At 36.8% G+C, this 144,179-nt stretch overlaps 4 protein-coding genes across 7 annotated transcripts in view; 2 read left to right on the top strand and 2 right to left on the bottom strand.

Annotated features, from left to right (window-relative positions):
* The window catches only part of ATP6V1H_1 (V-type proton ATPase subunit H), a 20,784-nt gene extending 12,850 nt beyond the window's left edge, over nucleotides 1-7,934 (bottom strand). For both annotated transcript variants that reach the window (XM_051217759.1, XM_051217760.1), the window contains exons 1-8: nucleotides 7,775-7,934; nucleotides 7,662-7,740; nucleotides 7,520-7,622; nucleotides 7,396-7,485; nucleotides 7,143-7,361; nucleotides 5,309-5,406; nucleotides 2,826-3,024; nucleotides 817-966 (exon numbers count right to left, since the gene is read on the bottom strand). In XM_051217759.1, the coding sequence (XP_051064183.1) occupies nucleotides 817-966; nucleotides 2,826-3,024; nucleotides 5,309-5,406; nucleotides 7,143-7,361; nucleotides 7,396-7,485; nucleotides 7,520-7,622; nucleotides 7,662-7,740; nucleotides 7,775-7,823 (987 nt within the window). In that variant the 5' untranslated portion in view covers nucleotides 7,824-7,934. The remainder of the gene's footprint in view (nucleotides 1-816; nucleotides 967-2,825; nucleotides 3,025-5,308; nucleotides 5,407-7,142; nucleotides 7,362-7,395; nucleotides 7,486-7,519; nucleotides 7,623-7,661; nucleotides 7,741-7,774) is intronic.
* Nucleotides 7,935-8,113: 179 nt separating this feature from the next.
* Nucleotides 8,114-61,707, top strand: PI4KB_1 (Phosphatidylinositol 4-kinase beta). 2 transcript variants are annotated; one of them, XM_051217757.1, is made up of 14 exons: nucleotides 8,114-8,818; nucleotides 11,399-11,533; nucleotides 12,391-12,508; nucleotides 14,531-14,995; nucleotides 15,742-15,875; nucleotides 20,779-21,143; nucleotides 28,300-28,972; nucleotides 31,804-31,940; nucleotides 38,425-38,568; nucleotides 41,684-42,082; nucleotides 43,271-43,453; nucleotides 48,963-49,228; nucleotides 51,158-51,383; nucleotides 59,924-61,707. In XM_051217757.1, the coding sequence occupies exons 1-14, from the start codon at nucleotides 8,563-8,565 to the stop codon at nucleotides 60,146-60,148; spliced, it is 3,726 nt and encodes a 1,241-aa protein (XP_051064181.1). In that variant the 5' UTR covers nucleotides 8,114-8,562; the 3' UTR covers nucleotides 60,149-61,707. The 2 variants fall into 2 exon arrangements, with proteins under 2 accessions (XP_051064181.1, XP_051064182.1); XM_051217758.1 differs by lacking the exons at nucleotides 8,114-8,818; nucleotides 11,399-11,533; nucleotides 12,391-12,508; ... (2 more) ...; nucleotides 20,779-21,143; nucleotides 59,924-61,707 and adding an exon at nucleotides 25,741-26,131 and having other exon boundaries at nucleotides 48,963-54,334.
* A 3,355-nt stretch (nucleotides 61,708-65,062) lies between these two features.
* On the bottom strand, nucleotides 65,063-85,544 carry COPB2_1 (Coatomer subunit beta'; the record flags this gene model as incomplete). 2 transcript variants are annotated; one of them, XM_012936934.3, is made up of 11 exons in its annotated part: nucleotides 65,063-65,844; nucleotides 67,729-67,914; nucleotides 69,992-70,204; nucleotides 72,322-72,603; nucleotides 73,258-73,461; nucleotides 77,687-78,004; nucleotides 79,480-79,713; nucleotides 80,605-80,929; nucleotides 81,464-81,753; nucleotides 84,091-84,258; nucleotides 85,228-85,467. In XM_012936934.3, the coding sequence occupies 11 exons, from the start codon at nucleotides 85,465-85,467 to the stop codon at nucleotides 65,245-65,247; spliced, it is 3,060 nt and encodes a 1,019-aa protein (XP_012792388.1). In that variant the 3' UTR covers nucleotides 65,063-65,244. The 2 variants fall into 2 exon arrangements, with proteins under 2 accessions (XP_012792388.1, XP_051064180.1); XM_051217756.1 differs by lacking the exon at nucleotides 65,063-65,844 and having other exon boundaries at nucleotides 66,083-67,914; nucleotides 69,992-78,004; nucleotides 85,228-85,544.
* A 17,010-nt stretch (nucleotides 85,545-102,554) lies between these two features.
* ZDHHC24 (Zinc finger, DHHC-type containing 24) lies at nucleotides 102,555-110,412 on the top strand. The gene is made up of 3 exons (XM_051217755.1): nucleotides 102,555-102,696; nucleotides 102,740-103,087; nucleotides 106,988-110,412. Exons 1-3 carry the CDS (start codon nucleotides 102,624-102,626, stop codon nucleotides 107,632-107,634), a joined length of 1,068 nt encoding a protein of 355 aa, XP_051064179.1. The 5' UTR covers nucleotides 102,555-102,623; the 3' UTR covers nucleotides 107,635-110,412.
* The last annotated feature ends 33,767 nt before the right edge of the window (nucleotides 110,413-144,179 follow it).

The following is a 144,179-nucleotide window of genomic DNA, read 5'->3' as shown; positions in this document are numbered from 1 at the left end:
TATAGGTATACAAGAATAAGTTACAGACATGTGATGAGTAATGGGATAAGAAGTGTACACACATATATGCACTCATATAAAAACAGTCAGGATTGATAAACGAATAATTAACAAGGTCAAAATGTGGCTCAAGTAGAATGAATAGATTGGGCTGTCCGAAAGCGAGAATAAGATATATGGGCTTAACATAATAACCGACACTACATTTCTCACTCAAGTAGTCAGCTGAGGAGGGGGTGTTAGCACATAGCACACCATATATCAGTATCAAATTTTAGACATCGTCCGTGTTATAACTTGTGAAGTGAATGCTGATTGTATTAGCTCTTTTAATGTTACTTTTTGTATCTGGTCGTCGCTGATTGTTATGTCGGAAACGCTTATCACTTATACTTGGAACGAGGGACCTCTGCAATTCCCACGATGCGAAAGTAAGAACACAAAGACTGGTATAAGTGATGACTTATTAACCCCAAACCAAGACGACGACGATGATGATTCTAGAAGAAAATACACTCATTTATATATTGGTTGTACACCCATTTGAATTAATAATTAGGATGAAATCACATACTGAGCATAGTTCTAATCAATGGAATACAAGAATATCGCATATTATACAGGATAGAATATCATAAGAGAAAAGAAAGCAAATACTGCATTGGGTAATCATTACATTGAATCAAAAACGGAAATAATCTTGAACAAAACTCATAATGAGTAAATCAATCGAAAATGGACTTTTCTTTCCATCATATCAGTCCGTCACAACAAAGATAGTATAAGATCTTACAATGAAAGAAAGACTTAACTTACATTTAAGAATGCAATATCTTCAGTTAGTTCAGGATCATGACTAAAATCTTTTTGATTAAGCAATTCTAATTCTTTTAAAACTTTATATTGAACTAAGCGTAAGCCACAATCTCTTTGTTCAGAGTTTGTAGGTAATTTTTCTAAAATACTCTGTAAAAATAGTTTTATATGAAAGAGAACAACATTAAGGAAAGAAATAAGTAGATTTTCTTCAAGATTAAATTGGGATTAAACGTTGGGATATGGCTACACTTTACTTTAGCTTAGGCAATTAACTAGTGTAATTAGGGTTGTAAATGTAATGGACATTATAAACATAGAGCGTTAGCTTACCGTACATAGATCCCAACTATTGGATTAAAGTTTGGGATATGGCTACATTTACTTCAGCTTAGGTAATTAACTGGTATAAAATCATCATAATTCAGTGTCTTTTAAACTTGTGATCAGTTATTCAATAACATTATGTAAATAAAACTATATCTGTGGAGCAGAATGCATTGTTCTACAGGGGAAATAGTGAATAGTACATTCTAAGTGAATGTTCTTAGTCACATAAGTGATCGTATGCGACGAAAGTTGTGTAATGATGTTACATCCAATCTGCGATGCATGAACTATGGAAATTAAGAGATATACGTAAAGCAAAAGTACACGATTATCAATGTCTTCGATTCATGGTACATTTTTGGTGATAAATCAATGAATTACGTAACACTAATTTTAAGAATATGATATTGGATCAAGGTAATAAATAAATCGACGACAATGGGAACTTTTATAAACTGAATTAGCAAGTAGCGTTCACCGTAGTTTGATATCGATTCCTACCACAGCCATTGATATTATTGCTTTCTATCATGTACAACCACATATTTCTACACGGTAAGTAATCCAACTTATGGTAACTATATATATATAGCCCAAAAATGCTGTGGTACGGTCGGGGTGTGTGGAGAGTCAACTCACCATCTCCTAAATGCTCCCACATGACCACGTGCATACAATCACTGACACGAAAGTCATACTCAATGCCTTCTCGCACCACGGGTGTTGTTTACGAGAGAGGACGAAAAGCGAATGTTCGGAGCTTTAACTGGGTTGGTGGACACGTAGGACCGATCTATTAGAGTTGGAATACCCTGATTACAAACCAATACTACACATAGACTACAGTATCCTGAGGGAACAAATGGCATATCAATTTACTGTTAGTCACCAACTACCATGGGACTGCATCTCCTAACATTGCTCCACCGCCCTGTGGATTGGACCTTTGAGTCAAAGGCTCGGTGAGTGGCCACTTAAGAAAACCACGTGTTTCGGTATGGGCGATCGAGCAGTACTCCAGCCCTCACACAAATCGAATGATTTATGTGGCGCATATATATTTGTTGCCTGTTTGTAGCAATATTTATGCATTTAAATGAATAAATGATAACTATAAGAAATTATACTGTGACATTTCTGTGTATTAGTTCGTTAATGCAATTTTCATATAGCAATATTTGCTTTTTAATAAAAGCGAATTTTGTCAGCTACGATAGAAGGATTGTAAGAGAAGCATGATTTTGTACGAAAAAAAAACCATTTTGAAGCATACATTACAAAATAAAGCCTAGAATTTATTTTCATTGTTCTTCCGAACAACATCACCAGCACAGACTATACAAACTTCTCCCTGAAGTTTGTGCTGATGACGTCATTCAGAGGAACGATGAAAGCTCCACGACCAAACCATCCAGCTCAGAGAACAAAACTCCATCAAAATCATCCACCTGTGGTGTTTATGTTATTCGTACTTATCTCGTTAAGTTATATGAGAAATAGTACTTTTTACAGAGGTGGATACTCGCACTACTTGAAATTTGATTTCATGAAACAATGAAGCTTTTAAAACACAACTCTACGATATATGCCGCAAATATGTACTACTATACACTTATAGAGCAAAAAAACTACATAGCAACAATAAGATACTATAAATTAATCAGAATCAACTAACTTACACGAAAGAATGCCAATGAAATTCTAGTGATTTTTTCTCGATCTGCTTCAAGGAAAATATCAGCTACAGTAGCCAATAATGCAGAATTCTTACATATATCAGTTACATGAATTGAATCAAAACTCATACACCATAAGCAAAAAATTAACTGATATTGTAACTGACGACTAGTTGATTTTTCTTGTAAAACATCTCCAATGCTTTATAAATGAGAAAGAAAAATCTAATCAAAATAATTAATACTAAACAATGATGAAAATGGATTTAATTATGCGAATTCAAAACGAGAGTTTACAGGGGTATATTCGATGGAAATGAAAGGTAAATGAGATAGTTAGTCAGTCAGCTACAACGTAGAACCAGGTACATTTGTGCATCAGTCCAAGTTGCCATACACCATTAGCACAACAAGATGAATACGGAATTCATACAAGTAGTTAATTCAGTGGTGGTAATATATAAAAGAAAGATTATATGTAAGGATATAATACAGGAAGAATTGGTTGGTAGAAAGATATAAAGCGATTTTGACCTCAGTTTAAGGGAAAACAGAGAGTGTATACACCGACGCCATTGTGATCGGTTCTGAGCCATGTCACACAGTCTCCAATCATTGGTTACGATAGTCACACGTACCCCAACCACATAGTGCGCATCTACCAACATGGCTAACACTAGAATTTAGTGACTTTAAGGACTGGTGCTACGTTTTGGATGAGATAGTAAAATATCTTAGTAAGATATATACAGGGAAAAATGGTCGTAAAGCGTATACAAGAAACGGGTTAATGGTTATTATAACTGAAAAAACACATCGCAATAGTCAGGAAATAATTCAGTGAGGAATCGAAAAACTACTTTTAAGCAATTGCTCTTAGTTTCAAATATGACAGGATAACTTCTACAAATAACGTAAGGCATTTTAATTAGTAACAATAATCAGTTCAATTATGTAGTTGATAAAACTCACTAACCAAATACAAACGTGATTATCTATTGAGTTGACATATCTAGTTAGCAATATACACCTAGATTCCTCAATATTTACTACATCATACCATCAAGCGCATGGAATCACCCAAAGATATGTATGAATTAAATAACTAGCAAACGATCAATGCTTTCTACTTTCATAGAAAACCCCTAAACAAAATACACAATTTGGTATGTAGATGAACATTTCATCTAGAACACAGGTAGAGTGAAATGGGAAAACTTGAGCTTGATTTTTACCTCCTACCAGAAGTAACAACACTTTCAAAGTAAATGACATGGTGATGCCCTTGACTATCACTTGTTTTGGGTGTCTTTATTGTACTAGATCCACACTTTGAAAACTTGCTGCCAACTCCAAAAATAAGTGAATCAAAGAAAGGATATTTAACAGCCGTCCTTTTCCTAAATCACCTTTTATTTGTGATAGGACATAACTACTGATAATATTAGCCGTTTGTGCGGCATAACTAAAACTAATGAAGCAGGCAATGAAACTAAGCCCTCTAATCTGAAAATTGCTGCCTTTGATCTTAGTAATCGTCAAGTGACCCATATAGCATGGCAGGATTTTAATAAATGTCCCAACCAATCTTAGGATGCTACGAAATACAAAGTTGAGCACTAGATAAAGGTGATCACTAGACAGTTAGAATCCAGTAGAAACAAGATAATAGTTTGAATGAGATCACTAGAGAATATCAACTAGCTGAAATTCACGAAAAACCAAAACATGACCTGTTAACGCCTATAGCTGATATAAAAACAATCCATGGGAAGTAGAGATATCGAATAGGACTCAGGAAACGTCATTGGATCGCAGATAGATGCAGAAACATTTAGATCAGCAAAGATAATCTCAATCACTTTTACTAAAATGAAGATAATATCGAATTCAGAGATAAAAACAAGGTTAGCGTGTCACATTTCAACCCAAACCAGCTGTGTTAAGATGAAGGATAACAGGCAGTTCATACAACAGAATTGGTTTTAAGTTTATGATGCAACTGCGGATGTTCGAAAAGTCCGAAATGATGAATAAAAGATTCAAATCCAAAAATACATGGATAGTTTTCAGGTAGTTGTATACTGGTTTGCAAGAGACCAAAACGTTTATTTTAGCTACTTAAAACCTTAAACATGTGTACTTTAAAACGAAATGAATTATCATAAAGTACTGTTAACAAGTCTCTGATCTTCTGGACGACGTTGTTACTTCGCCATAAACAGACTTGGCTTTAAGCTATGCTGTGCGAGGGACAGTGTAATTACGAACGTATCCAGGCCGAAGTAGATGAAAGGTGATTCAAACTTGGAGCTTACTGGTTAAAAGTTAAGTGCATTTAACATAGTAATTAACCATTAAACAGATTAAATACATTCAAAAACTTCCTAGAAAGCTCGTCTTTCTGTAGAATAAAACTCATGAAACATATAAGAAATAGAAATTTTTTCATACAAGCAGTAACAAAGAATGAAACACAAACGTACGTCTCGATTCCTCCGACTTTAGCGAATTGAGCACGGTACTCTCTGATACGAAGCATCATTTGAAGATTTCGAGCCACAGTTTGATCATACTGATTATTCTGTAAAGAATAAGAAAAACAACCATTAGCTCAATCCGGTAGTCAGAAAGGATTTTAATTTAATATGTAACGATGAATATAAAACACGAAACGACGCGAACTATTTACAATGTACAGGATTATCTTGGCTTTGGGTCCAATTGTTGGCTATACGGTTAGTGAAACTACCTGACTGTTAGAACTGAAGTGGGTGTTGTGTGGCACGAAACATGAACATAAATGTACAATATACATTACGATGGATACATCCTCCTCTATCTGCAACAAACAGATACAATCTGCCTTTAAACCATCACTGCCCCCCCAATGCCCTGGTACGGTCGAGAGTGGGGAGAGTCAGCTTTTCCTCTCCAAATGCTCTCAAGTGACCACGTGCATACATCCACTGACACGGAAGTCATACTCATTACCATCTCGCACTACGGGTGTTGTTTACGAAATTGAGAGGAAGAAAAGCGAATGTCTGGCACATTAACCGGGTTGATGGATATAGAGGATCCACCTAGGGAAGTTGGAAAACCTAGATTCCAAACCAATGGTGCACATGGACTCCAGTATCCTGAGGGAGCAAATAACGTATGAACCTATTGCTAGTCACCGACTACCATGAGACTGCATCTCCTGACGTTACTCCACTCTCTTGTGAATCAGACCTTCAGGTCTCGAGGTGTGGTCCCCTAAAAAAATTAGCTGCTCCGGTTTGGGCACTCGGGCAGTATCCCAGTCCTCACATAAATCGAGTGATTTATTTGGCTCATATCTATCTGGTGCCTCCTTGCACCAATGTTTATGTATTTAAGTAACAATAATAAAGTATTACTGAAGGAGGAATTAAGATAAAAACTTAAAAATAAGGAGACTTCAAGACTACTGTTTTGTGATCGATGATAGGAGTTAAATAAACGAATAGTCTAAATGTTTGTTTCAGAGATTATGGTAATGAACGATTTGTAAAACTGCACCAATATGAGGTTTTTGGTACAAATGCATCATAGACCCTTACTTTCAGTAATTTTTAATTATTCTACACCAAAACTGATGGCTTGTCATGACCATAAGTTCTCATGATACACAGGTTTTCCAACGACGTGATTAACTGTCGGAACATACAACCAGAATTTGGGAGAACACAGAGAGTGGATGCACCTGCACCATTGCAAACGATTTCGAGCCATGTCAATCAGGGTCTCTAACCATCGGTTGCTATCATCTCGCGGTCCCCAACCAGGTAGTCTACACCTACCAACATGACTCAGTTCACTTGTCAGTGACTTCATGGACTTGTGCCATGTTTTGGTTTGGCCGCCCCTAGCTTTCTTCCAACCTACTCCTATACCACTGAACATCGCACGTCGAGGCAGTCGGTCGTTGGGCATACGTAACACATGACCCAGCCATCTCAACTGATCAAGTTTCACTACGTTGTTACTGACTGACTGACTTCCAGACTTTCAATCACCTATTCAGGAGGTTAGACAAAAACAGACTTCCTAGAATAGGAATAACACAGGCTTCTGAACTTATATTCTCAAAGTGTAAGTTTTAACCTGATGTATAATAGCTTTGATAACTTGGATTATAGATTTTATATACCAGATTCTATGGTGCAGTCTAAACGGAACTACGGGAGCAAGTGACGAATATTTATAGACGAGCTGAAAAGTCAAAAATTAGCTTAAGTTTTAGAGCAAAATATTGTGTACACCTGACACTCTCTGAAGTGAAAAGAAGCTTACGGTTATTGTCAGTTGTTCACGTAGCCAATTTAAATAATAAATCAAGTCATTTTCCTCCATAAGTTGGGAAGACCAACATGCAAACTTTGCAATTATCCGGGAAGCTTGGTACATACAGAAAGGATCCCCTCTTTGGAAAAATCCGAAAAAATGAGACCAAAGTGATTCTTTTGACTTGGAGAAGTAATCACGAAAGATTTCAACACGTAATTTGTCTTCCTAAAACTTAATGGCTGGTGAAGTAACAACATACCTGAAGCATATCATCAATAAGTGTAAGGATATATCGTAATGTTTGTTCTTTTGAGATTTTATTTAGGATAAATATAAAAACCCTAGCGGTCTTTCGAACAATAAGGGCTGAAAAGCCCACTTACCATGTTTTCATCAGCCCTTATTACATGATTTCGTGCTTCCGCAGTGGGAGCATTATCAAGTCGTGTTATGAATGAATACTGCTCATCATTAATTATTTGTCCTCTGAAACCAAGTTGTACATCCACACATCTAAGAACTTACTGAAGGTAAGATTGCCAGTTTACTCGTGTTGATCTAACCTCAGCTGCTGTGGCCTGTAGAAAGCTGGTGGTTGAACCGACTAGATGTAAGTTAATGTATGGGAATGAAGCTACTTGACGTGATATCTTCAATATTACCAACGCGAGCGTATTCTAACGACATCCCTGAAATTTCAAAACAGCCACCAAAATATTCAAAATTTCAAATATGAAGCAGATATGCTAGAAAGAGTCCAACGACGAGCTACTAAGATGGTACAGGGTCTATCTGGCCTATCTTATGAAGACAGACAGAGACACCTTAACTTATTTCCGTTATCTTACCGTAGAGTACGGGGTGATCTAATATTGGCTTATCGTATACTGAACGATGACCTTGGTATTAACATGTCTTATCTTTTGCTTCCGTCTAGAACCGATCATTTGAGAGGACATTCGAAGAAAGTTCAAAAACCGAGATCAAACCGTTTACGTCTGGAGTTCCGTTTCTCGCACCGAGTAGTGAATTACTGGAATTCCCTACCGGAACACGTAATATCAGCACCGTCTGTTAATATATTCAAAACGAGATTGGACCTCCACAGTATTACAAACTGCAAGGATTAATATAGGTCGACAGACCTCCTATCCTTATTACTGAAGACTGAAGACTGTGAACCGTTGTTTGGTCGAAACACAGGAAAAACTTCAAGGCTACACTAAGCGTGGGTTGTTTGAAGACTAATTACCGAACCATTGTCTATTATTTCTGTGGTTGTATTATGCTATCATCATTCGAATGTCATATTTATCATGTTTTATCACAGTTATTGCCAGGCAGTAACTACATAGTAGCATTATTCATCGTGTGTGATCATTGTTAACTTTGAAAACATCGACATTATCTCACTTAGTATCTGTCAATGCCAGACATCTCGGAATACCGACTCGGAAGTGCATGTAGAATAAACAACTCAGATCAGTTTTCAGAAAAAGCAGGTTCTGAGGCTTCTATTCTGGACCCATCTGGTTCGAATGCATTGAAACTTGAAGAGTGTATAGTTTCTGTCCAAGAATTGCATCATGTAGTCAATGATAAAGCATCTTCTGACGATAACGGTTCTAATAACAACAATCCAAATATGGAGGACGTCACTTGTTGTTGTCACGACAGTAGAAGTAAGTTATTTGCGCCGATTAATATAAACATTTTGGTAAAACTATAACATACAGGCGGCTTCTAGTTAACAAACCAGATTTACTGTGATGCGTCATGTGTTCCGCACAAAATTTAAAGCGCAACGATAGACAAATTTTATGTTGTGGTGGACAAAACAAATATTGGAAGTAGATTTGAAATCGTGCTTATGCTGAATTACAATATATACTTGTCTTGAAGCTTGAATGTGCGGTACAGTGTTTGATGTGATTCAATACGTAGTCAGTTTTGATTCATGAGGCTAAGTAGTATTTCTCCACATCAATACTTTGCATCCCAATTTCAAGCTTCTTAAGTTTGTAAACATAGGGTTGACAATGCATGGGATTACCAATGATATCAGTTCGTGATGAGAACTTTTACCCCAAGGTGTGAAATTATTTTATACCTCCAGTTTAACTCGTTATACTTTATCCTAAGTTTTTTCATTGTCTCTGGTGTTAATTGGTGACGAAAACCCCATGGGGTGCTAATCCTGACTCACAACTCTATTCCTAATCCTATTCTACGAAACATCCTTTTTCTTTTACTGCCAAAAGTTTTTCGACATGAGGGTTGGTTATTAAGATCAGAGTTATTATTCCAGTGTTGTAATGTTGCTTTTTGTTGTCAATTCTTTGTAACTATGCCCCGTCTCCTGATTGGCTGACACCGCTCAAGGTCTTCAGTATGTTACACCTATACTAACGTTTCTCAAACCCGGTGCTTTTATGGTTTCGTCTTTTTTTATGGGTTTTATTTTACATTAGCTAAACGTCATACGTACGCGTGATGTATATTTAGTAATACGGTTACTCTAGCACTCCATGTGGTCACTCACCAATACGAGCATACCTCCGATATTTTAGGGGTATTCGTAATCATGTATCTTTTAGTTATTATTAGAGTTCATTAAGAGATTGTCGATACAAATAAGTCAATTGGATTCGGGGCTCTTACGTGATTTTTGGTGGGTTCGGAAATAAAACATATTTTCGTTTCACAGTGCTACATTGTATACTGACCACATTTCCATTTTCATGTATTTATGCTAGTAAAAAGTTGGTATACGATGAAAATTTCTAGAATGATATTTTTCGTTTCATGTTTTATGAATTAGGACAAGCGAATGTCTATTACTAAAGTCATCATGTGTTTTTTATGTCCCCAATTTTTCTAAACTTGCAATTGGGCAGTGAATGCTGTAATGTGCCGGACATTCTCTTTTCTTCCTCTCGATTTCATAAACAACACCCTCTCCGCGAGGTAGTTAGTAGGAATTTACTGTCAGTGGTTGTATGCACGTGGCCATGTAAGAGCATTTGGAGATATAGAGCTGACTGACCTCACTTTCGACCGTACCAGGGCATTTGGTGGCACAAAGTTGCCAACTATAAAGCTGTTCAATTCGTTTTGGTATGCATTAATTCAAGTTTGTTTCACGTCGATATACGGCTCTTCAGAATCAACCACTTAGGAACCTAATGCTATCTGCACATATCGAAACGTGTAGGAGAAACGAACTACTTTAAGGAGTTCAAGTTTAAAATTAAGGCGAAGAGAATCATTGATTGCATGTATAGAAATATCACAAACATGCGAAACTAACTCCCTTATAAAAATCTAATCTGACACTATCAGTCTGTTTTAGGAGCTCCTCTAATATTATTTGGGGTTAGAGTTTTTGTATGGCCTATGATACTTCATGAATTAGGTTTTCCTTGGTAGTTTTAGTCGATTTCAAAAGAATTTCAGCTTATATTTAAGGACATGGATATGTACTCTGGTAGTAAATTACACGACATTGAATTTGACCCGAACTTTTAGCTTGAAAGTCGGTATTAAAGCAAAATCAAGAGCTGCATCTATGCTGTGGTTGATGTCATTTGTTCTGGAGTCTACGTAGACCATTACTTCGGAGTTAGTTTCTTAACTTCTGTATTTTCCAGTCTGGTTTATTCACCAAATCTTCATGATTTAACTTATTTAAGATCACTCTTGGCAAATAAAATATTATAGAGGTTGAGTTTCAAATTCACCGACAAGTTTTGGTTGTTGAAATAATGAATAAAATGGTGAAAGAATGGTGATACATGGGGGTAAAATGTGACTGACTAACAGCTGATGACGAGACCGGATTATTAACATTAACCCTCAAGGTGATTCGCCTGCTCAGCAAAACAGATTTCTTCGATCAAGTAACACTTAGGTACAAAATATCAAACATAAGTAAACATGATTACGCGTCATTTAGCATATAGACGATCATAGGATGCTAGTTCTGTTCACCATATACATGTCCGTCGAATCATTACAACGAAATTGTCCTGCAATAGTTATTAAGCATACAGACCAACTTCTTTGCGTTTTCTAATTATGTTACCCTGCTTCTCCAACTAGATTGTGTGAAGTTGTTTCAAAGTTTTCGTAACCGTTTACCTAAATGACGATTCAGAGTTCTTTCAACTGACAAAAACAGTGAAAATAGAAGTATTTTAAATATCCATAAAATAATAGCATAAATATTCTCTAAATATCTATTATTATCATTATTATTACAGATGAATGCGGTATACTCAATGATTCAAATTCATCATCTTGGTTGCGACGTCTATTTACGTCAAGCTTATTTAATTTAGATATGACAATTCAATATCTATTTAAATCAGAGGATGTGAATGTACAAATGTATTTGGGTAAGTTTGATTTGTTGATAATCAGTAGTAGGATCGTGGAAACACTAAAAAACTCAATTATTAGGCACTTGGGTATAGGCCACATTAAAAGTGCAAGGGCTAATGACTACCCGGTTACCCTAACGAAAGTTGATAGAGTGGAGTCCAAACCAGTGTCTTTCTGAGCGAAAGTCAAGGACCCTGACCAATAAGTCACCACTCCACGTGGCAACCATCCAGTGGCCATAGGTTCCCAATTGATGTCTAACTTAGATCGATTTATGATCCAATAACTGAATTTATAATGACAATCTATTTATTTCTCAGTTATGTTAACTGCCCAAAGATCATTTTGTTTTAAACTATATGTTAAGGCTGATTGTTTCATAATGATTTGTAAATCAAAGGATTGTTGCTTGTGTGATTACAGCAATTGGCTTTTAATTACTAGGTTGCAGGTTCTCATCCCGCTCAATCTATTTCGGTTTGGGCAATGAGGTATAATTCAAAGCCTTGTTGATAAAAATCCACTTGACAAATTATCCATTCTTCATTATTACCACACTATCTACTATTCAAACGAGTTAAGTATTAGAAATAACTTTAAGTTTTGATGAATAAAACATACAAATGATGAGAATGTTGTACACTAGAGTGTCAAATCTCTTCATTAGTCTAGAATATACACTTGTCAAGCCCGAAATACAAGAATACGTATCTCTATCTATATATACTTTCATTACCGAAACAATGAAATACTATTACAATTATCCATTAAAGGTTTCAATGTATATTCTATTGTATATGAAAAAGAGTTCAGTTGTTGATCAGTTCATATATATGTAGTTTTTATTCATTTTCCTTCACTTTATTAACAGCTGATCGATTATTTGGTTTTCCAGAATCTGATGTAGACTTTTACTTATTACAACTTGTTTCTCTCTATGAAAAATCTCCTTCATTAGCTGAACACTTAACTAATTATTTTATATATCGGTAAGTAATTTCATATTTTTATGTTCATGATAACATATGTCATATTTTATGGTATGGCAATAACCATAATAGTGGTCAAGAATAATTTTCTGTCTGACCTGGATGCTTTCATTGTGAAGCTCCCATTATCTATTCAGGTGTCATTATTAATTACAACCAAAAATAAGGTTATTGAGTCTTTTTCTCCATAAATGTTATATTAATTCATTCTAATGACCTTGTCTAATTGTCCTTTAAAGTATCCAGATTGATTGTTCCACTAATTTAATCTCTGATCATACAACTGGTTAACCTCCATTATATAAACTGAATCTATAGATCAGAGTATTTTGTTGAGTGTTTCGATGGAATTCACATGCTCACGGATCAATATTAGAGATATCTTGTTGCTTGACTGGTGATCTATATCTCTAGGTTCATGGCCGAGATGAGTTCAAATACAGTTAGTACTTGTCTCCTTTTTGTATAATTTTACTTGTGAATACTGTTAGGTTTACGGTATCTTTAGTTCTTTGGTTTACATAAAATTTAACGAAATGATTGTATTTATTTATCAGCGGCATTAATTTCAAAAGATTTCGAAACCAACCAAGAAACCTTAATTCACTACTTTAATTGTTTTCCATCAAAAACCCACTTCAAAATATTTATTTAGTTTGGTTATTTACATTCTAAAATGCAATTATCTTACACACTGTCAGCCAATGTTATCCTGTTTATAGTAAAGAATACTGTCACTTCACAGTTGATTGATTCTTGAGTATATAGCGATGTCATGTTTGCCTAGTCCTTTGGTGCTGCTCGAATTTTATTTGTCAAGTTGCACTATAGTCATTAATCTAAGTGACTTGACATTACTTGTACCATATTGAGATGGTAGTTGACCGAAGGTAGCTGACAGGAAACCCTACTTGGTCTAGGTTTCGTGCTGGTGGGTACTCATCATCAAGACGTACCTGCGGTCTTTAAGGAAGTGATATTCCCTGTGGTATGTTGATATGTTACCACCGAGCTATTCGGGTCGCGTTTGATCTCTTGTTAGGCTCATATGTCGAATCGTCTAGACTAGTGGCCACATTACAACTTGATCGATGGACCATAATCAAAAGTAAGTTCTTTGGTATGCATAAAATTAATTGAAATGGTTGTTTTTTGACAAAGGATTTTGGAATCGTAGTTATACTTTCTGAAATTTTGTTACGTATGTATTTAGATGGTCGATCACCTCCCACCTTAAGATTTTTTAGAGATATTTAAGAGATAATAGACTGGTCTAACAGGGATTTATGAATAAAACTGTGAAGACAGTTATTTGTGTGGAAAAAAATTTGATTGTGAGTTTTTTCATGTTTGTCCTGTAATAATCTCTCACTTCTTTGAACAGTGACTGTCTTGGAATCCTGTGTTTTACTCAGTTGCTTCTGTTGTAGCCAAGTATCTGACCCCTGTTCGATCTGTTTGTGTTTTCTGATAGTTTTCCATTCATCGTTTGCAAGGCATCCCCGTAATATTGAGTATACTGGTGTTTCTTATGAGATTTGAACCTGCGTCATTTAGCTTCATAGTCTGAAATGTTACCACTGAGGTACTCGGGCTGCTGTTTACTTTCCATAGAACTGAGACGTATTTACAAATGCATGGTCACTAAGTAGTGACCAATGTTATGTTTTTCTAATTCTTTAGTGCTGATCAAATTCTGTCGATCAACATAGGCGTCTATGGAGGTTATTGAATGTTATTGGTATCATGAACCAATCTAAGTTAAACATCCATTAAAAGCATGTGGGCAATGGACAGCTTAACCTCGAGATCATTGAGTTGATGTCCCATGATGTGCTTGTCTAATTTCAATCAATTGGCGTTCAACCATCTTCCTTTGTATTTGATGGTTACCTTCTTCACATGTGACACTATTGAACTCCACTAGTCATGGTTTCTCTCGATTAAGTTACATGTATATATTGTCTTTTTTCATCTACTATTTATCCACATCATACATTTTTATCTTTTTTCCCATTTCAGATGTACAAAATCTGTTTCATTTGCAATAAATCTTGTTTGGTTATTGGACTCATTCAGTTCACATTCATATAATCCATTGAAACGTGTTTCATCAATTCTACTTAATCGTCCATCATCAGTGCCAATATTCTCTTATGTATCTAATCAATTGTATTTAATGAATTCCAGTGATAATTCTCAATCAATCAATAGTAATAGTAATAATAGTAAATTTATTAAATTAAAATCTAGTTCATCGGCTATTACACCTTTACAAGAATTAGATTATCATAATAGTAACAATGGTGATGAAAATTACAATACAAATGTAGTTCCTACTCCTAATACAACCACGACTAACAATTCGACAGAATTGTCCAATGATAATCGATTCGTGTATACTGCACAAACTTTACGGGATTTATTACTACCAATTGATGAGACTACATGGGGTAGTTTTATTCCACAATCGATAGTTAATGGAAGGTGTGTGCGTGTGTGTATCTATGTAAAATTATAATTTTTCCTATGTTATTGACTAATTTCTGTTCATTTAAACCTTTTTTTCTCACCTAAGAAGTAGTAAGTATACTGATACATTATAGTTCCATTTTGGTGTTATATCTTGAACAGGGTGATTTGTTAACCGAAAGGCGAGTATGATGCGTAACCATTCATTTTGTGGCTGTAAAACATAACTTTTAAAAGTAGAAGATATTTATAGGTTATTAGTACTGCCTGAATACGTTTGGACTACCGAGTTAACGATTATTGGAACTAGATGAGATAAGGATAGCAAATCAGTCGCTAGTATAGTGAATCTTCATCGAGTGAAATGATTGGGGCATGCATTATGTGTGCTCAAGCACTGCATACCTCTCCGTGCAATGCTTGTTAGTGTAGCAAGTTTGAAGTGACTGGGATTAGTCTATGAAGTCATTTGCTGTTGGACTGAGACTTGTTAGTAGATGTTGACTATCTGGTTGTGATGATAAGAGTCAGAGTTTATGGTATTCTTTTTGGCGATTTCTACTCCCTGTACTGATGTGTAGGATCACCAACCGATGCACATATGGGCTAAGTCCTACATTGTATCTATTTGACTGATACAATATATTACGTTGGTCTTTAATATTACTGATTATTATAAAATATAGCAAGAGTGAATTAAGCAAACCGTTCACTTCATACAGATTACTTTACCATGTTACTTTCGTATATATTTATTTTAGCTACAACATGGGATCGTATAATAATGTTAATACTCACTATACACATAATACTTCTTCTCCATCATCTAATTGTAAATTATCTCCAAATATTCATCATAATATCGGGCATAAACGAAGTACATCTGATGTAACAAGTAAGTAGGATATTATTCAATTACTTCATATGTTTTATTCCAGTGATAAATTATTTTTTAGTCAATACTTAGATTAGTTATATTCTGTAGTTTACATCACTAACTGATATTAATTATATAATCATTGAAAACTAAGAAGTAGTGGGAAGCTATTACATCCTGATACGGAATCCTCAGAAGCTTGCATCTATAATCTCATCAAGGATCGAATCCAGGCCTCTCGGCGAACACATGACTTTAAGATTAATAGGCTGGAATCTAATGATGTAATTATCTAGAACAATAACGTACAACCATCTTCTAATTATATTGATCAGTAACTGTCTCACATCTGCCATAATTAAAATCCATTGGTAACGGCTTTTCACTAAAGTTTCGAGAATTATCTCTTGAAGTTAACCACTAGCGTGGACATAATTATCACTTTAGTATATGAGAATGTTGCGAATTGTTGAATTTCTAAGTTTACATGAAAAAACTAATCTTAGTTAAACAGCCATTGCAAACCAAGAAGCACTCAACAGCTGTTTTGTCTTAACATGGGATTCCTTCGTAGATGAAAAACGAATTTACTAAATCCCTGCCATGTACTTCAAAATTGCCAGCTTCTGTCGAATTTCATTGTCTTCATATCCTCTCCATCTCGCCCCCCCTCTTTGTACACACAGCTGGTTTAATCTTATACTACGTTGTTTCACCTCTCATTATCAAAAAGTGTTTATTACAAAGGGTGTAGGTTATCAGTCAGTTTTAATGAATCATGAATAGTTTTCCTGTGACAACAACTCTCATTCACTTAACCAATACGTTTTACAGACAGGAAAATGTTTCACCTATTTATGAAAATATATTGATATCATTTTGTATTTTCTTTGTTGGTCTTGTTAAATTTCTATTTGCCTATATGCGGATTAATAATTAATTAGTTAGTTTTTTTTTAAAAACCACTGGGCCCCCAAATACCTTGGTGCGGCCAAGAGTGGGGAGAGTCCGCTCTCCCTCTTGAAATGCTCTCACATGGCCACGCGTATATAGCCTCTTCCAAGGAAGTCCTACTCACTGCCTTCTCACACCACGGGTGCTGTTTACGAAATTGAGAAGATGAAAAGCGAATGTCTGGTGTTTTAACCGGATTGGTGGACATGGAGAGCCCACCTAGAAGAGTTGGAATACCCTGATTCCAAACCAATGGTGCAGATAGGCTCCACGATCCTGAAGGAACAAATGGCGTATGAACCAATCGTTGTTCACCGGCTACCATGGGACTGCATCTCCTTACGTTGCTCCACTGCCTTATGGACCGGACCTTCAGGTCAAAGGCTCCGGGTGTGCCTCCCTAAGAAAACCACCTGCTTCGGTTTGGGCACCTGGGCAGTATCACAGCCCTCACACATATCAAATGAGATTCGTGTGGCGCATATGTATTTGGTGCCTCTTTGTACCAATATCTGTGTGTTAAAATAAAAATAAAAATAAATGTAAGTCAACTGGTTGCATCACCCGGTTATGTTTAATTCCAATAGGTCGTTCAGCGATGTTTAAAGCTAAGACTTGTCTTAAATTTATTTATTCATTTAAACACAGAAACTTTGGTACAAGGAGGCACCAAATATATATGTACCTCACTTCATTCGACTTGTGTGTGGGTTGGAATATTGCTCGATCGCCCAAACCGAAATAGGTGCTTTTCTTAGGGGGCCACTCCCCGAGCCTTTGACCTAAAGGTCTAATCCACAAGACAGTGGAGCAGCGTTAAGATATGCAGTCTTATGATAGTCGGTGATCAACAATAAATTGATATGCCATGTGTTTCCTCAGGATCCTGTAGTTCACGTGCATCATTGATTTGGAATGAGTGTTTTCCATCTCCCTAGATGAATTCTCCGTGTCCACCGATACGATTAAAGTACCGGACATTCTCTTTTCATCCTCTCAGTTTCGTAAACAACACCCTCTTTCCGAGGAAGTCTGTAGAACTTTACTGTGAGTGGTTGTATGCACGTGGTCATGTGAGTGCATTTGGAGGTGGAGAGCTGACTCTCCTCACTTTCGACCATACTAGGGCATTTGGGGGCACTTGTCTTAAAATTAGATGATTTCACTTTTAATCACTTGTACAAGAATGTATGTTTGTGTTAGTAAATTCTTGTCCTATTTTGGAAAGTTTAACAAGTACATGTTCTCAGGTATCGTGCACAAGGCTATCTTATATTATTGATGAATATCATAACTTTAGACCACAATGTTCCACATTTTTAACTTCAGTCGTAAGGTTCATCCGACCGAGGTTAGTCCCTGGTAAAAACTATCATAGAACTGATGTAACTTCCACAAATATCTAGTTAAACTATTATTATTGTTTGGTCGAAGGGTTTATGTAAGCTTACATAATTTGTAGATGATCTACGTAACAGGCACCCAAATCAAAGCAGGTGGCTTTCTTAAGTGGGTTGCTCCTACAACCTTTAACCTAGAAGTCTAATCTATAAAGCAATAAAACGATGCCAGTAGATACAATGCCATAATAGCCTGTAGCCAAAATAGATTCATTCTTCATTCGTTCCGTTGGTATCCTGGAGCCTATGTATACCTGTACTTTAATATCAGGGTTTCACAACTCCTCCCTTATAAACCCTTTGGGTCAACTAACTTGACTTCAGCAGGGGTCCGTCCGTTCTGTGCCGTCATACTTTCTTTAAAAAAAACAACATCCTCTTCATGTAAAGTCAGTCGGCAGAACTCCCCCTAACACAGACTATAAACACAATTTCATAAGAGTTTTTCAAGGTAGGAAAAGCGGATCTACCCCATTCTCAACTGTACCAGAATGTTTAAAGGAATAAACACCACCCTTAGTTTTTCACAATTAACGTTGTATTGTAATCCATAACACAAGTTTATCAACTTAGAAAGAGGAAAGAAAAAAAAACACTAAAAGTGTAAGAGAGATTTAAAATTTGTTTTTCTTTCTAATCAATAAATGTTTGTGTGTTAATTACACCATTATTGTCGTTGATCATATTCCTTCTACTTTTTAATGATTGTCATTAATGCACTGGTTTATTCTATTTATTATTATGATTATTATTAATTGTTTTTTACTCGTGTGTGTGTGTGTGTCTTTAAGTGGTAAGAAAGTGAGGAATCGATTTTATTAAAAGTAATAAACACATTTGTTTTACTGTGTGTACTTAGGCAACATACATATTAGTAACTATGTATATTTGTGACGGTTAAGAAAATCCTATGAACGTCAGACAGTCATCTGATAATGAATAAGTGGCACTTTAAAAAATAATTATGCACAAATATGTATGTGTAGCGCTCGAACATTGAATAATCAATGTTATCTCATTAGTCAGGTGAAAATTAAAGAAAAATCAGTCAGCTACAACGTAGGACCAGGTACATATATGCATCGGTCCAAGTTGCCATTACCTCATTAGCACAACAAGATGAACATCGGATTCATAGACGTCGTCATTTAGTATCGACAAATATCATTCCAACAGTCAATCACTTTATAATTTGATATCAAGGTTTAAGTAATTAGTTTTACTGCGATATTAGAATAGAACAAGTATTTGTTGATTAAATCAACTCTAGTATGCTGTTTTAGTAGTTCTCGGATTCATATCTGAGATAATAGCTTTCAATATAAACGCAACTGTGGCGACAGTTCTACCATATTGACATAAACTACCGGTGTAAGTAATTGGTTCATATTGGCAGTTCAACTTTATCATAGCGGTAGTAACTGTATTTTGGCCGTTCATTCTATTCTGCTTACTATGATTGTAAGCATAGCTTAGTGCATAAAGTGATCATTAGAATTCAATGGTAACCATCTCAATGATAACTGTCTATAAACTATGTTACATATCTGTCTTCTGAATATATTTATTCTGCTGTTCATATATTTCTTAGTACAACATAATAAATGCTTTTAAGGGTTATTAATTCAGGGGGTCTGTGGAAACTATGGAGTTTTCGTAGTTTTACATCACAGATTGACTACAGTTGGGCACAATCAGTGAAAATCAGGACAGAGTAGATAGTTGTTCTTCTCAGGTATAGGGCTCCTTAGCAATGCACATCTATGACTTCATTAGGTATAAAACTCAAGACCTTAAGGTTTTGCGAATAGCGCCTAACCATCAGACCATTAAGCCGACATCCACTAGTTTACATGTGTAATTTCAATCAATTTACAATATCATGCCACCGTCATCCAATGTCCTTGGTAAGTGACTGTCTTGTTACAACATGTTCGAACTCCACTGGTTACAGCTCCTCATCATAACTTTGGAAATGACTTCTCAAAACTAGTCATTAGTAGCGCTGCATTTTCTGAGCTGGTTAGTAGAATTACAAACATCTGAATATCATCCCAGACAACATCGTCACTATCTACTTCAAACTAATTCCTCCATTGTAAGCTGAGTTGAATGGTGGCCAGCAGTGAAGTCCAGGACTCCCGCCTCGTCCTATTTGGGACTCATCAGCTGGATATAGCTGTATTCCGGTGTTGTTGTTCACTCCGGGACTCGAAACCAGTACCGTTCGCTTCAAATACTAACACATCATCCACTTAACCACCTATTTCAGGTAGCCACTGGTTTGTGCAATAGGTTGAATTTTGATTCGTTTGTATTGATTATTTGAATCTTCCCATTCATATTTAAAACTGCAATTGATCAGTTCATTTTAGCCTATGAGCATCCCGTACGGATTACCTCAATATTCTCATTAAGTCACAAACACTTTGAGCAAAATTAGTCGTTCTTTATTGTTTTGCTCTACAGTATTTATAAGTTTATTCAATGTTAAATTGAAATTGCATTCCATGTTTTATCTTTTCTTTTCAATACCCCCCCACACATACACACGCACACGCGTATAGGTTTAAGAAATTATCATTATTATGTAGATAAATCTAGACATCGTGTTGTTATGGATCAGTTGGATCTAATGAATAATACTGAAACTAATCAAACGATAACAACAATAACTTCTAATCCAAATCGTTGGTCATCATCACAAGATTCAGCTGTTTGTTTATCAACTATTGATGATGTTGTAAACAATCCAATAACAACTATATCTAATATCACAAATCAAATATCATTGAATTCAATATGTCCTATCATAAATCATTTATCAAATCAAACAAATCCTTTATTAAATGAAAATCGACATTCATTACATCAATTACATTTGAATAATCTTAATCAAAATCCAATTAAATCAAGTATGAGTATGAATAAGGTATGTAGAAAAGTATTGACAAATGTAATTTTTGATTAAATAATTGTTGTATAGAGATTTGATTTATATTTTGAATTCTTCAGCACAATGTATTTACTTACTTACTTATTGCCTGTTACTCCCAATGGAGCATAGTCCGCACACTAGCATTCTCCAACCAACCCACTCTGTCCTGCGCCTTCCTTTCTAGTTCTATCCAATTCTTGTTCATTTTTCTCATTTATTTCTCTATTTCTCTGTGTAATGTGTTCTTTGGCCTTCCTCTTTTCCTTTGGCTTTGTGGATTCCAAGTGACGAGTATTTGTGTTGTGAAGCAGTTCGGTGCTTTCCTCGATGTGTGTCCTATCCACTTCCAGCGCTTCTTCCTAATTTCTTCCTCCTCTGGGATCTGGTTTGTTCTCTCCAAAATTAGGTTGTTACTGATAGTGCCTGGCCAACCGATCCGAACTATTTTACAGAGACAACTGTTGTTGAACACTTGTATCTTCTGGATGATGGATTTCGTAGTTCTCCAAGTTTCCACCCCATACAGTAGAAGTGTTTTGACACTTATATTGAAAATTTTGGCCTTGGTGTTGGTTGACAGACAGTTGTTTTGAGTTCCAGATCTTCTTCAGTCGTAAATATGCTGTTCTTACTTTTCCGATCCTCACATACACATCTGCATCAGATCCAACGTGTTAATCAATAATGCTGCCCAGATATATAAATGTTTGTACATCTTCCAAATCTTCTTCAAGTGTGATTCGGTTGGTGCATGTTGTGTTGTATCGGAGAATCTTGCTTTTCCCTTTGTGTATGTTGAGACCTACTGATGTTACTGCTACACTGGTCGTCTTCTCCTGCATTTGTTGTTGCATGTGCGACAACATACTCAGATCCTAGATCTGTTCTTAATTAAATCAGATATGAGCAATGGTTAAGTGTCACAGACTAGAATGAAGCGGTTCTCCATTTTCTTCCTACGTTAAACATTCACAAAATGCAATGTAGTTTTAAGAGAACCATATGGTATGGTTAACGAAATCTTTTAAAAGTAATATTTGTCAATCGTTCATGATATTTCTTTATATTTGTTTCTTTTTCGAATTGAATAATCACTATGTAGTAGTGATTAAGGTAATTTTTTTCTGTTTCTTGAGTGCTGATTATATCCTACCAATGAAGTTGTGATGCCGTCACTTGTTTAAGTAACTCGACATCTTGTGCGCCACGTTAATATATTAGAGGACAGCTGAAAGTAATTGACAGGAAACTTTTGACCACTGCTCAGTAATAAATCAATTTTGCAAACGTATCAATCCCACAAAGGAAATCATGCACAACGTGAATAACTTGATGGTAATGTTTCGGACTGTGAAACTGAGTAATTCGTAGTCGAATCCTCTGGGAAGCATTAGTTCTGTCAAGGTTACTGATGTGTGCCTGGCAACACGAAACCTAAATCCAGGAAGTTTAATTCTAAATGATACGCGAAACAAGAAGACGAAGCAATCTTTTTAACATAATAGTTAAGATTTATTAGTATTAGGTCTTGTAAAGAAAGGGGGTGAAATTATAGATGATAATGAAGAGACAATAAATAACAATACACTACTATCAAGTGATTAATAATCAACGATCCTAGTTGGCATGAAGTGAAAGTTAACGTCGCGAGGGAATATCAATGGGGTTTTTCTACCTGAAGTTGTAAACCTTAGTAAAGAGATAATGTGACTGACAAACGTTAAAGTAACAGAACTATTTTACTATGGTAATGGGAGATTTACCCCACTTTTTCTCTGCATACTAATGTCAGGACGAAAGCGTTTAATGCCAATGACCTCTGCAAAGCGAAGCAAATGTGTTCTCTACCTGTTAATTATCTTAAACACTTCTGAGTCACCTATGCTATGTTCATTATTCATTAAATATCCAGTGATCACACTTGCATATACTTCCTTTCAGACATAACTGATGGTGAATATGTTACGAAAACCTTGTTGATGCACTTCTGCCATTCATTCGAATGTACATATTTTCACAACTATATGTAAATTTGTAAATAAATTTGCCGGTGACCTCAGGATCCACTCTTGATTTTTCTAAGGAAAATCTGATGTTAAACATCAAAAACAATTAAACAGGAGGAACGCTCCTCTTTAGCGCTTCGCTAATCCTTTTGATAGGTCTTGTCTATGAAACGCTATATACGATTCCTAAGCTATTCCGGTAACCCGCAGTCTACAACTACACAGCGACTTGAACACCAGAGAGAAGACACAAATATGAGAGAAAATACTTTATCCCAAGGTTCATTTTTGTACAGAAAATCATAGGTATTTATAGATGTTGGCGTCTGTTAAATCAACATCATATTTCAGCCAATCCGTTAACGACATATTATGCTACCGACCAATAGTAGCACGCCACGTTGGAATTCCAAAACGTTCCATCATACTCTGATTGGCTAGATCCCTTCGGCTCCTTTTGGGCCTCTGGAGGCTCCGTTGATGTTCTCCGGAAGCCGACTCAACACCTTTTATCGATCCTGCCTGATATCTCCTCACCTTTGAATGCAAGACGGATGAGGACTGGTTTTTTTGACAGTTGTTTGTTTTAGACTTCCTGTACTACTTATAAAAAAATGGGTATCCAAAGAATGGAACTCAAGCTCTATTTGGAACTCATAAGTTGGATATACTTACATTCCTGGTGAATATTCAGAATGTCTGTCTTAATAGAAATACACATACCCAACAAAACTAAGCTGGAATGACAACTCTAACAATAGCCCAGTTTTTTGGAAAATCTAAATTTAATAAACCAAAGATAACAAGTTTTTGATGTTTTAACTCACAGACTAATCTTAGACCACCATTTGAATCAGAAAGCACTAAACATTTGTTTTGTCCTCGTATGGGACTCTCCTATATTGCCTATCCACAACTTCATCAGGGATCAAAGTCAGTATCTTCAGTGATGTAAACAATTTCCACAAAACTATAATAAGTTTTAACGTCAGTTCTAGATATGTGGGGGAAGGTTAGTAGCATAATCATAATAGTAAAATTCATAAAATGTATATATCAATGAAGTATACCGTAAAAATGCAGACAAAAAAAGCCAGATGGTTCACGATAATCGCGATTGATGTCCTAATACTCTTGATAATTTCAAGTTACCCAACGTCTACTATCAATATGAATTAGAACCGTGTTTTTATATAGGGGCTCCTTCATTTGTCACAATCATTTTTATTAACATTTAGATTAAAGGTGTCGTTAACGAAACTAAATCGACTAAACGAAATAACTTCAAAGGTTGTTTAAATTGTCCGTTGTCATTAATTGTATGACTAGAGCCCCCAAATGCCCTGGTATGATCGAGGGTGGGGAGAGTCTGCTTTCTCTCTCTCTAGATGCTCTCATATAGCCATTCGTATACAATTACTGCCAGGGAAGTCCTACTCACTGCCTTCTCATGAACAGGGCGTTTACGAAAAGCAAATGTCCGGTGCTTTAACCGGGTTAGTGAATATGGAGGATCCACTTAGGGGAGTTGGAATACCCTGATTCCAAACCAATGGTGCAGATAGGCTCCACGATCCTGAAGGAACAAATGGCGTATGAACCAATCGTTGTTCACCGGCTACCATGGGACTGCATCTGCTGACGCTGCTCCACTACCTTGTGGATCAACTTTCAGCTTAAAGGCTCCGGGTATGGCCCCCTAAGTATACCACCTGTTTCGGTCTGGACATTTGGACAGTATCACAGCCCACGTACAAATCAAGTGACTTGTGTGACGCATGTGTATTCGGTGCCCCTTTGTACCAATATTTATGCGTTCAAATAGATATATATGATTAGAGGGCATCAAATAACTGTTTTGCCATTATTATAGATTCCTCAACCAGTCTGTAATCATTTTCATGTTGAGATCGTGATACTATTTAACTGTTAATTTCAGATTTATTTATTCATTCACGTAAAATCTGTCTATGCAAGTAATAATTATGGATGCTCACTGTGCATTAAAACCGAAGCAGGTAGTTTTTTCAAAGTAATAATTGCTAAGCTTTTAATTTCAAGGTCCAATCTACCAGGTAGTTGAACAACATTAGGAGATACTATTCCATCATAACCAGTGAGCAGAATAGGTTCGTGCATTATTCATTCTCTTACGATCCTCGATCCCATGTATGTAATTCGATTGAAGTCATGGTTTTTTTTTTAACTTCCTCAAATGAATCCTTCATAATTTGGAATTTATAATAACAACACAATTGTTTAAAATTTGATTTATTTAGTTTGTAAGTGTTTGTATCCTTCCGTTGATACAATATGAAATGTGATTGATTCGTCTCTTTTGGCATACGTGCGCTTTGAATAATGGGCTTCTTTGTTCGTGCTATATCTTCATCAATTTTAGGTAAAGTTACATAACTTAGTCGCTATATGGATTCATTAGCTCAGTGAATAACACATTAAGCGTTTAAAAGAGAACGATAATATATATATATATATATATATATATATATATATATATATATATATATATGTATATATATATATATATATGTCTCTCTGCATTAGAACATTAACACTGCGTTAGCGGGACATAGACTAGATTAAAGCATGCTCAATGCATGATTGCTTTGGTGCACACTGATTGGCTAATTCTTATCCAATCAGCACTAGTCGATAGTTGGAGAATATTCTGGAATCTTCTTATGTAAAAACTATAAATATACTGACGTTTTTCCCTATTGTGCTTCTGATTTGCTTCTTGCTTCCATCTAACCTTGTTATTTGGAATATAATCTCCTTCCTGTTCAACCGTGTACTGATTTGGGGTCTTGTCGAGTGAATCGGTGTCCAAGAATACTAAGCAATAGGAATAGCTGGGTCAAAACCGTAAGAAGAGAGAGTTATAACACACTGGAATGCAGTTTCATCCGATTAATGTGTCTGAAATAAGATGAAACACGCAGTCTGAATTCCAATGTTAGTGACTATTTCAATTTTAATTTAATCTATTTGTTTTTCTTTTCAATGATATTGTTGTTTTAAAAGGGTCAAAAACACTTTTGTACAACTATTTTTACCGAACTTGCGCACACATACACATAGATAGATAGATAACCAGATAATGTTATAAGTTCAGTAGACAATTTGATCAATTAAAGTTGGCACACTTCACAATACCAATACACTCATCACGGATCAATAACTATAATATAACATATGTAAACAAAACAAAATGTACCTTTTGAACAAGTTAGCCGGTTATTTTACATATCCAAATTTCAATATGAACAATTAGGGTGGTAAGGTGCATATAATTTAGCTGACTAATCATTCCTATACTAGACAAAATGAACGTTTCTGACCACACTACTTTTCATCCATCCAAAATGCGCTATATAACTAATGTAAGAAATAGTTTGTCCAGATTATATTATGTTTCATAGTTTACAGCTTACAAATCGATCTTAGACATCTGTTTCATCTTAGTATGAGATTCATCATGATTGTATGATCGAATCTAGGAGTTCTAGATCTCACAGTAGTTGCTTAGTTTTCAGGTATTCAATAATTTACATTTGTTATTTCAATGAGTTCGCAATTAAAAGTGTAAATAATGCACGAATTTGAACCATTGTGTTCGGTTGGGTAATACACGCTTACTTACATCTGTTACACGTGGAGCATAGGTCAACAACCAAGAATCTTCAACCTGCTCTGTCCTGGGTTCTTAATTTTTCCCAAGTGTTGTTTCTGCTTTTGATTCTTGCTTCCGATTCCCGGTGGAATGTGTTTTCTGGTCATCCTTTTCTCTTTTTGCATTGAGGATTCTTAATTAGGGCTTGCTTTTTGTTGTAGTTTCATGGTTTTCGCAATGTGTTCTATCCACCTCAAATGTCTTTTCCTAATCCCCTCTTCGGCTGGAAGTTGGTTTGTTCTCTACTAAAGTAGGTTATTACTACACCTAGTCTCAGTTATTGTTCACTCCAACTGTTTTTAAAGCTTAAAACGGACAATTACACGGTATTGTACAGCTTTACAAACGGTAATCTCATTACTAAATCTATCAAATCCCATTAAATAACAGTGATTAGAATAATCATATCACAAATAGTTACAATCTTTATCCACATTAACGTATCATGATCCACGGTGTCTGAGAGACACCTGGTACTCGATTTGAGAGATGGTGCAAGAAGAGTTTATTGGCTACACGTATAAAAAAATAACTGTATACTTGTTTATATATGTACAATCTAGATATATCTATATCCCTTAGGTAGTTGAATGTTTCAATGGTTTATGTCTCATCCCTTGACCGATCGCATACACTCTTCATCTGGTAGTTTCTGATGCACCCTCTGTATCATTCTGTATGTTACGTATATTGTACATTATAGGTGATTTTTTTACAAACGTATCTCCTAGACAATCAGAAAAATCTATTCGACACAAAACTATAATTTAATGTTGTCTCATGTGATCAAGATACTTGAATTACAATTTGAAGATCAATATAAACTATGTCTGTTATCTGTGCCGCGTAAAATGATACTTTTCATATCCTACTACGTTGTTTTAATATAACGTGAATGGAGATGATCTCTTTGTGTGTGCTTCGGCATATGATTTACCAACGGTATATAGGATGGGCCTAAGTTTAAAACCTTCATACTTTATCGATTTCTTTGTCTTCTGTTGGAAATTCGACACCCACAAACAGCTTTCGAAAAATAGTATCAGCTTTGCTATTTAAAGTAAACATTTGAGATTATATGACTGTGATAATAAAAGTTGCAGATTGATACTCAAATCAAGAGTTTGCTGCTTTTGTCGATCCGAAATTAGACTCACCATCTTTAGAAATTGAGAACAACATTTATAATTGACTGACCGATGAGGTGGTAACAAACGATAGGCAGGGGGATAAACTGCAGGAAGGTGAATCGAAGACACTTCACATCCTTAAATATTTTATAGCCGTAGGACTGCACAATACCTCTCTGCTTACGTCCAAATTCTACTCAATAGATGGTTTTTCTTTTTTTTGAGCTTCGCAGAGGTTTTGTTTCTATTTTTCGTTCCAAATTAATTCATTCCAAACTCATTTTGTCTTTTTTTCATTCATGTTCTATTAATGCTTGTAGATTATTACAAAAGAAATTCTGCCACAATCATGTCTTCCGAAACATTCTCGTTCATCAGTTAATTTACAACAATTAAATTCATCATTATGTATCATGAATGATGATAATTCTGCACAAATTAAATCATCATCGTCTTTAAATCAAACTGCCACTGTTCGTGGTGAGAATAATCATAGGAATGATGTTGATCGCAACTTATCATCATACTCTACAAATAATATAACTTCTGATTTAATGCTTGGATCCTTAGAAGGAGTACCAGTACTTACAACGATAACACTCACTAAAACAAAATCAATAAATGAAGCAAGGAACAATCCAACTCATACTATGGAATCTTGTAGTTCCACAACAGAATCGTCAAGTCCACTTGATAGTGGTCTTTATATGACAGCTAATCGTTGTATACATAGTAGTTGCGATGGTGTTGGTGTTGTTGATCATGGTGATGACGATGATGATAATGATAATCATGGTGTTAAATTGCAATCACCAGAGAATTCATTTCATTTACCACATTGTCCACATTATCACACTACTTCATCAGTTATGTATCGAACTTTAACATTACGTAATTATCTAGTCCCTAGAATAATTCCTGAATGGGATTTTGTGGATGGTCTTTTGAGAATAGCTCGTCGATTAGTACCAATTAGTCCCAAAGAGCAAAGAAGTAAGTGTTTCTTCAAACTTGATTATACATTGAGTTGTTTCATTCACTAATCGATTTCAGATTTAAACCTGTGGTTTGTATGTGAGAAACAAGGGGTAACAGAAAACCGAATGACTACTTCACCGTTTGAATTTATTCACGAATTAATTTTCCTCTTCAAGGATTCTCTTTTTAACTCAGAGTATCTAGATGATATGATCTTGTTCACTAAAGTTGTTGACTAATGGAATTTCAATACAAAATAGTTCCGAGATACATTTATTTTTCTCTAGATGAAAGATGTTACTTAAGGACACCTACTTCAATGCCTAGCTTGACTGTAGTGAGTGGAGCAGTCGATCATGTTGAAAAACCCATTTATTTTTAGGGTATCATACTGTCCTAGTAGGTTGGTTGTAGACAAAATTAAAGTATTTTTGGAGGTATTCCTTCTGTTCCTTTTCGCTTAGACAACTTATGGTACAGATGAAATGTCTGTCTGCAATTATACTATATAAACAGTCCACCTTATATTGTTGTGTGGTTGTGCAGTGTAACATTTGACGCTTGGTAACATGTGTGTCTCACTTATTCTGTTGGAGATTTCAGAAGATTACACGCGTATGGTGGAACAACGAAGCATGTGATACCTGATGTGCCATAAGGGCTCGTATGTGTGTAAACTTGAGGGTCATCTAAACGAAGGAATAACTTCCATGGAGTAAGCCATTGACATGTTGACGCTTATCGTTACCCTTTTGTCATTTCCATCCATACTACCACTCACTGAAGCTCGTATGGATGAATAAATAAGTTTTACAGGAAGCTTTATGACCTCTAGAAAGCCAGGCGCTCAGATATAGTAATCGTACTAGATGTTTTTAACATCCAAGTTGGTGAGTAAAGGCAAACCACTTAGGTGGGTAATTTGTCGTCTCATCTCAATGAACGGGTAGCGGTAAATGTTTATTGCTGTTATGCACATACAACCTCAATATTGCCTCAATTCACAAGCATTATAAGCAAAGATGAATGGTGGCTAGCAGTGGAATCCAGGATGCGCATTTCGTTCTATTTGGAATCGTCAGCTGGATTCACCTGCATCTTAGGGTTGATATTTATCCCGAGATTCGAACCCAGTACCGTTCGCTTTAAGCGCTCTCGTGTTATCCACTTAAGGTAATATTGAAACAATCTGCACAGAATGCACATATGCTAAGAGATCGATCAATACACGTGGCCATATGAGAGCATTTCGAGAGGAAGAGCTGACTCTCTCCACCCTCGGCATAAAAACTCAAGTTTTAGTTTAATTCGGTTATATATTCTCTGGAGAAGTGGCTTAAACTGAGTTACAAAACGTCAGAACTTGTAATTTTTCTACTCATTGGGATATCTATAAATATATTATTTTTCTTTATAACAATCTACCCAATGCTCAATTTATTTGAAATTATGAAGTTAAACCTTGGTAATGATACCTACAATAATAATAGTGTTGGTCAGTTGTGTGTACCTTACCATTTAGTCGATTTCTGATTGACTCAATGTATTAAATAAAGATAGAATAAATGGATTATAGATAGAAGCATAATTAAAGACATACGTTTCATCTTGTTTGAGACTTTTCAGTTGCGTATGCTAGAATCCAAGTATTGATGTTCTGACCTAGTATATTTTACTTCAATTGCCAACGAATTTCACAATCACCTACTACTAGCCTGTTGAATGGGTATTGTATTTACGTTATCATCAAACAGGGTTTGAGTTATCCCGTTGTTAACGTTCAGAACTGAAATTTGATGAGTGTCATTTTCTAGAAGACATGTATCGACATGACTATATCGGGTCAGTAGACTTGGAAAGCACACTGCTGAGAAGTCCCAATGCTCCCAGGTTTTCAGCGGTGGTCTGACTTTGATCGGCTCATGATTTCAATGAAATTCAACAATCTCCACAACCTCATGTTAAAAATACCAATAATGTTGAGAAGAGATAAAGCGTTTTTGTTATTACATGTTAGTTCTTTCTTGAGGAGATAACCTCGATAACATTTTCCTAATTCACATGTTATCAATAACATTCGGTATCAACTGATTAGTTGTTATAGTCTTTGTTTTTGTAACCCTGTTACGTGTGCCCAGGGTCATTGCATGATACTATAAAAACGGGGTTGTTCTGTTTCACGTTTGACATCTGTACGAAATATAGAGTAAGATTGAAAGTCCTCTCTTCTCTGCCATCGTGTAAATTATTAACGTTAAAGTGTTGTTGCGTGATACAGGTATCCGGTCTGTTCGAGTGCCTATTAGTTACGATTTATTAGAAGGATCCTCAACCGTTCGTTTATAGAATTTATCGTATGTCAACCAGAAATCCCAAAATCTTAAATGTGCTTGCGAGGTTTAACATTCGGAAATTGAACTGAATTTTGGGAATTGATAGAAAATAATAGGATAAATTTAGAATCAATTCGATGACCAATGAAAAGCGAGGAAGGTTTTGAATTATGAATAGCCCTGACAATTTCACCTTACTATGCTAATGTGTGATATGACAACTTGAAGTGATTTATACATCTGCCATGTTCTATTTATTTATTTAAACACATAAACATTGGTACAAGGAGGCACCAAGTAGATATGCGCCACATAAATCATTCGATTTGTGATGGATGGGATACTGCCCGAGTGCCCAGGCCGAAGCAGGAAGTTCTACATTGATTATGATCGATCGATAATAGAATAACAAACTGATTTAGATATAATTTAATCCAATAACATAGTAACACAATGTTATCGTTTTTCTTTCTTCTTTTGTTTCTTATGCATTTTGTTTCAAACAAATTACAGCTGCTTATTTACAGGCAGAATTAGCAAATTTAAATCTTCATTTACCTGCACGTGTATGGTTACCAGTAAATAAAGCTGGTCATATTGTGCTACGTATTCCACCAACTGCTGCGGTATGTTTAAATTCTAAGGATAAAGTAAGTCAACTATGTATATGATCTGAGTGATCCTATTCCTTATTTTTTTGATATCTCTACATTAAATAATTTCAATTTTGGTTTTCTTTTGTAAGATCATCCGTTCATAGTGAAATTTTCATACTGAGGTTCTGTGTAAGGTTTCATGACGTGCAATGCTAACCGGTATAGGGGATGGTTGGAAGAAAGTTAGGGGCGGCCAAAGCAAAACGTGGCATCAGTGCTTGAAGTCACTAAATTCTGGTGTAAGCCATGTCGGTAGATGCAAACTAGTTGGTTGGGGTCCGCGTGACTATCGTAACCAATGGTTAGAGACTCTTGGTGACATGGCTCAGGATCGATCACAATGGCGTAGGTGTATACACTCTCTGTCTTCCCTTAAACTAAGAGATTAAAATCGCTTCATATGTTTCTTTCTACAAACTAACTCTTTCTTCCTTATAGACAATCGTTCATTCATGTATTACCACCACTGAATTAACTACTTCTATGAATTCGGTGTTCATCTTGTTGTGCTAATGAGATAATGACAACATGGACCGATGCACATATGTGCCTAGTCCTACGTTGTAGCTGACTGACTGACTAACTCATAGAGAAATGTTAGATCAATCAAACATTGTTATAAACTTTGATTCAGATTAAAGGATTCATGAATATGTTTCATTTATCTTGTCACTCCTTATCCAGATGCTTGTTTATTTAAACATATAAAAATTGGTATAAGGAGACATCAAATATAATATGCACCACACAAATCATTCAATTTGTGTGAGAGCTGCCTAAACTGAAGCAGGTGATTTTCTTAGGGGACCACTCCTCAAGCCTTTGACCCAAAGGTTCAATCTATACGGCAGTGGAGAAATGTTAGAAGATGCATTCCTATAGTAGTCGGTGACCAACAATTAGTTAGTACGCTATTTGTTCGCACACACAAATCAAGTGACTTGTGTGGCACATATGTATATCTGGTGCCTCCTTGTACCAATGTTTATGTGTTTAAACAAATAAATAAAATGACTGTCAAAGTATTCATATACACGATAATGACTGTGTTGGATTTTAGCATAAAATTCAATATGTTATCCTGTCTATCAATAGATTAGTGAATAACTTTACAGTCAAAGAGTTTTAAGAATATTGAAGAAAAGCCTACAATCGAAAGAATATTTTTGTCCATCCTTCTTCAGATCTTGATGACCATTGGCCTGCTAAAATGCTTGTAGGCTGTGCAAAAGTTCGCTGGCTACGAAACATAGCTTATGAATGTGAGAGACATGCGTAGGCTCCACAATTATGATCATAGGTGTCTTCGAAGCATTGCTCACGTCTCATCAAACAACCGACTGAATAATGTTGGCGTTAGGGATAAGATATTAGACAATGATGGCAAATCGGTTGATGAGGTTGTGAATCTCCTCCAAATGACGTGGTCAAGACGTGCGTCACATATACCCAAACGCTGTTTATCTCGGTCGAGGATGTTTACTGATGCAGGAATAGGTTTAAGAATAGCTAGGGGTTGCCAAACCAAGATATATTATCAGTCCATGAATTCATTGGTTAATATCCTGATACGTATTAGTAGACCCATATTTGCTCGTCAGGATCCGTTTGATAGCTGCGATCAGTAGGTAAAAACTTCAGTTGTCATCATGCGGAATCATTCACAAAGGCACAAGGATAATCACTTTATCTTCCTCTAAATCTTAAATTCCAGTATTCATTCATACCTACCTTCCAACTATGTATTTTCAAGCCATATTCTTAGTGTTCAGTCTTTATTATTACCATTGCTTCTACACTCTTTCTGTCTGTTTTGGTATTCATTCTGCTGTACTCATCTCGTACTGATGTAGTATGCCGACCTAGGTCAACATAAATCTTTTCTGGGTTCTACATTAATGATGATTTACTGAATTGCTGGAATTTCCTCAGTAACGTGAATTAACAAGAAGCAGTAGCTTTCAGATCCCACCAATTCTGGTCAGATTTAATCACTGTACACATTCTTAATGCCTAACTGATGTGCCTATGTGGTGATAAAATGTGTCTAGAGTGACGTCGGCAGAGACTTGTGTGGTCTTGATGGAACGAGCAATTCAATTACGTAAAATAGACTTCCCTCTCTTGAATCATTCACTTACCTTGTGTCCCCAAAACAATATGCGATCTGTCCAGGTATGAACCACATCAGAGAAAGTTTACACGAACCTAGCAATATTAATAGTTGACAGCAAAAGCACCATAACTCTGATTGGATTACTGTCGTTGTTCTTTATTTTAAGTTAATTAAAAGAGAACTATGTGCATATTCTACAACTCATTTCACTTCGTCAATCCAAAATAAAACTATTTATCTCTTAAGAACTCCTACTGACTACTATTTGCAAATTCCTTGAAGTGTTTACCAATTTTATTGCACCTAAGGTTACGCTACCATTTTAATCGATCGTTGTTTTCTTGTTTGTGCATGTGTTTATCCCTGTGTCTGCTTGTGTGTATTGTTTATTTACGTGCGTGTTACTGAGTTGTTTATGTCATGGTTTATTGATTTTTAATTCCGAGAACCATTTGCACTAGTATGTGTACGCGTCAGGAAAGCGGATGATACAGATTGGTATGATCATCACACTCACATTTGAAGGATAAATGATGTCTTTTTGTCAGTAAGAAGTTGTAGAGATTGTTGAGTTTCATTGAAACCATGAACCGAACTAAGTTGGACTACCATTAAAAAATCTGGAAGAGCTGAAGGGGCGTTTCGCATCAGTATGTGATTCCTCAGTTGTGCTCATCCACGATCCCGTTCACACGCGAAGCTGAAGGTTCTCGGTTCAATTTCCTTGTATAAAGTCGTGGATGTGCACTGATAAGGTGTCGTATACTAGGATGAAATGGCCATATGGTGCTTCCACGTTTTCAATGGTGGTCTAACGTAGACCCGTTCATTTTTGTCTTCCTGTTCAAACTACTTGTTTAACCAGAATTATGTTCAAATCCACTCATATTAATAACCCGACAGGGATGTTTGTTTTAAACTTGTGACATAATAGTGGTTGAAAAATAAGAATTTACCGCTATAATTATCACATTATTACTCAAGGAGATCGTAAGTGCTATTTAAGGTTTGGAAATGAAAGTTACTGCCTCGTCGCTCACATTTTGGAAGGATATTTCTTATCCGTAGTATCCCTAAAAGGGAAATTAAATTAGCACTGTTCTTGACATCTAGGGAGATATAACACAGATCCCAAAGGATGTCCACACACAGACTTTTCTGTGTGTAATATTAGATGTACTAGCTCAGTAGTTTTAAGGCCTTGCTGCCGACTACAAAAATTCATGTGATAAGATGAGATGTGATATTTTTTAGTATCAATACTTCCTGACCCTCTTCCATCATGAGAAGACAAAACGTCTGCAGATGCTGGTTGTTTGAAAGGAATATTTTACTATCACCATACTCCAGTATAGTCAACTATAACGTTCCTCCGTTAGATCTTAAGTTCATGACTTTTAGTCTTATCACTCTTCAATTGATCTGCCTGACAAGGTTGGATGTGAAGAAACTAGTGTTTTAATCATCAAGATTTACAAACCTATGACCACCACATTAAGGTACTAACTACTATTGAGTACACCATCATTATTGTAAATCAAATTCACTTGATATTGTTTACTTAAATCTTCCCATTGATGTTTAGGACTGCAATTGATCAGTCTCTCTTATTGGCAAATGTACATACAGTGCGCATTGCCTCAATATTGCCCTAATTCATAAGCGTTATAAGCAAAGATGAATAGTGGCAAACGGTTGAATCCAGTATGCACGTTTCATCCTATTTGGGACTGATCATCTAAATTTACCCTCATCTCAAAGTTGATATTCTTTTCGGGACTTGAACCCAGTACCGCTTGTAATTCTTGTGAATTAAGACAATACACACAGTATGCACATATGCCAATAAGAGACTGATCAATTGCAGTCCTAAACATCAATGAGAAGATTCGAACAAACGATACAAAATGAATCTACAAAATGACCCTATCGCACAAGAAAGTTCCTATCAGAACTCAGTAGCTAAGTGGATAATGCAATGGCGTTTGAAGCGAACAGTTCAAGTCTCGAAGTGAACATCAACTCTGAGATTCAGGTTCATCCAACTGACAAGTCTCAAATAGGATGAAACGCGCATCCTGGATTCCACTACTAGTTACTATCCATCTTTGTTTATTATTATTATAAATCATTCCATATATTCTCATCATTCTAATGTTCTCAATTTTGTAATTATCTGTTTACCATTGTTTTACTTTTTGTGAATGTACGTGTTTGTATATGGGTATAATGGGTATAACAGGATTATTTACATGTATGTTACGCACATACATCTTTTATATTCATTTTGTAAAGTTCATATTACGTAATCTATGTAATCAAAAAACAAAAAGAACCCAAAAGAATAGGATATATTGATACTAATAAAAATGGTGTTTTTCGTATGGTTGAAATTTCAGTCAGTCAGTTACAACGTAGGACTAGGCACATGTGCATCGGTCCATGTTGTCATTATCTCATTAGCACAACAAGATGAACACCGAATTCATAGAAGTAGTTAATTCAGTGGTGGTAATACATGAATGAACGATTGTCTATAAGGAAGAAAGAGTTAGTTTGTAGAAAGAAACATATGAAGCGATTTTAATCTCTTAGTTTAAGGGAAGACAGAGAGTGTATACACCTACGCCATTGTGATCGATCCTGAGCCATGTCACCAAGAGTCTCTAACCATTGGTTACGATAGTCACGCGGACCCCAACCAACTAGTTTGCATCTACCGACATGGCTTACACCAGAATTTAGTGACTTCAAGCACTGATGCCACGTTTTGGTTTGACGTATCGGTGAGTGACCATATGAAGTGCTAGAGTAACCGTATTACCAATTATACATCACGCGTACGTACGACGTCGATGAAAATTCACAGTGCCATTAACTGATTTACCATCATTCCCTAATACCCTGCATCTAACCTCATTGTTACTTACCCGGTGATCCCAGCAGATGCGAGCAATATTTCTAAGGCATTTGTGGTCAGATACTACTAGCTTACGAATATCGTTTACTCTTAATGGCCATGTTTCGCTGCCGTAAATAAAAACAGAACGAACTGCCGCTTAGTATATTCGTCCCTTAATTGAGAGACGCATATCTCACCTTCACCATAGGTGACATAAGTTGAAATTCATTCGGATCTGTTAGTTTAGAGTATCATTTAATAGATTCATATTAATATTATGAAGTACAAATAATTAATTTGTGATTCATTCAGATCAGATCAGTTCTACAATCTTCATAAACTCTTTACACTTATGATAATCATATACTCACTGATTACCGACTTCAAGAGTTCTAGTGGAAAACCTTGACTATTACAGTTCAACCACGCCCGAATGTGAGGCAGTTATACGCCACATGCAATGGAATCGATAATATGTCACCCAACACTAACAGATTTGAGTCAACTGTGAATGCTTATTGGTCCTCAATATAGTTGTTTCTCGTCTAGCCCAATCAGTTCAGTCCGGAACACAGTATTCAGCTTCTATTATATGAATAATATCTTTTAGACATATGTGGTTTATATACAAACAGACAAGACCGAATCACACCACAAAATGAAAAATAGTAGTTATACAAGATCAAACCAAAAATGATTATGAGTATAGGAGACTGTAGCTAGTAGATTTGAGATAACTTAAAAATGACAAATCGTATAACAGTAGCCAATAGATCAAATGCCCTGGTACGGCCGAGAGTGAGGAGAGTCCGCTCTCCCTCTCGAAATGCTCTCACATGGCCACGCGTATATAGCCTCTGCCAGGGAAGTACTACTCATTGCCTTCTCGCACCACGGATGTTGTTCACGAAGTTAAGAAGACGAAAGGCGAATGTCCGGCACACTAACCGGGTTAGTGGATATGGAGGATCCACTTAAGGGAGTTGGAATATCCTGATTAAAAACCGATGGTGCACATGGGCTCCAGTATCCTGAAGGAACAAATGGTGTATGAACCCATCGTTGTTCACCGGCTACCATGGGACTGCATTTGGTGACGTTGCTCCACTCCCTTGTGGATTAGACCTTTGGGTCGGTGGCTCCGGGTATGGCCCCCTAAGGAACCCACCTGCCTCGGTTTAGGCACGTAGTTCAGTCTAAAATTCATGTAATGGTAGTATAGGCTAATTACTTAATTACACATTAGCAGAAATAGGAAACATACAATCTACATACAACTAGATTATAAACGAAAAAGAATTGATTAACAGGTCCGTTGTAAATAAACAGTAACAGAAAGGCACAACACAACAACTTCTTACTTATACAATGTAGATCAATGACCGATTGACTCTACGTATGACATCTTATATCTATTTTGTTTTTGTTTTAACCAGCGTTTCTTTTCCTTACAAATATAGGCACCATTTTTAATCTATGTGGAAATATTGTGCTGTGATGATCCATCAATTATTTCTTTACCAAGTCGACCGATAACAGCAGCCAGTTCAAAAAGTTCCAATTCATTATCTGCTGTTTATCCATGGAATCCTAATTCACATACAGTAAGTATTTGTTAAATAAATGCACTTTCTGCATTGTTCAAATTGAATAAGTCAATTGAAATCACAAAACTATCTAAGTTAGACCACTATTAAAAAGCAATTAGCACTGGACGGTCGTTTTGTTCTAGTATGCGACTACTTAACAATGCGCACTCACAACCCCACCATAAGAATCTAACTCAGGACGTAAGCACTAAACCTCTAGACTACTGAACTGGGGCCCAATGATGTACAATTCTAACCTTAATCAATCCACAATATTGCACAACTAGTGCTTCTAGGCTTTTAATAGTTGTCTAACTTGGATTAGTTCATAATTTCACTGGAGTTCAATATTCTCCACAACCCTATACTGAATAATTTAAATTTATTATAAATAGTCATCTTTTTATTTGCTTACACAACAGTAGTCAGTAAGAAGATCGTGGACATTGAACGCATACAAATAATGTTGTCACTAATCACTGTTATTCATTCGTTAGTCTAGGACACCAAATGGCATACCCATGTGTTTTTCAGACTGACTTAGCCTACCGATCTATGCTACCAATCCAACATTTGAGTATCTGATCTTCTGAAGGACATCAGAAAGCTTCCTTAAAAACTCACCTTTTACTCTGTCGAAAACAATGTTATTGTTATATCTTGAATGTTGATTTCTTGATATACCGCGTATAACAGAACACTAGAACACCAAAACCCTTCCAAGTCGCAATAAGAAGACAGAAGATTAATGAGAAGAATATCATTCCAAACAGTGTTAATCATAGTACAAAATTGTCAGGTATTTATAGTTTTTAATAAGAACGAAATCATCATTACAGTCCTCCAATCCGCATACAGGGGGCTATTAGCATTATCCAATCGGAAAGCTACACGTAGGAATTCTAGAATATTCTTCCGAAAGGTGATTGGATGGAACATCTTGGGCTCCTTCTGAGCCTCTTACAGCTTCCTCGAGTTCACCGGTGGTCCGTCGTCACAGTTATACATTCAGATTTTTCTCGGTCATTTTTCTGCCACCGAGTCATTCTACATGGTAGTATATATGCAAAATCGTAGTTTAAAATTTCATACTTTGACTGAGTGTTGTTATAAAAAAGCTACTACTTACGTAAGATTTTAAAATAATGAAGAAAACCTACATCTCAAGTGATGAGTTGTTTTTAATAGTAAGTTAGATAGTTTAATTGCACGGCATTCATTGCCGTTGGGTACATCTCGAACGCCTAATTCATCTAATAGTAGATATACGAGATCCTTTAACTCCGTAAAATGATTCCACGTGGAGTCGGTTCACCAAACTGATCAAGTGAATTTAGGTTAAAGATTACAATTTCGTTTTGTTAGCGAGTTTCTTCTATATATACACTAACTAATGACATATTAGCGTTGATTTTTTGCACTAATGACTACTACAATATGATTATACAGGTAGTATTCCATTTTGTAAAAATATAATCGTGTATTTGGTAATTGATTCTTAGGAGGCCACATAAAGCCTGTTAAACACACTTTTTTCATGAATATAATCATTCTTGTCTACTTTACTCTTCTAATTTGTAATTTGTTTTCCCGATTTCCTGTTCATATGTACTAAGCTTTAGAGCACACTATTTCTGTTCAGATTAATACTAGCTGACGGTTAGTCAAACATATTCAGTAGGGTTCGAACCATGAACCTACTGATTCAAAGCCAATTGATCTAAAAACAAAGATGCAATTACAAGGATTATCATTCCTACTTCTCCTTATTGGTAAATGATTCCACCCTTAGTGTTGAAAGTAATAGTACCTATTAATGAGAGGTTACAAAATTAAATAAGACATCGTTCTAACCTCTCTTCCTCTCTCTCGTTTTCAATTTGTTTTTCAGCTGTGATATCCATTACATTGTTAAAACGTTCAACTATAATATTCATAAGTTTGTTATTGTGTAGATATTCCTGATTACATTGATTAGTATAATATGAAAGCTTTGACATTCTATCAATTATGTTCTATAATAACATAGAACTAGTTCATGTCCAAAATAAGTAAGAATTTTTGGTATTTAAATGTCCAAATCTAGAATCATCGATACCGTTAAAGTTAATCTAATTATTGTCTTAATGTAAATTCAAAACTTTATTCCAACGTTCCATTGTATCAATAGATCCTATCTATTGTGATTAGTCCAATGTTAACGTTTTCAACTGTTCAACGGTATATGTTCCGATCCCCAGAGTTAGTATCATCCCCTTTAAGATTTCATGTTCATTTTTTTCATTCAGAATGAAACTTAGGTTTTCCTAAATGGTCTTATACAATGACTATAAGCAAAGATGAATAGTGGCTAGCAGTGAAATCCAGGACCCATGTTCCATCCTATTTGGGAATTACCAGCTGGATGTATCTCCATCCCAGAGTTGATATTCAACCCGGGAATCATACACAATACCTTTCACTTCAAACATCATCGCGTTACTCATTTAGCTACCGAGTCCATACAGCCACTACTTTGTACAGTAGCTAAGTAGATAATGCGTTGGTGTTTGAAGCGAACGGTACTGGGTTTGAGTCCCGAAGTTGTCGTCAACTATGGGATGCAGATACATCCAACTGACGAGTCCTAAATAGGACGAAATCTGCCTATGTTGTGACGTTTCCCAAGAACATTTTTATGTTGTATATATACACTTGAGTTGTACTTGTTTTTATTCGTGCTTTTGGCTGCTTGTGGAATACATTTTCCCTCTTCTGAACTTGAACGTCTCCCCTCTAGTTAGCAGAGCTGAAACGCATTGAAATAGTTAGCTTATCTTATCATTTTATCACTAAGTCTTCATTTCGTTCCCCAATTTTAGGTGATCTCCTAATCTCTTCAAACATAGCACATATGAATTGTAAATCCTCTCAAGATTACAAATGCTCTTTACTAAAAAGTACTAATCAGTACGAAATCCATGGGAATAGGACATTTCTGGTTGATTACCTTTAACAATCTAGCATAATTGGGTTATGTTTTATTACAAATTGTCTTTTTTTCATTGACAATCATTGTGTGTGTGTGTGTGTGTACGTAACTTTATTCATGTGTTTTTTCTTTCGTTTCTTTCAAATCATTCATGAAAAGGGTTGTTTTTCATCTAATGAAATAACAGAAAATCATGAAATCAATGTAAATACACGTACATCAGATGAATTAAGTCTTCGTTCCTCTTCTATATCATCTAATGTTTCTTTAAGTGAAGAATTAATAAATCCTATAGAATTTAATCATCATCAACATCAACATCCTCATTATCATTTAACTATAGATGAAATGGATGAAAGAAAAGAGCATACAACTAAATGTACCCATGATCAATTTGAACTTAATGAAACTATAATGAAAGATGATTCTTTCACAGCTACTGATTCAATAACAGTAACTAATGCTAATCGATCTAAATCTCCAATTTATATTGGAGCTGGTGAAATACGTAATCGACTTAAAGAACAATGTGAACTTCAACCGCATAAATCGTTTAGGGTAAGTATATCTGTATAACCCGTTTATTAATGTACATCATATAATTCATTTAAAAAAAGTTTGGATCTAATGTTATTCAGGGAGTTTTAAATGAGCTGAGACCTGGTAGATATCAGAACAATGCAATGAAATTATCAAGACATATATGAGACTAGTACGTATAGTAGAAAAGTTCTAACTTGGAATCCTGAAGAGAGAAGGAAATAAACAAGAACGAGTAACCTATTGAGTCTGGAATTAGAAACAGATATCAATAGGATGAATAGAACTTGAAAACGTCTGGAAAGGATTTTCCAGGGCAGAATTCGGTGGAGAACGCTAGTGAGTGACCTATGCTCCTCCACGAGTGGTAACTGGCGTAAGTAAGTAAGTAAGATATGGGCCACATAAATCATTCGATTTGTGTGAGGGCTGGAATACTACCTGGGTGCCCAAACCGAAGCATGTGGTTTTCTTAGAGGACCACACCCGGAGCCTTCAACCTAAAGGTCTGATCCACAAGGTAGTGGAAAAACGTTTGGAGATGCAGTCCCAATGATTGGTTCATACGCCATTTGTTTCCTCAGAATCTTGGAACCCATGTGCTCCATTGGTTTGTAATCATGGTTTTCCAACTCCCCTAAGTGGGTCCTCCATATCCACCAACCCGGTTAAAGCGCCGGACATTCGCCTTTCGTCCTCCCAATTTCGTAAGCAACACCCGTGGTGCGAGAAGACATTGAGTATTACTTCCGTGGGAGTGGCTGTATACGCTTGGTCATATGAGGTCATTTGGATAGGGGAGAGCTAACTGTCATCATTTTCGGCCATACCAGGGACTCCACAGTTCATATTCACGATCCCTCACGCAGGACTCATACCTAAGACCTTCGTTCTCACACACAAACGGGAACGTGGATGCTCACTACTGAAAAGTCTTATACTAGGAGAAACGGTAGCCCAGTGCTCCCAGGTTTTCAGTGGTAGTCTAACTTAGATCGCTTCATGATTTCAATCATATTCAGCGTTTAATCTTTCTCAATATCACTGCTGCTGCTATTATTTCGACTCATTTTCTTTTCATCCTGATAATTTCATCTCGTCATGTTGAAATGATATAGTAGTTTGAGTTACCATATATTTCTTCTTCCAGACTCTACAATAAATCCGTATTTATGTATTTATATAGTTTTTTTATATTATTTTTAGTGTGATCCAGAAGATCCAAGTGCAGCAGTGCTAAAAGAACCATGGCATGTGAAATGTGAACGTATACGTGCTACATCACCATGGGGTAGTTTACCAGGATGGATTCTAACCAGTGCAATTGTAAAAGTTGGTGATGATTTAAGACAAGAACAATTAGCTTATCAATTACTTACTGTGTTAAAAGTAAGTTTTATCTTATTCCAACCGTTTTATATATTCGTATCTTCTTATATTTTTTCTTCGACTAATAATTTACGTCTTATTGTTTACCAAACGAAAAATCATATCATGAGTTCATGTGTTTTCTGGTGATTTCGAACTCCGTGACTGTATCAAACAAACATCTACAACAATGCTAACCGAAGGAGGAAGTTGAAAAACGTCGGCTGTAAAAATAGCACACCTTACCTTGCCATACGGATTTCTATCTCAGGTGAGGTAAAGTCTGCTCAAAAAGATACTCGCAAAATAGGTCGTACATATCCGACCTCAAGCGATTGTCCCTGCTGCTCCGCGGTTACACTCACAGGTTGTCAAAATCCACACTTAGTCCCATTTCATTTCTAGGTCCCTCATGAAGAAGTAGCCTTGCACAATGTGGCGGAATCATACACTTCAAACATCATCGCCTTATTCATTTAGCTACTGAGTTCATGTAACCACTAGTTTGTACAGTAGCTTGATAGATAATGCTATGGTGTTTGAAGCGAAAGGTATTGAGTACGAGTCCCGAAGTGGTCGTTAACTGTGGGATGCAGATACATCCAACTGACGAGCCCTAAATGGGACGAAATGCGCGTCTTTAATTCCACTGCTAGCCACCAATCATCTTTGCTTATAATATTTGTGACTTAAAGCAATATCGAGACAATCCGTACAGGATTCACATATGCCAATTCGATTCTAAACATCATTGGGATGAATCAAACAAACAATAAAAAAATGAACCAATGATTCTTAATCGTTTAAAATTAGAACTTACTGTAGTCCTCAATTGTAATCACATACAATAATTCAACTCCTATACTGGTTGATAAACTGGAGTACTGATATCAGCCATCGTCATTTCCCGGGTTCATAGTTTCTAATAGTATAAGGACAGTTTTATATTTTGATCTCATTATTGATTGATTTTTATGATTGAAAATCAATTAATAAATTTATTGCTACTTCTTTCTAAGTTCATCTAAATTTCTTCTCGTTATTGATCTTAAACTTCTTATTAGATCACGAGATTTTAGGTGTTACTAACTACTAATTTGTCTTCTAACATATTGATTATGATACAAGAAACATTGAACTTTCAAGATTTTTGTGCTCACTAGTGACTAGCTTCGTGATGGAATTCTCGGAGTTCTAGTGAGAATTCGTGACCAGTGGAGCGAATCCATTTCAGGTAGAAACAGGTATCTACCTCAGTACAGTGAAAGATGGTCGTGCAATTTTGTAGATTGATTAAAGTTAGACATTTACACCGTTGGATGCCGGTTCTGTGGTCCGGAGGTTAAGCATCACGCACAAAACCGAAGGTCCTGGGTTCAAATCCAGCGAGCGGAATCGTGGATGCGCACTGCCGAGGAGTCACACAATAGGATGAAACGGTCGTTCAGTGCTTCCAGGTTTTCATTGATGGTCTAACATCAACCGGTTTATGATCTCAATCAAAAACATGATCATCTCCACAACCCTATACTAATAATAAGGATAATCGTTCTTCATATTTTTATTATATAATAATTAGTCAGTCAGTAACAACGTGGAACTTCGTACGTACGTACATCAGTTCGAGTTGCTACACCAAATAAGCACGGAGATACAAGTGTCGACTCAAATCCCGTAGTGGTAGAGGCGGTAAGAGTATAAGCAGTAATCGGAAAGATTAAGGTTTGAAGATGCTTTCCAAGGAGTATAATCCAGTGAAATAAATTTGGAAATAGAAGAAAGAAAGGGACTAGGAGAATTCAGGAGACTATAATTTGGGGGAACACAAAGAGCAGATACTTTGGTTATTTTTTCCCTCATTGTCTCTTTTTCCTATCACTTACGACTAAGTTATGGTGTATACATATTGTAACTTCGTTTTTGTTATCAGATAGTTGAAATATTATTATTGTATTCATTTTGAGTCATAAATGAATAGGAATACAACAGAAAGTTAATCTGTTTGCTATCTTCATCTTCTGATTGAAAAGAGCTTGAGAACTAATAAACATTAAAATTCTCAAGTCATTCACTACTACTAAGACGTTAGTTAAAAGAAAGTTATGTCACAAGGTGAAGGTCACTGATCCTACACTCAATATAGACGAATATGCCAATAATCGGATTGAAAAAAATACAACTGCTCTCACAATAAACAGTCTGATCATACCAGTACAATTCAAGAATCTATTATTTTCAAAAAAGATACAACATTTATGCTTATCATCAATGCCGTAATCTTCTCTTCAACCAATAACACTTAGAAATACTAATTCGTACTTCTCTAAAGAAGCTTCTTCTCTCTATAACAGCCAATTTAAAGAAAAAAAAACGACAACAACAAACTGATGTATCTTTCATCATTATGATTTAAAGATTTAGATGATGCTATAGATCAATTACAAGACTACAATTTGTCATAAATACGAAATCATCATAACCTATATATAACTGGTATCTGTCCAAAAGGGTTCATATTTAATGAAGATTGGCATTGAAAGAGAGAGGAAATAAAAAATTTTAAGCGTTTGAAATTTGGTCAGTTTCTTGTATTGCCGCCAATACACACCTCTAAGACTAATCATCAACGTAGTTCTTAAAACATTCAATAAAGTGTCTGCTTTCAACAAATACTGTAATTCTCCGTGTTACAATAGGATGAATTTCATAGAAGTTGGAACTGGTTTTCCAATTATTACTATCACTATTATTTATATTTTTGTTATGTAATTACCATGTAACTAGATTATGATGTCTTTTCCGTTTATCATACATTCTCATTCAACTCACTAACTATCCTAATCCTATATACAAAGATAAGTAGTGGCTAGCAGTGGAATCCAGTTTGACGCGCGTCTCGTCCTATTTAGGACTCATCAGTCGGATGTATCTGCATTTCGAAGTTGATGTTCATTCTGGGACTCGAACTCAGCACCGTTCGCTTCAAACGCCATCACGTTATCCACTTAGCTACTGAGTTTTGACGAAACGTGCGTCTTGGATTCCACTGCTAGACATTATCCTTCTTTGCATATAAGGCTTGTGAATTAATGCTATATCGAGGCAATACGCACAGGATGCACATATGCCAATAAGAGAGACTGATCAATTGCAGTCCTAAGCATCAATGGGAAGATTCAAGTAAACCAATACCAAGTGAATTTATCATAATATTGTTTGTTATGCTTAATTTATTGCCAGTCGATTATTCACAGCTACTTTTGGTTTGTTCATGCATAGTTGCGACTTTTTTTTCATTTTACGATAAGATACGGTCTAGTATGTCTGTATATAAACCAACATATGCTTGAAATATGTTATTCATAGAAGCTAGTTGTTGACTCAAGGAAGAATGTAGAGAAAAGCTTTCAAATAAAATGGGTCAATATTAGCTTAACTTGTGTAGATCAGAAGGATAATCGGTCAAGTCTAGGACATACATTAGATTGTAAGGGAGAGATGTTAGTGTAAATACGGAATAAACTGAAATTCAGACTAGAATTCTAATTGATAACTTAAGCATATGATTTTGGTTAGCGTTCAACGATACAATATTTTCGAATATGACCTTATAATTCGGACAATATTGAAACATTATATACCAACTATTTTTAATAATTACATAATAATAATGATAGATATATATCAATATGAGATTGTAGAGATTGTTAAATATGATTGACATCACATGCCGATTTATGTTAGACAACTTCTGAATAACTGTTTTGTCTTAGTATGGGACGCAGTGTGTATCCATGACCCCCCTCCAGCATTGAGGCTCGGAACCTGAACCTTTCATCTTATGGTGAATGCCTAACCTCTAGAACACTGACCCGAAACCCAATGTAGGAAGCAATTTTCTACAGGTGTAACTTTAAGCTATCCTCTAGACTGTTGAACACATAGTCTCGGTTTAGCCAAAGTCAGAACAAGTAAGCTATTTGGCTTGATAAACTTTATCTGTTTCTAAAACATAAAAATAACACCGTTAGTATACAAAATAAACAATACAGAAGGGGTTTTGTGGAGATTGTAGTAATTTTAACAGTTGAGATCATGAGTCAATTGAAGCTAAACCACCATGAAGAACCTAGAAGCACTGGACGGCCGTTTCGTCCTGTTGTGAGACTCCTCAGCAGTGGTACTACAATCTTCACAAAACCCCTTCTGATTCTAATTAACATATGCTCACTAGTGTTTGGCTTCAAGAGATATATCCTGGAGTTCTAGTGAGAAGCAGTGATCAGTGAAGTTGTGGAGTTCAACTGGGTCAGCTGTGAGGTAGTAACTCACTGATGACAGTGGTGGATGTGTCGCTCAATTTCGTGGATTAGTTGAAGCCATACATTACCACCGTTGGATGCCGGCCAGATCAGTGGTCTAATTGGTTAGGCGCCTGGCGCGAGACTGATAGGTCCTTGGTTCGAGTCCCGCGAGGCGGGGTCGTGGATGCGCAATGCTGAGGATTCTCACAATAGGATGAAACTGCCGTCCAGTGCTTCCAGGTTTTCCATGGTGGTCTGGCTTTAATTGACTCATCATCTCAACTGTTGAAAATAAACAATGCAGTCTATCAACACAGGGAAAAACATAGACATACCGAACAGTAACTAGAGGATAGGAAAAATGTGTCAACAAGGCAAATATTGTTTTATTATAAACATAAAATTGTGATTGATGAATAAACAAGACATATTCATACAAAGTCAAAGAAAGTTGATGTGGTGGTGGGCGTTTCACTTTATCTTTCGTAAGTTCGTTTATCGATCACACTCTACACCCTGTATCACAGATTGATTGAACTTAGACTTGTACACTTTTGGATTCTGGTTCAGTGGTCCCGAAGTCAAGAGTTCATGCAATAGACCAAAGTTCCTTGGGCTCGATTCTTTGTAGATGCACATTTATAAATAGTCCCATACTTGAAAAAAAAAAACAACTTTTTAGTGCCTCCAGATTTTGAGTTATTATTTATTTATTTTAACACATAGATATTGGTACAAGGAGGCCCCAAATACATATGCGCCACAAAAATCTCTTTCGATATCTGTGAGGGCTGTGACACTGCCCGGGTGCACAAACCGAAGCAGGTGATTTTCTTAGGGGGCCACACCCGGAGCCTTCGACCTGAATGTCTGATCCACAAGGCAGTGGAGCAACGTAAGGAGATGCAGTCCCATGGTAGCCGGTGACCAACGATTGGTTCCTACGCCGTTTGTTCCTTCAGGATACTGGAGCCCATGTGCACCGTTGGTTTAAATTGAGGGTTTTCTAACTCCCCTAGGTGGACTCTCCATGTGTACCAACCCGGTTAAAGCGCCAAACATTCGCTTTTCATCCTCTCAATTTGGTAAACAACACCCCCGCCACGAGAAGGCAGTTTTCGAAATTGAATTAATTTGCTATCAGTTTTAAACATTTCACCTTTTCCAAATAATTTATTCTTGTATTACAAATTTACATTCTGTATTTATTTGTTTTTCATAAATAGAATATTTGGTCAATGGAGTATGTTCCATTATGGTTACGTCCATTAACTGTAGTTGTTATATCATCTGATAGTGGTTTTATTGAACCTGTCCCTGATACTGTATCATTTCATCAAATCAAACGACATGCTCATTTATCATTATTAGATTATATGCATCGTGAACATGGTGGAGATAACTCTGAGGAATTTTTAACTGCTCAACGTAATTTTCTACATAGTTGTGCCGCTTATTGTTTAGTCGGTTATTTGTTTCAAGTTAAAGATCGGTAAGCCATTAGTTTTGTTTTTTGATAAGTCTATTGCATAATCATTTGTTTCGTATTCACTTAAGAATATCAGTCGAATTACTTATTTCACACATAAACACTTAACAAGAGGCTGGGATACTGCCCGATCGCCCGAACCGAAACGTGATTTTCTCAGAGGGTTACTTTCCTGAACCTTTATCTTAGAAGTACAATCCACAAAGTAGTAGAGCAACATTAGGAGATGTAGTCCCATGATAACCAGTGACCAACAATAGGTTCATACACCATTTGTTCTTTTAGGCTACTGGAGCCCATGTACACCATTGGTTTGTAATCAGGGTATTTCAACTACCCTAGGTAGATCTTCCATGTCGACCAACCCGATTAAAGTGCTAGACATTCTCCTTCTACCTTCCTAATTTCGTAAACAAAATCCCAACTGCGATAAGGCAGTGGACAGGACTTCTCTAGAAGTAACTTTATACGCGTGGCCATGTGAAAACACTTCGAGAGGGAGAATGATAAATATTTCCGTAGTTTTTTTGTTCTAAATCTCAATCATAATCAATACACGTTGGTTCAACCACATCACCACGACGAGATGAATATAATAAGAACTGTTGTAAAAGAGATTGGAATAGTATAGTAATAGTAATAATAATGATAAGGAAGACTGAACATTGAGAATCGAATACGAAAAGACGGAATATAAAGTTATATTTGAAAGAATATTGTAAATCAAAACTGAGAAAATTATAGAAAATGAATGTATCTGTGCCATGTTCACAGATTCTAAACTATGCCACACAAAGTCTTCGACTACTAATCATGAGGATCTTAACCAGGTAATTTGTATCTATCGACATGACAATCAACGAGTGCATAATCTGATGCCATGTCTTGGTTTAGACATGTATACTCATTCACCATGTACTTGGGTATATGAAGGATAATGATACAACTCCGTTGCTTTAAGCAAACTAGATGGAACGAAATGCGAACCCAAGATATAATTACTGGAAGTTGAACGGCTTAACTACTAAGCTATTGCTCTATATATATGTCTTGGTTTGACCATTCTTAGCTTTCCCCCAACCTATTCTTAACTCGACAAAAACATATCACTTCTAAGTAAACAATTCATTGTGCAATAATATGTGTTCACACAATCATCCTATATCCACTAGAATGTAACTAATGTAATTTTAAACAGAGATTGATAGTGGCTAGCATTAGGATCCAAGATAAGCATTTTGTCTTATTTAAAACTCGTCAGTCGGATCTTTTATTTTAACACATAGATATTGGCGCAAAGAGGCACCAAATAGATATGCGCCACGCAAATCTCATTCGATATCTGTGAGGGCTGTGATACTGCCCAGGTGCCCAAACCGAAGCAGGGGGTTTTTTTAGGGGGCCACATCAAGAGCCTTCGACCTGAAGGTCTGATCCACAAGGCAGTGGAGCATCGTAAGGAGATACAGTCCCATGGTAGCCGGTGACCAACGATTGGTTCATACGCCATTTATTCCTTCAGGATACACCATTGGTTTGGAATCCGGTTAAAGCGCCGGACATTCGCTTTTCGTCCTCCCATTTTCGTAAACAACACTCATGGTGTGAGAAGGCAGTGAGTAGAAGTTCCCTGGCAGAGGTTATATACGCGTGATCGTGTGAGAGCATTTCGAGAGAGCGAACTCTCCCCACTCTCGGCCGTACCAGGGCATTTGGGGGGCTACTTGTATCCGAAAGTGTATGTTCACTCTAAGACTCAAACCAATTACTTTTCGCTTTAAATCCCATTGCATTATTCATTTAGCTATTGAATCCAGATAACCAGCTCTAGATTGTATAATGTAAGTTTTCGTCACTTATTTATTACTGTGATTTATGTTATATCTTCTTGTTTACCATCGTTTCTTTTTTCTCTTGCTTCATTTTATCTAGACATAATGGTAATATACTATTAGATAATCAAGGTCATGTAATACATATTGATTATGGTTTCATTTTATCATCATCACCGGGGAAAAATTTAGGCTTTGAAACAAGTCCATTTAAATTAACATTAGAACAAATTGATGTTATAGGTGGTTTAAATAGTGATTTATTTGAATATTTTAAATTTCTTCTATTACGTGGTTTATTAGCTGCACGTAAACATATGGAACAGGTTAGTTCATTGAATAATTCATTTTTGTATTGTTTACTTGAATCTTCCCATTCATGTTTAGGACTGAAATTGATCAGTCTATCTCTTATTGACATATGTACATACTGTGTGTATTTGTCTCGATATTGCTTGAATTCACAAGCATAGTGGCTAACAGTAGAATACAGTTTGACGCGCGTTTCTTCCTATTTGCGACTTCTCAGCTGGATGTACCTACATCTCAGAGAGTTGATGTTCACTTCGAGACTCGAACCCAGTACCATTTGATTCAAACACTATCACGTTATCCACTTAGCTACTGAGTCTCAATAGCCAATTGCTTGTGCAATGGGTTGAAGTTATATACACTTGGTGTTGTTTGATTGTATCTTCCCATTGATGTTTAGGACTGAAATTGATCAGTCTTTTGTTGGCATATGTGCATACTGTGCGTATCGCCTCGATATTACCTTAAGTCACAAGTATTATAAGCAAAGATGGATAGTCAGTTCTTTACCTTCCTTCATTCTTTTTGGTTTATCTCAATATATTTTCGTTTGTTGTCCAATTCAGCTATGATATTATACATTTCTTATGGTATACAAAATTTAATTATGTATATAAGAAGATTGAAACGTAAAAAGAAGTTTAATTGGTGAATAAGATAAGTAAATAATGGTACTCGGACTTGTAGAACCCCATAGTTACAAATCGGAAGGAAAACGCATGGGGAGGTGATTATTGAGTGTTGGTTATAATTCAGGCAACTTTTACTGTTGTTCAATCGTAGCATGCCACGTTGATATTTTAGGAAGCTCTATCAGGTCCTGATTAGATAGAATCTCCCTGAGTCTTTTAGAGCCTCTGGAGGTTTCATCATGTTTTTCAAAGCCATCTCAACAGATATGTTCATGTAGATTGAAATCCCTAACAATGTGTCTTGTTTAGAATTTCTTACTTAGCATTTTAGCACAGACACGTGATATGTATATACATTAGTTTGGTCTATCGATTCCCCTGATTGGATGACAGTGAGTTCCAGGTTCGAACTCTCCTCCCTTCATTCATCATCTCAGTTCCAACAGTTGGGTAGTATAATTATGTTTTACACGTAAGCATGCATGTTTACTTAACAACGTTACGTCAAAGTTTGAGCACATCACTCGTTTGAATACCTAAATACACTTACTTACTTACGCCTGTTACTCCTAATGGAGCATAGGCGGCCGACCAGTATTCTTCAACCCACTCTGTCCTGGGCCTTCTTTTCTAATTCCATCCAGTTCTTGTTCATTTTCTCATGTCTATCTCCATTTCCCGGCGTAATGTGTTCTTTGATCCTCCTCTCCTCCTTGAGGATTCCATGTGAGGGCTTGTCTTGTGACTCAGTTGAGTGTGTCCTATCCACTTCCAGCGCTTCTTCCTAATCTCTTCCTCCACTGGGATCTGGTTTGTTCTCTCCCACAGTTCGCTGTTGCTAATAGTGTCCGGCCAATGGATCTGAAGTATTTTGCGTAGACAACTCTTAATAAACACCTGTATTTTCTGGATGATGGCTTTCGTAGTTCTCCAAGTTTCCACCCCATACAGTAGAACTGTCTTGACATTTGTATTGAAAATTCTGACCTTGGTGTTGGTTGACAGTTGTTTTGAGCTCCGGATGTTCTTCAGTTGTAAATATACTGCTTTCACAGGTTGAAATCATGAGTCAGTTGAAGCTAGACCACCATTGAAAACCTGGAAGCACTGGACGGCCGTTTCGTCCTGGTATGGGACTCCTCAGCAGTGCGCATCCACGATCCCGCACCACGCGGGGCTCGAACCCAGGACCTACTGGCTTCGCGCGCGAGCACTTAACCACTAGACCACTGAGCCGGCATCCAGGTTTTCAATGGTGGTCTAGCTTCAACTGACTCGTGATTTCAACCTGTGAAATTTCTAAAACTCTCCACAAAACCCATTCTGAAAATATACTGCTCTTGCTTTACCGATCCGCGCTTTCACATCTGCATCAGATCCACTATGTTCATCAATGATGCTGCCCAAATATGTAAAGGTTTTTACATTTTCCAAAGTTTCTCCGTCAATTGTGATTGGATTGGTTCATGCTGTGTTGTATCGGAGAATCTTGCTTTTCCCTTTGTGTATATTGAGATTTACTGCTGCTGCACTGGTCTTCTTCTCCTGCATTTGTTTTTGCGATAGGAGGGCCATATCATCTGCGAAGTCTAAATCGTCCAACTTCATCCTAGATGTCCACTGATTTCTTCAATTGTTGGTGGGCCAACATCGATTGGGAGGTCCGTGGGTGCTGCTTCGATGTTGGGTGGGTTCAGTGGAGCTGGTCGATTCAAGAGTTCTTTGAAGTGTTCTACCCACCTGTTTCGTTGCTCTTCAATGTTGGTGATTACCTCGCCTTCCTTGCTTTTCACTGGTCGTTCTGGTTTGCGGCGATTTCCAGAGAGTTTCTTTGTCGTGTCATACAATTGTTTCATGTTTCCTTCTCTTTCAGCCTTTTCCGCCGTCGTCGCTAGATCTTCCACATATTTACGTTTGTCGGTTCTGATGCTCCTCTTCACTTGTTTGTTTACTTCTGTGTATTCAGCTTGTGCCTTGGCTTTTTCTGCTCTTGTTCGGCTGGTATTGATTGCTGCTTTCTTGTTCCTCCTTTCTTGAATCTTATCCAGTGTATCAACAGTGATCCATTCTTGTGATGGTGCTTCTTGTGACCCAGGACCTCATGATATGTTGAAGTGATTGCTTCTTTGATCCCCTTCCAGTCGCTCTCCATAGTAGTTCCTTCTACATTGAGTAGATCATGAATGTCCTGGAACTTATTGCTGAGGACTATCTTGGATTTGTTGAGTTTGTTAGTATCCTGAAGAAAGGCCGTATTGAACTTCTGCGATGTTGTCCGCCCCGTTGTCCAGTGCTTCTTGAGTTTCAATTTCATCTTGGCGATCAGCCTGTAGCTCTTATAGGGTTACTGCCGGTCCCAAGCCCGGGTAAAGGAGGAGGGTTGGGCATGGGGTTAGCGTCCCCATCCCGTAGAAAACTAACTCGCTAAAAAAACGCTTACCAGAAAAAATAATCCAAACCATTTTAACTCTGCCCTGGGAGTTAGAAGGTCTTCATTCAGAAGAATTATGACGCTTCATGGTGAAAGCCGAGTTCCTTCGGAAGCCACGAGGCCGATGCCCCTTCTAACAACCAGAGCAAAAATTTTTATAGGTACATGGAACGTTCGAACAATGTGGGAAACCGGGAAGACCAGTCAAATATCAATGGAAATGAGGAGATACAACTTAGCAGTACTGGGAATCAGCGAAACCCACTGGACCCAAGCTGGACAGAAAAGGCTAGCTACGGGAGAGATGCTGCTATACTCCGGTCACGAAGAGGACAATGCTCCACACACTCAGGGAGTCGCTCTTATGCTGTCCAAAGTAGCACGAAATGCACTTGTAGGATGGGAATCTCACGGATCCAGAATCATCAAAGCATCATTCAAAACAAAGAAGGAGGAGATCTTAATGAATATTATCCAATGTTATGCACCCACCAATGATAGCAACGACGAAATTAAAGATCAGTTCTACGAGCGGCTGCAGTCAATCATTGAGAAATGCCCAAGGAAGGACCTAACTATTCTGATGGGAGATCTAAATGCCAAAGTCGGAATAGACAACACTGGATATGAAGATATTATGGGACGACATGGACTGGGAGAAAGAAACGAAAATGGAGAAAGATTTGCAAATTTGTGTGCATTCAACAAATTGGTCATAGGAGGCACAATATTTCCACACAAGCGTATACACAAAGCTACATGGATCTCACCGGACCACACTACAGAGAACCAAATAGATCATATTTGCATCAACAAAAAATTCCGAAGGACAATGGAAGATGTGAGAACCAGGAGAGGTGCTGACGTAGCTTCAGATCACCACCTAGTTGTAGCCAATTTAAAACTGAAGCTGAAAAAGAACTGGACAAGTGGACAAACAGCACTACAAAGGTTCAATACAGCCTTCCTTCGAGATACTGACAAACTCAATGAATTCAAGATAGCTCTCAACAACAGGTTCCAAGCCTTACAAGATCTACTGAAAGAAGAAGAAACTAGTATGGAGGACAACTGGAAAGGCATCAAGGAAGCATTAACTTCAACGTGTCAAGAGGTTCTCGGTCTAAAGAAATACCATCATAAGGAATGGATCTCTTTAGAAACACTGGACAAGATCAAAGAAAGGAAGAACAAGAAGGCAGTAATAAACAACAGCCGAACACGAGCAGAGAAAGTCCAAGCACAAGCTGAATACATAGAAGCAAACAAACAAGTGAAGAGGAGCATTAGAGCCGACAAGAAGAAATACGTGGAAGAACTAGCAACGACGGCAGAAAAAGCTGCTAGAGAAGGAAATATGAAACAGCTTCACAATACAACGAAGAAACTAGCAGGGAAATACAGTAAACCAGAGAGGCCGGTCAAAGACAAAGAAGGCAAGCCAATCACCGAAATTCAACAACAGCGTAACCGATGGGTAGAATACGTCGAGGAACTCCTGAATAGGCCGGCTCCAATGAATCCACCGGACATCGAAGCAGCACACATAGATCTTCCTATAGATGTCAATCCACCAACTACGGAGGAAATTAGAATGGCCGTCAGACAAATCAAGAACGGGAAAGCAGCAGGACCCGACAACATACCAGCTGAAGCACTGAAATCAGACATCGAAGCAACCACAAGCATGCTTTATCTTCTATTCAAAAAGATTTGGGAGGAGGAACAAGTGCCGATGGACTGGAAAGAAGGACACCTCGTCAAGATTCCAAAGAAAGGAGATCTGAGCAGATGTGAAAACTACAGAGGCATTACACTACTGTCAATACCAGGGAAAGTCTTCAACAGGGTGTTGCTGAACCGGATGAAGGATGCAGTAGACGCCCAACTTCGAGATCAACAAGCTGGATTCCGTAAGGATCGGTCGTGCACAGACCAAATTGCAACACTACGGATCATCGTCGAACAATCAGTTGAGTGGAACTCGTCACTATACATCAACTTCATTGATTATGAAAAGGCATTCGACAGTGTAGATAGGAGGACATTATGGAAACTTCTTCGACACTACGGAGTTCCTGAGAAGATTGTCAATATTATCCGGAACTCATACGACGGACTACAGTGCAAAGTAGTGCATGGAGGACAGCTGACAGATGCATTCCAATTAAGGACCGGAGTCAGACAAGGCTGTTTACTCTCTCCCTTCCTCTTTCTTCTGGTGGTCGACTGGATTATGAAGACCTCAACATCTGAAGGAAAACACGGAATACAATGGACAGCTCAGAACCAATTAGACGATTTGGACTTCGCAGATGACCTAGCCCTCCTATCACGTACACACGAACAGATGCAGATAAAGACAGCCAGTGTAGCAGCAGTCTCTGCATCAGTAGGCCTCAGCATACACAAAGGGAAAATCAAGTTCCTCAAATTCAAAGCGGAGAACAGCAATCCAATCACACTTGATGGCGAAACTCTGGAAGATGTAGAATCCTCCACATATCTGGGAAGCATCGTCGATAGACATGGAGGTTCAGATGCAGACGTAAAGGCGAGGATCGGCAAAGCAAGGGTCGCATTCCTACAATTAAAGAACATATGGAACTCAAAACAACTTTCAACCAATATCAAAGTGAGAATCTTCAATACGAACGTCAAGACAGTTTTACTGTATGGAGCTGAAACTTGGAGAACTGCAACAACCACAATCAAGAAAGTACAAGTATTTATAAATAGCTGTCTACGCAAGATACTCAACATCCATTGGCCGGATACCATCAGCAATAGCCTTCTGTGGGAGAGAACAAACCAACTTCCAGCTGAATTGGAAATTAGGAAAAGACGATGGAAATGGATAGGACATACATTACGCAAATCGTCGAACTGCATCACGAGGCAAGCCCTAACTTGGAATCTTGAAGGGAAGCGAAAAAGAGGAAGGCCAAAGAACAAATTGCATCGGATAATAGAAGCAGATATGAAAGCGATGAATTACAACTGGACGGAGCTAGAAAGGATTGCCCAGGACAGGGTTGGATGGAGAATGCTGGTGAGCGGCCTATGCTCCTTCACGAGGAGTAACAGGCGTAAGTAAGTAAGTAAGTAAGATCAGCAATTGATGGTCTGATGTTATATCAGCTCCTCTCTTGATTCTCACGTCCTCCTGAACTTTTTGTTGATGCAGATATGGTCGATTTGGTTTTGCGTGGTGTGATCCGGTGAAGTCCATGTGGTTTTGTGTGTGCGTTAATGTGCGAATATGGTGCCGCCTATGACCAGTTTATTGAAGGCACATAGGTTTGCAAATCTCTCACCATTTTCGTTCCTTCCCCCCAGTCCGTGTCGTCCCATGATGTCTTCATATCCAGTGTTGTCCGTTCCAACCTTGGCATTGAAATCTCCCATCAGAACGGTCAGATCCTTTGTCGGGCACTTCTCGATGATTGACTGCAGCCTATCGTAGAATTGATCTTTAGCGTCTTCATTGTAGTCGTTGGTAGGCGCATAGCATTGGATGATGTTCATTGAAATGCCCTCTTTTTTGTTTTGGACGAGGCTTTGATGATCCTTGGTCCATGAGATTCCCATCCTATAAGCGCATTTTGTGCTTGTTTGGACAGCATCAATGCATCTCCTTGTGTATGTGGTGCATTTTCTTCTTCATGGCCGGAGTATAACAGGAGCTCTCCTGTAATTAGTCGTTGTTGTCCAAACTTGTGTCCAATGTGTTTCACTGATCCCAAGCACCTCTAGATTGTATCTCCTCATTTCTGCAGCAATTTAGAAGACTCTCCCGGTGTCCCACATTGTACGGGTATTCCATGTACCTAAATAAATGGTTGCTCTGGTTGTCAGAAGGGGCATCGGCCTCGTAACTTCCGAAGGAATTCGGCTTTCATCATGAGGCGTCATAGTTCTTCTAAATGAAGACCTTCTGACTCCCAGGGCAGAATTTAAAAGGTTTTAATAATTTTTTCTGGTTAGCGTTTTTTTAGCGAGTTAGTTTTCTACGGGATGGGGACGCTAACCCCATGCCCGACCCTCCTCCTTTATCCGGGCTTGGGATCGGCAGTAGCCCCCGGAGGGACTCCAGGCGGAGTTGAATACCTAAATATACTAGAATTAAATGAAATTTAGGATTCTTGAACAAAATGTATGTATAGAATAGACGGAATGTAGCTAGCAGTAGAATTCAAGTCTCTCTTCTTCCCTTATGTAAGACTCATCAGCCAAAAATACCAGGACCGCTCAAATGTAAAGTCTTAATAAAAAATGAAAGGAAATTTCTTCGCTCGATTCGTCCTTTTTTTCTTATACTAAATGTCAAAATGGACGGAGTTGTTCGAAGTAAAGAGTGGTGTCAGGCAAGGTTGCTTACACTCAACCTTTCTCTTTCTCCTGGTGATCCATAGGATCATGAAGACGTCAACATCCGGCGGGAAGCATGGGATACAGTGGGCAGCTAGGATGCAAGTAGACGATCTTGACGTCTCAGATGGTCGGGCCCTTCTATCGCAAATGCAACAACAAATGCAGTAAAAGACGATCAATGTAGAAGCAGCATCAGTAGGTCCCAACATACACAAAGGGAAAAGCAAGATTCTCCGATACAACACAACATGTAACAATCGAATCACACTTGAAGAAGTTTTAGAACATGTGAAAACTTTTACATATCTGGGCAACATCATTGATGAACACGATGGATCTGATGCGGATGTGAATGTGAGGATCGGAAAAGTAAGAGCAGTATATTGACAACTGAAGAACGTCTGTGACTCAAAACAACTGTCTGTCAAGCAACACCAAGGCCAAAATTTTCAATATAAGTGTGAAAACACTTCTACTGTATGGGGTGGGGACTTGGAGAAATACGAAAGCCGTCATCCATAGGATATAAGTGTTTATTAACAGTTGTCTCTGTAAAATACTTCGGATCGCTTGGCCAGGCACTATCAGTAACAACCTAATTTTGGAGAGAACAAACCAGATCCTAGTGGAGGGAGAAATCAGCAATAAGCTCTGGAAGTGTATACGACACACACATTGAGGAAAGCACCGAACTGCTTCACAACACAAATACTCGTCACTTGGAATCCCTAAAGCCAAAGGAAAAGAGGAAGGCCAAAGAACACATTACACAGAGAAATGGAAATATACATAAGAAGAATGAACAAAAACTGGATAGAACTAGAAAAGAAAACGCAGAACAGAGTGGGTTGGAGAATGCTGGTGTGCGGCCTATGCTCCATCGGGAGTAACAGGCAATAAGTAAGTAACCGAGTAAATGTGAAAATGGAAATTTTCACTAAAATCATCTATAAGTTACATATGACTTCATGAATTTGATCCTATTTGTTGTTCAATGAATACATGTTAATCAAATCAGTAGAAATTATTAATACTTATCTCATAAGTAGTATATTCATTCATTGAATTTCCTTTTTTTTCTTTTTTTTTTGGATGGGGTGGAATGGGGTCTATATAGATCTGTGTACTGGTTGAAATAGCTCATGCCACATGTCCACAATTGCCATGTTTTGCTCGTGGTAATGGTTGTCGTACAATTACTGATTTACGTCAACGATTTCAATTATCACGTACAGAAGAACAATTAAAACAATTAGTTGATCAAATGGTTCATAATTCATTAAATTCAGTTACAACAAAATTATATGATAGTTTTCAATATTATACAAATGGTATCCAATAGTAATCATCATCATCATTATAATTCTACAACTAGAATAAGATTCTAATCCCAGTGACTAAAAGATTCACATTATCTCTTAATTATACAAATGAATAAAGGAAGAAGAAGAAGAACGGGAAGAAGAAAAAGAAAAGAAATGAGGGTGGGAGGGGGGCTTGGCAAACATATAAACTATGATGAGAATTGATTGTGAGTATCATTTCGGTTCATTTTCTTCTTTATCAATATTATCAACAACTGTGATAATTTTCTTTTTATAGAGAGAAATCATTTCAATATGTTGCACAATTTTGATCAGATTTATCTGACTCCGTGTGTGTGTGTGAGAGAGAGAGAGAGAAGGGGGCAGGAGTTAATTATGTGTGTTTTATGCTCAATTGTGAATAATTTTACAGGTTATTATCTATTATTTTTGTCTTCTGTTTCATATCCCCACACCCCTATATACACACACACACATACAACTGTAAACATAATTGTAATGGTCAATCATGTGAACAGAAGCCTTATTATCACTTTTTTTATTGGTTTGTCTCTTCCCTATTCTAACTTGTTTTTTTTGTGGTTTGGTTTACCCTGGGGCGCATATATGGGAATATATTTGCTTTATTGTTCATTTTATTTTTACTATTTCTCTCACCACCACCACCACTACCACCCTCCACTGGTAATAATTATGATGTGTGTTTTTGTGTAAGTTTTGATTCCTCTACAACACCTCTTTATCTTTGCTTTCATGTCTTCCCTGTACCACCCACCCACCCACTTAAAAATAAAACACTATCACTATACTACTTCATTATGGCAACTAATTGAACAGATCAATACATGTTCTTTATCATTATGTATGATGTACATGATTAATGTACAATCATTTTTGATATTTATATATCTATATATAAAGAGAGAAGAATGATATGATTTTACGTATGTTTTATAATTTAATCATGGAATAATAATAATAATAATAATAATATTTTTTCATCTTAATTTCAGATATTGATTGTTTTTTTCCTCTTTAAATGTTTTCTCTTTTCTTTTCTTTCTTTTTTTGTACGTTTTTACGCATTAATTTATTTTCTTTCTAATTGGTTAATAATAATGTCGTTTTGGTCCTCCCCCCCTCTCTCTTTCTCTCTCTCTCTATTTTATTCTTTTAATTTATCTCTGAGGGACTTGGTTCAGTTTTGTATTGGTTACTAATGGATAATGGATTAATTTATCATGTGTATGCCTCTGTGTGTGTGTGTGTACGTATGTATGTATGTATGTATGTATGTAAACAATATTATGGTAGAATAAATTAATTTTACACATTGCTTTGAAGTATGCTTTTAATCATTTCAGTAATATGGATTAATCATAATCTACATGCATCTAGACAATAGTCGATCGAATCAAATTGTCATGCCATAACATTAGCGTAGCGATATCAAGATGAGTAGTATAAGCGCTAGTAAGAAAAAGTTGGATATAGACAATATCGTTCGAGAGTATATATATATAGGATAATTTTAAAACTCAAAATGTAAGGAAAGATAAAGAGTGAATGCATTGATGTCATCCAAACCAGTTCTGAATCACCTCATCGAATGTCTACAACCAGTTTTTATAAACTTGCCCAGACGACAGTACTCTCAATTGGCCACGCACTACGAGTGTTGTTTACGAAATTGAGAGGACGAAAAGCGAATGTCCGGCGATTTAACCGGATTAGTGGATATAGAGGGTCTATCTAGGGGAGTTGGAAAACTCGAATTCCGAACCAACGATGTACATGAACTCCAGGATCCTAGGGAAACAAATGGCGTATGGACCTATCATTGGTCAACGGCTAACATGGGACTGTATCTGCTTACGATACTCCACTGTCTTGTGAATTAGACCTTTAGGTTAAAGGCTCTAGGTGTGGCCCCCTAAGTAGACCACGTGCTTCGGTTTAGGCACCTGTGCAGTATTCCAGCCCTCACAAAAATCAAATAATATTTGTGGCGCATATCTGTTTGGTGCCGCCTTGTACCAATGTTTATGTTTGAATATATAAATCTTTCGATTCAAGCATACAATACTTAATAATTACAGAATACGAGCATGTTCTGTGGCGGACTGGAAAGTACGGCAACTGATACAACACATCAACTGCTCGGATACCAACTAACCAGTCTGCATTTACTAATATTTCTCAATACAATTATCAGTGGCCTCAAAGAGTGAGACTGCGTTTCAGTTCGAGCCACTTCTATTATTCCTACAACCCCAACCCAAAGACATTACTCATCGATGTAAGTGATGATTGATTATACGTAATATATATCCCGGCCGCCTAAATCTATGGAGATTCGAAACCGATGCATCACCATTCCCCAAGACTCTACGTTCAACTTCAAAATTGTTCACTTGATAATCCCAAAATATGCATCAAACACATGGTCAAATACTAGTAACCTACGAATATAACATTTGACATTAGCCGAAATCTTCAAGTAACAAGCTTATGGATGGTGGAACATCATGAGGAGGAGAGCATAGCTCAAATAATCTGTTAAATCCGAACTTACACGACAACTTTTCTGGCACTGGGTGTTGTACGATCCGAAATAAGTAAACAAGCTATCGTAGATGTATAGACTATATTGACTTGAAAATCATTAAGATTTTTAAAATCACGTAACATAATTAAATCTGAAACTGTACCATATTGGAAAACTCCATTTTGTTATTGTGGTGTAAACTAGATAACTAATTTCAAAGCTAGTTTTGAAATTCTAACATTCATTAATGTATACATAGATGACACGGTATCCCATTTGACCAGCGTAACATTTTGCTCAGTTATTTTCTTTACTTCTCTGTTGTATTCCTTGATTTGGACAAAAATGCACTGAAATTGTGTTAATTTCTGACATGCTGATATCTAAAAAGGCATTAAAAACCTTGCAATGCAATCATTCAGTTCAGCGTAAGTAACATCACGTGTTCTCAAAGAATGCCAGCAATGTTTTGGAGATAGCGAACGTGTCAGAACGACGATTGAAGAGCTACCGAAACCATTTTATGGACTATTATTGCATATACTCTTACTGAGCAATTACTAGATAACTGGAACACTGTGTTTCTATATTCCGTTCATTGCAAACTTCTGTCCGACACAAATAATTACTGTACACATTATTCCTACTGCATAGCTAATCAATTATTAACAGTACCCGGTTCAGTAACTTTTCGCCTGTTTGTCTACAACTATGATTTATTTTATGATGCAGTGCGTGCGGTCTAGAATATTTATGCATAAACCCACATGTGCTTCCGGACTCAGGGCTGGAAATAGAAAAAAAGAGTGCGGATTGGACCAACACGCTCATGTTGATTATTAGTAGATGAGGTGCCTCCGTATCAAAATACGCTAACGATTTCATTTATACACTAAGAAACGTTCTCGCAATAGGTCAACATACCTTTGATGAAACACGCTGAAATGACTCATTGTATAAAAGCAAATTCAAACCAATGTTCCGACCTGAAGTAGCTGCTGGTGATGTCCTCCAAAAAGACAATGAATGCTCTGTAATTAAACGATCTAGTTAAGCGAATAGAACACCAAAACAACAAACTGCTATTTTGGACATGTTGAAGATTTCCCAGTGACTTGTTTACACCTGGCCACTTATGGAATTATTTACTATTAACCATTCACTCAGTAACAACGTAGAACTTCGTACGTACGTACATCAGTTCGAGTTGCCACACCACATTAACACAGGAGATGCAGTTGTCGATTCCAATCCCGTAGTGGTAGAGGTGGTAAGAGTATAAGCAGTAATCGGAAAGATTAGGGTTTGAACATGTTATTCAAGGAGTATAACCCAGTGAAATAAATTTGGAAAGAGAACAAGTAAAGGGATATGAGGAATTCAGAAGATTAAGATTTGGGAGAACACAAAGAATAAATGCACCTGCACCATTGCAAACGATTTCGAGCCATGTCATTCAGGGTCTCTAACTATCGGTTGCTATCATCTCGCGGTCCCCAACCAGGTAGTCTACACCTATCAACATGTCTCAGTCCACTTGTCAGTGACTTCATGGACTTGTGCCATGTTTTGATCTGGCCACCGCTAGCTTTCTTCCAATCTACTCCTATACAACAAAACATCGCACATCGAGGCAGTCGGTCGTTGGGCATACGTAACACGTGTCCCAGCCATTACAATATATCAATAATTTGACATGTATAATGCAGCCAATTTCATTCAGCAACTAACTTATCTCCTGTATCGAGAACTCAGCGGTCAATAGATTCACCAAATGTAGTCAATGCTAAGAAAGATTTGTATATGGTCAGAAATCTACTATTGTATAACGTCATCCGAAAAAGCATATACATACCTGTAATAAGTATTTAAATCACTCAAACCTAACCAAACAAGGACTCCTTTTTCCGTAATAAAATTTCCTAGCCACTGATAATATCTATTCAAACAAATAAAATAGCCAACGCAATTAACAACGAATTGTCGATATACTAAGTACTAATATACTGAAGAGTAATTAGACTTGGAACTTTCTTTTTTGAAAAGGAACAGATCGTTTACTATTTTAAATCATGAACTAATCTTAGCTAGACCGCTACTTAACACCAGGAAGCATTGAATAATTGTTTCGTTCTACTGATATGGAACTATACACCAGAGCGAACCCACAACTCTGTCACAAGAAATCGAGTCAAGGATGTTTTTTTTAGTTTGTCACGAGTGAACGCTTCATCTCTAAACCAACAAGTCAACATTCAATGGTGTACATGTCTAGTTTTAATCACTTCAATGTATTGTGAGACCATCGTTGATTGTGATATAATATCAAAACAGAGAAAATATACATACAAGTGTATATTATGTATAAATGTGTTGTTATTAGACTGCATAACCACTTCACAAACAACCAGAAACTGGTGAACAAGCCCAGTATACAAATAAACATACATAAAACCAATAAAAGAACAATAGACTAACAAAAAGTCAATAATAGACAGAAAGTAAATCAATTCGGAGTAAATAACAGTGATCACAATATTAAAGTAGAAAATATTTATATTTAAACTATTTCCCTATTCCAGACAATGTGGTTTTCACTTCACTACTACGTTTCTCGTCGACGATATTATCATCACTATCATCATCATCATCATCATCATCGTACCAAGATTCAACATGTTCTGCTTCAACATCCACTTGATCATTATTGTTATTCTCTTCCTCTTCCTCCTCCTCGTTGTCGTCGTCATCGTCAACATCATCGTCCAACTCTCCTTCATCTGCTTCCTCTTCTTCGTCTTCTTCCTCATCTCCGATCAACTTGACCGAGTCTAATTCACTATCTCCAGAATCATTTCGATTGTTACTATTCGATTGTAGTGTTGTTGGAGCGATAACAACAGACGGTGAAATAGTTTCCTGTTGTTGTTGTTCTTCAATAGTCGGTATATAATTGTTATTATTTATGGTAGTTGTTGAAATTAAATTAGCATGAAACGGTAATTTATCATCAAATGATGATGGTTCCATGGGGATAGGTTTATTTTGCATTTCAGCGTGAAGATTACGATCACCTGGTAACTGTTGAGTTGGATAAGCTGAAGCGGGTAAATTTAAACGTGCTTTTCTATCAGCTTTTAACCATTTTTCTGTGGATAAAGCCTCCTAAAAGAAGTCAATAACAATCGAAACTAATAATCTGAATCTAACAATTCTTTGAAATGAATGTTTTCGCAACATTTTTTTGTGTGTGTAATGTAACATTCAATGAACAAAGACAATCTGTTAAGATCATCGGGTTAAGATAAGATATATTGTTTACAAATATAAACAATTAAAACTCTGGAATAATCAACACTACATATTAGCTTGTAGTGGAATCCAGGAAGCGTATTTCATCTCATTTGGGACTGGTCGGTAGGATGTACAACATACATCCCAGTGTTGATGATGTTTAAACTTAAACTTGAACCCAGCGACTATTACTTCAAATACTAGAGCTCACGAGTCCGAAACAGAATGAAACGGGCATCCTGGATTCTACTAATAGCTACAACCCAAATTCTACTCAATATCCTTATGACTTTAATGGCAATCTGAACATCATGAATACATATCGAAAAGACACTGATCAATTGCAGTCTTTAACATCAACAATGGTAAGATTTAAATGATAAATGCAAATGAATTACAAATTAACACATAATTGCTTGAAAAATACAAAATATGAAAACTGTAAGTGTTAGTCAGAGGTGAATAAATGGAAAGGTGGAACTGTGAGGAGGTACTAGATGTGAATCCCGGAGTGAACACCAACACTGGGATGCCAGTACATCCAGCATATAGGACGAAACGCGTGCCCTGGATTTTACTGCTAGCCACATTTGATCTACTCTATTCAGTGATTGGCTTTTAGTATTCCTGTATGGCCTTTAATATAAGCTTTCATTTGACACACTAACTGTTGATGCATATTTTACCATAGATAAATTGTAATCAGTCAATTATGTACCTGTATTATTAATTTGTCTGTCGTAAATGCCCTAATTATACACAGATTGTGATTGTCTATTTATGGTGCATTGTAGTTTTGTAATTGATGTATGAGATTTTAAGTAATGAATATAAAAAGTAAACTGGCCTTTTGAGGTTTTTGGCATCCTAATTGGACAGACGGTTTTCATGCATTTATTTAGTTGTATGTAGGCTGGGACACTGCATGGGTGCCCAGACTGAACCAGGTGCTTTTCTTATGGGACCACACCCCGAGCATTCAACCTAGAGGTCTAATCCATAAGACAGTGAAGTAACATCATCAGATGCAGTCTCATGGTAGTCGGTGACCAACAATAGGTTCATACGTCATTTGTTCGCTTAGGATCCTGGAGCCCATATGCACACCATTGGTTTGGAATCAGGGTTCTCCAACTCTCCTAGATAGATACTCTGTATCCATCTGCTTTTCTTCCTCTCAATTTCGTAAACAACACCCCTCCTTGAGAATGCAGTGAATAGGACGTCCCTGTCAGTGGCTGTATACACGTGGTCATTTGAGAGGGAGAGTTGGTTCTCCCCACCCTCGACTTTACCAGGACATTCGGGGGCTTGATCAGCAATAGCAAGCTTAATGGGGACAACAGGTAAATTGAAGGTAATCGTTAATGTTATTTATTGTATTTAGTGAACTGTTCATCAATAAACTTAATAACTAATGATCCTATGACATTCGTGTTTGTAAAATCAGTCATATGAGCATAATTGGTTTAATGATGATCTGATTTTGAACAGGTTGCTATGTGAGGACCTTGTTCTAGGATCATTTGAGAGGGAGAGAGTTAAAGTCAATAACTCATCATCTGTACCAATGTTTGTATTTTCACTTCGTATCATAGAAATTACAAGGATTCCTGTTTTCAAGTATACACTGTAAGATAGTGAATAGGTCTATAATAAAAATGGGGGGGAGGAAATGAGAAAGTATCCTTATCAAAGGTGTTTTCTGTACGAACACACACATATATGTATATAGGTGATTGAATGTAAACATACCTCAAGATCTGGAAATAAATTTGGATAATCTTTTGGATTAGCTAAAGAATTAGCAATTTTTGCACTGGCTTTATTTGATTTATCTAACCAATTACGCCATTGTTCAACTATTTCAGGCATATAACTTGGTAAATATGTACGAGAAAAAAATGCAGCTTCAGGGAATCGTTTAGCATTTGTTAACAACTAAACAAAAATATGATAAAAAGTAAAAAAAAAACACAAAATTAGTTAAATAATTGGGATAAATTAACAAATAATTAGTGTAATACATATTCATTAAGGAGAGGGGGTGTTATGCAAGGGACTTTTGCTCACATTTTTAATATATGAAGGATAGAGAGAAACTGTCCAACTAGGTGCATTGCAACCAAATGATTTGGAAATTGCAAATGACCTACCACTTCTATCCCATATGTAGTAACAAAAAATCTAGGTGAAGATAGTCAGTGTAGCATCAGCTTTTTCCACAGCATACTTTAACATACACTAGGGGAAAGGAAAGATCCTCAAATATAACACAGAGAACACCAACCTAATCGCATTTAATGGAAAAGCTCTGGAAGATGTAAAAACGTTCACGTGCCTGGAGAGCACCATCGATGAATAAGAAGAATCCGATGCAGACGTAAAGGCAACAATTGGCAAAGTAAGGGTAGTTGATGTACATACGGAACTCGAAACAACTGTCAACAAATATCAAAGTCAACATTTTCAATGCGAACATCAAAACAGTTCTGTTGTAGTGAGTCGGAACTTGAGGGACTACTAAAACCATTATGAAAAAGATACAGGCATTTATAAACAGTTATCTACGCCAGCTACTTCATATTCGCTGGACGAATAACATCGACAACAAACTACTGTGTGAGAGAACAAACCAGCTTCCAATTAAAGAGGAAATTAGGGAAAGACTCCGGAAGTGGGTGGGACACACACTGTCTAATCCATCACATTGCATCACGAGGCAACTTGGAATCCTGAAGGCGAAATGAGAAGCGGAAGACCAAGTCACACATTGCGTTGGGAATCGGAAGCACAAACCAAAGGGTTGGATAGCGACTAGAAAAGATTGTCCAGGACAGCATTCGATGGAGAATGCTGGTGGGCGGCCTATGCTCTTTCACGAGGAGCAACAGGAGTAAGTAAGTAAGTAAGTAGTTGCATTGAAGTAGGAGAAGTAAGATATAAGCCTGTAACCTTATTGTTTCGAAGTTAAGTAACCTATACCATTAGTCAATTACTCTTATAGGATGATAATGAATTTATTGGTGTAATCATATGGAATAGATAGAATTATTTGTGTGGTTGAAGGAGAGACACAATTAAAAAACATGCATTCAAATTAATCATATGGAGTATGAGCTTCATAGAAAATCTGAACTACACATTCACTTGAGCTCGAATACACTTACATTGAGGATACCCTGTAGTGTTATATAATAACAGATTCATATCGCAACAACCTATATCATATCATAAACTTTTGATCGACAATGAGCAAGCTAAAATATAATCTATTCTTAGCTAGTTAAACACAACACAGAACTTAGCTTATGTATACACCGGTTCCAATTGCAATGGCTCATTAATACAGCAAGATGGGATAGTCAGGCCAAACCCAAGAGAAGTAGAGTTAGTAATACAATCAAGAAAAGTTATAGAAAACATTAGGCATCTAAGATATATATAAACATAAATTATTGAAATACTATAAAGTTTATGGGGAATTTAGAAACTAAGAAAAGACAAGGAATGGATGCACCTGCGCTATTACAAACGATTTTGAGCCATGTCATTCAAAGTCTCTAACCACTGGTTACGATAATCACACGGAACCCAACCAGGTAGTCGACATCTACCTACTTAGCTCAGTCCAATAGTCAGTGTCTTTATGAACTGGTTTGACCGCACCTAACTTTCTCCCGGCCTACTTAAAACACCAACCAACATTATCTGTCGAGATAGGTGCTGGTGGTGTTTCAACCACCTCTGTTGATGAATATTTTTATGATGATACTTTACAAAGTTCTATGTCGCATCAATCAAGTCACCAAGTTCAAGTCGATAAACCTTGATTAGATTATCACGATATGGAAGTTCGATCATCAAAGTCAGGGCAGTAACTACGGTAGGGTGTGGGAAGGTTTTAAAAGTGTAAAAAACTGCCCCTACCCACACGCGTACACACACACACAAAAAAAAGCAGAAAACCATAAATAAAAATGAGTACAATGCAAAATAATAATAATAATATACTTACTTCAAGACAACCTTCCAAATCAGTGACAATAAAACGTGCTAGAAAAGCAATATTATCATTTCCTTTCGTAGCTGCTTCTTTGCCAATCCATTCAAGTAGTTTACGATTTCCTGAACTTGTCGCCAATAGCATTAGACTAGCATAATCGTCTGTACGTGATAAATATTCTTCAGCATATTTAAATTTACAAGCCTTACAAGCAGCTTCAGCTAACTGAATACATTTATGAATGTAAAGCAGGAGGGGTTTGTTTGTTAATTAAGAATGTAAGGCAATTTATTATTATTATTAAAGCATGTAATAGCTAATTTTAACAAGAATGTAGGATCTCGGTGTGGAAGCTAATGTTGGGATCCAAGTACATCCAGGTGATGAGTCTCGAATAGGGTCACAATCTATTTAGAATGAATGGCTCGAATACTTTCCTTGCTAAAAATAGTATTGAAACGTTGAGATTAACGTTTAACTACAAACAATCAACCATAATAATATGAAGATTTCAATAAAATCATTCGAGGTTCGCAGAGCGATAGGCCTCTTTGTTAGTTTGATGGTAGCAGAAATTTGATGGAACTTTTAGTTCTCTCATCGAGTTTCATCATGAGTGTTTATGGTGTATCGTTCCATATCATTTGAAAATATTATTTGTGAAGGTTTGAATAACAATTTTGTTTATATTCATAATTAGATTTTAATCAGTTTTAGTTTGCATGTGTACAACCTGAAACAATTGCCTCAACACAACCATTTTCTCACAAGAATTTTATAAACAAGATGGATTGTAACTAGAAATGGAATCCAGGACACGCATACTCAGTAGTTCGATGTGCCTGTATCTCGGTGTTGATAGTAACATTTGGGACACAGTACTTTTCCCCTCAAATCCCTAGTGCATTATCCACTGAACTATTGAGTCCAGATAATTAAATACTGATTAAATTTAAGTGATGAGTATCAATAAACAGATAATGCAAACTACTACGGTGAAACTATAATTTATAGATGAACCAATAAGATTTAAGATAGCAAGTTTTGGATGTTGGCGCGGAATCTATTTATTCATATAGTTAAGTAGCATTTTGGCATTATAGCTGATGTCAATTCATAATGGAAACCCTAACTCTAATTCCTTATCCTAAATTTTTCATTTTAAATCCTAATCTTATATTCCTCATACTAATTTGTAACTGCCCCAAATACCCTGGTACGGTAGAGGGTGAGGAAAGTCCGCCCTCTCCCTTCAAATGCTTTTACATGGCCACGTGTATGCAGCCAATTTCAGGGAAGTCTTATCCACTGACTTCTCGTGGGGGTATTATTGACGAAATTGGGAGGACGAAAAATGAGTACCCGGTGTTTTAACCGGACTGGTGGACATAGAGGGTCCACCTAGGGGAGTTGGGATATCCTGATTCCAAACCAATGGTGCACATGAGCTACAGGATTCTGAGGGAACAAATGGAGTGTCAACCTATTGATGGTTAACGGCTACTGCCTTGTGTATTAGACCTCTAAGTCAAAGGCTTGGGATGTGCCCCCTCAGAAAACCATGTGCTTCGGTTTGGGCGACCGGGTAGTATCACAGCCCTCATACAAATAGAATGAAGAAGTATGGTACATAATTGGTGCCTGCTTATTACCAATGTTTATGTGTTTAAATAAATAAACAGCAAATGGGCGAGTCACTTTAGCATCGTTCAAAGGTCGTTCACAAATTATAGTCTCACTACTTTCTGAAATAAACACTACACAAATAGTTATCAATGAGTTGATTGTTTTAAATTTAGGCAAGAAATCATTCCACTTCACAAGAAACTAAATCTTATTAGTTTACTTTATGTGATAAATAAGTTTCCGGAGAATTGAATAAGCAAAAATTGATGGTAGTCAAAGTAGGGAATTAGACTTGTTACGCTGACAAACATCACTCTCCCACAGGAATGTAACTACTGTTGTATTTTGTATAGAGTACAGTTTCAAGTCAAAATTTAGAACCAGCATTTTCATAGGTATTAGAGAAATTCCTAGTCAGTTGATGAGTGAGCGCTACTACTGAAGAGTCCCATATATTCATGCGAAATAGTTGTTCACTACTCCTTGGTTTCCAATGGTTATCTGACTAAACTAAACTCATAATCTGAAATAAAACATTAAACAGTTTCTACAACTCCTGTTTACCAAAAATAGTCTCACAAACTATCAATGTGGAAAATCCTATTACATCGGTTGAATAAATAATTCCGTTGAAAATCAACTTCGGCAAGACATAATGATATACATCGTTTAGGTGTATATAAATGACACACTACTTAATAAACTAACTAACTTACTTGTTTCCATTTAGCTTCATTTGTTTTAGCATCACCATCCATGGCAATTTGTTGGCATAATTCAAAATCTCCTAATTGTAAAGCTAATTCAAATTTATGATCCATATCTGTAGTGACACGCATAGCTTGTTTTCGATAACCTTGTTTCTCTAAGAATTGAGCAATTTTTGTATATTGATCTTTTGATATATTTGGTAGAATAGCATCAGCAGTTGTAAAATCTCCACGTAATACCGCTGTTTCATATTCTAATACACTGAGTAATAGAGTATAACTAACAATCTATGATTGATCGCCAGAGAGGATATGAAGCGAGGAGAAAGAGGGGTAAATTAGAAATTAGTTCATATTTTTTTAAAGATTATAAATGTAAATTAACTTCATAGTTAGCTATTACTCAATATCTCTGTTCTGGATGCTAAATTCCTAGAAATCACTTAGTAAATGAATCATTTTTGAGAATATGAATTTCCACATCCTCCAGAGCTTTTCCATTAAACATGATTGGGTTGGTGTTCTCCGTATTGTACTTGAGGATTTTGTCTTTTCCCTTGTGTATGTTGAGGTCTGCTGTACAAAAGTTGATGCTACACTGACTATCTTCATTTAGATTTGTTACTACATATGGGATAGAAGTGGGTAGGTCATCTGTGAAATCCAAATCATTTAGCTGCATCCAAGCTTCCCTACTTCTAATATCTAACTTCATCTTGAAATGTATACTTGTGGTAATGTTGCCTAGGGAACATGATCAGAAAGTTTCATGGATAAAATAACTAGATCCAAGAATGAAACACCGTCAAAACCATTGAAGTAACAGGAATCTTATTCAATGAGCTATATCGATTCAGAAATTATTTACAAAGTTATTTTAATTCAAATGTTAGCTTACATTCTGAAACTGGGGTAAGCACATAGCATAGCAAAAACACATACCTGTAAATCTCTATCACCTAGAATTAAACGATTTTCTTTTGCTAAATAACCTAATAAATACATTGGACGATCCAATAAAGCTAATGTGAATACTTCACCACCAACAAAATAACATAAACGATTCCCTTGTGTTGTAAATATAAATGCATCACCAAACCAACGACCATTAAGTACTTGACTATTGACTTCACCATTCGGTACAAGCTATCAGAGAAAATAATAATAATAAGGTAGAAATACAACAGAAACAAACTCAATGTAATTGCGGGTTTATTTAGCCCCCAAATGCCCTGGTATGGCCGAGAGTGTGGTGGGCCCACCCTCCCTCTCGAAATGCTCTCACATGGCCACGCGTATACAGCCTCTGCCAGGGAAGTTCTACTTACTGCCTTCTCGTGGAGGGGGTGTTGTTCACGAAAATGAGAGGACGAAAAGCGAATGTCCGGCGCTTTAACCGGATTCCAAACCAATGGTGCACATGGGCTCCAGTATCCTGCGGGAACAAATGGCATATGAACCAATTGTTGGTCACCGACTACCATGGGACTGCATCTCCTCACGATGCTACACTGCCTTGTGGATCAGACCTTTAGGTCAAAGGCTCGGAGTGTGGCCCCCTAAGAAAACCACCTGCTTCAGTCTGGGCACCCGGGCAGTATCACAGCCCACACACACACAAATATGGTGTGACGCATATATATTTGGTGCGCTCTTGTACCAATATTTATGTGTTGAAATAAAATAAAAACAAATTCAATCTAATACACGTTATATCAGATGATTAGAAGACCGAAAAAAAAACATTAAAGCGTTCAATGTCATCTGATAGAACTGAATAAATATGTACTGACAAAACATGAATGAACATTAAACTATGATTATTTCGTATAACATTTTATATACACATTTAACTAATCTGAAATAAAATCGAAAAATAAGTAGTATAGTGTGGGCTACTGATGTTGACAGATATAAGTAGTATGTGTCATCGATTGAAAGTGAAATGCCTGGAGGTAGAAGGTTAAGAAGATCAAAGAAAAGAGAATAAGAACAAAGAATGATTGGTGTAGAAATGAAGGAACAATCAAGTCAGAGACGATAAACATTTTGCAGAATGAAGTATTTACTGTATGGTTCTAGGATTTTACTAAGATATTCTATAATTTTGTATTCAAATACATTCGAATGTCCCCATTTGTATTCTCGTTTACTATAGTAGTGATTTCGTTTGAAGGTTATATTAACCGTTCAATTCAGACCACTTGTAGCCAGCATGAATTCAAAATCTGTAACACTAGAAATATTGATGGAACTATAGGGAAGTTTGAGTGACTCTTATGCTAATGTTGACAATTTTTTTAAAATCCCACTTAGTTAATACAAAGAATTTATAGTGTTAGGATTTGGACATAAGTCATATGATTAGGATTAAGGTCTGAAATTTATGGTTAAGATTTGGTGTTTACGGTTAGAATTTAAGATTAGAAAGCAATTCTTTTGAGGTTCAGAGTTAAAGTTCAAATTAAGACGTAAAGCACATGATTACAGTTAGAATTAGGATAAAGATTCAGGGTTTTGATTTAGGAACGGGATTAGATTTTCTGATTAGTCTAATTTTAGTCCCAGTCCTAAATCCTAACCCCTGAACATTAATTGTGATTGCTTAATGATTCTTTCATTATTAAAACTAACCAGCTATGTTTGATAAACACTACTCTTTTCTTATATACGTGCTGTGGTCTTGAGGTTACTTGTTCGTTCCTGAGTCTAGTGACCAACAGTCTGATGCGTTGTTATTTATTTATTTATGTATTTTAACACACAGATGTTGGTACAAGGAGGCACCAAATGCATATGTGCCATACAGATCTCATTTGATATGTGTGAGGACTGTGATACTGCCCGGGTGCCCAAACCGAAGCAGGTGGTTTTCTTAGGGAGCCAACCCGGAGCCTTCGACCTAAAGGTCTGATCCACAAGGCAGTGGAGCATCGTAAGGAGATGTAGTCCCATGGTAGTCGGTGACCAACAATAGGTTCATATGCCATTTGTCCCTTCAGGATACTGAAGCCCATGTACACCATTGGTTTGCAATCAGGGTATTCCAACTCCCCTAGGTGAATCCTCTATATCCACCAACCCGGTTAAAGCGCCGGACATTCGCTTTTCGTCCTCTCAATTTCGTAGACAACTCTTGATTTAATCGCTTTTTATAAAACCACTATAGATGAATAAAAATGACAAGCAGGATAAACGCATACTTGGAGACATATAACGTTTACGGTCTTAATTTGCTCATTTTCATATTTTCACCAAATTCAAACCATACTATTATAAGCAGAGATGAATGGTGATTTGCAGCGGAATCCAGAATGTGCGTTTCATTCTATTTTGAGCTCATCAGTTGCATGTACTTGCATCACAGAGTTGATGCTCACTCCAGGAGTTGAACTCATTACCTTTATTTTCGAACACTATCGCGTTATCCACTCAACTACTGAGTCTACATAGCCATAGGCTTGTGAAACGGGGTGAATTTTATTTCATATATATATATATGAAATTTATATTCAAACATCTTGAAAAACACAAATCCAGTGAAGAAACACTTCTTTTCAATAAAAGAAAGTATTAAATAATACTATCCTAGTAAGAATATAACTAAGCAAGGTTTTTTTATTAGAAATGTACATCTTACTACTAATGAGTAGTGTAGTATTTAGAAGCAGAAGACAATAGGGTTATCATTGGCTTCTACTTAACACTATGGTTAACACTTTTTCAAACCGTTAAGTTTAGTTATATATAGTAATTCACACAATAGTAATGAATATTCATGCAGAAAAAGCATCCTTGATCCTTCGCATCTGGGTTTTCTATTGAGTGCTAACATCATTAAATGATGTATGGGATAGAAGTCGTGATGACACGTGTAGAATGTGTTCAATTCAATGAAATCGATACTTTAAGATTAGAATGATTATATATTTATCACCACATGAGCAATTGCCAAAGCACAGGTTGTTGTTGTTGTTGCTGTTGTACCTTATTACTGCTTACATCATGTCGAAAACAAATTAGAGAGATTATTCAGAGACAACAATGACGTCATAAAGTTATAAAGAAAGAAGCTATCAGCTTAGAATAAAACTGAAACAGATTGACGTTTTGATAGTGCCAAAGAGAGTCTAGTTCAACATGAACCACGTTGACTTTTAATACATACAGATTAGTTCAGATTGATATATCACATCAATGGCACTCACATAGCTAATCAAATAAGTGAAATTCTCGACTCTTTACAACAAATGATGAATGGAGCCGCACACTTCTATTCTTATCCTAGCTAGTATAGCAGGTCGGGGTGGATGGTCATTGGATACATAGATAACAAATTGGTCAACACTCCGACTAATGTAGGCTCATAATTTCATCAATCGACTTACGCTTAATCTAGGAGTGATTCACTTGGTGATTCTACCATACTTTTTCTGGCAACACGTTGAAGACATCTATAGTTAAACATGAGCAAGCTAAGTGCGTATATTCAACCTCAAAAGACCATATTTCACAGTTGTAAATTAATACAGAGCAAACTATTGAACAGGATAACTGATCTTTGATAAGTAAGTGAGCATAGCTTGATTGAATCCGACAGGTGGAAGTATAGTAGTTTCTCTGTTATTACACACCAACACGAATTATCCGAACCTTTGGACAGACTTTAAGAACTCAGACAGCCTGTGACTGCCAAGTCATTTTTACCTTCTTAATAATCTTACTCACTTCATAGAGAATTGTGATCTTCAGTATGTATACGCCCTATATTTATGTCCTTATAATTCAACAACAATATGTCTCGTGTGTGCTCGTGTGCGTATGTCTGTATTCAAACACCATCTTACGTCTTAACATAGAGTACACGATGTCGAGTCACATAGACTAGTGACTATATTGCAACTTGGTCGACAGAATTCGACGTGTGCTAAGAAGGACCTGATATACATGATATTGGTCACTACCCAGTGATCCATCGATTGTAAATACATCTCAGTCCTACAAGAGTTCAGTCAGGGCTCGGACAGCTCCATCGTAACGTCTCTGATTGTGAAGTTGAGTGACTGAATCCAAATAGCCCGAAATCTATGTCGAATAGAGTCCCCTGTGGACTATATTCAACCATCACCTTACACCTGTTTCCAATGTCTGTCTCCTTATCGTACTATGCTTTAACTATTTTGCGTTGTATTAACGTTTGTAATGAGAAATATCTTGAATAGGCAAATTTGCCTTGTCTACACATGTTATCTCTTCGTTTGTCTACGTCATTACCGATTTGATCCTAATAGAGTTTAACAATGGGGGAGGGTTAAAGCATAAACGTAATTTTACAATCTTTATATTCACAAATCAAATAGATTTCACTTACTTGAAAAGCTTTTTCATATCCATCTATATCTTCATGGTTATTATTATTGATTGTTGGCAAATTAGAATCTGGTACAGCATCAGCTGAATAACGTAATATGTAAAATGTATCATTTGTACATAATGCTACTAATTGACCAGATTCATTCCAATAAACACCTTTTGGATTATTATCAATCCGTCGAATAATTCGACCAGTTAACCAATCATAAAATGTTAAACCAGTTAATGAACGTACACCTAATAAATGTCCACCAAATATTTGTTCCGCACCATAATCTAATTTAAATGTACGAACCTCTTTCATTTGTTTGTAAACCTTAGTAGAAAAGATAATATTACACACTTCAGTCAAGAAGATGATGATGATATTGAATTCGGAAATATGATTCATAATAATATAATACAATATTTCTTTAATCAGTATAGGGTTGTGAAAATTATTAAGTTATTGATTGAGATCATGAACCGATTGATGTTACACCATCATTGAAAACCTCAAAGCATTGGACGGCCGTTTTATCCTATTGTGGGACTCCTCAGCAGTGGGCATCCACGATTCCGCTCGTGGGATTTCAACCCATAGCCTTCAGTTTCACGCGCGAACGCTTAACCTCTAAACCACTGAGCCGGTCGGCATCCAATGATTTTAATGTCTAACCTCGACCAATCCACAAAATTGAACGACCATCTTCCATTGTACTGAGGTAGATACTCGTCTCTCATTGCAAAAGATTAGCTCCACTGGTCACGGCTTCTCACTAGAACTTCGAGAATTCCCTCAGGAAGCTAGTCACTAATGAGCACATAGTAATCATAAATTCCCTTCAATCTTAGATCTCGTTTAGACTGTTCGCCAGGCAATGCTACGTATTCGGCTTCAATTAATTTTGGACTTATACAAATTCAATCTACAATGCTGTGTTAATCCAAGAATTTACCAATTTACGTCACCTATGGCGAAGGCGAGATATCCGTCTATCAATTAAGGGACGAGCAAACTGCGCGGCAGTTCGTTCTGTCCTACTCTACGGCTGCGAAACATGGCCATTAGGAGTAGAAGACACTCGTAAGCTACTAGTATTTGATCACAGATGTCTTAGAAATATTGCTCGCATCTGCTGGGATCACCGGGTAAGTAATTGTCAGGTTAGATGCAGGGTATTAGGGAATGATGGTAAATCAGTTGATGAGGTTGTGAATCTTCATCGACTGAGATGGTTGGGCCACGTGTTACGTATGCCCGAACACCGATTACCACGACGTGCAATGCTGTCTAATGTTGGTGATGGTTGGAAGAAAATTAGGGGCGGACAAACCAAAACATGGCATCAGTGCTTAAAGTCACTAACTTCTAGTCTGAGCCATGTTGGTAGATGCAGACTACTTGGTTGGGGTCCGCGTGACTATCGTAACCAATGGTTGGAGACTCTTGGTGACATGGCTCAGAATCGATCACGATGGCATACATGTATACACTCACTGTCTTCCCTTAAACTAAAATTATTTTATATCCTTCTTTCTACAAACTAACTCTTTCTTCCTGTACTATATCCTTATATGCATTATTTCCTTTACATATTACACCATTGAGTTAACTGCTTTTATGAATCCGGTGTTCATGTTGTTGTGCTAATGAGGTGTGGCAACTTGGACCGATGCATATATGTGCCCGGTTCTATGTTGTAGTTGACTGACTTTTTCAGATTGAGAAAAAGGTTTACATTAAAATGAAGGACTACATTTTAAAAACAAATTATTGATATATTTAACAATAAAACAATTATAATATACCTTAACAACAGCATTACTCTCACGAACAGCATAAACTCCAGCATCGGATTGACACCATACAAATTCTAATCCTTGACCAAATGTTTTATTTCTTAATGCCATAGCAGTGTAAACTATGTACTCTCCATCACCGTAAACAACCACATAACGTCCGTTAGCGTTATGTTCAATAATTTGTGGATATATTTCACATGTACCCATATCTTTGAAAGTAACTGGAAGACGTTCACCATCCTGGAATTGAAAATAAATTCAATGCGAAGTAATATAATAATAATTCAAAATATATTGAGAATTTCCATCATAAATGCTGTGCATGAGATGTTCATTGATAGTAAAAGAAGATTCATTAATCAGAGTCCTAGTTACAATTCCTCTATTCTGAGTGTACTATTTCATTCATAAACTAGTATCCTAAGCTTTGATGAATGATACAACTCAAGTGACAAAATTAACCTCGAGGGGGTGTAGCTCCCTAAAAGAAACCACCTGCTTCGGTTTGGACAGCCGGGCAGTATCCTAGTCCTCAAACAAATTGAATGATTTGTGTGGCGCATATCTATTTGGTGCCTGTTTGTACTTATGTTTATATGTTTAAATAAATAAACCTCGAGATGAGGCCAAGATAATCTTAGCTCTCATTGATTCCCCGACGTGTGTACTTTGTTCTGACTCATCTTGAGTTTGGACAAGAGGATACGCCAGGCAAGCTTCTACTATCAATGTATTAGGCACTCGATACCTTTATCTCGAGCACGTATCAGAAATACAACAATCCAATTATTTAATAATCATATAGTATAAATAATAATAGTCCATCAAAATAATTCCAAAAGTGTTCAATGTATTCAATACGCGTTCGGTTATAACAAGAAATACATATCTCACTGTAATAAAATTAGGTTAACTGTCATTTGTTCGCACAACTATATGAATCATTATTTGAAATAGTTAAAGATGATGTTACGACCTATAAGTGGTGTAGCTTGTTTGTACACAACAATTCCAAGTTTATAGCATCCCCAATGTATACAGACTAATATCTACATATACAATTACAAAGGCAGTTTTTCAGTTCCTTCATATTAAGAGAACAATTTTCCCCATAAAAATCTATTTATCTACCTGAATCATTTCACTTCCATCCCCACTGAAGTTCAATGATCGTAAATTAGCTTGAACTAGCTCTGAATGTCTAGCACAAACCAATTTTCCAGATGCATCCATAGACATGGCAGGTTCATCTCGACCCAAAGATATAGCAACAGTACCTTCATCATAACCAATACCAACTATTTGTTTACCACGTTGACACGTCATAGTCCAGACACGTTCTAAGCCATAATTTAATGTTGACTCTAAACGATAAGTGTTAGCGTGCCAAAATCGTACAGTGCCATCTTCAGATCCGGTAAGAATTATTGGCAATTCAGGATGGAATAAAACAGAGCTAAAAAGACAGATACAGAAGAAAGGGAACTAGTCACCAACAAACACGTAACTGCACTCCTAGTAATACAATAATACAATTTAGTAGAAAGATTATTCAAAAGAATAACGGAGTATGAACCGTGTCAAATAGGATATATTAATTTCTAAAGGAAGGGTACACTGAGTGTTCAATTTAATAGTAAACATCTCTATATATAAATACAGTTTGCAAATCGATTTTGCTGTAAACCATTTATCAGAAATATGGACGAGTAGCTAGAAATTTATTAGTCTTGATAACATACTGAAACTTATTGTGACAGAGTTAGTGAACTGGTATGCTATGCGATGCAAAACACAGGGTGAACAGGTACTATTTAATGTCATATTAGACAATCGCTGCTAAATAATTCGACTGAGAAATCCTCAAAAGATGAGTTAATGTGCACTTGAGACGCCCGAACTTATAAGCATCTTAGATATTTCTTTACCAAGCATATATATAGTTATTTTTAGGAATGAAGTTACGCATGGGAAATCTATAATTGACTACCTGATATTTTGAGCATGACCTTCGAGAGTTTGAACACATGCTTTTGTTTGATAATCCCATATTTTCACAGTTCTATCATCTGATCCACTAGCCAAATAAGGTTTATCACCGGATGTGGAATAATCTACACAATTGACTCCTCTCTCATGACCTTCTAAAGTGAAGTTTGGAGTACCTGAGCCTAGGCTCCACACTTTGACTGTATGATCCAAAGAAGCACTAGCAAACGTGTTATTATCCTTTGGATTGAATGCTATATGCATAACATAATGATTGTGACCCTCAAACACCTGAAATAACGAAATGATAAACACATATCAATGTGAAACACAAATATGATTACTCAAAAATTTGACTTGTACAAGATAGTTCTTCTTAACAAACCTCAACCGCTTCATCTATTGTACTAGTTGTAAAGGAAACAAACGTTCTAACATTTCGTTAAATAAGGCAGATGTACCTTGGGTTATGTGGTAATGCAACAGCAATGTATTTTCCTTTCTAGGTACTACAAGAATACGTTAACAGCCCCAATAGTAGTAGTAAAATGGTACGAGTGAAACAGAAAAGATACATATCCTGTTTGCCAAGCGTTATATTTATTTTTTGTTGATTTAGTTGCCTTCAGTATTGCCTGCTATTACCAACATTACTACAACAATTTCTACATCTTTTCACTCCATACCTGTTGCCAGTCAAATGAGACTAGGAAATACGACTCTCGATCCCTTCAAATCACATTGATAAACATATACTAGACCCCTCTATGTATAGAAGTCACGTCAAACAGGTAGCAAGCTAACAGCTCACAAATTCATGTATTTCTGAGAAATACACAAGAAATGTAAGTGCAATTATTTATCAAACTTTAGTTGACAAATGTAATGAGCTAGTATGACTCACTCCACTAGTTTTCAGATTTACTGGACAGTTCGAACAGACTTACAAATGTAGGAACATTATTAAGCTTTAAAGTAGAAAACCCTTTTCCAACTGAACACCACGTGATATTCTGCTTTATATCAGTTAAGACTAAGGAATGGAAACCATGGCATAATATTACAGTTACAATTTATATATATAACGAGCAAATACTGTAGTGAATGAGAACATAGGTGAGGACAATCGAATGTATTAGAATGCAAATTACAGAACATCTTAGTAAAATCTAAGAACCATACAGTAAGTACTTCATCTGCACAATGCCAATCAATTATCTCAAACTTGACTGTTCCTTTAGCAAATGTCAATCAATCATTTCAGACTTCACTATTCTTTCGCTACCACACCAATTATTCTTTGTTCTCGTTCTCTTTTATTTGATCTTCTTAACCTTCTGCCTCCGGACACTTCACTTTCTATTGACGATACATACTACTTATATCTGTCAATACCAGTAGCACACACCACAATACAACTGCCCTACTGTCGTTGGTCTCAAGCTATGTAATCTACTGAATGACAAGAATAAGTTCACACATTGCTATCCAACAGTAGCTGCTACCTTGTGGTGGCGGTTAGGCTCTCATATCGTGATGATCCAATAAATCCACAATGATTGGAACGCTCGTTCGTTTACGTCTTACAGGGGCATAAAGGTCAGCTGGAGAACGCCAAAACTAAAAGCAATCAGTTCACGATTCGACAGAAAAGTCGTACTATGGACTACACTAGGGTGCGACGGCAGTAAAACATTTCCCTCAGATAATCACTATTTACAGCTATGTAATCTTATAATGGATGGAGGAATCGTAAAAGGTCGGCTTTCAAAATAACACATTTCACTTTACTGCATGGATTTCCATCACGGGCGTTTCTGAAACTTAGGAGTTTAGAGACTTAGTTGTCAATCATTAAGTTACAAATTCAATTCTTGTTCCATAAACTTCATACTGAACGGTAGTATGCTACTCTGAATCCCAAACAATAAGTGTAATTTATTGGCAAGAATTGACCAAGCGTAAGACTATTGACTAACTCAATTTAATAATCGTTCGACTATATTTAAACAATTCAATTTACTAATTATTTTTGTATGTTATCCTTTTGTTTTGTGATAGTCTGTGTTGTATATTCGGTTAGCATGAAATCCGTTCTTGAGTTGTGATTACTTAGATGTTTCAATACTCTCTGAAAAGAAAATCTATATAAAGAGTGGTATTTCTTCCATAAAACATCTTTTGTGGTCACAGGTCAGGCTTGTTTTCCTTTAGTCCTAATAGTTGAGTGCTTACTTAGGGCGGGTCAGGGCCACAGTATTTAAGAGTAGTTGCGTCACATTCACGAACTATGTTGTCTTGCGTTGATATCAGTGTTTGCGTAGCGACTAGAAGTTTACATCGTGTTATTAAATCGGTCTTTTCCATCGTCCTAATTGTGTTTACTTACTCCACACTTTCTAAACCATCATACACGTATTAGAATCGTGAAAAATACAGTAGTGGAGTGGTGGACAATAACAATATTGTCCTGCTACTCATACCCACGTAAGTGAAGTAGGTTTAAATCTGTGAAAAACAATTTAGTCTACTGAATTACATCTCCAATTACCCATTTTACCCTGTATTAAATTGTTTAACAAATCAATTAACAAGACACAATGTTTGCTAGATAAATTTAAAACATACCTGAGCGCATGTCCAGTTATTTTCCCAGTCCCATAAACGTATAAGCATATCATCTGAACATGTAAGGATAAATGGTTGAGTAGGATGCACAGCAATGGATCGTATATAATCAGAATGTGCTTCTATTTGTTGAATTCTTTCAAGAGTATTGTAATTGAAAACTCGCAACTGTAGTTAGAAGTATGAAGAAAATAGTATAAGTGACACAGCTAAAATGAAAAACCTGACAAAGCGCGAAGTTTGCAATGACAAAAAGCATTCAAAAGCATTTAAAATTTATATTATCAATTAGTCAGTCATTGACAAAACATGAAGTGGAACAAACGTACACTAGTTCAAGTCATGAAATTCAGCACAGCAAAGAGAAAACAAAAAGTCCGTAATCGTAGTAGTGTTCATGTTGATAAGACAACCTGTCCGGAGAGAACACATGAAATCAATGGGCAAGAAGTATGATAAAATATTTGAAACACCAAAACTCAGAAGAAAATGAATAAACATCTGTACCGTAATAAAATCTAATACTAAAACTTCCGACTACAAATGACGATTATCTGCAGATGATAGTCAAAGAATGAACTCTCAGCAAAAACCTGAACATACGAACTAAACGAGAGAAAAGAATCTGGTAAATCCATCGTTAACATTTATGATCCACTATAGAACTAGACATTACTATGTCGATTCACATCGCCTAAAATTATGACAAGTCGAAAACAAAAAGCATTCAGAAGTTAGGAATATAGTTATGTATGGTAATTAATTAATTGAATTAATTAAATGGAACTATTATTAGGATAATAAGAATACAAGTGAAACAGGCGGCCCGTTTCCTGTTGACTGAATTGCGAATTTCGAAACTTTGTGGCGTAAATAATTTTGCTATCTTATGCGGCAAGAATGGTTGCTGAATGATGGAAAGGAACGGATCATTTTGTATAGAAAAAGTAAACAATAAGCCTTAATCTGAATGAGGAACTAGCACACTCAAAGCATAAAACCGAAAAAAAATGAACCAAGCTATTGTATTGCTTTCGGTTGCATACACTAACCCCACTAACTTGTCAGTCAGAAAATAATAACGGTTTTGCTATTATTGACCATGATATCATGATTAAAGACTTATTTGAAACCCACCTGCATGTCATCGGAGCCTGTAACTATCCAATTTTTGCGAGCAACAAATTTCGCAGCGCGAACAGGGTTTGTACAAACTTCGATAGTTTTTATCAACTGCTGAGCCTCGATATTCCATATATGCACATTTCCATTATACAGTGCAGCACAAATCCATGGTTCTGTTGAATGTAAATCCACGGATTTAACTCGATCAGATCTTGATAGAAGCTTTCTTTTAATATCAAGCTTCATTGGCATTCTTCAATATCGGAAATAATCCTTAAATTAAAGTACACGTTGGAGCCAAATCAAGAACCCGCTTTACGAGAAAAAACTCCAACTGAAATGTTTAAACAACATCAACAAGAACTGATTAGAGAGGAATAAACATACTTTTACTACTCCAGCCTTAGCACCTAGAGACAGAGGACTATTTATGTTTGTCTTCTGACACCTAACTATGCAAAGATAAACTATATCGCTACGAGTTAAAATGTGTAGTAACACTAGTAAAATGACGGGTTACTGTGAGGAATCTCGTCACTATGGAACACTTTTCTTACCTTCTTTAGATAAAAAGACCACAGGATTAGGATTAAGTAAGACTTCTTGAGACAATTTTATTAAAGGCTTTTCCAGTTTGAATCCTAATGGGCATAATATAACACTATCTGCGACAGCTTGATATCACTTGAGTGCAAGTATCTTGTCTTTATAGAGCCATTGAATTCGTTTTCGTAGATCGACAGAATATTTCAGGAGTGACAATGTTCGAAAGTTAGGTCTGTGCATCCGACAATGTTTGCTAATGTGATCCAGTGGTCATTACTTATAAATCACCCCTAGGTGTTTGTTTCGACTTGACTTCCTAAGATATTTCCATGAATTTCGCGTTATTGCGATACTCGTGAAAATCGTCAAAAATAAGCAGAAGAGTCAATCCCCACATATTTACTTAGTTTTTTAAACCGAATTCCTAATTTAAACCTATACTATAGCAAATTATTGCACAAAATCGTAGAATGACCATCCTATCAGAGATGATTTCTTGATGAATATAAACCGGAATTAAGAATTTGTGTGAACTCTTTTTATTTCAAAAGTCTCCTAACACGTCACTGTTGATCCATATCACATTCGATAGCAAAATTTCCCAAAATATTCTCGATAAAGCAGCTTTATCTTTTGTCCTGATCCTCGTCGCATCGACGAAATCGACAGATAATATGGTATCTTAGATAGATGCAGTTGCGTTTTTGTTTTTTGTAACACCGCCTGCTATGCTAGGAACTGATGCTACGCTTATAAATCCACCTACCATTGCTTCAACACACAGCCCTAATAAAGAGGCTAATAGACTTCTTAACCGTTTTCTTCATCTTCTTTTCTGAACTAAGCATCGTGGAGTTAGAATCTTTCAAAATTAAAGAGATTTCAAGGTGCTTAAACCTATATAAACCTGCAAGACTGGACAAAATTAAACCCATAGTCCTGAAAGTATTTCCAGATCTACTATTCTGCCTTCCTACTGATCTCTTCAAGTTTCCTTTAGTCAACAGAAAACTACACCCTGACTGGAAAATGGGTACGGTCAAGTCCGCAAATAAATGGAAAAGTAAGCTGAAAGTCCTTGCTCTCTGCGGTCGCAGAGATCATGGAAAGAATTGTAGAAGAATTCCTTCAAAGGAACTGCCAAAAAACCGTTTGTTTATCACTCACAAAACAGTTATCTCCCAGGAAGACGTCGTATTTCGATAATGACTGTCTGAAATAGCTGTATGCTGTCACTGAATTACAACTGTTCTACTCAACTGAGCTATCCAGACTTCTCAAAGGCATCTAATGGTATTGAGTATCGGACGTTCAGTCTGAAACTTGAGCCCTTCGGCATTAGTGAGGTTCGATGAACTGTAGATATATACTATTACGAGCCGTTAGGGTTCGTTCTCCTTCATCTGAATGGATCTCAAACAAGATGAAACGAGGCTCGGCCTTGAGCCACTTCTCTTATTATCGTTTACCACCGATTTGTCTAGTACTTCAGACTTCCTGACTCTGCTATAGGCAGATTGTCTTATATCTGGAGGGGAACGCTCTGCCCAAATGACATTTCGATGTTCCAAAGAATTTCACACAGAATACACAGTGGAACTATCAGAAGTTTCTTTCTTCTCAATACCAACAAGCCCAGAATGCTAATGATGAATGGCAGTAATACTCTACTCGCCTTTTAATTTTGGTAAAATTGTAGTGTCACATTTTCAATCCCATAAAAGAGCCTAGGCATCGTTCCGTGTGGGGCTTTGTGTAACTTTCCCCACTAGCCTTTGTCTTCAGGCCTCTTAAAATCTGATAACCTAGCTCTGGAATTATTTAAAATGTTCCTCAGTGTTTACCTGAGGCTTCATCCGACAAACGCCTATGCACTGTGTTCATTTATCTTGACAAAAATATTGCTCTATTGGAACGTGTTCAAAGAAAGGCAAGCGTCAAGATACTCGAAGTGAAAAACAAACTCCACTCATCTCTCTCGGAGTTCCAAACTTTCAATCGGTGTAGTACAAAGGGATTAAAGGGATATAATGATGATGTATTCGCATCACTCGTAGATCACAGGTTCACCTTAGGAGGACAACTATTAAAGCGGAATGCAAACTATCTTGCAGAAAACTACGTACAAACGTTTTTGTGTCTAAACTCATTAAACATTGCAACTCGTTACCAATAGTTATGGCACTTTTTTAGAACCTTCCAGAAGACTCAATAGTTCCTTAGTTTCAGATGTTATTGAGAGTGATTACCGTCGGTGTAACTCCACGATCACTTCCACTTAGAGTAACCGACACTTATACTCTTCTGATTAAGAAGGAACACAGCAACGGCTACACCCTTTCATACATAACAACGATTCTGCCGTCCAGACGCAGATCTCAAGGAACATATTAGTTTTCTAACCCCTCTTCAGGAAAAGTGGTAGACTATGGTACCTTCCATGAATACTGCGTGATCCATGAGTGTTCGTTACAACGGAACGATACGGTAAAAGTTATACACTGTAATCAGGTTTTAACTCATTTAGAACTTTTCCTCACATTTAATTAAGATCTCACTAAAAATAAGTGGATCATTAAAACAAATTACATAAGAGTTCTGGCCAGGATTTGATGCACTTGATATAACCTCTACATCTTTGTAAATGATTTCAATAGAAATACATAAATCATGAGAACAACGCATATCAGATAAAATGATATCATAAATCTGATCAGAGTACCATTCCTTTTAAACTTTCAACTTAGTACGATCGGAATTACAGAGGTTAGCATTACTCGCAGTGAAATAAACAGTATCACATACTGACTGCATGTGTCCGATCTCACTACATTTAAAGCATCTAGCATTACGAAATACACATTAATTAATTGAGTGTAATTTGCCACAGAACAAACATTTACCATACTTAAGCTCATCTTCCTGACCTGCATCGCGACTCCTCAATGAATTCTTATCTGAATAACCCTGAGTATTCATTAGATTGGGATGGCGTAATAATGTAGCGGAATTCTTGATGTTGTAATTGTGTCGAGTCACAGTTGACTATGATCACCACTACAGATTGACTACATGCCAATTACTGGGTTAGATCCCTCTGTAGGATAAATATTAGAAGGACAGTTGTAGATTGTAGTTAGGATCTATTTGTAGGCAATCTCGTGGTATCGAAATAATACCGAGATCGTGCCAAGGTTTACAGGTGAGACTACCGTGCCTACATGAGCACAGTCAACGTCAAAAACAACGGAAAAGCGTGTTTTTTGGTACACTTAAACAAAAGGTTACAGTAAAGCAATCACTGGTACGGTTGATTATAATAATAAATGTTTCCATTACACCAGTCGTGTTCTCTTCAAAAAAGTAGGTCACTACAATGTCCTGAGGAATCGTTTTATGAAAATTTTCTCGTTCATGACATTATAAATTTGTACACTTTACATGATCTAGTAGTAGTTCCTAGAGAGGTGTATAAATAAGGGAAATAAGCTTCTCTGTGAATGCGGAAGTTTTTAATATGCTGTAGACTTTTTTCAATGAATGTAAGGAAATGTGCTGCAATAATAACATCCTCAACATATGCCTTGGTCATAATCCAGATTCCAGACCTTTCTATATAATCCTTAAAAGCATCAAAATTTGAATGAATGCCCAAATTTTCCATTACAGGCCCTATCGTGACGCCAGTTTGATGAGTAGAAGTATTTGAATTATTGTATGAACCAGGAATTCTGAAATAGCGTAAGTTAGACCAAGAAGAACTAGGTGAGCTCAAACGAACGTATTGTATTTAGAATTCGAAATTAGGTGGACAACAAGTACGGAGAAACCACCAGTTCATACAAACACTACGTAATAATCCTTAATCTCATATTCCCTTGTGAATGTTATATTCCACTAGTACCCGAGTATTACTGGTGAATAAGAGGCCTATACAGCATAATGGAGTCAGAAATCCTAAGATACATCTCTCTTAACATGGTTTTACAAATCTGGACTGATGAAGCATCTAACATATTAGTAGCCCTTCCAGGTATGATCAGTGAGAAGTGTTTCCTTTAAACAGTTATATGAGAAATAGTTTATAAAATATATGATGAACCAAGTAAAAACATGATGTTTTATATCAACAATGTATGTCAACACATTGAACAGAGAACAGTACAACCTGCAAGTCGTTATGAAGAATCGGCTTTTCATTGAGTAAAACTGGGAAGAACAGAGAGAGTACAGTTACAATCATAAAATCAATTAACCATTCGGAATACATGTAAATACTCAATAAGGAGACTATAATCTACACGCTTTGAAGTTATTGATAATCACATAAGCTACTGATTTCTACTAAGTAGTATAATACAATATACAGAATACAAGTGAATACGGGAGAAATGAAGTTGACAACAGAATCAACAGTTATTTACGGAAAAGAATGATATATTAAATAATGTGTTGTTATTGAATAATAGGACCCAAAGTCGTGTATCAAGCACATTGAATGTGAGAAAGTTACCAGTGATGTAATGAAATATTTTTGTTGGAGTTTTGTTCTCTGAGCTGGATGGTTTGGACGTGGGGCTTTAATCGTCCATCTAAACTTCAAACAGAGGAGAAGTGTTTAAACTTCTCCACATATGGCTCACAGCTTTGTAGTGACTCACATTTATCACGAGAACACGACTGGTTTAATAAAAACAATTATTATTATAACCAACTGTACCAGTGTTTGTTTTAATGTGCTTTTGTTTGACTGTGCTAATGACAGCTATATTGTGCTTCCATTCCTATTCTTACACTTTGATCGTGACTTCGCGCGAATTCGGTTACGTTCTGTAACCAAGCTTGTATCCTGGTACGATCTCGGTATCCTTTCGATACCACGAGATCGCCAGCTAATATATCTCGACTTGGTCCATTAACTGTCTTCTGATATTTGGCTTCTCGGGGATTTTATGAATTTATTTGGTTACGTTCAACCTTCGCCTTCTGATCTACTTGGCACATGTTTCTTGGTTGCGGTGTTCATAGTCAATTTCGACCCGACACCACGCTACAGCTTGTCCTGTAAACCTCAATGTTGACTGGTTCTTGTTGACCTTCAATCAATCATTGTTTACTTCTCTGTTTTGATTGTATCTCCCATTGGTTAGATTTTCGGTCCTATGCTTGTTAATTGATAAATTGAATCGATCTCAATGTGTTTGTTGATTGCTGATTTACCTGAGTGCCAAGCTTTTAAAAATTCTCCGATGTTTTAGAACTACCTCTATCCAAGATTTCCATATTTTTACAGTCAAATGTGTGTCCGCAGTTGTCCACATGCATTGATGTAAATGAGGATATGTCATGGAGTTTGACTTCTAATTAATGTTCATGCATGCGGGCATTTCACTTTAGATTGATGATACATACTACTTACATCTGTCATAATCAGTAGCACACATCACACAGGGTTCGAGTCCCGCACATGAAATAATGGATGCACACTGCTGAGGAATCCCATACTAGATTGAAACAACTGTCCAGTGCTTCCAGGTTTTCGATGGGAGTCTAGCTTTAATTGACTCATGAATTCAGACAATAAACTATTCATTTATATGACAGTAAAGCCTGATGAGAATCTAACTAAGAACAATATTGTTCACTGATCATATATAACTTTCATTAGAATCCTTTTTTTTTCATGGAATACCATCAGGTAAACACTTAACTGATACTTATAAATGGACATTTGAAAACAAATTTTTTTGTTAAAAAAGGTTTCAAAACCATCTATTTGTTTGTTCATTTTGAAAATTGATATCTCTAACCAATTTCTAACACCCCCCCGTCTCTCTCTTTCTGTGTGTGTATATGTGTATATATAGATATATGTATTGAGTACTTTGTCATTTGTTACCAACGTCTACAATTGTATATTCCTTTAAAATCAATTCATTTATATTATGTAACATACATAGTACACTCCAATGATATTTCAAGTCCTTTTTTTAAAAAAACAGACTGATAAACATGTGTACATTCATCTATTCTAATAAATAAATAAATAAAAATAATCACCATGGTGATTTCTTCACCTTTTAAATGACATAACCATGTAAAAACAAGTAGATACAACATATATATCCATGGAATAAATTATGTAACACGGTTACATCGAAATAAAATCAAGAAACAAAATAGAAAAATCTAGATTTTTTTCTTAAATCATTCAAATTGAATGATACAATTCACTATGAAGCATTTAATAATAGTTGCTAAGGAAGATGATAATCATGACATAAGTCATTCTGAATTGCTTGATCAAACACCAATTGAACATGTTGGAAATTCATTGAATTTTCTAGATCCTCATGGAGAACAATGTTCTAATAAAAATTTAATTAACAATAGTCAATATGAAGATGAAGTGATTAAAACTGTAAGTCTTAACTAATTAGTGTTTGTAATCACAGAGTGGTTTTGTAGAGATTGTAGTCAATTTTAATCATTGAATTCATGAGTTAATTGAAGCTAGATCATCTTGGAAAACCTGAACAGCCGTTTAGTCCTAGTATGGTACTCCTCATTGGCAGTGCACATCCACGAGACTGGTGAGTTCTGGGTTCGAATCTCGCGAGGCAGGATCGTGGGTTTGCACTGCTGATGAGTCCTATACTAGAAAGAAACGGCCATCCAGTGCTTCCAGGTTTCCCGTAGCGGTCTAGCTTTGAATGATTCGTGAATTTAACCATTATTAGTGTTTAGGTTATATGATGTGACTGTTTAGTTATAAATGTATGGATTTAGAAGTAAATAATGATAAATATCACTGTATGCAGGAGATTTGTAGATTCGATGAATGTTTTACATATTGTATTAGTAAAACTTTGATTGTAATTTTCAACAACGTCGGTTACATCGCTAAATAACTTGAAACTACATAACAACTATTACCAAGATGGTTTCTATATTCAAAAACTTGGCCGCTTCAAACTATGATTGATGTTTGAAATTAGTGTTGCTGACATCATCTCAAATCGACTATTGACTATCAATGTCGATTATTTTGATTATTATCCTTATTGTTATTGTATCTAACATCGAGTTGCTGATAGCTGGTTACCTTAACCTTTTTAAAGTTATTGAAGCTATGAATTTGAAGGGATTTATAATGAATAATCTCTGTTATGTAGGTAATATTCTTCATTGATTGACCTCATTTAGAGTAAAACTGAAAACCAAGAGGTGAAACCAAATATAACTGTTTCGAGTTAGTAGAGGACTCCTCAGTAGTGCTCGCATAAGATTTCGCCAACGATCGAACCTAGAACCGTTAGGTCATGTAAGAAATGCTTAATCGGTAGAACTAACGATTCTTCATCCATAGATATTACCCTAGAATCAATTAATTTTCTACATAGTGTGACGGTCATTCAGTTCTATTAGTGACAACAGGTTCACTCACATCGTGTCTGAAGTTCACCAATAACAATCTCTCACTGGATATCAGGAACATCTTGAAATGACCAGTGATCTGATTGCATGGTTTTGCGGGGACTAATGTAGTTTGTTGGTTGTACTTGTCACAGTTCTTGACCCAGGTTTCATCCTTGGTGAGGTCGTCGGTGAGTAATGATGAAGAGTACCATACGGACATCCAATTTTCCCTGGTATTCATTATCATAACAAACCAGGTCAATTTGTGACGAAAGTATGCTAAAACATTTCTATAGGTTGTTTAACATATGATTAGTAGATCGTGCCAAAGGAGTGCAAGCGGAACTACTGAGCGAACGTAAGTTCGTGCAAGGTCACAATCAACGGAAGAATGTTTGACTTTAGTACAGTTAAACAAGCAAGCTCAGTAAAAAAAATCACTGGTACAATTGGTTATAACAATAATTGTTTCCATTAAACCAATAGCGTTCTCTTGATAAAAATGGGTCACTACAATTTCACAGACTCAAATGTCACCAAAAGCATTAGATATGGATTGTAATTGGATTTATGCATTCACTACTATTCATTTACATTGTCTTGTACATAGTTACTATGTCACTAAACGAAATTCATCGTCTAGTTTCGACTCTATATTTATTCAGCTGAGATGAGTCATTGACTCGATTTTCCGTCGAAGTCGGTTAACTCAGTTACATTGATAACAAAGAGGAATGTTTCAGACAAAATGAAATGTTGAAATGCAGTAGAAAATCTGAAGGTTTTCTCAATTCAATTAAAGAAATGGAAGTAGTTGAGTTAGCGTATTAACTAGAAATCCTCAAAATAGTGCAGTTTACAGTAAATAGAACTAGGTGAGTACAAATGAACGTATTGTATTTAGAATTCGAAATCAGGGAGTTATCATGTACAAAGGAATCATTACTTGATACAAACACCATAGTGCAGTGATTTGTTAATAAACATGATCAAAATGATTATACAGACACAGGAAAATAGGCTCTTGTTCGTTCAAACTTATAAATGGACCCGTTTATCTAAAGGATAAAGTTAAAATTAAACTAATCTGACCACTTTGTGTGCATAGAATTCATCTTTCTAGCTATCTGAATATGGTATGATTTCATATGATAACATTATCAAACAAAGTGTGTTTATTTTAACCTAGTAACCAGTGTTTAATCTATATTTTTGTAGTTTCGTTTAAAGGGCGTTTATTCAATATGCTGTTGGTTAGTCGTAATCATTTTCATAACACTAGCTTATGTAACCAAGACAAACTATCTGGAATATTCAAATAAATCAATTGTAAAACAAACCCAACATTGTTTCGTTTGTGACAATTATGCAAGTTTGTCAGACAGTTCTGGTTTTCGTCCTGGTCCGGGCACCGGATTAGCATGGTTTGGTGGGAAGCCAGTAGTTGGTGGTTGGACTAGTATGTCCAGTAATGGAAATCATTTAAGAAATGGACTGACTAGTTTACAAATATCAAGATTGTGTTCAGAAAGAGTAAATCGTTCGGCAATCAAGTTGCTTATCGATTCAGCAAATTATGGAAAGTGTGAAAATATAAATTATAATGGTTGTGCTAAAATTGTGACAAAAAGTTGGAGGGTTCGACCACAACTCGGCGTACCAACATTGACTGCTGTAGTTGTATCACGTACATGTGCTGCTATCCCAGAAGGATATGGTGTCGGTTGTTTTAATTCAGTTGGTGGTGCTGGTATGCGAAGAACTATATGCTATTGTCGTGGTAACTTTTGCAATTATTCTGTTAAAACCAAAGAAATTAACAAATATTTTATTATTATTCTTGTTTCGATAATTACGACTCTTCAGTAAGATCATTCCTTGGTTTATGGTTTTATCAACTAGTCCTCCATTAGATTATTCAATCAAACAAAAATGTTCTTCATCAACAGTAATTTTGTCTCATATTATTCTATTTAATATATCTAAATATTGGGCTAGTATTTTAAAAACTCCAAACCATTAACGGTTTTATACACCCTTGAAGATGATTTTAAGTTATACAAACTGTTCTTTACTTGTTTGCCTCATGGTCTTATATTATGGATGATTGAATATTTACCTGAATGCTAGAACACAGTATACTACGCTCGTCTGTCACGGAGGTCAAATAGGTACACACTTCTTGCCTGTTACTAATAGTCTGACATTTTATTTGCCTAGTTGCTCTCTCTTCAGTTCAGTTGGTTTCTTAAAATACATGTCTTCATAAAATTTTGTGATTTTCTCTTTACTTCATTCTATTTGTTAAAAAGTGGTAGAAACATTTGAGTGATTATGAGATGAGTATTAATGAAGAGGAACACTTTTAAAGACACGTTAAATCATAAATGTACATCTATGCATTATCTACTGCCTATTAGATTTAACGCCTTCTTTAATATTTCTTGCGTAGATGAAACAAATTCTCGCTGTTATTACTTACTCTATAGGGCGATTGTTTTGTCATATACTCACCATCCATAGCTCAGATATGGAAATAATCAAGAGCGCATATCGTTGGTGAAAAGTTAAAGAGATTGCCCTCAACTTATGGGTTGGAAACGTATGAATGAAAGTATGAACCGTCTAAGTGTGTTGGCAACGATTTCATAAAGTGTCCGGGTAGGAAACAGAAACTTGGTTGTAATTCTTGACGGAATCAACTTTAAAATATCTTTATCAAGTAGGCACAATCACTATATGCAACAAGGATTAACATATACTATTCAATTTGTGAACGATCCTCAATTCGAGAGTACGGTTGAATTACCTCTCCACTAATATCATTTCGTGCGTGCTATCCAATGTTTTTTCCAAAACACATGTTCAGCTGTGGTTACCACGTATACTCAGGAATGTTATTAACTGTCTGGTTTTCAAAAATATTACAAAACATTGACTGAACATGCCAAATAGTGTTTTCTACTATTTGGAATGAACGTGTAACATTGTTCGATAAGAATAAAGTATTACCGTTATAAATAAAATTCATTTGATAACAGTCCAACTCTGACTTACAGAAAGCTTGAATAGCGGCGATCGTCATAGTGGCTTATTTATGCAATATAGAAAGCGACTTGGAGTACTCTGCTGGAGTTTGATTGAGGTATTCCAAACAATTGTTAACACAATAGATATACCTGGAAGTGTTTTCCAGTGGCTTCTGAAGTCCTCTACTAGCCGTGATTAGTATAGACGGACTAATCAACGCGCTCCATCATCATCTTGCCTTTAAGATACGATAATCGGGACGTGGCCATTCTAACACCTCCAGCTGGAAAAGATTCGTGGTATTTATTGTTAAGGCCTACTTACACCGGAAAGATAGCTCTACGTTTTTAGCCTATCCACCTTTTTGGCAATAGGGTATGATATCAACCTTTAAGTGGCCGAGAATCACTACATGTAGCTTATGTCAAAGTCTGGAAGTCTTTCAATAGGCATCCGTCCATCGGGTTTCTACAGGAGATGAAGACTCGATGACCAGTTCAAACAATGTGTAAATGAGCAGGAACTTTCAGTGACAAAGAGTGCTACTTAAATTTGTAGTTTAACCTCAGAAATTTTAGTGAAAGACGGCGCCTTGGGCGTAGTAACTGTTATGGGGGAACTGGAGACATTTGGCTGATAATAACCTTTATATTAAATATTTTTAATTTCACTGTGTTCTTGGATGTTTTTGTTTTACTCAACTTCTGAACTTGTCTGTTTATATTAGTATTTTCGGACATTTTTGTTTCTCTTTGACTTTGGTTTGGTATTTGGGAGTTCTTACTCCGGAAACCTACAAAGTTGAAGGTTTGTTTCTATAATTGTTACAGTTATTGTTAGAACGACATTTGGGTCGACTATTTGTACATTGCAAATAAACTTTGCTACATAAATTGGAGTTCCGTTCTATTGTCAATTCGAGTTCGTAAATTGCAAATAGATCGATATACCGCACTTCAATAACGGGAACAATCAAAAACTTGGGCGTAACAGTAACAAGTCCACGGACCTCCATTATCCATTTGAACGTGTAATGATTGCCTGTTGGTGTTCCACTGAAATGTTTGGTAATAAATTTGAGATCGAATTTGAAGTGACAACCATCCATCTCCTATTCTACTAATAATAGTATACTATCTTCCACGTCATGCTGTAATAAAACATAGGAAATACCCACAGAGCTGGCTTTTAACTGGAAATGAAGTAGCCAAGCCCTAGTCTCGTGAACCCAGGAGTATATTCGAAAGAGACACCACTGGGTCTCGTACAGCGTATAAAATCTGGTTGGCACATAGTAAGTAAAATGAGTTGAAAGGAGGATTAATAAAAGTGGAGTTCCCTTCTCACCGTTGTACGAGGATTTAGACAATAAAAAAGTTGGTCTCGAACAAAGCTGAAAGTTTATTAAAATTCTGATATGTAATCACCCTTGTAAGTGTTATCATTAACGACGTACATAGACATTATCTGCGACATGTGCTTATCACAGGCGATACAAACTTACAATTACATACGAACCTAAAAATAGTAAATCACTGTACTATACACACTCTTATGTTGCCATGTCATGTATCATTTATTAACCATCAATTCAGTTCCTTCACTTGTTTTTCTCTTGAGCTAAGGTCTTAGTTGGCAGGAAGGCAGGTTGAAGTAGTTTCATTTTCAAAAATAGAAACAGATATTTAGTGTATACGTACTGATATGGTATGGACGTCCGGGTTCTCGGGAAATAATGGGACAAGCCGCCTAATCATAATATATACATAGTATACCGAAGTTAGAGGACTGCGATGCTGTGAAGATAGTTCATTACTGACAGACTACGTCGTGGAATGTCTTCCTCACTTCAGTTCTGAAGTCACTGAATTTAACAGAGCACTTGTGATATTTGAATATTGTTCGGTATTAGTGCACTTATATGAATTATCAGAATAACAGACTTGATCAAATATTATGGAACTGCCATAATACTATGACCTTATCTAAAAGATTTTACATCAAAGTCAAATCATTACTTGTACTGAGTCGTCATAGAGCAACGGCTAGTTGGTTTCCTTTCACAAACCACTGCAAATTACATTTAAGATGGTAACAGAATGACATCTGCAACATTAAAATCAAAAGGCTACAAAAAGTGACCGAGCCTTGTCGACTTGGTTAGGTTTTCCCGTGTTTGCATTTTCTGACCTTCTCGAGGTGTTCAGTAGTTAATGTAAGCCCTCTTAGCTATTTTATGTTTAGCCTGATGGATCGAGTGGTTAGGAACTAATGTCACTACACAATAAATAAATTGTATTGCATAGGTCTTATGCAATAGCTCTCTACTTCTTCGCATAGGTGATATGGTATAAGTCTACGTAACTGATCTTATCTAAAAGAAAGCTGTAAGATGTGGCTTACCACAACACGCGATTTGAGGTTCCCCACTACACTTACTTCGCTTCTGAATTGCCACCATGGTTTAATTCAATAATGTATATCACTGAATCATGATTGGGGACAAAGAATTAACGGGACTTACACCAACTCATCCCAAGGATATTATGTATTCAAAGTGAATATGCGATATGACAGACGAACTTAAGCTTTCGAATGACTGAAGTAAAATAAAAAAGTGATTCAAACTAGTATATATGGGGTCGTTCCTATAACAGCTCACTAATCTTTTCAATCACACTGCCAATGAGATACAGCAGAAACAGGTTCTAGAACAAAAACACTTGGATTCAACCACAGTTCACAACTTAGAAATAACCGCACCACTCAGCATAAAAGCACATAAATACTTCTATGTTTTTCAAACCATTATGACTGGTTGTTCAGTTTCCAGAATAGATAGAATGCTACTAAATTCCCAATACCGATCACTAAAGTAGAATAATATTGGATTAGACAATGTGCAATAATTTAGTGCAATACAACGATTGAAAACGAATTCTAAATATATATTGTGTGAACCGAATTCAAAAAGAGTGTAGTGATTCACATTTATCACGAGAACACGACTGGTTTAATAAAAACAATTATTATTATAACCAACTGTACCAGTGTTTGTTTTAATGTGCTTTTGTTTGACTGTGCTAATGACAGCTATATTGTGCTTCCATTCCTATTCTTACACTTTGATCGTGACTTCGCGCGAATTCGGTTACGTTCTGTAACCAAGCTTGTATCCTGGTACGATCTCGGTATCCTTTCGATACCACGAGATCGCCAGCTAATATATCTCGACTTGGTCCATTAACTGTCTTCTGATATTTGGCTTCTCGGGGATTTTATGAATTTATTTGGTTACGTTCAACCTTCGCCTTCTGATCTACTTGGCACGTGTTTCTTGGTAGCGGTGTTCATAGTTAATCTCAACTCGACACCACGCTACAACTGGTGAGCTGAATTCTGGAACACGCCGCAACCTCTGGTCAAATCTTCCAAAGAAGCCAATTCGGTGAGTCTATGATTTATCTATCCACGTCTGTTGTATATTTTCATATTTTTTTAATATATAATATACTCGACATGACGGATAACGATAAGAACAGTATTAATATAATAGACTCACATGTATGTGTACCGAATCCTTGTCACTTTTTATTCGCGCTTTATTCGAGAAATTTTCCCCCATTAACTATTCTCCTCGCTGACCCGGCTGCTTGGTACGGAATGCATTCGCATACGCATTAACGTCTACCTCCCAGCATCAAATGGTTAAGGTGAACGGTTTCATTGCCAACTTAAAAGTGCTCTACGAGCACACGAGAACGACAACTGGTACGAAACCTTATCGCTCATCCCCTTAGGTATTTGAACGAGCTTGAAGGCAGATATACAATGTTCCGCCGCTGAACTTGTGTACGGCACGACATTGCGTCTGCCCGGAGAATTCTTCACACCACGGAGCAGACCTAATTTCGGTAAATCAGACTATGTCCATCGACTGTCTGCATTTATGCGAACGCTGTCTCCGGTGTCAACTCGAACACAACATCGACAGGTCGCTCTTTCTCGGGAGTTATCTATCTGTCCACATGTTTTCATACGAGTAGATTCGGTACGCAAACCTTGGCAACAACCTTACGAAGGCCCTTTTCGCGTGATCGCTCGTCACGAAAAGACATTCAAGGTTGATCGACACGGCCGCGTCGAGATCGTCAGCATTGATCGTTTCAAACCAGCACACGCCGATGACAGTGCCCTATCTGATAACCTGAGATTCAATGCTAGACCTATCAAACGTACTAGTGGGATCCTCAAACCATCTTCAGGTCCCACGCTAGATACACCTGAGACCTCATTCTCACGTCCCAGTCAACAGCACGCGTCATCTGCACCGTCTACGGACAAGATGACAGTCTCACGTCCAGATCGGCAGACCACGCCGCCTCTGACCTCGGATGAGATTGCAGGCTCACGAGATACGAACGAGACTGCCGTCTCACGTTCCGGTCCACGAGTACGGTTACCCGTACGCTTCCGCGTCTAGCCGCACAGTTACCAACCGATACGGTGTAGGACTATTCCTATGCTACATGCATGCTACACTCTTCTCTTCTATTGATTTTTCCTTTTATTTCCTTAGCCCACGCCTTCGACCATCTCCGTTTGGTTCCGTCGACTTCAGTCAACTTTGGCGAAAGCTGGACTGGTCACCCATGCTCTTGTCAACACACTCAGTCGATATATTGGTTTCGAATGCTTGGTATACGCTTGGTCTCGAACTTGGTCGTTACGGTCGCTTCTGGTCTTTTGGCTCAGCGTGGTTTCGTCCTACGTCTGCAGCGTTTCTGGTCCGCATTCCCTACGAACGCCATCTTCAGATTCTGGATACAAACCACTCTGGTGTGACATGCCAACTCAAGCAACAAATACAGCACATCGCTCCTGGTACCGTTCTCCGAAAACGACCTTCGTTGGCAACTCGACGATCAACGGTCGCTTTCCTGTTCGCCAATTCTTCCGTCCTACAATCGCTCGTCAGCCGATCAGTCCCACAATTTAAATCGCTATTTATCGAAAGTGTAAACCCTTTCTAGCGGGGGGCCCCTGTAGTGACTAACATTTATCACGAGAACACGACTGGTTTAATAAAAACAATTATTATTATAACCAACTGTACCAGTGTTTGTTTTAATGTGCTTTTGTTTGACTGTGCTAATGACAGCTATATTGTGCTTCCATTCCTATTCTTACACTTTGATCGTGACTTCGCGCGAATTCGGTTACGTTCTGTAACCAAGCTTGTATCCTGGTACGATCTCGGTATCCTTTCGATACCACGAGATCGCCAGCTAATATATCTCGACTTGGTTCATTAATTGCCTTTTGATATTTGGCTTCTCGGGGATTTTATGAATTTATTTGGTTACGTCCAACCTTCGCCTTCTTATCTACTTGGCACGTGTTTCTTGGTAGCGGTGTTCATAGTTAATCTCAACTCGGCGCCACGGTACAGGAGTATCACCAGAGATTGAGGACTTTAAAAGTTAATAAGAGCACTTGATGATAGAATCCATCAGATCGCCGTTTCGTATTGGTCCTCCTCTGACTACAGTGTTGCCTAACCACACAGAAGTAATGAACGTTCATTGAACAGAATTTAGTGAATTTAAAGTCAGTTCAGAAGTATCAGTATGAGACAAATCCTGACGAGTTACTTCACATTGAAGATGGCACAGGTATTCAGTGTTTGACAACGCTTTTACCAGTAACACCTTCTAATATAACCCGTACCCACCAAGAGAAATCAAAAGACAGAATCGAGGAGATCGGAAGAGTGTATTTGACGATAACCAATATATCGGAATTGTCTGATCTAATCTGGCTAGCGATTGCGGTAGATTTTGAGCATTTGATGCATGACCGAGCGCATTCGGCTGGGTGAGTCCATTAAAACATGTGGTCAGCATCCAATGTCGAAAACTTACAGAGCTATTTATTTTGAAGAATTATTTATCGCTACAACATAACCTTTGATTAAATTTGAACGAATAGTTTCACAATATTTGGGCGCCGAGTTATTGTGAGTCATCTAAATTATCGATGTTTGATTATATTTTCCTTGAAAAAGCTTGGACCAGATTGCCAGACGAAACACTGGAATTACTTCAAATTCTTTCGCTGAGATTTTACAAATATATATTATTCCTCCTTAATAACATAACCTTTGGTTGTTAAATATTCGTTTGATCAGTTTCCAAAGCCTTCTCGAAGACATTCAGAAACAGTTACACGTATTTGGTGTCATATACATCCAGGATTATTACAGAACTTAGAACATTTTTACGTTCAACATAATGGAGTAAAATAAGTATATCCGTTTTAAAGAATGCTGGTTTGAGTTGCACATTCAAAACAACCAATAGGAACTCAGTCACAGTTTTTGCCTGATAGGATTCCAACATCTATATAAAAGCATGTCAAAATTAAGACAGTCATGTCTTAAATTTCCTCGTGGCATCCGCTCTGTTTATTTTCTGGTTGTAAACGGTAACATTTAATCCTTTGTATTATTGAATGATCATTTTTCTAGCAATCCCCAGGAGTAGAGTTGTGAGAAACGTTTTAGTGCGCTCTGTGCTTGCAATGTTTGCCAGTCATTTGCTGTTTTTGGAGCTCTATTTGGTATTACCTTATTTATTAGGAGACGATAAATACTTAGCATACAGCATCTTGTTGTTTATATATGCTTGTTTTTGTTCGAGTGTTACATTGTGTATTTATAAAGACCCAAGTATTCGTAGCCTACTGTTATCGTCTAAGTCGAAACCAGATTGGACTTATTGTCTTACATGCCAAACTTTACGACCGCCTCGTGCTCACCACTGTTTTGACTGTGCTGTATGTGTTCTTCGACGTGATCATCACTGCACTATTATAGGTAAGATCTGTATAGTTAATTTTTTAACTTAATTTGGGGGAATGATGTTTACAGATTCCTTGTGCAATTAAAGTTGAATTGTTTAAGGGCCATGAGACAATCATTTACTAACTTGGTTAGTATCTTGTTTAAGCTTCTTTCAAAATCGACGATCTTAATTAGACACACATCTGACAATACGTGATAACATCGGGAAGTGTCTTACTATAAAAATCCAATAAAGTGACCCATGTAAATACAATCTAGTTCTAAACCTCAGTATATTCAGAGCGAAGTATCAGACGTTCCTCAAGTCCCAGTTTATGTACTTGAAATATTTGCCTAGAAGATTTTAGGGCGAGACTCTAATTTAGCGACGACCTTTGAACGAATCTTAAATAACCTTGACAATTATTAGCCAATCAGAAGACAGTATAAAGTGAGAATATATTGTAAGTAATGAATTACAGTGGATATTCTTCTTTTACATGATTTAAAAACTTGTTAAGGTTTGATGAAGGTTCAGAGGCTCTCAATTCATAATGCATATTGTATAGAAACTCGTCCATAGGGTTAGTGGTCAGGGTTGTAGCCTGTCAATAGACATCTCTTCTCTAAAATCCGATGTAAACCGGTCACATGTTAGCACCCTAGCCTTAACCTAACCCTAACCTTAACCTAACCCTAATCTAACCCTAACCTCAACCTAAACCCTAATCTAACCCTAACCTTAACCTAACCCTAATCTAACCCTAGCCTTAACCTAACCCTAAACCCTAATCTAACCCTAAACCCTAACCTTAGCCCTAAACCCTAATCTAACCCTAACCTTAACCCCAAACGCTAACCCTATGGACGAGTTTCTATACAATATGCATTATGAATTCAGAACTTCTGAGCCTTTATCAAACCTCAACAAGTTTTTAAATCATGTAAAAAAAGAATATCCACTGTAATTCATTACTTTCTTGTAATATGTTTTTACTTTATACTGTCTTCTGATTGGCTAATAATTAAAATTGCTCAAACGCTTCTTATTGGCTCGTCCCTAAATTAGAGTCTCGCCGTCCCATCTGTTTTAACCTCTCATTAATCACCTCCTCTCTAAAATCCGCTGTGAACCGACCGTATGTTAGCATCGCGTGTTAAACTTGGCTCTGTGACCTTGAAATTGCTCAAACACTTCTGATTGGCTCGTCGCTAAATTAGAGTCTCGCCGGTTTTAGTATTGGTAGGATGTTATTAGATCTATCCAGTAATTATGACAAATCTACTTCTTTTTCTAAACTGTATTTTTGCTTGCAGTCCCTTTATTATGATCACATACACTTATTCGCATCTGGTTGATTCTCTTTCCCTGATATATTTTTTCTTCAAAAATTCGGACTAATGAACATCTATGCAAGGTTTACTCGTAGATATTGTCAGCCGGTCAGTCAACTACAACGTAGGACGAGGTACATATATCCATCGGCTTAAGTTGCCATACCTCATTAGTACAACAAGATGAATACCAAATTCATCGAAGCAGTTACTTCAATGGTAGTAAAAAACATTACACATAAGGATATGATACAGAGAGGAAGAATTAGTTCATGGAATCAAAGGTATGAAGTAATTCTAATTTCATAGTTTAAGGGAAGACAAAGAATGTAACACCTTCGCCATTGTGATGGATTCTGGGCCCTTCCACTCAGAGTCTCCAACCACTGGTTACGATAGTCGCGCGGACCCCAACCAAGTAGTCTGCATCTACTAACATGACTTAAAACAGAATTTAATGACTTTACGAACTGATGTCACGTTTTGTTTTGGTCGCCCGTAACTTTCTTCTATCTGAGTGGATATTCTAATCCACGCTCCTACTACTTCTGTAATTAAATCAGTATTTTGAGATCTACAGTTCAGATTTACATTAGTCTCCTCAACCTACGTATAAATATGTTTCTCGGGTTTGGATTAGAACGCCCTCGTAATGTCCTTATTGAGATATATCATTTGTACTTCATTGTTGTCTTGTGTTCAGTCATGAATTGTGAATTTGAATGATTATACGAGATACTTATGACCACTCATTTGGATTGCTAGTGTTCTGACTAAATATTTAAAAGGGTGGGAATTTGTTTGGCCCATTTATCGCTACACAAATATAGAAAGCCTACTTTTATAATTTTCATGTTAAAATTTAGTACTGGATAAGGACAAATAATTGCTAAAACAAAGTACATTTCAGTTACTAAGTACAGGTTTATTTAGTAAGCTCTTAACTACACTTATCGTAAAAGGTAGTTTAAGAAGTTTTGTATTAGTGAACTATTGGTTGAAGATCATGTTCGTAGGTGATTAACTCATGATTCCGTTATCAGTGTTAATTTATAGTAAACAATTTCTATATCGAAATTCTAAAAGTTACGTGATACGGCCATTTAGCTTACTTGTTAGAGTTATCAGTTCTTAAAAATTTCATATAGTTAGTCTCTTTGATAAATTTGCATAATGTTATGATAACCTTTGCCTTGTCATCGCATTATCCAAATTCTTAAGACTACTAGCTTACACTTGTTCACGGACTGTCTTCATAAACTTAGTCGAAATGCAATCGATTGAATTTAAGGCTAACTATGACAATACAATACGAACTCGGAAATCTACTAATTTTTATGTGTGAACTTCATAGAAGAATCTTAAATAACTGACTGGAAACTATGTTATATAACCATATATTTCCCGAAGTATTAAGCTTCAATATCATTTCATACATTTCCCTCAAACCCATCCACCTTTTTTCGAACTAAATTCTTTAGTATTTGACTTTATGATCATTAACACTGTTATTCGAACTTTTTGATAGTCCTTTTGCATGTAGATTCAGTTCACCATACTAATACACTGTGTCAACTTGGGCTAACAAACATTTGCGCTAGGCCGCTTGTTGATTATGACAGTTGTTATTGGACTCGTGGTATTTAGGTTTGTTGTAGATAAATTCATTGTTTACCTTAGTAATAATGTTATTAATGTACACACAGTTCTTTAACTTAACACAGTTTTCCAACTCCTATTATTAGTTACTATTACTGATTGATACATTGTTATTTTAGAATTTGACAGATTTTGTCATTTTTTTATCATAAAAAACACTTCGTACTAAATACATAAACGACTATTCTCATATTAGTTCGTAATTAAACAATTTGTGACCAATTTTTGTTGTCTGGTTACCACACTTCGATAATTAGCAGTTAAATATTGATTTAAAGTCGGTAATCTACTCAAAACCTCTAATATAAATCTGACTCTATACCAAAATTTTTTGGCTATGATGCTTATTCACTGAATGTAGGTTTGTGTACTCAGCTTTGAGCCACATTGCTTGCGTGAGAGATTATAGGATAGTTATATACCCTAGCTGCTCAGATTATTTATTCATTTGAACACATATTGGTACAAGAGGGCACCAAATCCATATGCGCCACACAAAACAATGAGAATTTGGGGAGAAGAGGGAAAAAAAGTAAGGAGCGTAAAAAAAACAATAACGTACAGATTAGTGTAAGGTAGTGTAATAATAATGATGGGGGGGGGAACGAAAATGTACAATCAGAAGAAATCTTTCAGTTAAGGAAGAAGCAATCACTTTTTATGAAGAAAGTAAAAGAAAGTTACAGCAGGATCGTCATTGGCCTCTATTCTGAGCCATATCTGATAACGTCTCTAGCCACTGTGTCGCACCATCTCTAGGATCCCAACCAGGGAGTCGAGAAGGACCAATAGAAGCCAGCTCTTCGCAGCTTTCTTTCAAATTAGACTATTTCAATCTGAGTTTGAAATTACGATCTAACTAGATCTTGTCTTTTATCTTATTCAATACTTGTTTATGTATCTACATTTGTATTTTGTTTTCTTTTCATCTTTTCTAAGGTCAATGTATTGGTCATGCAAATTGGCGATATTTTTGTAATACTTTATTATATGGTATATTAGGTTGTTCATTTATGAGTTATTATAATTTAATGTTAATATTTCAATCAAATTATTTTCCTATAACATGGTCTATTTATTATCGACTATTATGTATGATTGCACCACCTGGTTTTATGTGGTTAACTGGTTATTTAACATTTTTACAAAGTATCATCTTTTTGACAACAAGTTTATCAACTATCATTACATGTTTATTATTTGTATTTATGATTTATGAATTCAATTTAATGTTCACGAATCAAACAATGTTTGAACGTACATTCAAATCATTCGATCAATTTTATTGGAGTAATAATTATGATAATCATATGAAAGGTATTAAAAAATTTGGAGAAGAGATGAATAGTAGTAGTAGTGGTAGTAGTACTACTACTACAATGACAAGTACATCTGTACTACATCATCGACGACAAGAATCATTATCCAATCACTATCCATCTTTATATAATATCGGTTATAAAAATAATATTAAACAATATTTAGGTGAACGTTGGATTCTTGCTATTCTATGTCCATTTGTTCATTCTCCATTAACAACAGATGGATTAAGTTTTCCAACATCAGATAGTGTAAAATTTAAATGATTGTTTTTTTTTTTTGTTTCCATATATCTTTATGTTTATCTAATGTATTTTGTATAGTATTCTTTTTTGTGTGTTCAATTTGATTTTTCTGTTTGTAAAAAACTACCATACGCATTTGATTATAAAACTATTTCATTTGTTTTTTTCTTCATTATTTTCATTATATTTGTGTATGGACTGTGATACTGTCCGAGTGCCCAGACAGAAGTAAGTGGTTTCCTTAGGGGGCCACACCCCGAGCCTTTGACCTAAAGGTCTGGTCCACAAGTCAGTGGAGCATCGTAAGGAGATACAGTCACATGGTAGCCGGCGACCAACGATTGGTTCTTACGACATTAATTCCTTCAGGATACTGGGGCCCATGTACGCCATTGGTTTGGAATCTGGTTAAAACGCCGGACATTCGCTTTTCGTCCTCTCATTTTCGTGAACAACACCCCCTCCACGAGAAGGCAGTAAGTAGAACTTCCCTGGCAGAGGCTGTATACGCGTGGCCGTGTGAGAGCATTTCAAGAGGGAGGGCGGGCGTACCCACTCTCGGCCATACCAGGGCATTTGGGGGCGATTATAAAAGTATAGACTTACTAATGTTTTCAAATTGTTTGTTTGAAAAGAATTGCCAATAGAAGTCTGTAATGAACTAAGGTTTTAAAAAATTCCTAAAGTAATGATTGTTTATTAAACTTATTTACCAGGTAAATAAGTTTAATATTTATTTATCAGGTGCCCCCAAATGCCCTGGAGAGAGTCCGCTCTCCTCAAAATGCTCTCACATGGCCACGCGTATATAGCCTCTGCCAGGGAAGTCCTACTCACTGACTTCTCGTGGCATTATTGTTGTTTACGAAATTGAGAGAACGAATGTCCATCGCTTTAACCGGGTTGGTGGACATAGAGAGTCCACCTAGGAGAGTTGGAAAATCCTCATTCCAAACCAATACTGCACATCGGCTCCAGTATCCTGAAGGAACAAATGGCGTGTGAACCAACCGTTGGTCACTGGCTACCATGGGACTGTAACTCCTTACGATGCTCCACTGCCTTGTGGATAAGACCTTCAGGTCGAAGGCTCCGGGTGTGCCCCCTTAAGAAAACCACCTCGTTCGTTTTGGGCATCCGGGTAGTGTCACAGCCCTCACACAAATCGAATGATTTATGTGGCGCGTATGTATTTGGTGCCTTCTTGTACCAATATCTATGTGTTAAAATAAATGATAAATAAATTTACCAGGTGTAGATTTATATATTTAGGCTATAACTATAATCTAGGTGTTAGGGTCAGTAATGTTATCTAGTTGTTGAAACTAAAGTAGATTGATATTCAAACTTGTGAATTAGTGACTGAAAGTTGGATATCTTGCTGTTAAGGTATGGCTAACAACTGTAATGACCTGATAGACGAATATTGACTTCAATGTTTTTGTTTAACTATACCCAGTCATGTCGTTTGGAATGTAGTAAGATCAAAAGTAGAATTTTCAGATTTATTAACAAAGTCGTATTGGTGATTGAACCAAAATCTAGTTGTAAAGCGTTTACCATATAAAATCAACATCCCTAAGTACCTTACTTCCTTACATCTTGACGAAGAAAGACTTGTGTCTGTAAATAGTTCACTACTCTTGCTGCGTATACTTCTAATACCTATTATGAAAATATCTAAGTTACGCTGTAGACAGTACAGGAAATTAAAAAGTATTCTTGAGAATGACATTTATTACCGAACTCGAGCAGATGTTCCTTGGATAGTGTAGCCACACTCTTGGGTGAAAAAGATCATTCTATTTTCTTTTTAGATTTACTTTAAAAAATAAACCAAGGTGTAGAAAGTATCGGTATTCAATTACATAGAACTATACTCCAAGTTATTCCGTTCGTCAATAACCATGTTTTCGTTTCAATTCCCACTTGACCTGTAATAGATTCGACTTCCCTCATTTAGGGATTCAATCCTAACGGGAACACCAATAACTTCAGGGAACCATTTAGAAACTACAAGTCAACAGAAGGGTTTACTAGTAAAGGCTTCATAATTCTTTACCGTAAATATTTATTATGTTTCTAAAATCCAGTTGTATGATCCAGATGTGTTTATGAAACTAAACAATTCGGTAAACTGTCATTGTTTATCCTTCGAACATCAAGCTATTCTAGAGCAGACTGGTATGGTTTGTCACATATATATTCTTCGTATTTAGTTAGGAAGTAGAAAATGTGTTTGTACACTGTCCAGTTAAGCGGGATTATATGACATTGGAAGGGTCGAAATATGCTTTATTATTTACGTATACATTCCCACTAACTGAGGATTTGAAGAAATAGATTAGCTAAATTTATCAATTTGTTCTCGTGGCGGGGGTGTTGTTGACAAAATTGAGAGGATGAAAAGCGAATGTCCGGCGCTTTAACCGGGTTGGAAAACCTTGATTCCAAATCAATGGTGTACATGGGCTCCAGGATCCTAAGGAAACAAATGGCGTATAAACCAATTATTGGTCACCGGCTACCATGGGACTGCATCTCCGAACGTTGCTCCACCGCCTTATGGATTAGATTTCGATGAAATAAGGAACCAAGCAAATAAATAGAAGATCAGCATAATTGTCAACATAGATTTTGTTTCGTCTCAAAGGTGTTTTACATTTTATGAAAAGTGTTTTAAAACTAAAATGAATTCGTCACTGGTCACTATAGCGTGTATTATTTGATAATGTCTGGAACGATTGGTGTTATAACCCGACAAGAAGAATGGAAGTTAACTGTTTGGATCTATTTATGGACTAATATTTACTTACTTACTTACACCTGTTACTCCTCGTGAAGGAGCATAGGTCGCTCACCAGCATTCTCCATCCAACCCTGTCCTGGGCAATCCTTTCCAGCTCCTTCCAGTTGTAATTCATCCTTTTCATATCTGCTTCGATTATCCGACGTAATGTGTTCTTTGGCCTTCCTCTTTTCCGCTTCCCTTCAGGATTCCAAGTTAGAGCTTGCCTCGTGATGCAGTTTGACGATTTGCGTAATGTATGTCCTATCCATTTCCATCGTCTTTTCCTAATTTCCAATTCAGCTGGAAGTTGGTTTGTTCTCTCCCACACAAGGCTATTGCTGATGGTATCCGGCCAATGGATGTTGAGTATCTTGCGTAGACAGCTATTTATAAATACTTGTACTTTCTTGATTGTGGTTGTTGTAGTTCTCCAAGTTTCAGCTCCATACAGTAGAATTGCCTTGACGTTCGTATTGAAGATTCTCACTTTGATATTGGTTGAAAGTTGTTTTGAGTTCCATATGTTCTTCAATTGTAGGAATGCGGCCCTTGCTTTGCCAATCCTCGCCTTTACGTCTGCATCTGAACCTCCATGTCTATCGACGATGCTTCCCAGATATGTGGAGGATTCTACATCTTCCAGAGTTTCGCCATCAAGGGTGATTGGATTGCTGTTCTCCGCTTTGAATTTGAGGACCTTGGTTTTCCCTTTGTGTATGCTGAGGCCTACTGATGCAGAGACTGCTGCTACATTGGCTGTCTTTATCTGCATCTGTTCGTGTGTACGTGATAGGAGGGCTAGGTCATCTGCGAAGTCCAGATCGTCTAATTGGTTCTGAGCTGTCCATTGTATTCCGTGTTTTCCTTCAGATGTCGAGGTCTTCATAATCCAGTCGACCACCAGAAGAAAGAGGAAGGGAGAGAGTAAACAGCCTTGTCTGACTCCGGTCCTTACTTGGAATGCATCTGTCAGCTGTCCTCCATGCACTACTTTGCACTGTAGTCCGTCATATGAGTTCCGGATAATATTGACAATCTTCTCAGGAACTCCGTAGTGTCGAAGAAGTTTCCATAATGTCCTCCTATCTACACTGTCGAATGCCTTTTCATAATCAATGAAGTTGATGTATAGTGACGAGTTCCACTCAACTGATTGTTCGACGATGATCCGTAGTGTTGCAATTTGGTCTGTGCACGACCGATCCTTTCGGAATCCAGCTTGTTGGTCTCGAAGTTGGGCATCTACTGCATCCTTCATCCGGTTCAGCAACACCCTGTTGAAGACTTTCCCTGGTATTGACAGTAGTGTAATGCCTCTGTAGTTTTCACATTTGCTCAGATCTCCTTTCTTTGGAATCTTGATGAGGTGTCCTTCTTTCCAGTCCATCGGCACTTGTTCCTCCTCCCAAATCTTTTTGAATAGAGGGTAAAGCATGCTTGTGGTTACTTCGACGTCTGATTTCAGTGCTTCAGCTGGTATGTTGTCGGGTCCTGCTGCTTTCCCGTTCTTGATTTGTCTGACGGCCATTCTAATTTCTTCCGTCGTTGGTGGGTTGACATCTATAGGAAGATCTGTGTGTGCTGCTTCGATGTTCGGTGGATTCATTGGAGCCGGCCTATTCAGGAGTTCCTCGAAGTATTCTACCCATCTGTTTCGCTGTTGTTGAATTTCAGTGATTGGCTTGCCTTCTTTGTCTTTGACCGGCCTCTCTGGTTTACTGTATTTCCCTGCTAGTTTCTTCGTTGTATCGTAGAGCTGTTTCATATTTCCTTCTCTAGCAGCTTTTTCTGCCGTCGTTGCTAATTCTTCCACGTATTTCTTCCTGTCGGCTCTAATGCTCCTCTTCACTTGCTTGTTTGCTTCTATGTATTCAGCTTGTGCTTGGACTTTCTCTGCTCGTGTTCGGCTGTTGTTAATTGCTGTCTTCTTGTTCTTCCTTTCTTTGATCTTGTCCAGTGTTTCTATAGAGATCCATTCCTTATGATGGTGTTTCTTTAGGCCCAGAACCTCTTGACACGTTGAAGTCAATGTTTCTTTGATGCCTTTCCAGTTGTCCTCCATGGTAGTTTCTTCTTCCTTCAGTAGATCTTGAAAGGCTTGGAATCTGTTGTTGAGAGCTATCTTGAATTCATTGAGTTTTTCAGTATCTCGAAGGAAGGCTGTATTGAACCTTTGTATTGCTGTTTGTCCACTTGTCCAGTTCTTTTTTAGCTTCAGTTTTAAATTGGCTACAACTAGGTGGTGATCTGAAGCTACGTCAGCTCCTCTCCTGGTTCTCACATCTTCCATTGTCCTTCGGAATTTTTTTGATGCAAATATGGTCTATTTGGTTCTCTGTAGTGTGGTCCGGTGAGATCCATGTAGCCTTGTGTATACGTTTGTGTGGAAATATTGTGCCTCCTATGACTAATTTGTTGAATGCACACAAATTTGCAAATCTTTCTCCATTTTCGTTCCTCTCTCCCAGTCCATGTCGTCCCATAATATCTTCATATCCAGTGTTGTCTATTCCGACCTTGGCATTTAGATCTCCCATCAGAATGGTGAGGTCCTTTCTTGAGCATTTCTCTATGATTGACTGCAGCCGCTCGTAGAATTGATCTTTAATGTCGTCGTTGCTATCATTGGTGGGTGCATAACATTGGATAATATTCATTAAGATCCCCTCCTTCTTTGTTTTGAATGATGCTTTGATGATTCTGGATCCGTGGGATTCCCATCCTACAAGTGCATTTCGTGCTACTTTGGACAGCATTAGAGCAACTCCCTGTGTGTGTGGAGCATTTTCCTCTTCGTGACCGGAGTATAGCAGCATCTCTCCCGTAGCTAGCCTTTTCTGTCCAGCTTGAGTCCAGTGGGTTTCGCTGATTCCCAGTACTGCCAAGTTGTATCTCCTCATTTCCGTTGCTATTTGGCTGGTCTTCCCGGTTTCCCACATTGTTCTAACGTTCCATGTACCTATAAAAATTTTTGCTCTGGTTGTTAGAAGGGGCATCGGCCTCGTGGCTTCCGAAGGAATTCGGCTTTCACCATGAAGCGTCATAATTCTTCTAAATGAAGACCTTCTAACTCTCAGGGCAGAGTTAAAATGGTTTGAATTATTTTTTCTGGTAAGCGTTTTTTTAGCGAGTTAGTTTTCTACGGGATGGGGACGCTAACCCCATGCCCAACCCTCCTCCTTTACCCGGGCTTGGGACCGGCAGTAACTCTAGAAGAGCTACAGGCTACAGCTACTATGCATATATTCTTATTGTATAATTTTTAAATAACTAAACTACATCTATTTATATTCCTCTTATTATAAGCTTTTGATTGACCTGTGGGTTACTGTTTTATAACTTACTATTCTCAAGTTACTCTCAATCTATTAGTCACGGTTCCTCCTAATCACAACCACTTTTGGCTAGATCTTCTACAAATCTTATTTTCTATTTTATGGCATGATGTGGTCCGATTTGTTTGTATAGAAACCCAGTATGTTTGAAATATATGATTTGTATCGCAGAGGCTGATATTGGTGTTCTGGACTTAACAGGCAGGACTAGGCGGAAAAACGACTAATCGTGAATCTAGGTTGCTCGTACTGGTGTATGCGTCATTATTTAGCAATAATCATATAGTTAAAGACATAATAGTTGAGCTACCCAATTTCTAAGGCTCATGGTAGGTCAGCTGATGTCAGCCCAATAAATTTAAATTTTATTTCACGGTACCATACCACAAATTAACCATGTCCCTGTTTTCACTCATTTCTGACGTTGTCATGCCATTTTATGAGAAGTGGGCAGCTGGATATCTAAACATGACCAAAATAGCGTAGACGATATTTTAAGATAAAAACGTTCATTAGATCACTATCTCCGTGATACCTAGGCACAGATTGTCAAACTTTGTTATTACCCATTGCTATGTTCGGGGGATTACGATATCAGCAACAGGACCAGATTCAACCGAGGGGAATGTATATTCCGCAAGCAGTCAGAAGTACGAACGAGTATGCACACAACTCATGCGTATATATACAGCACAAAAATATCCTTGGGAAACGTCACAAAATAGACAAAAAACCAATGACATCTGTTAGGACAAAATCTAACAGACCCCCAATAGCTACTCTGTCTGGTCTAACTACTAAGCAAACTTTCAGTTCCGAGATCTAGACAATTACCACCTCTATTTTTTAAGTGATGTGCATTTTATGTAAATTCTTTACAACTTCTATAGTTATCACATAATCTCTTTGACTAGTTCCCGGACTTCATTTAATTATATATATATATATATATATATATATATATATATATATATATATATATATATATATATATATATATATATATATATATATATATATATATATATATATATATATATATATATACGGTTATTACTGATGAACTTTTTATTTAAATAATGAACCTGTCAATGTTAGACCACTATTGAAAACCTGGACACACTGGATTGCCATTCCGTCCTATTATGGAACTCCCCAATAGTATGCATCCACGATCCCGTGTATAGGACTCTAATCTAGGACATTTGGTCCCATGTGGACGTCTAGCCTCTCGACCACTGAGGCGGCATCCAATGGTGTTAATGTCCAACTGATCCATGGTGTTGTGTGACCGTATTCCATTGTCTTCGGAGAGTACCTGTCTCACACCCAACACAGTTGGACTCCACTGGTCACAACTTCTCAATAAAACTCCGCGGATTCTCACTCGAGGCTAGTCAATAGTGATGCATGGATGCCTACTTCTGAGGATTCCTGTACTAGGACGAAATGGCTGTCCAGTGCTTCTAGACTTTTGATGTTGGTCTAACATTGAGTGGTCCATGATTTCGATGAAATTCAACAATCTACACAACCCCAAACTGCAAACTTTCTTTTATTCTTTCTGGAATCAATGTCATTTATGGTGAGACTATAATTTATGGACGACCTTTGAACGACATCAAAGCGACCTCGATAATGTCCACTCACTAACTAGGACTAAATGTGGGTAGTCCTCTCTAGTTACTTCCAAGTGCTACTCATTCTTTCGACGTCTTCTCTCAATTACCGCCTCCGTTCGTTTTTTGGTCTACCCTCTTCCTTCCACCTTGAGGATCCCAAGTTCGGGGTCGCCTCGTGATGCAGTTTGACTTCCGCAATGTGTGTCCTAACTAACTCCAACGCCTTTTTCTAATTACCTCTTCACCTAGAAGCTTGTATCTACAGATTATCGCCTCAATAGTTTAACTTATTTTATCAGAATTAGACCACTGTACAAATGTTTTTTACACGTCATCAACAGTGAAATTTTCCATTTTTTAATAATGCACTGATGGATATGATCTGGAGGACCCTTGGAATACAAGGAGCACTAGTTAACTGTCGTTCCACCAGTCCCCAATCCTTTCAACGTCTTACAGACATGTAACTAGGCCTTCAACAATCGTGCTGATCACAATAACTTTTGTTAATTTACTGGATGATTACTGGGAGCTAATTAGCATTGGACTTACGCCTTTTTTCTTATTTGGTACTTGTTAGCAATGGTATATCATGAATGTCACTCGAGATTGAACCGAGGAACTTCGGAATCTGCGATTGGTATGATACGACTGAGTTACCACGAAGTTATACGTCGAACAAAATCTGTAAAATTCAACTTGTTAATCATTCTATTCGGATGAGTGTTTTCTTCGTTAGAATAAAAAAAAAAAAAAACTTGTATTTGAATTTTTAACAAATAGTCGAACTACTTAAATAAGTAGATTATTTGTGTTCGTAGAAATTTGTTAAAACCTGTTCAATCCGATTAAATGTAACGAGCGGATGGAAACTGATTTAAGATTCTTCATTAATATTAAAACTATGAATAACGTGTTATTATAGTGCTGTATTTTCTGACCTTTAATGGTCTATACAAAAGAATATAATCATTTATCTCAAGTAGAAGTGAGCTGGTTGATTTTGAATACAGTGGTCTTGAGTGGTGTTAGAAGTATCAGGGTGGTTATCAGTTCCCGGTTACTCACACCGATTAAGGGTTCTTCTGTAGGTACCTGCAAAGGAGATTGGATTAGAGGTGGTCTTAATGACCTGAGAGCGTGATCGCAGTGCCCAAGGGACAACCGTTTGAGGTCAGTCACACATGACCTTTTTGTGATTAATTTTGGTGTTAGCTCCATATTTATTGGGACATTACCGCCGGAGACGGATATCCATGGGATGATAAGGGGTGTGCACCTTTAGGTTTGACCTTTTCTAACCCCACCCTTCCTTGTGGGAATGGTGCTTGCTGACTGGAGGAAAGACCTTACTACCGTCACACTTCTGTACAGTCAGCAGTACAACCTCACCTTCGGACCTTGGGTTTGTTGCTTTTAGTCTTACCGTTCTTCAACCGACCTGTCTGGCATGGTAGGATCTTGAGGAACGGTTGTTGCAGCCAGTATAGCTCGATTGGTTCATCACGATAGACTATTTGGTTGGAGTCCGCGCGACTACCGTAACCAAACGGTTGCAGATTCTGGGTGATATTGTTCAGAATCGACCACAATGGCGTCGGTGTATATACTCTCCGTCTTCCCTTAAACTATAAGATTAAAATTACATTATGTCTTTCTTTGTACCAACTAATTATTTCTTCCTGTACTATATCCTTATAGACAATCTTTCTTTTATATATTACCACCATTGAAGTAACTACTTTTATGAATTGGGTGTTCATCTTGTGCTAATGAGGTAATGGCAACTTGGACCGATGCATATATGTGCGTGGTCCTACGTTATAGCTAAGAAGTCAGTGTCTGTGTGTTCAACTATAGCAAATGTCACTTATCTTTATACGTGTTCACATTTCAACTTTATCCAATTAACATTTGATCATGTGATTGATCAACCTTTCCAATATGAATAAAATAAGTTAGACCTATGTAGATTGGTGTAAATATAATGTTTGTGGAAACTCCATGATATTCTTTGATTTTCAAAGGATCCAAAATCTCGGCAAATTCTCAAATAAATGCATAATCATTATTTTGTGTATTGTGAAGACGACCCACGAGTGAATTCGATGAAGCTCAGAAAGAGCCGAAGATATTCCATCCAATCATCTTTTGGAAGAATATTGCAGAATCTGTACGTGGACAAATGCTGAGAACCTCCTGTATACGGACTGGATGACGATAATGATGATCTCATTTTTACTAAAAACTATAAACACTCGAATGTTTTGTACAATATTTGACACTGGTTGGAATACGATTCCTTATTACTCGTCTTCTGTTTTTTAACTTTCGACCTGGAGGGTTCTAGCTTCTGAGTGTTCGAGTTGTACGCGGTATAATAAACTCTAGACGTAACATGTATCCATTGAGATAACTAAAAATTTATCAAGTAGTCTCATTGCTAGTCTACGTTCATATATGTGTATATACGTAACATGTCTACCTTATTTAATGTAACACTTCTCACTCATGATCTAACTTCAAGGAGTTTTCAGTATATGGTTGTGGAGATTGTTGAATTTCATTGAAATCATGAACCGATCAAAGTTAACTCACCAGTGGAAGCACTGGACGATTGTTTCGTCCTGGTATGGAACTCCTCGGAAGTGCACATCCATGATCCCTCATGAAGGACTCAAACCAAGGATATTCGATCGTGCGCGAAGGCATAACCGTTTACCGAGTAGACATCATATTTATTTTCCTAAGTTATTACTTCCTTCAGTCTATATAGAATAGAACAGAGTGTCTATGATAACCCACATACATAAAACACAAGTGAAATTCCTATAGTTTGAATTGATAATAAAATCAGGAAGCACTGTACTACTGTTTCGTCTTAGTATGAAACGACAAGAACTAAGTAAATACAATCCTATAACAAGGGATTGAACCAAGGATCTAAAGTCTAACAAGTGAACGCTTGACATTTAGATCACTTATTTATTATCATTTCTGACGAACTCTACTATCTCCACAATTTCTCCTACACAGGTCCATTTAAATTTGGTTATACGTTAAGTTTGAACTGATAAACAAAGGTTATTTTGTATGAAACGGTTGTGTTAAGTCATATTCAACAATCTCTATCCTCTACCTTCAAACAATAGTAAAGAATATAACCCTTTGTATTGGTTGTTTGAATCTTCCCATTGATGTTTAGCGCTGTAATTAGTCAGTCTTTTTGGCGTATGTGATATGATTTAAACTTCACCCTATAGCACAAACCAATGGGTACCTGGATTCATTAGCTAAATAGGTAACGTGATGGAGTTTGAAGCGAACGTTACGGGGTTCTAGTATTGATTTATTTATTTGAAAACATGAATATTGGTACAAAGGGGCACCAAATATATATGCGCCACACAATAATAATGAGAATAGGAAAAGAAAAAGAATGTAAGGTGCGTATAAGAGAGAGAGAAAAAAAGAGAACAATAACGGCCACAGTTTAGTGTATGGTAGTGTAGTAATAATAATAATAATGGGGGAAATGGAAAGGTACAACCAGAAAGAATCCTTTCAGTTAAGGAAGTTACAACTACATTCTATGAAGACAGTAAAAGAAGGTTACAGCAGGGTCGCCACTGACTTCTATTCTGAGCCATATGTGATAACGTCTTTAGTCACTGTGTCGCACCATCTCTCGGACCCCAACTAGGGAGTCGAGAAGGACCAATAGAAGCCAGCCCTTTGCAACTTTCTTTCATACCACGACACCATGTCATACACTGACTATCTCTCTGCTTTTTCCAAGCTGTCCCAGTGCCGGCAAATAATGCACGACGTGGAATTCTATGGGGCTACATTCGTAGAACTATTATTGAAGTGAATATCAACTTTGAGATACAGATACATCTAGCTGAAGTGTCTTAAATAGGACGAAGCGTGCGTCCTGGATTCTATTGTTAACTATCATTCATCTTTTCTCATTTAAATAATAAAAGCTTCAAATTCAACAACAAATATGAGTTCATTCAATATTGTGTTGGCTAAAATCTAAAACTATTTCTCAATAGATTATGAAATAGTGCCAAATATTTATGAAACATATTCTCATTTAAAAAAAAAAACATAGAAGAATTTGATTACTAATTGAACTATCTGAAATATCTTTAGGTAATTAGACTCATTTCATTTGTAATGAAGAACTTAGTAGAGCTTAATATATAAATCAATAGTCTAACTTCAATCAATCTATGATATTTAGGTTTCTTTAAAGGATCTGTAGTGAACGAGAATATCAGTGAGGACAACCGAATATACTTGAACACAATATAATCTAAGAACATACAGTAAGTACTTCATTTTTGCAAAATGTCAATGAATTGTCTCAGATTTCATTGTTCTTTCGATTCCATACCAATCATTCTCTATTATCTTTCTCCTTTCTTTGATCTTCTTAACCTTCTGCTACCAGGTATTTTACTTTCGATTGATGATACATACTACTTATATCTACCGACATCAGTAGTATATACAATAGATCTTTCAATTCACTTTTATATTAGTACACTATTGCATTCTGAAAGCTGCAACTAAATTTATGTCAGTGAACTCATATATGCAGTCTGTTGGACAAAGTTTATGTCATTTCAGATTTATAAAAATACCAAATTATCTTTTAGGTAATCATATTTAGGCCACAATGGGACGAAACGACCGTCTAATGCTTCCAGGTTCTCCATGGTGGTCTAGCTTCAATGGACTCATGATCTCAACCATTGAAATTACTATGATATCCAAAACAAACCCTTCTGATATTTGAGCTATGTTACGAACACTAGTTGTCTAGGATGAAATTACATTCAATTAACAGGTATTCAGTTGAATAAACAACATCTGATGATATTTCAATTAGTCAATGACGTAATAGTAAACCGTAGTTGATTTTTACGCCGAGCGTTTTCTTTTATTATTAAAGTTACATATATTACATATAGTTATTGATCCAGATAGGCCATTAGAGGGATAAAGTTAAGGAAGCGAAGCGAAACGTAACGAAGTTACATGTAGCGGATAAGCAGAATGAGCCAACAGGTTTTGATTAAGCATGACTAAATATTGATACTCAGACAAAAATAAATTACCGATACGTAATGAGTAGAGTAAGCAACTGACATATATACAGTCATATAAAAGCATTCAAGGTTAATAAGAGAATAAGTGACAAGATGAAAATGTGTCTTGAGAAGAATAAATTAATTGACCCATCCAGAAGCTGGAATAACCTATGAGAGCTTGACATGGTATCAGCCCCTACAAATAATAGTGACTTCTAAATTTAGTATGATGAACATCATCACTAGATGTTAAAGTTCATTTGATCCTGTAAACTAAAACAAGAGTTAATACCAGTGTTGGATTCTAATCAAATTGCAATAAAAAGAGATCAGGAGGTATCATATCAAGGAGACAACTTTTTCAACAGTGATTAATCAAATCCAGTTCTGAAATCTAATCATGCAAATAATAACAAATCTTACATGCATCCTCCTCCTCATCATCATCATCGTGATTTTTAAAATCAATATAATATAGATTTTCAAGTTGACATAGATGGTAATGAAATTCTTTGTCTGTACTCACTCTGTTTAACCTTTACTAATGAAATCTTTTCATGGTACTAAAACATTGCCTGTATACAGAGATAGAGCCCTTCATAGGACTCTAATGGCAAATAATCCACTAAAGTTTATAGTTTTGTGACCATTCAATATTAGTGTTAACCATCTACTGAAGACAGTTGATTAAACATCCGAATTAGACGACGTTATGACCTGCTGTGGGATAGGTCTTCTGTTTCAACTAACCATTTTAACAGTCTCCTGTTTGTGAGTGCCAACCAGCATATAACCGTGTATTCGATCTTTCCTACAGATTAACTTCAACCAACCAATTAGATAATTATTTCAGCATTGCTATATTAAGAGACAAACTGTCCAGTTCCTGCTGATATTCAATGTCTGTTCAGTTTAAAGTTAATTACTAATGCTACCTATTATAATTGAATAAACCTCTTATACTAATGACATATAAGTTAGTTTAACAAAGTTACTTTTACAGGAAGATACAAACCTTTAAAAATATACCATTTTGTACTAACTTTTTGATTAACAACTAAAGATATTGTCACTAATTTTCACCTCCATTTGTTCAATGGGTTTGAGTCCGCCGAGCGGGATCGTGGATGCATATGGCTGAAGAGTTCCATATTAGGATCAAACAGTCATCCATTGCTTCCAGGTTTTCCATACTGGTCTAGCTTTAATTGATTCATGAATTCAACTATTAAAATTACTATAACTCCATAAAACCTCTTTCATTCTTAATGTCCTAATCAGAACACCATTAACCTTACCAAATACCTTATGATATTCTTATTATACTTAAAACTCAAATGACTAATACACATACAATACAAGTTCATAATACACTATAGTAATAAATCCAGGTATGTAATATAATTAGAATCATTTTGTTACAAAGTTTCAGTAATCAACTTATAGCCCCTAAATGCCCTGATAAGACCGAGGATGGGGAGGGTCCGTTGTCCATCTCCAAATGCTCTCATATGGCCACGCGTATATAGCCTCTGCTAGGGAAGTCCTATTCACTGACTTCTCGTGGCATTATTGTTGTGTACGAAATTGAGAAGACGGAAAGTGAATGTCCGCCTCTTTAACCGGGCTGGTGGACATGGAGAGTCCACCTAGGGGAGTTGGAAAACCCTGATTACAAACCAATGGTGTACGTGGGCTTCAGTATCCTGAAAGGACAAATGGCGTATAAACCAATTATTGGTCACCGATTACCATGGGACTGCATCTTCAAACGTTGCTCCATGCCTTATGGATTAGAATTTTATGTCAAAGGCTCAGGGTGTGGTTTGCCAAAGAAACCACCTGCTTCGTTGTTGGCACCTGAGCAGTATCCTAGTCCTCACACAAATCGAATGATATGTGTGGCGCATATCTGTTTGGTGCCTCCTTGTACCAATATCTATGTGTTCAAATAATAATAATAATAATAATAATAATAATAATAATAATAATAATAATAATAATCTGGATACATTTAGAGGTAATCATCGTTGCCATATAAACAGAGTTTACATCATTACTAGGATAGATTTGGTTTATCCTGTTGTTACCATTGGGAAATTAGATTTGTTCAGCCAAAATTTCCACACAGATGTATTCATCTGACAAGTTCCAAATAAAATGGAATATTCATCTTGGATTGTCCTACTGGATATAAGCTTTGTAGCCTAAATAAATAGAGTTGTTCACTTACTTATTGAATATCAAGCACTTTTTCCTGAGTTTCTAATTTCTTTATCGTTAATCTGATGGGGTATTATTTGTTAAGTATTATGTATTAACTGTCTAATCTTTTCAATTTAATTTAGCCTGTATCATATTCAAAAGAGTCTCTCAATTATTTGGAATTCGTAATTAACATAAACTATCTCAAAACAGAACAAGATTTAAACTTAATTCTGAATGAGTGGTTCACATATATTCTAATACCACTTCATTCATGATAAAGCATGATAAGCATTCCGTCCTACTTTATGGCTGTGAAACATGACCGGTAAGAGTAGAGGATATCCGTACGTTACTAATATTCGATCATAGGTGGCTTCGAAGAAATGCCCATATATCCTGGGACCATCGAGTAAGTAACGCAGTAGTTAGGAAACGGGTACTAGGTAAGGATGGCAAATCGATTGAAGTAGAAAAACTTTACCACTTGAGATGGCTGGGACACGTGTTACGTATGCCCAACCACCGACTATCCAGACCTGCGATGTTTTATGGTGTAGGAGTAGATTGGGAGAAAGATGGGGGTGGTCAAATCCATGAAGTCACTGACAAATGAACTGAGACATGTTGGTAGGTGTAGACTACTTGATTCGGGACAGCGAGACGATAGCATCCGATGGTTAGACACCTTGAATGATATGGCTCAAAATCGTTTGCAATGACGCAGGTGCATCCACTCTTCGTGTTCTCCCAAATCTTAATCTTCTGAATTCTTCATGTCCCTTTCTTTTTTTTCTTTCTAAATTTATCCCACTGGACTATACTCCTTGAATAACATCTTCAAACCCTAATCTTTCCGATTACTGCTTATATTCTTACCACCTCTACCATTACGGGATTTGAATCGGCAATTGTATCTCTTTGCTAATGTGGTATGGGAACTCGAACTGATTTACGTGCGTACAAAATCCTACGTTGTTACTGATTGACTGATCATATTTAATAGTTGAATTCATGACTCGATTAAAGCTAGACATGAAAGCATTGAATAGCCGTTTCGTTCTAGTATAGGACTCCTCAGCAGTGCTCATCCATGATGGTCTAGCTTTAATCGACTCATGAATTCAACTATATAATCACAAGCTTATGTAGTAAAATTAGTAAATAACTATCAATGGAATCGATCATACACACTTCTCCTCATTTAGGACTCACAAGGTGGATTTATCTAGATTCCATTATTGATGCTAGTATTGGGACTCGAAATCAATGTCTTGCACTTCAAACACCTAATTCATTATCCACTGAACAAGTGAATTCAGATAGCTACTAGCTTGTACAACGGGTACGAGTTTAATTTGTAAGATTTCGTATCTCCGTGTTGTTGATACATACATTAGCGAGGCAATCTGTTTAGAATACAGATACCTAAATACATGATTATTTTCTTCGAGAATTCGTAATGACAATTTTAAAGGTGGTTTGAAAATGATAACGATTGTAGTGGCTTTGCTTCGTTAATCAATCACCCTTGTAACTGTTATTATATATATCCCAATGGTGTTTGAAATCCGAAGGCAATAAGAAGCGGCAATTACAATTTATTAGAGGATAGCACGGATAACAACGCTACAATCAAATAGAGTGACTTCGAAGCAGAAAGGCAAATTTATAGTCGAATCGAATCAAGGCGCAGATAGGCAAGGAAAAGGCTTACAATATGATTCGAGTACATATATACACAACGAAGAGAATGACTCATGAAGTGATATTTAAGCTATCAACATTTTAGCTCGAGTCTGTCATTTGATCAAGCGTACACGTTTATGCAGACACGACAGTGATCATAATAATACGAAGAAATAGACGAATTGTTACTATTCCAACAACATTGTCTGTTAAGTAAGTTCACAAAAGGGGCTTAATCAACAGTTAACCATAATTGGAATTGATTATAGGAAGGGTTGCTATAACTTTTTTCCCGTTTCCTTAATTGGTTATTCTCATCCTTAATCTGATAGGTTCACTATATTCCAAGATGATGTTCTATTAATATTTATCCACAGATTTAGCTTCATGTTGAATAATAATAATTTCCCAAATTTATTAATAAATAAATTGAGACCGATAGGTCCTGGGTTCGAATCTCGCAAGGCGGGATCGTAGATACACAATACCACTGAGGAGTCCCACAATAGGACGAAACAACTGTCCAGTACTTCCAGATCACAATTGATTGATCACTGGGTGGTGATCAATGTCATGTGTGTCAAGTCCTTATTTAGTGTAGATCGAATGCTATCGACCGTGTTGCAATGTGGCCACCAGTCTAGGTGACTCGACATTGTGGGCCCTATATATTGAGATTAGATAGTGTTGGTAACGTCTCTGACTGTGAAGCTGTGTGACACGGGATCGAATCCGCCAGGAAGCACCAGTTCCCTCAAGATCACAGGTACACCTTGCTGACGAGTGCCAAGTAACACGAAACCCGGGTTCAGAGGTTCCTGTCGACTACCTCCAACCACCATCTAATCTCAGTACTTCCAGATTCTCCATAGTGATATAACTTCAATTGACTCATGATTTCAACTAATAAAAATCACTATAATATCTACAAAACAACCCCTACTGATATAAATTGAAATCATTACATAAGGCGGTACAATGAATAGGCTATTAATTAAGGTGGGAATTAAGGTTATTGACCTTATCATATATATTCTGACAGTTAAACTTATTTATTCAGTTACAGTTTATGTTAGTTACATTCATTGGGTAAATATGATTTTGTATATTTACATATTCACTTCACATAAGCTCACTCATCAACACACTCACACAAACACACACATACACATGAAAAGTATACAAATTACAGGGAGAGATAAATAAGCGAACAAAACCTTAGATGACCTGATATAATCGTTCCTCTATTTTATTTTATTTTCATGTTTTTAGTTCTTGAATGTTAAACTGTCTATCATGGAATTATGGTAATTTCATTTTAGTACACAAATAGGTTTCAGGATTCTTAATTTGAAATTTTGATCTTTTATCATAGAATTATGATGATTTACATTCAAAAAATAACTTTTATTCTTAATCTGAATGATACAATCGGAATGCTGTCATCAATAAGTCAGATTATGTCCTGACTTTTCGTTTACTGAAGTCAGAAGGACCAAGTCATAGATTCGAGTCTCTGCCTCCGAAATATCCTGGTACGACCGAGAGTGAAGAGGAGTCAGCTCTCCATCTCCTAATGCTCTCATATGCCCATGTGCATTAAACCACAGACTAAGAAGTCCTACTCACTGACTTCTCGCAAAGGAGGTGTTGTTTATGAAGTTGAGAGGATGAAAAGCGAATGTCTGGCACTTTAACCGGGTTGGTAGATATATAGGAACCGTCTAGGGGAGTCAGAAAACCCTTATTACAAACCAATACTGAACATAGGCTCCAGGATCCTGAGGGAACAAATGGCGTATGAACCAATCGTCGGTCAACGGCTACCATCAGACGTTGCCCCACTGCTTTGTGGATTAGACATTTAGATCAAAGGCTCAAGGTTTGGCCCCCTAATAAAACCACCTGTTTCTGTCCGGGCTTCTGGGCAGTATCCCAGCCCTTACATAAATCGAATGATTAATGTGGTGCATATCTATTTGGTGCATCCTTGTACCAATGTTTATGTGTTCAAACAAATAAACAAATAAATCATCACTCAAACCTGAGAAAATTAACCGTAAATTTATTTTAATTTGGCTTAGTGGTAATTGTTTTATGTCAATCACAATGAACTAAGCGGTTAAGTATATCAGTTGTTAACATTGGTTTAATCAACTGATATACTGACGAAAGTTTAAAATGTTAAAGCTTTACAACCTGAACTATGAATTTCTAAAAATTATTTCAATCGTTAACTTCATGAGTCAATTGAAGTTAGACAACCATGGAATGCCTGAAAGCACCGAACGGCCATTTCGTCCTAGCATAGGACTCCTCGGCAGTGCGCATCCATAATCTCGCCCGCGGGATTCGAACCTGGAACATCGGTCTCGTGCGCGAGCGTTTAACCTCTGCTGAGGAGCCTCATACTAGGGTGAAGCGGCCATCCAGTGTTTACAGGCTTTCCATGGTGGTCTAGCTTTAATTGACTCATGATTTCAACTATTGAAATTACTAAAATCTCTACAAAACCCCATTGAATTCAGTAAAAATAACTGAAGAGTCACATTCTCAATTTTGATTGGCTTACCGGAAAGACCGGTCAAAGACAAAGAAGGCAAGCCAATCACTGAAATTCAACAACAGCGGAACAGATGGGTAGAATACTTCGAGGAACTCCTGAATAGGCCGGCTCCAATGAATCCACCGGACATAGAAGCGGCACACACAGATCTTCCTATAGATGTCGACCCACCAACGACGGAAGAAATCAGAATGGCCATCAGACAAATCAAGAACGGGAAAGCAGCAGGACCCGACAACATACCAGCTGAAGCACTGAAATCAGACGTCGAAGTAACCACAAGCATGCTTTATCTTCTATTCAAAAAGATTTGGGAGGAGGAACAAGTGCCGATGGACTGGAAAGAAGGACACCTCGTCAAGATTCCAAAGAAAGGAGATCTGAGCAAATGTGAAAACTACAGAGGCATAACACTACTGTCAATACCAGGGAAAGTCTTCAACAGGGTGTTGCTGAACCGGATGAAGGATGCAGTAGATGCCCAACTTCGAGACCAACAAGCTGGATTCCGAAAGGATCGGTCGTGCACAGACCAAATTGCAACACTACGGATCATCGTCGAACAATCAGTTGAGTGGAACTCGTCACTATACATCAACTTCATTGATTATGAAAAGGCATTCGACAGTGTAGATAGGAGGACATTATGGAAACTTCTTCGACACTACGGAGTTCCTGAGAAGATTGTCAATATTATCCGGAACTCATACGACGGACTACAGTGCAAAGTAGTGCATGGAGGACAGCTGACAGATGCATTCCAAGTAAGGACCGGAGTCAGACAAGGCTGTTTACTCTCTCCCTTCCTCTTTCTTCTGGTGGTCGACTGGATTATGAAGACCTCGACATCTGAAGGAAAACACGGAATACAATGGACAGCTCAGAACCAATTAGACGATCTGGACTTCGCAGATGACCTAGCCCTCCTATCGCGTACACACGAACAGATGCAGATGAAGACAGCCAGTGTAGCAGCAGTCTCTGCATCAGTAGGCCTCGGTATACACAAAGGGAAAATCAAGTTCCTCAAATTCAAAGCGGAGAACAGCAATCCAATCACTCTTGATGGCGAGACTCTGGAAGATATGGAACTCAAAACAACTGTTTGTTGACCAATATCAAATTCACAATCTTCAATACGAACGTCAAGGCAGTTCTACTGTATGGAGCTGAAACTTGGAGAACTACAACAACCACAATCAAGAAGGTACAAGTATTTATAAATAGCTGTCTACGCAAGATACTCAACATCCATTGGCCGGATACCATCAGCAATAGCCTTCTGTGGGAGAGAACAAACCAACTTCCAGCTGAAGAAGAAATTAGGAAAAGACGATGGAAATGGATAGGACATACATTACGCAAATCATCAAACTGTGTCACGAGGCAAGCCCTAAACTTGGAATCCTGAAGGGAAGCGGAAAAGAGGAAGGCCAAAGAACACATTACGTCGGATAATAGAAGCAGATATGAAAAGGATGAATTACAACTGGAAGGAGCTGGAAAGGATTGCTCAGGACAGGGTTGGATGGAGAATGCTGGTGAGCGGCCTGTGCTCCTTCACGAGGAGTAACAGGCGTAAGTAAGTAAGTAAGTTACCCATAAAAATTGTATTCAAGAAACTTACTCATTGATTGACCCTTTCATGTATTGATTGACAAAGGCATTCATTAAAAGAATAAATGTACATATTTGGCTGGACGAATACTTATCGATTGAATATAGAATAAAGAAATTCATACCACTTACAACTTTTGCTGTGTTGATAGTATTCTCTGACTTAATATTTTTGTGGTTCCACGTCATAGATTAAGCTTAATTAGACAATCATCGAAAAATTAGAAACAGCAGACAGTTATTTAGTCTCAGTATGAGATTACTGAAACATGACCATAGTGCGGACCAAACCCAGGACTTTCATGAAGTGGTTAACCTTCAAATCATTGAGTTAATATCCAATGGTTTGCACTTTTAATTTAAGTCTGTTGAGGATATCGAACTACCATCTTCCACTGCCTACAGTGGACAACTATATCACACCCAACATAATTCGACTCCACTAATCACGGCTATTCACTGTTGAGGATTTCTATACTTCGACGAAACAGCTATCCAATTCGTAACATTAAACTACAAAATTGCATTGAATATTCCTTTAGAATTGATACAAAGCATAGAGATGATCATTCAATATAGTTTCATAACAAACGACATCGGTCTATGATGAAATCTTGATTTAATCTACCCAGTTGAAAAAACCACTACATCTAATAAGAGTAGAAATTTTAGTAGAAGAAATTGAAGGGACACTATGTAACTACCTAGTCCTTGTTTGAGACTCTGTTGTAGTGGCGTACAGTCACAACATAATACTGGATAAAGCATAGGAATTACTGGTCTCATGATGAGTTCTATATTTACGAGTAATTCGATTGGAATACAAAAGTTTACATTTCCAATATCAATCAGATTATGAGAAATTTCTCAGGCTCTAATGTTTAACCACGTTGTAAAGAGGACAGATATATGACACCTGCACTATATTCAAATTGACTGATGTCAAACACAATGGCTAATTAATATTACACTTACAATCAGTCCTTAAGGATTCCTCTATAATCATGAGTGAGTAGCGTTCTGCAGTCGCAAACTATAATGATTAAATATTTCACTGGTTGAAATCATGAGTCAATTGAAGCTAGATCACCAATGAAAACCTGGAAGCACTGGACGGCCGTTTCGTCCTGGTATGGGACTCCTCGGCAGTGCGCATCCACGATCCCGCACCCCGCGGGATTCGAACCCCGGATTTACTGGTTTCGTGCGCGAGCACATAACCATTAGATTAAATATTTATTTAGTCTTTCATGGAAAACCCTTTTTATTCTTCTGTGCGGTTATTTCTGAGTATTCACTCATTCATTACTGAAATTCCTTCTTCGATAGTGGGCTGTTACCATTAATTATTTTCGTACTAGATGAGTAAATATACGACAACTTGATTAATGTTAGGCTATCTTAACTAAATAGTCTATATGTGAAGCCTTTGCTGTTGTTCTGGACAATATCACCAGTTTCCATTCTACATGTAGGGGTGAACTATCATGATTATTCTATAATAGATCGAATCATTCGATTCTGATCATCTTTAACCACAAAATACAATCCTGCTATTGTATATGTTAATCAATAGAACACATTGTATACAGAAAACCAATGTACAAAGAATAAATATTAAGTTGTAACAGTAGAAACTAAAGAGGGTACAATAAGAATAATATACAGATATTACTCAGACTAACCGAAATACGCTACAACTCTTCCAGCTGAACGAACCCACCTTATAACTGTCTTCTGTATAAATTCTAAATAACTTTAAAGATCATTTAAAGATCCCCATCATATTAAAAGACTAATAGTTGGACGAAGAATATTCTTTTCGAAAAATTCTCTTCAGGTTCTACAAGTCATATATCCAAATTAATAATCCGAAAAAAGACCAGATTAAGGGTAAAGTACATCGTTTAAAGTATGTGAATTTAAGATTGTGTCAGGGGAGGAGGACTGGTTGAAGATATTTCTTCTGTACACATAGCTCCAGTTTCTTCATCCACATGGCTACTGCTTCAGCCGTTTGAAGAACTTTAAGTCTGACAAGCTTTGGCAAAAGATTACTGACTTTATAAATAATTGAAAAAGATTGGTTTATACTGGCACTATGACCAGTTTGTACTACATGGGCCAATATCGAGCTATTCACTTTCTTCATCAAACCTTTGTTTAGCCACTCTGGGAGGTGTTCACGAGCATGAAAATGTAAATTCCTAGAACTTCGACCAATATAACTCGCTCCACAGGAGCAGTCGAATTGATAAATACAAAATGAGGTGGTCATTCTAGGTAATTCATCTTTCAGCCTAGGTGTCACCATTGGGCACGTAGAAAACACTAATCGTAGTTCACTGGTGTTGAAAGATTTTTGTATTGTCCTGCGTAACTGATTGAAAATGAAATTGAGACTACTGTTCCTGATAATGTCGTGAAAGAGTTATTACTCAAATGCACCATGAGTGTGAACTTCAAGTTCAACGGTAAAATATATAGACAAACAGATGGTGTTACAATGGATTCACCACCGGGCCCAGTGATGTTGAAAATCAATTCGACGTACCATTGTAGCATCAATCCTTAATGACCAGCAACCAGACTATCCTGTCATATCTAAATAAATATGTTTAAACCTTTTGATATCAGTGTAATTTACAAGCTAATACAACTAGTTTATTACACAATCTATACAGTTCAATAGGTATAACAGCGAAAAGAGAAAAATGTAATATTATCTACACAGTAAATTGTATTCAATAGGCATGACTGTATCTACACTTTTCCTATGCATAAATATAGGCTAGCAGTTTAAAGACGCTATATGCTATGGTAGTGAAAATCTCAGGGTTCTTACATGGAATGTGAAAACCACATATTAAATACCTTATCTGCAAATCCTTTATTAATTGGCCCAGACTTCATCGTTTCTTCATTACTACTGTAGGGGTAAATAAATCCCCAAAATAAGTAGCTCTGTAAGTCTTCGACATTGGATGCTGACCTTATTAGTTTTAGTGGACTCACCTAGTTGAAGGCACCCGGTCATGCATCCGCACCAGATCATGAGTGGTAACGCCGTGCTCAACAACTCCTGCAATCTCTAGCCAGATTAGATCAGATGATCCTCGATATATTGATAGCCTATCAAATATATCTTCGAACCTCCTCGCTTCTGTTTTTTGGTTTCACTTGGTGCATATGCTTCATATTAGGTGTTACTGGATAAAGCGTTGTCAAACTCCGAATACCTGTGGCATTTTCACTGCTAAAATTACTCTCTGTTTACATTCCTGTTCACCTAAATTCAATCTTCTCAACCATCTACTTCCAGATACTCCACTGTTGTTTAGTGTTGCATATTACTTATACCTGTAGACATAAGTAGAATACACCATACTATCAATAACATCAATACATACGATTACCGATGGATGAGAAAATGAAAAATTTTAGACTGACGAAATTTAAAGAATGGCAGAAAGTTTTTAGAAGTATGATGTATAGATGTGATTTATCAATCTATGCGAAAATGTTCAGTCAAACACATGCTCAGAGGTCATTCAATCAAGATAGTCAAAAAGAATACAATAAAGACATCAGAACTTTGGAAGATAACCACTTAGAGACAAGGTCATTAAAGTGAACCAACTCAACACTTATAGAATGTCTTCAAACAAAAAGAACTCGAATGGGTTTTTTGTGGAGATTGTAGTAATTTCAATGGTTATGATCATGAGTCGGCTGAAGCTAGAACATCATGGAAAACCTGGAAGCACTGGACGGCCGTTTCGCCCTATTGTGGTACTCCTCAGCAGTGCGCATCCACGACCTCGCCCCCTGTGGGATTCGAACCCAGGACCTACTGGTTTCGCGCGCGAGCACTTAACCACTAGACCACTGAGTCGCCATCCAACGGTGTTGATGTCTAACTCCAACTAATCCACGAAATTGAGCGACACATTCACAATAGGACGAAACGGCCGTCCAATGCTTCCAGGTTTTCCATGGTGGTCTAGCTTCAATTGACTCATGATCTTAACCATTGAAAAAGAACTCAGTTCAACATGAAGTAAATGCTCACGAAGTTGAAAAGGACAACGAAAGTTTTATAACTTCATGATCTCAATAAAAAAATTGATAATCTCTACAACCATATACTGGTGTTATTTGTGTTGAATTTAAAGATCTTGGTTTTCCCCTTCTGTATGTTGAAGCCTACTGATGCAGAGGCTCCTGTTACACTAGTTGTCTTCATCTGCATTCGTTGACGTATATCGGATAGAACAACCACGTCAAATGCAAAGTCCAGATCGTCTAGTTGAATTCAAGTTGTCCGTTATATTCCTTGTTTCCTCACAGATGTCATGGTCTTCATAATCCATCCAAACACTAGAAGAAAGAAAGAGAAAGAGGGAGAGCAAACAGGATTGTCTAGCATCTGTCAACTGTCTTCCATCCAACAACTTCCAGTGTAGTCCGTCATATGAATTACGTGTGATGTTGATGATTTTCTCACCTACTAACATCATAGTCTCGATGTAGTTTCCATCATGTTCCCCTATCCACACTGTCAAATGCTTCCTCATAATCAATCAAGTTGATGTATAGTGACGAGTTCCATTCAATTGATTGTTCAAAAATGATCAGTAGTGTCGCGATTTGGTCCGTGATCGGCCGATCCTTATGGAATCCGGCCTGTTGATTTGGAATTTGGGCTTCTACTGACCCTTTTATCCGGTTCAACAACACTCTGTTGACAACCTTTCCATGTACTGACAGTAGTTTGATTACTCTATAGTTCTCACATGTGCTCAGATCTCCTTTCTTTGGTATCTTGATGTGGTGTTCTTATTCCAGTCTGTCTGTGGCACTCATTCTTCCTCCCAAATCTTCCTTAATAGAACGTGGAGCGTGTGTGTAATTACTTCAATGTCTGACTTCAGAACTTCAGCTGGTACACTGCCAAGTCATGCTGCCTTCCCACGCGTGATTTATGTGATGGCCAACCTGATTTATTTGATAGTTGATGGAGTGGCATCTATAGGAAGGTCTGTGTGTGATGCTTCGAAGTCCAGTGGGGTCAGTAGAGCTGGTCAAGTAAAGAGTTCCTCAAAGTATTCTACCCATCTATTCATCTGTCCTTGAATCTTGATAATTGTCTTGCCGTCTTCGTCATTGACCGTTCTCTCTGACATACTATATTTCCCTGATAGTTTATTCGTTATGTCATATAGCTGTCTCATATTTCTTTCTGTTGCAGGTTTCTCCACTGTTGTTGCTAGCTCTTACACGTATTTTTACTTGTTGGCTCTAATGCTACCTTCACTAAATGTACATGGAAAATAAAGCTATTCCAATCTTGTTTTCATTTATGTACTAGATGTTCACAGATAAATCTCTAAATAATAAGGGAATAATTGAAATCAAACACCACCTTATTACTGCTTATCGAATTGTAGGAGTTTCATAAGTCATACCTTTCAAGCGACTAATCGCATAAAACACAACAATCATAGAGATTTCTTTCTGAATAGTTACTGCAAAATATCGATCTTAACGGTGAATTGTAGTTATTAAGGTACACTATGGAAATCTATGTAATTTGAGGAGAAGTTTCATCCCAGAACGACATGATCAATGAAAGCTGGAAAGGATTTGATAACTATTTGATAAGTGAGACAGTCACCGCTAGTGTTATTTGAAGATCGATGAATCATATCATGAACGAACTGAATTTGTAAATATAAATCACAGGGCTACAACTAAATGATCCTCTAGTCAGTCGTGTAAAGACTAGCAGATTTATAATATATCTATGAGTTCAAGACACTCTCCAGTTTTCGATGGTTGCTCAGTTGATTCCATGCCTTGACGATTACTGCATATTTTTATTCATCGTTATTGTTCAGTAATTGATACTACTAATTGTTATATCTTGGCAACAATAATGAATGGTAACTCTTGGCATCCATTTATGGACTAATACAATACATATATTCTTATTGTATAATTGCTCAGCAACTAAACTATGTATATATATATATGTATTCCTCTTATTATAAGCTTTATTTTGACCTATATACTATTATTATGTGACTTACTATTCCTAAATTATACGTAGTTTATGAATTACAGCTCCCCCCTCAATCACAGTCACTTTTTGTCTTGATCTTGTACAAATGTTATTCTTTATTTTATGGTATGATGTGGTCTATTTGGCTTATACATAAACCAAGTATGTGTGAAATATACGATTCATATACTGGACGCTAAGATTTATGTTCTGGACTTAACAGGCAAGGAAAAGGGCCAATCGAAACTTTAGGTCGTTTATTCAGCTGTATACATTATTTATAGGTCGTTTAAGTTCACGTATCTAAATTTAGCAATCGTATCCGCGGTAATCGTATAAGCCAAGGACATAACACTAATAATAAGTAATTTAACAGTATCATATATAACATATTTTTCAACTTAGTCTCATGTGCGAGCGCTTAACCACTAGACCACTGAGACCACGCGTGACTGATAGGTCCTGGGTTCGAAACTCGTCAGGCGGGATCGTGGATGCGCAATGCCATTAAAGAGTTCCACAATAGGATGAAACGGCCGTCCAGTACTTCCAGATTTTCCATGATGGTCTAGCTTCAATTGACTCATGGTCTCAACTATTAAACTTACTATAATATCCACTAAACCTCTTCTGATATTTGTCATTTATTGCTCAGATAATAAACTAATGAACTAAATTCTAGTCTAATGGACTACAAATGTATGACCTTTGCAGAATAATATTGTCCGACCGGCCATTTTTTTTTTAAAAAAAATTTTCCAACCCCAAATTACAATATTTTTCATCCCGTGTTTCGTCCAATGAAATGGCTAGTTCCAGAAATTAGATTTAATTGGTTAGTTATGTCTTGAAAATTGTTATAAATTATCAGTACTTGTCGACGAAGCACAATCTCAATCGTCATTATGGAGCAGAGTAACGTGCCGAGTACGAGCGCTGGTGTTTCTCACGTAACGGAAATGGAGGAAGTCTTTTTGACTACCTTGTTTCTGGTTGCGTTTCCATCGGTTGAAGCGTTAAAGACCACTATCACAAATTTTGAAAGATCGACTTACAGTCATTATGTAGTGAGAGATTCGCATATTGGCAGAGATCAAAAATCCTACATTAAATTTGTGTGTTGGCGAAATGGGCGTATAAGATCTAGCGGTTCGTCACAACGTATTAGACGGAGGAGGTAATTTGGTAAATTGTTTTATAATTTTTTTTAATGAAGGGCTTCTATGAACACCCAATGTCCAGCATTTATGTTTTGTAAGATTATAGACGGCTATTGGACTGTTGTACGTGGGAATGTACATCACAATCACGAGTGCAATTCCCTGAGGTACCAGGGTAATTCATGGATGCGCAGGTTAACGGATGGGGAGTTTGAAACTGTGAGACCGCTGCTGATTTCCGGTACCGCTGCATTCCACATCAGGAATTTTGCTTACCAATCTTATGGGAAATGTCTGACCGCTCAAGATGTCTGCAATATGCGGTACAAAGTGTTCTCACACGCGAACCTTCCTGGTACGGAATTTGCCAATTTATAATGTACACTATAGGTGATTACGGGAAATTGAAAGTTCACATAACATCCTTGGGTGGGCTTTGCGAATACGAATTGGACGATGAGAACTGTCTATCGTATTTCTTCTTCATGACTGCTGAGCAAGTGAATTTGGCCGGTCACTTTTGTGACGTAATTGGTTTTGACGGGACGTACAAAACTAATAACGAGAACGTCCATTTATATCAAGTCGTTGCCATGGATATGAATTTTAAGGCAATACCCATGTGCATTGCCTTTTTATGTCGCGAAACGTCAACATTCATTTCTGCCTTCCTGCGTTTTTTCCAACGGTGTACCAACAGTCGACAACTGGTGGGCATTGTGACCGATGATTCACATGTATTCGTAAACTTGTTTCTAACGTTTATTAGATATAAAGGTTAAGAAAACTTAGACAAGATTTTGTCATCTAATGAAGACTAATCTAGTAATTTTTTTTATTTAAAATAATGTGATTACTGTTCATGTATTAGTAACACATTTGTAAACTATCTAATAATAGTACATTTTAGTCAATTTTAATAAGAATATTGCAATATAGTGAAAATTCTAATTTGCTCATTAGGTCAATAAGTTTAATGAGAACATTTATTAGTGATTATCATTACGAAGATAAATGTGATTAAAGCTCATAGAGAAGTAAACAAAATTGAGAAAAATATCTTCCTTATGAATAAAATAATGACATTAGAAAACAAGTTGAAACCATCATCATTGAAATGATTCATGTGATAAAAGGTCATATAGTAAATGTAAAAAGAAATAAGAATATTAGCTGTTACATGAATACAAAATGCAAGAATTTCATATTCCGGTTTTATATTAAAAGTACCAGAACTATGCGTACGTAAGAAGTACTTCTGATCGTAAATTAAGCCTCCATTGTTATTCATAACTACTGATTATATCACCGTATTCATTTGCACACCTCATCAACTATTTATTACTGGTACAATCACATTGTACCAGTTAAAAATTCCCTTAAAATATTCAAAAATAAAAAATAATTTGGCAAACAATCGTTTTCATTAAATTCATCATCACACTTTACAGTTATTAGTCCATAATTTTAATATTTTATAAAGTCCAAAAATAAGGCATGACATTTATGAATTTGACAATGTAATGTGGGTGAACAATGGTGAACGTTTACATCTGTTACGATATATATATATTAACAAATTAAAAAGGTTATTCACTAAAGGTCGGGATGATTTCCAGTAAAGTGTTCAGTCACTATAAGTGACTAAGTATTATAGGAAAATTGAAAATGCAAAACATTTTGTGTCAATGAAATACATAGTATGGGAATTGAATCTTGTCAATTGACGTAATAATAATAACGATCATAAGGACAATAAATAACAATAACATTGCGAATGTTCATTGATACAATTGACCTTATTCATATTTAGACGTTGAATGTCCATAGATCTTTGTTGAGTCAGTCAGACGACGTTGGCTTGTTCATTGACACTTTATGAAACTGATATTTCAAATGCTTGTCAAAAATGGTTACATTCATTATGTCTAGATATAGTTCAGGTTTCATATTACGGCGGTTAACAATATTCACACTTGACTGATTAAACACACACTAGTTTATATTACGACCGAAAAATGTATTTTAAAATACGGAACTACAAATAATTTACAAGTGGAAATAATGAACCGTGTTTCAATGGACTTTTTGAAATTAACCACATTCAACTCTAACGTTGTCTAATTCTCATTATGAATGACCATTTACAAAATAATCGTTTACTAAATATTAAGTGTCTATTTCGGAAAATTTATTACTACTTTCATATACTGTCAAAGTCAGTTCATTCAATGATGGTCTATGATTGCTTCACCTGAATTATACATATTGCAACCAGTAAGTTATCATAATGATTTATTGATATGTTGATTTCTTTTTCCCATTAACACACCGTGTGTTACAAAAAAACCTATGCACACACTTTGGTGATAATTTGTTTATTAATTTGGTATTCAACATTAGACTACCGACCTCATTCAATAATCACTATTATCAAATATTCAAACCGGTTTTCGCTGGCTTTTTCCCAAAAAACTTTCTTTTACTGAGATACATATAATTATTCGTGTTAAGATAACTAAAGACTTCAATTCAAGGTATACTTGATCGGAAAACCAAAAATTGATCCCAATACACATTCACTAACAGTAGGATTGCATGGTAATGCAATTAAGTTGGTGTCTTTTTCTTCAAAAGTCTAAATTTTTTTCAAGACTAAGATTACACAAAAAAAATTATTCATTATCATTAAATTTCAAATGTAAAAAATGAAAATTCTGACATCCAATCACAGCTCCAGATGCGATTTCGATTTCAACTAATCCGATTACAAAGATGAACAGTTTACGACTAATCACAAAATTATTAAAGGTAACAAAATGTTTGTTCATTATCACTTGAGCACACACTTGCAAAACAAGTCCACCAATCAACGATACCTAAATTTTTCATTCACACCCCACAATTTTTTTAAAAGGGGTGGTAAGGAATCATATAGGCCGGTCACTTAATGTCAACCATGACTTGTCAGTGGACTATTATTAATGTTCCTTAGAAAAAATCGATATTGATCTATGAATTAACTGTTCATCAAATCAAAAGAATAAGCTAGAAGGATATTGTGGGTTCGATTCATTACGGATTGATCTTAGTTAGGGTATTGTTGAAAAATATAGAGTAATCAGCAATTATTTCGTCTCAGTATGAGACTACTTAGAACTGTACTTAAACGACCCTGCCAGGGATCTGACCAAGAACACTCAGGTATTATGAAGAATGTTGAGGAGTCAGTCTCAAGATAAAACGGCTGTTCAGTGCTCACTCTTTTTCAAAGGTTCCTTAACTGCGATCATTCTGTGATAAGTAGAACCAGTCAAGAACATGAAAGTTTCGATTTATTACGAACTAACTCCATCTATAGCACTTCCAAGGCTACTGTCGGTCACAAGCCCGAGCAAGGAAGAATTATGACGCCTCATGCTGAAATTCGAGGTACTTCAGAAGTCACGAGACTGATGCCCTCAGAAGTGCGCACGTACGACCTCGCATGCAAGACTCAGAACCAGGAATCTTTGTCTTGTGTGGAAGCGCACAATCTTTAGACCACTAGGCTGGCGTCTAGCGGAGCTAATGTTCAACTTTAACCAATACATGAAATTGCACCAACGTCCACCACAATCTTCAGTGGGTTACTGCCTGACTACAGACACGGTTGAAATACACTAGTAAAGGATTCTCACTAGAAATCTAGCAATTACCTCTTGAACACAGTCACTAGTGAGTACATGATGATTAACACAAGAAAGGGGGGTTTTATGGAGATTGTAGTAATTTAATAGTTGAATTCATGAGTCGATTAAGGCTAGACAACCTGGGTTCAAACCCTACGAACAGAATAGTGGATACTCATTGTTGACGAGTCCAATACTAGTATGAGACGGCCGTCCAATGCTTCCAGGTTTACCAAGGTGGTCTAGCTCTAATCAACTCATCAATTCAATCATTTCATTTTGTCTGTTCTGTTCTTATGAAAAAGAAAAACCACATAGTTTGCTTTACAATTTGCCAGAATCAATGTTATTCAAAACAATATTCTAAACAAATTGTTCACCTTCACCTACTTCTATTGTGTTTTAATAACGTTAGATGTTATTTCTAGTTGTTATTATTGTGATTATGTAACTTCTTTCTAAAACAGGGAAGTGTGTCCTTTTACAACTAAATGATCATTAAAACCAAATATGTGAATGGATGGTAATAAGAAAATGTGTTCATGAGATGTATCTGATGAATTCTCATTTACAAATTGTTTTCAGTGTGTCAGATAACAGTGAAAGATAACAAATCAATAATAATCAGTATAGGGGTATGGAGATTGGTAATGTGTAACAGTTCTCCTACGAGGTATACGGTCACAATTAGGGAAGAGGGAGTCCTGATTTAAGAATCTTTTGTATACACAATGGTTATGGGGTACAATTGGGTTTATAAAACACAATCAGTTCAGTAAATGATTCGATCAATAACCAGCTATCAATCAACAAAACACTCATTCACTTGCAAGTCACAGATCTTACCTTTGTACCAAGAATCTCCTTCAAACAAGCCCGTCACACTAATTTAATTTAAATCAGAAAGTAATCTACATTGGATAATGTTAGAATGATCCAGAAAATTTCTTGCAAAAGACAAACAAGGATCAGGAAACACTGAGAAGCGTATCCTCCAATCAGCGTTCACTTGAAGTTTTAGCCAAAAATATCAAGGGGACGAAACGTCACATGCAGAGGTCCTGATTGGCTGATTGCCATACTGCTACTATGTTTAGTAGCATTCCAGAATCCTCGAGCAATCCACGGACATTTAAAAATATTATAAAAACCCTATATTTTCTGTGTTAAAATGAACCTTGGAGTAAAGTACTTCTCCCATACCTTGCGTCTTCTCTCTCGTTGTTCAGGTCGCTGTATAGTTCTAGCTTGGGGTTTACAGAATGGCTTAGGAAACGAATATAGCGTTCAATTTACAAGACTTATCAGATGATTACTCTTCATTGAATAAATGTAATATTCTTCAAAATCATTTCAGTAATTCATGTGAAGAGAAGAAAAACAACCAAATTCCTTTCTTAGACATATTTCTAAGTAGAAGAATGATAGTTCAAACAAATAATCCATTTTTAGAAAGCCAGCTTTAACAGGCCAGTATCTTAGTTATCATAGTTATAGCCCAGTTCAATACAAACGGGGCTTGATAAATGGACTATTTAATGAGACTGATCATATTCATGCAAACGATACTATTGATGTCGATGTGAGGTTACTGAACAAAACATTGATGGAGGATGGTTGTCTTATAAAATTCATGAATCGATGTCAATGTCATAGTATAATGAGACCTTTGATACAAAAGTAATGCCCTTTTACATCATCTTACTGATCAGAGGTGAGTCAAAAAACTTTTTTTTTAAACATAAACTTTAGTCAGTTATTAACAAAAGGTACTACGCAACAAAGTTCATTGTCAATAAATGGCATGTTGAAGATTGTGACACACTCCACTGCGTTATTAATTTATATGTACATGTGATCTGAGCGAATGTGGTAAATACAGAGGAATCAAACTACTGTCAGTACATGGAAAGGTTGTCAACAGAGTGTTGTTGAACCGGATGAAAGGGTCAGTAGAAGCCCAAATTCCAAATCAACAGGCCGGATTCCATAAGGATCGGCCGAACACGGACCAAATCACGACACTACTGATCATTTTTGAACAATCAATTGAATGGAACTCGTCACTATACATCAACTTGATTGATTATGAGGAAGCATTTGACAGTGTGGATAGGAGAACATGATGGAAACTACATCGAGACTATGATGTTAGTAGGTGAGAAAATCATCAACATCACACGTAATTCATATGACGGACTACACTGGAAGTTGTTGGATGGAAGACAGTTGACAGATGCTAGACAATCCTGTTTGCTCTCCCTCTTTCTCTTTCTTTCTTCTAGTGTTTGGATGGATTATGAAGACCATGACATCTGTGAGGAAACAAGGAATATAACGGACAACTTGAATTCAACTAGACGATTTTGACTTTGCATTTGACGTGGTTGTTCTATCCGATATACGTCAACGAATGCAGATGAAGACAACTAGTGTAACAGGAGCCTCTGCATCAGTAGGCTTCAACATACAGAAGGGGAAAACCAAGATCTTTAAATTCAACACAAATAACACCATCATAATCACACTTGATGGAGGAACACTGGAAGAGGTGGAAAGATTAACTTATCTCGGTAGCATCATCGATGATTGAGGAGGATCGAATGAAGATGTGAAGGTGAGGATTGGCAAAGCAGTGGTGGTATTCCTACAGTTGAAGAACATATGGAACTCAAAACAACTGTTTGTTGACCAATATTAAGGTCTCAGTCTTCAATACGAACGTCAAGACAGTTCTACTGTGTGTGGCTGAAAAGTGGAGAACTACTACAACTATTGTCACTAAGGTACAAGTATTTATAAACAACTGTCTACACAAGATATTCAATATCCGTTGACCGGATACAATCAGCAACAGCTTACTGTGGAAGAGAACAAACCAGGTTCTATCTGAGGAGGAAATTTAGAAAAGATTTTGGAATTGGATAGGAAACACATTGAGGAAATCATCAAACGTCATCGCGACGCAAGCGCTAACTTGGAATCCTGAAGGGAATCGGGGTAGAGGAAGACCGAAGAACACATTGCGTTGGAAATTGAAAGCAGACATGAAGAGGATGAGTAGCAACTGGAGCTAACTGGAAAGGATCGCCTATGGGAGTGTTGGATGGGGAGTGCTGGTTGGCGGCTTATACTCCTCCACGAGAGATAACAGGGGTAAGTAAGTAAGCAATGAAATACACTTCCTGGTTCATTCTATGTTCTGTAAGAAGTATTATTTTATGTCATGACCTAAATGCAATTCATAAAATTTGAATTTATTCACAGTTGAATGGAACATATACCATCGACATAATTCTGATTTCTGTGTTGAATTATTTGGTGAATGTATAAAATAAGAATCGAAAAGCCTCTGTTTGGTTAGTTCGTTCGTTATATATGGTTGCAACAAGTTCTTAGGGACTGGTACTATATCAAGTCCACATAGACCAATTTATTCATTCTTCTCAAGCCACATTTTTACTCTGTCATTTATTCGCTCATTAATCCTGACTTTTTTATATGATCGTATATGTACGTAATTACTTACCCTACTCATTGTGCCTGTAAGTTATTTTTGTTCGACTATAAATATCGATTCACGTTTGGGTAACTCGAGTTGGCTCACATACCTTCTCCGATCCGTTTCGCTTCTCTCTCTCCTCTTTTTTCTCTCTTCGTTTCTCTGGTCGTCTGTCTGGATTAACGATTGTATGGAATATAGATATTCGAAATCCAATCTCATGTTTGACTCATTTGATTCCTATCAAAATGGAGCTCAATGGAGATTGTGGCAATTCTAATGGTTGAATTCGAACTAGTCGATTCAAACTAGACTACCATTGAAAACTTTGAAGCACTGGATGGCTATTTCTTTCTAGTATAACAATGCGCATCCACGATCCCATCTGCAGGACACGAACCCAAGACTTTCGGTCTTGTGCACGAACTCTTAACCTCTAGACTACTGAACCGGTATCCAGCGGTTTCTCAATTAAATAAGATATTCTTATCTTTTCTTCTGTATATTAATTATTTTTTATATCTAATACATTGTTGTATGTTAAGATAGCTAGATATATAGATAGATAAATGAACATTTCTTTCTGAATACGAATATTTGGTTACCAATTATGAATTAACTCATCTATAAATCGGTGTCGTACATGACAACGGGGGGGGGTTATTCTACAATTCAATATATTTTAATAAACTTAATTAAATACAAGTATCTTTTAACTAGAAGACCTATTTTTCTAATAATGATTAAAATAACGATCCAAGATGTTTCATTAAGATTAAAAAATGTTCTCTTTACACTTACCCAATCGATGAAGTGAGTGAAAAGACTGGAAAATTAGTAGTACACTGTAATTGTTTATTTATTTATTTTAACACATAGATATTGGTAGAAGGAGGCACCAAATACATATGCGCCACACAAACCTCATTTGATTTGTGTGAGGGCCGTGATACTGCCCGGGTGCCCAAACCGAAGCACGTGGTTTTCTTAGGGGGACACACCCGGAGCCTTCGACCTATAGGTCTGATCCACAAGGCAGTGGAGCATCGTATGAAGATGCACTCCCATAGAAGCCGGTGACCAAAAATTGGTTCATACGCCATTTATTCCCTCAGGATACTGGAGCCCATGTGAACCATTGGTTTGGGATCTGGTTAAAGCGCCAGACATTTGCTTTTCGTCCTCCCAATTTCGTAAACAACACCCCCGCCACGAGAAGGCAATGGGTAGGACTTCCCT

This window comes from Schistosoma haematobium, chromosome 7, assembly GCF_000699445.3.
Source record: "Schistosoma haematobium chromosome 7, whole genome shotgun sequence".
Lineage (NCBI taxonomy): Eukaryota > Metazoa > Platyhelminthes > Trematoda > Strigeidida > Schistosomatidae > Schistosoma > Schistosoma haematobium.
This window is presented reverse-complemented; position numbering and strand designations above follow the sequence as displayed.

Excerpts from the sequence above, each read along its gene's own strand:
- PI4KB_1 (XM_051217757.1), top strand. The coding sequence starts at position 8,563 with ATGCCAGACATCTCGGAATACCGACTCGGAAGTGCATGTAGAATAAAC. Across the intron at positions 28,973-31,803 it reads TAGTCCCAAAGAGCAAAGAA|CTGCTTATTTACAGGCAGAA; the intron begins GTAAGTGTTTCT and ends AACAAATTACAG. Across the intron at positions 42,083-43,270 it reads AACCGCATAAATCGTTTAGG|TGTGATCCAGAAGATCCAAG; the intron begins GTAAGTATATCT and ends TATTATTTTTAG.
- ZDHHC24 (XM_051217755.1), top strand. The coding sequence starts at position 102,624 with ATGTCAAAATTAAGACAGTCATGTCTTAAATTTCCTCGTGGCATCCGC. Across the intron at positions 102,697-102,739 it reads TTATTTTCTGGTTGTAAACG|CAATCCCCAGGAGTAGAGTT; the intron begins GTAACATTTAAT and ends TCATTTTTCTAG. Across the intron at positions 103,088-106,987 it reads TCATCACTGCACTATTATAG|GTCAATGTATTGGTCATGCA; the intron begins GTAAGATCTGTA and ends ATCTTTTCTAAG.